At 45.2% G+C, this 140411-nt stretch overlaps 13 protein-coding genes across 16 annotated transcripts in view; 4 read left to right on the top strand and 9 right to left on the bottom strand.

Annotated features, from left to right (window-relative positions):
* Positions 1 to 1574: 1574 nt before the first annotated feature.
* On the top strand, positions 1575 to 10372 carry mfsd9 (major facilitator superfamily domain containing 9; the record flags this gene model as incomplete). The annotated part of the gene is made up of 5 exons (XM_080019563.1): positions 1575 to 1659; positions 1945 to 1988; positions 7567 to 7696; positions 8864 to 9073; positions 9477 to 10372. Exons 1-5 carry the CDS (start codon positions 1590 to 1592, stop codon positions 10370 to 10372), a joined length of 1350 nt encoding a protein of 449 aa, XP_079875689.1. The 5' UTR covers positions 1575 to 1589.
* Positions 10373 to 13276: 2904 nt separating this feature from the next.
* slc9a2 (solute carrier family 9 member 2) lies at positions 13277 to 21219 on the bottom strand (the record flags this gene model as incomplete). The annotated part of the gene is made up of 13 exons (XM_080019562.1): positions 13277 to 13915; positions 14014 to 14101; positions 14410 to 14526; positions 15691 to 15796; positions 15916 to 16083; positions 16599 to 16669; positions 17140 to 17229; positions 17318 to 17517; positions 17627 to 17844; positions 18171 to 18421; positions 20092 to 20340; positions 20506 to 20720; positions 20952 to 21219. 13 exons carry the CDS (start codon positions 21217 to 21219, stop codon positions 13512 to 13514), a joined length of 2445 nt encoding a protein of 814 aa, XP_079875688.1. The 3' UTR covers positions 13277 to 13511.
* A 7690-nt stretch (positions 21220 to 28909) lies between these two features.
* Positions 28910 to 40794, top strand: inpp4aa (inositol polyphosphate-4-phosphatase type I Aa; the record flags this gene model as incomplete). 3 transcript variants are annotated; one of them, XM_080019574.1, is made up of 22 exons in its annotated part: positions 28910 to 29009; positions 29110 to 29154; positions 29942 to 30060; positions 30165 to 30281; positions 30414 to 30493; positions 31525 to 31642; positions 32530 to 32620; positions 32720 to 32867; positions 33286 to 33416; positions 33527 to 33631; positions 33722 to 33830; positions 33942 to 34128; positions 34359 to 34658; positions 34740 to 34890; positions 35352 to 35381; positions 36546 to 36718; positions 37410 to 37533; positions 37629 to 37896; positions 38758 to 38855; positions 38974 to 39086; positions 40119 to 40273; positions 40662 to 40794. In XM_080019574.1, 22 exons carry the CDS (start codon positions 28910 to 28912, stop codon positions 40792 to 40794), a joined length of 2895 nt encoding a protein of 964 aa, XP_079875700.1. The 3 variants fall into 3 exon arrangements, with proteins under 3 accessions (XP_079875700.1, XP_079875699.1, XP_079875698.1); XM_080019573.1 differs by having other exon boundaries at positions 34740 to 34897; positions 35356 to 35381; XM_080019572.1 differs by having other exon boundaries at positions 34740 to 34899.
* A 5344-nt stretch (positions 40795 to 46138) lies between these two features.
* On the top strand, positions 46139 to 48965 carry LOC307243657 (inosine-uridine preferring nucleoside hydrolase). The gene is made up of 7 exons (XM_080018546.1): positions 46139 to 46201; positions 46464 to 46558; positions 46982 to 47169; positions 47686 to 47865; positions 47940 to 48051; positions 48143 to 48279; positions 48387 to 48965. The coding sequence occupies exons 1-7, from the start codon at positions 46158 to 46160 to the stop codon at positions 48732 to 48734; spliced, it is 1104 nt and encodes a 367-aa protein (XP_079874672.1). The 5' UTR covers positions 46139 to 46157; the 3' UTR covers positions 48735 to 48965.
* Positions 48952 to 50037, bottom strand: coa5 (cytochrome C oxidase assembly factor 5). The gene is made up of 3 exons (XM_080018547.1): positions 49853 to 50037; positions 49627 to 49710; positions 48952 to 49266 (listed from the first exon to the last, which is right to left on the bottom strand). Exons 1-3 carry the CDS (start codon positions 49952 to 49954, stop codon positions 49225 to 49227), a joined length of 228 nt encoding a protein of 75 aa, XP_079874673.1. The 5' UTR covers positions 49955 to 50037; the 3' UTR covers positions 48952 to 49224.
* A 707-nt stretch (positions 50038 to 50744) lies between these two features.
* Positions 50745 to 88259, bottom strand: mgat4a (alpha-1,3-mannosyl-glycoprotein 4-beta-N-acetylglucosaminyltransferase A). The gene is made up of 16 exons (XM_080019579.1): positions 88089 to 88259; positions 77273 to 77440; positions 76737 to 76877; positions 67642 to 67775; positions 67469 to 67515; positions 67224 to 67337; positions 66243 to 66318; positions 65252 to 65366; positions 64786 to 64916; positions 55751 to 55858; positions 55531 to 55605; positions 55269 to 55387; positions 54290 to 54368; positions 53966 to 54026; positions 53457 to 53569; positions 50745 to 53343 (listed from the first exon to the last, which is right to left on the bottom strand). The coding sequence occupies exons 1-16, from the start codon at positions 88180 to 88182 to the stop codon at positions 53317 to 53319; spliced, it is 1602 nt and encodes a 533-aa protein (XP_079875705.1). The 5' UTR covers positions 88183 to 88259; the 3' UTR covers positions 50745 to 53316.
* Positions 88260 to 95056: 6797 nt separating this feature from the next.
* creg2 (cellular repressor of E1A-stimulated genes 2) lies at positions 95057 to 98400 on the bottom strand. The gene is made up of 4 exons (XM_080018572.1): positions 97905 to 98400; positions 97117 to 97286; positions 96813 to 96926; positions 95057 to 96702 (listed from the first exon to the last, which is right to left on the bottom strand). The coding sequence occupies exons 1-4, from the start codon at positions 98325 to 98327 to the stop codon at positions 96561 to 96563; spliced, it is 849 nt and encodes a 282-aa protein (XP_079874698.1). The 5' UTR covers positions 98328 to 98400; the 3' UTR covers positions 95057 to 96560.
* A 3948-nt stretch (positions 98401 to 102348) lies between these two features.
* Positions 102349 to 110585, bottom strand: cracdla (cracd like a; the record flags this gene model as incomplete). The annotated part of the gene is made up of 10 exons (XM_080019561.1): positions 102349 to 102647; positions 102751 to 102850; positions 102940 to 103158; positions 103636 to 103970; positions 104245 to 105226; positions 105709 to 105963; positions 109457 to 109582; positions 109667 to 109802; positions 109952 to 110096; positions 110558 to 110585. 10 exons carry the CDS (start codon positions 110583 to 110585, stop codon positions 102451 to 102453), a joined length of 2523 nt encoding a protein of 840 aa, XP_079875687.1. The 3' UTR covers positions 102349 to 102450.
* A 3087-nt stretch (positions 110586 to 113672) lies between these two features.
* On the bottom strand, positions 113673 to 116057 carry mitd1 (MIT, microtubule interacting and transport, domain containing 1). The gene is made up of 7 exons (XM_080018704.1): positions 115875 to 116057; positions 115453 to 115554; positions 115224 to 115360; positions 115060 to 115146; positions 114854 to 114966; positions 114424 to 114484; positions 113673 to 114271 (listed from the first exon to the last, which is right to left on the bottom strand). The coding sequence occupies exons 1-7, from the start codon at positions 116017 to 116019 to the stop codon at positions 114167 to 114169; spliced, it is 750 nt and encodes a 249-aa protein (XP_079874830.1). The 5' UTR covers positions 116020 to 116057; the 3' UTR covers positions 113673 to 114166.
* A 252-nt stretch (positions 116058 to 116309) lies between these two features.
* Positions 116310 to 121267, top strand: mrpl30 (mitochondrial ribosomal protein L30). The gene is made up of 5 exons (XM_080019467.1): positions 116310 to 116590; positions 119679 to 119762; positions 119873 to 120019; positions 120504 to 120577; positions 120877 to 121267. The coding sequence occupies exons 1-5, from the start codon at positions 116549 to 116551 to the stop codon at positions 121007 to 121009; spliced, it is 480 nt and encodes a 159-aa protein (XP_079875593.1). The 5' UTR covers positions 116310 to 116548; the 3' UTR covers positions 121010 to 121267.
* Positions 121268 to 121973: 706 nt separating this feature from the next.
* txndc9 (thioredoxin domain containing 9) lies at positions 121974 to 124368 on the bottom strand. Of its 2 annotated transcripts, none has more exons than XM_080019465.1 (5): positions 124315 to 124368; positions 123133 to 123348; positions 122851 to 122969; positions 122474 to 122728; positions 121974 to 122361 (listed from the first exon to the last, which is right to left on the bottom strand). In XM_080019465.1, the coding sequence occupies exons 2-5, from the start codon at positions 123304 to 123306 to the stop codon at positions 122241 to 122243; spliced, it is 669 nt and encodes a 222-aa protein (XP_079875591.1). In that variant the 5' UTR covers positions 123307 to 123348; positions 124315 to 124368; the 3' UTR covers positions 121974 to 122240. The 2 variants fall into 2 exon arrangements, with proteins under 2 accessions (XP_079875591.1, XP_079875592.1); XM_080019466.1 differs by lacking the exon at positions 124315 to 124368 and adding an exon at positions 124136 to 124298.
* A 1588-nt stretch (positions 124369 to 125956) lies between these two features.
* rev1 (REV1 DNA directed polymerase) lies at positions 125957 to 134877 on the bottom strand. Its single transcript, XM_080019578.1, has 21 exons — positions 134806 to 134877; positions 134561 to 134693; positions 133851 to 134019; positions 133188 to 133757; positions 132253 to 133085; positions 132055 to 132159; positions 131839 to 131967; positions 131631 to 131727; positions 131415 to 131543; positions 131139 to 131293; positions 130935 to 131054; positions 130634 to 130854; positions 130333 to 130505; positions 129959 to 130188; positions 129645 to 129847; positions 129270 to 129557; positions 128833 to 128923; positions 128528 to 128733; positions 128299 to 128449; positions 127866 to 127968; positions 125957 to 127736 (listed from the first exon to the last, which is right to left on the bottom strand). The coding sequence occupies exons 1-21, from the start codon at positions 134869 to 134871 to the stop codon at positions 127625 to 127627; spliced, it is 4284 nt and encodes a 1427-aa protein (XP_079875704.1). The 5' UTR covers positions 134872 to 134877; the 3' UTR covers positions 125957 to 127624.
* Positions 134878 to 139449: 4572 nt separating this feature from the next.
* The window catches only part of aff3 (AF4/FMR2 family, member 3), a gene marked incomplete at its 5' end in the record, with an annotated part of 16827 nt that continues 15865 nt past the window's right edge, over positions 139450 to 140411 (bottom strand). The window contains one exon of the mRNA XM_080018614.1: positions 139450 to 140411. This exon is cut by the window's right edge and continues 1 nt beyond it. Coding sequence (XP_079874740.1) covers positions 140291 to 140411 — 121 coding nt within the window. The 3' untranslated portion in view covers positions 139450 to 140290.

Genomic DNA, 140411 nt, shown 5'->3' with positions numbered 1-140411 from the left:
AGTTGCCGTGATTATGGATCACGTCCTGCTGTACGTCTCAATGCCGTCCTTATCCAGAATTGGTGATGAAGATATCGTCAATAGTGATGCATTTTTATGTATTTATCTATATATTTATTTACCTATCATTTTTATGTATTTTATATATATATATATATATATACTTTTTGAAAGAGAAGGTACGAATTGCCCCCCCCCCCTTTCAAATAGACGTATAACGCAGCTGTTAACGTCATCGGTCGATACCAAACGAGAGCTCTGTAGGAGGGGTGCCGCACAAAAACACCGCGGAACACCACAGCCTGTAGAACTCCTCACACCTTCCCGAATCACTTATATTTTACACTTTTTACGTCACCCTTGATAAAGCCGAGACATTTACAGCACGGTGCCCCTTTTTTTTTTTTTTTTTTACCGAATAAGAAATATCCCGGTTTTTACAATCACCCCTTAATAGCGCGTACATTGCTTAGACCCAGAGACGCAGTTATGGTGGACCGGCGCTCACCTTTCCGCATCCGCACTAGAGCGGCTCCGCACTGGTCCCGGTAGAGCTGCCATTGCGGGAGAATGAATAACACAAGATGTAGCACATTGTTACACAAGCCAAGGAAACAGAGCCGGATCATACGATGCATCTACGTGGTGGGTTTCATGGTAAGTATTCGTTGAGCTTGATGCATCCGATTGTCTGGACGGTTTATTCCAAGGTTTATTCTAAGGGGCCACACTCACAGGAACGTTTTTATCAACATGTACTTGTCAGTGGGCCGGGCTGTGTCCAGAACATGTGTTGGGAAAATGCTCTGGAAACCTTTTGACGTGTGGGAAATCCATTCCAAGACTGACATCTGGACTCGCCTGTATTGTTCAGGGTGGGATTTATCCAAGCACAGTATAATGCCAAGAATCTTTAAGTAATGACGAAAATAAACTTTCTTTTTTACCCACCAGTCTGTCCAGTCCTAATTAAGTCTAGTCCCAGTTGATCTGCAGGAATGCCAGGACCAATCTTATAAATAATCTCTTGAACTTGAAATTGACAAATGAATAATCTGTGCCATTAATGGACATACCTGCCTGTCTCTACATTTGCATATTTTTCTCTATGATCATTAATTTGCTCTTCTCGGAACCCATTTGGTTCATCATCAGTGCATCCTAACACCTTACATGTCGTTATCATGATCTTATCATGGTCCCCAAAATCTATCATAAATGTTTTCCAGCACCTCATTCCTACATATAGGATACTGCCTTGGATTGGATTAAGGGGCGATGTAAGCAGGAGCATAATTCACAATTAAACTGTAACAATCGTCTCTCCGGCAAGAATTCTCAGTTCCAGGAAATGCAGATGAACAGGTTGAGTGACGTCTCCGCAGAGGCTCTGCTTTGATCCGCCGCTGTATCTAAATGAAGGCAAATTCGGCTCACAATGCTTGCAATCCAGTACTTCATGACAAAAATTAGCCGCCATGGGATTGTGATAAGAGCAGTCGACTGTGTGATGTTAAAAGCCTTTGAATATTAGCCTTCATTGTTGTACCCGCGCTTGCTTTGATCTGCAGGATTTGTTCGGGGTGAGCATGATCATCCCTCTGCTGAGCCACCACGTCAAGGCCCTCGGAGCAAGTCCCACAGTGGCCGGTATAGTAGGTGGGTTAACATGTTGCCTTCGTCTCAGTTGTGATGCAAAATGAACGATGATGAATGACGAATGCCACTGCAGAGTGAATCAGTGCATTAAATAAGCATGATGCCGAAATGCTTCCGATAATGATTTAGTCAAATCTGTACTATTCACCATTTTATATTTCTCTCCCTCTTTATGTATTGGTGGAGACACTCCTCTGTCAGCACCTTGTTTAACATGATTGATTCATTGAGCTGCGTTCTTGTCTTGGACCAAATGTAAACTAATGTTAAACTGTTGTTTTTCAGGCTCCACGTACGGGGTCTTACAGCTATTCTCCAGCACTATAGTTGTAAGTACTGATTTATTTTCCTCTATATATAGCTCCATAATCTTTACCTTAAGATCCAAACTGATCTCTTCTATCTCCAGTATTTCATGAGCACATTGATGTCCAAACGACCCCCAAATTGCACTACCTCCACAAAATTACCTCCAGATACATTTAACATCAAAGATATTCTGGTTTGACCTCTGTTGCGATATAATCACTGAGTCAAGTGGTCCAATGTCAAAGACATGGTGATTAAGGACGTGAAGGTGAAATGTTTATGTGTGAACACATGGATAATAAGGGGCCGTTACGTTGTCAAAAATCAAACCTTAAAATTCTGGACGCCCCACACCGGTCGACAAGAAGCATGGCATCTCAATGTAGAATCTCACCCCGAACCGAAGATATATTTTCTGTCTTTCTGTGGCTCCTGAAATTGGTTTAAATCTCCGGGGTCGTGTGACAAATTAAAGAAAGAAGGAGATGTTTGTGGTTCCTCCGCCCGGAATGGTGGCAGAAACAGCCGGTTCTCTATGCAACAATCCCTACGGGACCTGATCCAGAACACAGCAAACTCAATTGGTCCTAATTGAGTTAGACCGTCAAGTTGTGTGTGTGTGTGTGTGTGTGTGTGTGTGTGTGTGTGTGTGTGTGTGTGTGTGTGTGTGTGTGTGTGTGTGTGTGTGTGTGTGTGTGTGTGTGTGTGTGTGTGTGTGTGTGTGTACACGCACAAGAGAAGGTTCCCCTGGGTCCTTGAGGGAGACGGGGAGATTCCTCAGCATTGTTCTGGGTCACCTGATCTTTCACACTCACATCCACATGGTTTGGATACAGAATGCACCACAAAGGCAGAGAAAAACGATCCAATTTTCTATTTATAATGTCAAAGCTTGGCTTTTTTTTTTTTTTTATGTTGTCTGACCGAGTCCATTTAATTTGCTTGCCTCCATCTGCCATTTGTATCAGTACAAGTAACTGAGGTTTTTTGAGGAAAAAAAACAAAGAAAAAATAATTTTGTCCAGCAACCCACAGCGGTCCTGATGAGGGGGCACTCAGCAAAGAAAGGGATGATTTTTACTGTTATTAAATTGATAACCAGCGTATTGAACGATGCTCTCTGGATGAGAAGCTTGTATGTTGTCTGTTTAAAGGATGGGGGTGAAAGATAGACCGCAACCTTCAAGGAACTGGAACAGTTATTATTATTTTTTTCGGTTTTCAGTGAATAGCCCTCAGCACATCCTTTGGGGTATTTGCTCTCGGACAGAATGAACATCAAAAGCGAGGCAGGTCAAAACATGTTGGAACAATCCAGTTTTTTAACAAAGGTATTTGCGCTTCAATATGTCAACCAGCATTTTTCCGAGACGGTTTTGGGCAGAATCAGTTCTAGTTCTCACACTCCGGCAGCTCATCTCCCCTCTAGCAGCGAAAGGCCGGGAATTTGAAAGAAAACGGAGTCTGATTGGTAACATGCTGCGAGTCTTTAACTCTAGTTTATGAGGAGATGGGTGTGGTAATAAAGCTCCTATCAGTCACATCATATCGATCTAGAAAATGTTTTTCAAATGGCCGTTTCGCGGAAAAATAATCAGTAACCCTGGTCGAGGGCTTCTGGATTCCGCCTCCACCGAAGTGACTTCACTTTTCGGATTTGTCCTCAAGACTGCCTTCCCTTCCCTTCCCTGGTGTTCCATATGCAGCCTCACGTAACCCCACGGTTCTCCATCAGTTTGACCCACGTCTCTGGGCTCCTGGCTCTCGGACAGAAAGGCAGATCAGACACTTCAACGTCTTGCTTCCTCGTCACCCGTCAGGCATCTCCACATTTGGGGCGCTGAGGATGCGGGTAGCAGTAGAACGCCTCCCGAATCCAAAAAAATCAGGGTTGGTTTCGGTGGATCGCGCTGTCGAGGTGTGGAATTTCTGCACGCTCACCTGGAGGCTGGACCTGTCATAGGGGAAAAACAAACAAAAAAAAAGATGGTATGCGTTGTTTCCCATCCCGGCGGACCTTCCGCCAACAGCAGCAAAAAGCATCATATCTGGTGATAAGCAGAAACCCTGCTTTTGCCACCGGCCTCAGGTTCTGTTATCTCCCCTCAGAACGACTCTACATTCTGCATCTTTTTCCTAATACTTAAATTTTTTATTTAGTTTTTTTTCCACACAGGTGTGTGTGTGTGTGTGTGTGTGTGTGTGTGTGTGTGTGTGTGTGTGTGTGTGTGTGTGTGTGTGTGTGTGTGTGTGTGTGTGTGTGTGTGTGTGTGTGTGTGTGTGTGTGTGTGTGTGTGTGTCTCCCTCTCTCATACATATATATCATACATACAGAACAAAAACATAGAACAGTTTTCAGGGGCTTTTCAGACATTTACACAGACATTTTGACTCAGACGTTCCATCGGTCGGTGTCACATCAAAGATGGATTTTTTCCCTTTGAACCATTTTTTGTTCAAATATGTTGTTTTCCTTGACTCTCCAAATGTAAGTCCAATTTTCCAGAGTGCGAATTTCTTGAACAATATCCAGCCGCTGTTCCTGGATTGGAGGGTCTTACCTCATGCCAATTTCTTGTAACGGCCTTCTTACTTTCCGCAACAATTGGTCCCGAACCGCACATTACCAACAATGTTCCCGAGGTGCATTATGGAGCAGGTATTGGGAATTCTGTACCCTAAAACCGTTTTGATAACTCTATTTACATTGTCCCGATGGTTCGTTCTTCTCGTGGGAGTGGTTCCCTCATCACCACTGTGGGAATGTGGGAAAAACCCTTCCTTGGAAGAGCCGTCGTGGGGAAAAAGCTCCAAGTAAACCACGATGGGGTTTTTAAGAACTGACGGAGGCCTCCAACAGCTGTTTGGAGCCTTTTAGGACGGCGATGGCTTACACCCTCGGCATCCAAGTAACAGGTTTTTCGTAGTATGCTGCTGGAACGAGCTGCCAAAAATGACCAGAGCAGGGACCTCCCTCTCTGTCTTTAAGAAGCACTTGAAGACCCAGCTCTTCAGTGAGTACCTCCTCTCCTAACCTACAATTACTTAGCACTACCTAGCAGTATTTATTGTTACACTTATGTCTCTGTCGCAATGTAGCTTGAATGTTATTCTCCCTTGTAAGTCGCTTTGGATAAAAGCGTCTGCTAAATGACTAAATGTAAATGTAAATGTATGCAGTGTGAAAGACAAGCAACGTCTTTCCCCGGCTGATCCGCTCTGAGTATTGTTCACAGTCCTCGGGGTCATCCCAGGGGGGGTTTCTCACCTCATGTGAAATCGGAACAAAAACCGAGGCAGGTGAAAACGCGTTCGATGAACCTTGTTTTTCAAAAGACAAACACAACAAATGTATTCTCATTTGACGCGCCAGCGGCCAAAGAAGCGCAAAAGTCAAATTAACTTCCCACACTCCAGTCTTCGCACACCGAGCGGGGAAACGCTGGGAGTCAAACGCTGCTCGGTCTGAGCGTCAACCTGCTGGATCTGGTCATCTCCGGTTTCTCTCGAGCGCCGGGGCGTAGGAGCGTCGGGCCTCCCCAAGCCACCTGCGATAGCGCACGGGAGTCGTGCCGCGGCCCCTCCCCCTTGCACTGCCTGCGGAGCGCTGTGAATGGGGCTTCCTAATTCCTTACGTTTATTTTCCAGACCGAGGAGAAACATTTTCCAAATTGGGATATCCACAGGGAAAGACAATATTTATCAAGGGGGTTGATGGCCGGTTTGGATGGTCGACATAACCATTTCCTAAAGTGATAGAGACTATACATCAGGGATTTTGGTTAGTGTATACTGATCCTTAAATGACAGTGAAGAAATGGATGGAATGTTCTGTTTCTAATCAACGACCTGCTTTGGTCATAATATCCACTTCACAAACGTTTTTTTTTTTTCTCAAATATCTATTGTGTGTAGTTGTGCAATTTCTATTACACAGTTATATTTATACTGCTGCAAATTGTCAGGTTTATCTTCCATTATCCTGCCGTATTTTTCTGAGGTTTACCATGTATTTCACCTTCTTTCACTAGATAGTGCCACTTCTCATTGTTATTCTATTGTTTGTTATTTTTACTGCCTATGGTGGTTGATGTGAGGTCGGTCTGTCTGTCTGTCTCTGTCTGTCTGTCTATATATATATGACAGGGTTGTGTGTTGAGCCCTCTGCTCAACTCTCTCTTCACTCACGACTGTGCCCCTGTTTATGGCTCCAATGCCATAATCAAGTTCGCAGATGACACCACTGTGGTGGGCCTGATCAGAGATGAGGATGAAACAGCATATAGGGATGAGGTTCAACATCTAACTACGTGGTATAAAAAACAGTAACCTGGAACTCAACACCAAGAAGACCAAGGAGACCAAGGAGATCATTGTGGACTTCAGGAGAACCAGGAGCAGGGCACACACCCCCTCCATATCAGCGGTGCTGAGGTGGAGCGTGTGTCTAGCTTTAAGTTCCTTGGGATCCACATCACAGAAAATCTCTCTTGGTCCCTCAACTCCTCCAGTCTGGTGAAGAAGGCGCATCAGCGCCTTCACTTCCTACGGACCCTTAAGAAAGCACAGCTTTGTCCTAGGATTCTATCGGACTTCTACCGCTGTACCACTGAGACACCCACCCTAACCATGGACTTTTCACCCTTCTCTCATCTGGCAAGCAATACAGCAGCCTGCGCTCCCGCACCAGCAGGCTCAAGTACAGCTTCTTTCCAGAGGCTGTAACACTGTTGAATAAACCCCCACCCCCCCTCTAGCACTGGACTTTTAAACAGTTACCTGCTTACCTGTTGTTACCTGCTTACCTGTTGTTACCTGCTTACCTGTTGTTACCTGCTTACCTGTTGCATCTCACTTTCTGCAATGTTCACCTGTTTACATTTACTGCCTTGCACTGTATAACTGTTTACACTCACTACTGCACTGTTTCATCAATTGCCCTTGCACTGCTATCACCTAAAAAAAAAGCACAATACTTTTTTTAACTGAACTTTTTTTTTTTATATTCCATAACCTGACCAAAACTTGCACAATATACATAGATATACTACATGTGTGTATATATATATATATATATATATATATATATATATATATATATAGTATTTATATAAAATGTCTATTTATACTCTCTGTACATAATCCCCCTATACTATATATACAAACCTGTATTTATAACCTTACACTGTTGTACATAATACATCTCTTTTGCCTACATAACTGCACAGAAACACTGTACTCAAATAGCACTTTGGTATTTAAATGCTTCTTTTGCACTTCTGCTTAGAAGTCAACTGCATTTCATTGGTTCTGTACCTGTACTCTGCTAGTGACAATAAAGTTGAATCTAATCTAATCTAATCTAATCTAATATATCCATCCACCCATCTATCTAGTAAAAACACCAATAGGCATCCTCAAAATATAATCAAATTCAATCAAGTATAATCAAATAAACAAAAAAAAAATGTGTGTGTGTGTGTGTGTGTGTGTGTGTGTGTGTGTGTGTGTGTGTGTGTGTGTGTGTGTGTGTGTGTGTGTGTGTGTGTGTGTGTGTGTGTGTGTGTGTGTGTGTGTGTGTGTGTGTGTGTGTTACAGGGCAGCTGGAGCGATGTGGTTGGACGCCGCCACTCCCTGCTGACCTGCCTGGTCCTGAGCGCTCTGGGCTACGGGCTGCTGGGCATGTCCACCAGCATCACCCTGTTTGTCCTCGCACGGATACCAGTGGGTAAGTTCCAGTACACCTCCAGAGGAAGGAGCGGGAGGACGGCGGGTGGGACATTACCCAAACCATGGTGGTTTTCAACCAGATGCAAAAGCTTTGGAATCAGTTTGTCTCATTCTGTAGTCTCCCGTCAAAATTAGGGCCAGAGCTTTAATTGTAATTAGCTTTTCAGAATAACTACAAAAGTTAACTTCTAATTAAACGGTCGTCAGAGTTGGTTATTAATCATCGTATGTCTATTCCTAGGGAGGCGTATGACCATTCTTTTATCAATAAATTACCTTACAATTCCAGTGCGATGACATTTTGGAGTTTTTCTAATAGAAAAAGATAACCCTGAGCCTACATTAGTGCAAGGCGTTTAAATATCTAACCAATTATGCCATGTTTTCCCTGTAATAACATGCCTTTCAAAGTTATATTAATTCCAGTGGTGAAATAATAGGCCCCAGTGTTGTTCTGTTTTCATCAAATTAAACAACAGCGCAAAGCTGTGTTAATCGCCAGGGCTTCCCATCACGTCCCACACACACATCCGTGTGTGGGGCTGGGATTTCAATGCGGTCACAGTTCATCACAGCAGCAGCTGCGGGGGGAAACCGCCGAGATGCGTGAAGCCAGCTCAGTTTTTTGAAATGGGGTATGAAGCGGTAGAACACTGAATCATCTGATGTCCTGTGGCGCCGCGGGGCCCTTCGGTGCCTGACAGATTTATTCGCTGGCGGCCGGTCTGTGATGGACCCTCATCCTCACCCTTAACGTTGTTTTGCTTTGCTTGCGCTCGAAGTCGCGAGCGCTTTCATTTCGGCCAAAAATTGTTCGGCCATCACGAAAGAAAGGGTCAGTCACACCGAGGGTTTGATCTCGAGCAAAACATTTTCTTTTAACCCGGCCTTATTCGGCCTCCATCTTAATGAGGTCATTCTTCTTCTCTCTTCGCCTTAATTCCCCGGTCTAAAAGCAAGAACAAAACTGCCTTGCGCCGAGAATTTCGACCAGTTAGGACCGATCCTAAACCGGTCATAAACTGAGACACCCTGTGATCACGGCCCGGTGGAAATATTCAGAGACTGGTCATCGAACGTCAAATTGATTAAATGCAGACTCAGTAATAGTTGTCCGCACAAACGTGAGATATACTTAAATCTTGTGCTTACTGTTTCCTCTCAGGGCTGTTCAAGCATTCCCTGTCCATCTGCAGAGCCTTGCTGTCGGATCTGGTGTCTGAGACAGAGCGCCCCCTGGTGATGGGACACTTCAATGCGGCATCCAGTGTGGGCTTTATCCTCGGGCCCGTGGTTGGGGGCTACCTGGCTGAGCATGAAGGCGGCTTTTACACCTCCTCATTCACCTGTGCAGCCATCTTCCTTATTAATGCAGGTAGGAGAGGCTTGTTATAAAAGTATATAAAATAAACAATATGAGATTACTATAGAAGAATATATGTGTGTGTGTATATACGTGTGTGTGTGTGTGTGTGTGTGTGTGTGTGTGTGTGTGTGTGTGTGTGTGTGTGTGTGTGTGTGTGTATATATATATATATATATATATATATATATATATATATATATATATATATATATATATATATATATATATATATATATATATATATATATATATAAGGTAATAACTGGGGGGTCAGGGGTCTTTATGGAAATCCTGTGAACTCTGTGACACACTCTACCGGATGCTGAATATTTATAGGATTTACCTTTGTTGCATATGTCTATTTGGAAGAAATGGAATATAAATCACCTCCCTCTTATGTGTTGTGTTCTAGGGCTGGTGTGGATGCTACCGTGGAGCGAGGCAAAAGTGCCCCGAACCGACACCAACTCAAACAGCCAAATTGGTGAAATTGGTGAAAATGACTACAGAGTCAAGAGCTCTGCTTACCAAAATGGAAACGGGTCCTGCACAAATAACCACCATGCACCGCATGCTGCCGAAGCGATGCCGGCATCCACGGCTCCAGGAAAGCACCGGCGAGGTATCCGCTGGGGCGAGGTCACCCTGCTCCAGCCCGCCTGGAGGCAGCTGTCCTCCGTGGGCTCCAGGATCCGCATGGTGGCCTCGTCCGACATGTGGGACCTGTTCCTGGTGCGTCTGCTCATGGCCGTGGGCATCATGCTCTACTACAGCAACTTCACGCTGGCCATGGAGGAGCGCTTCTCCATCCGGCCCAAGGTGACGGGCTATCTGATAAGCTACAGCAGCACGCTGGGGGCCCTGGCCGGCTTCCTGGTGGGGCCCGTCACGCAGCTGTACAGGAAGGACATGCCGGCGCTGCTGCTGCACTCCACCGTGCTCACCTGCTCCCTCATCCTGCTCTACGCCGCCGCACCCAACGTCTGGCACGTGCTGCTCAGCTCCACCTTCTTCGCCATCTCCACCACCATCGGACGCACGTGCATCACGGACCTGGAGCTGCAGCGGGGCGGGGTCCAGGCCAGCGGGACCCTGATTGGGGCGGGACAGTCCGTCACGGCAGTGGGACGCGTCCTGGCCCCGCTCCTGTCCGGTCTGGCCCAGGAGTTCAGCCCCTGCGGCCCTCCGAGCCTGGGCGTGGTCCTGGCCCTCGCCGCTGTCGGCTTGCTCTTGGTCAGGATCCCCAAGTGGGACGGCAGAGGGAGGGCAAAGAGGGGCCCGGCGCAGGGACACAGACATAGGGAGTGAGAGAGAGTGAGTGAGTCAGTGAGTCAGTGAATGAATAAGTGACAGAATCCACCGCTCGCAGAAGGAGAGGTTTTCGGGTACGAGGCAGTGGCGAGATGTGGGGCATTCATTAGTGTGTCGCTAAGTTTCGCGTAGAAATGTGCCTTTGCCAAACTCACCAGCAGGGATGGAAGCTGATAATAGAGGAGTGTCAGGTTTAAATGTAGTTATGTGCTGGACATCACCACCGCTGTGGTCCTTCATTCAGAGGATGTGGATAAATAAATCCCAAAGTGCGGTGTTAATTAACTGAACAACTAGGGCTGCCCACCAAATGTGTTACATGAACATTGACTGTCTGGCTACCAAATATATAATATTATAACCACTACACGGTGCAAAAGCATTTGTTTTACTGAAAATGCGTTAATAATCCAGGAAAATGTCTCTAAAAAGCAAATACTTGGGATTGCTCAAATCAAACCCACTAGATCAGATTTTTTACTTTTGGAGTCTGGAGTTCATTGTACCTCAGTAATGCTTCCTGCATTTGTGCCACCGCACTGCTTCTTAAAGGGTTTCTTTCTACTGTGGTATTATCATTTTGTTACGTTTTCCAAACAGATGTTTACTACTATTTTAATTTTAGGTTACTTTTGCAAGATTTTAATACACTTTATATTGAAACTTGATTATTTATCTTGGGTGGGATTTCCGTGGACATTTAAAGAGTGTTTTGTTTATTTCCGTTTTGTTTGTTTCATAATGAGTCACATGAGTGTAAATTCATTTTTCAAAAGATTGCTGTGAATACAATTATTTTTTTCCTATCTATTTTTAGAGTGTTCTTTTTTATCTAAATGTGTCCATAACTCAAACAAGTGCCTCTCAGTATGAGATCCTATTCACTGATTCATCAAAGGAAAGTGCCTTTATAATCAGATTCCTAATGTTCTGTGTGCAGCTTTATCTTCAATCGAGAAACAAAGTGGCATCTTTATAGTTGTGAATAGGAAGGATTGAAACTGTTGGATGAGTAACTAGCACATTAAATTTCTTCCGTAAGCATGATGGGAGATCACTGTATTATATGTATTATGGTTATTATTTATGACTTATTAAACAAAGACATTATAATTTGAGCTGTCACAATTAGAAATAAAATGCCAATAGGTGCATTTCCATCAGCTGGTTGGGGTAAATTGACTGTCTACTTGGTTTATTTTACTGGTCCAGTGTTCAATGTCAATAAATGGATCTTATTCATAAAGGTGTGAGTATTATTACATTATGGGGTTATTCTATGAAAGTGGTTTTCAATTAAATAAACGTACTTAAATGGTTGATCGCCGTCATTGATATAAATAGCAAACTAAAATGTCATAATTGTGACGTTAATTATAATGGTGATCCATATCACTTACTTGATTTAATTTATGCACCTAACCTGTTTTACGACTGCCACAAAAATAAATTGTAACATGTAGCGAGGCCGCCATCTAGTGGACGTTGACGGGACAACCACCATAATAAACGATATGCACCATTTCTATCATCTATCTATGCTTACATTACAGACAATGTTTTGGCACTAGGGGGACGGACAAAGTACTTGCAAACACGTATAAAGTTGTACAATCTCAACATTCCTAAATACACGCTGACATGACAAAGCTTCAACAATGAGCTTGTTGACTTGGAATGAGACCAACGACTCATTTGATCACAAACAAAATTGAGGATCACCATCCATCTGGTAATGAGTGGAACTGTGTCAAGACAAGCTGTAAGGGCGACTTTCATCTCCAGAGGACCCCAGGATACTGTCAAGCCCAAATGGGATTTTCTGGTAACTACTTGAAATGGACCACGAAGGCGGCGTAAGAGGGTGACCGGCAATGCATTGCTTCTGTTGCCATAAAAACAAGAGTTACAATGACACCCCCGAAGCTCAAATCTAACATTTCAATTGAATTCACGAGAAAGAACTACAATGTTTTGTACCAACACATCAAGCTGGCCTTTTTGACCTAGGACTGGAGACGAGGGCGTGGCTATATGCCTCTGAGTTGGCCATCTGATGATATACGAAAGAAGAAGAAGGTCAGACCGATACATGGACTATGACTATAAGATTATAGACGTAATCTGTTAACAAGGTTTGCAGGAAATCAGGTGCACCACCATCCAGTCAGCAGATTTGAAAAAAAAACCCCACAAACTTACCGCTCAGCCGGGGACCCTTGACCTCCAAACACACACCACAGAAGCCTGAATCATCGTTCCGCTTAGTTTTCAAAACAATGACTCCTTGCCTGCACTTGTATTTATAGAACACTACTGATGTCATATATAGGCAACAAGGAGGAGACTGCAGGCTCAAACATTCTATTGCACAAAGTTAAACCAATGATCTTCGGCCACAAGGCACTAAAGGGGGCGGCCCGACGGCTCTGGAACCGGTATCAGGAGGAATGTTTACTTGTCAACATTTTCTGTAATTCAAATCCAGCTGTGTTACCTTGTCTTAGAGCAATGCACAGTTGAAAAAAAAAAATCTGAAATTTTATTACACTTGCATGAAACAATGAGGAGGTCCCGCTCCCCCCCCCCAGCGGGACCATCATCGTAACAGACCGACATGAAAGGTCCGAAAATGTCTGACATTGAAAGACATTTCTTGTCATCTCTTGTTATAAACAACGCACGTCTGAAACTACCCGCAATAACATTACATAATGTCATATAGACACTAGAGCAATAATTAAAATGTAAAAAAAAAAAAAAAAGCACTTCTTATTTACACTACATATATACAGTACATAGAAATATAAAATAGTTTAAGTTATATTGCCTAAAACATTTACACAGAGCTGTAGGACAACGATTCACTGCTTACAGTTGTGTTTAAACCCCCATCAGAGTGCACTGGCTGAGTGTGATGCCTTCCGTGTGCAAGATGATGATGATTTAGATTAAGATCAAGATTTCCATGGGGACGCTACTGTGCTGTAAAAAAAAAAAAAAAGCTCAGTTTAGACACGGCATCTTTGGAATTAACACCTAGTTGCTATGGTTACTAGCAGCTTATGAGACCCCGAGACAAAGTCCTTTCGCAGTCCCGCTGCTTCCGAGGACCCCAAGACTTTACGGGGCCCTTTCACTTCTTCTTGGGGCTCCACCGGGGCTTCCTGAGCAGCGGGTTCCGTGCCGCGTTGTCCTGCGGGTCCCTGGGTTCGGGAGCCCAGGGCGCGGGCGGAGGAGAGGCCGGCTGCTGCGGCTCCTCCTCTATTTTGTTTCCGTCGTCCCCGGGGGAGCCGTCGCCGGGGCGACGGCGAGGAGCAGGGACGCGGGAATCGCTGGCGGAGGAGCTGGTCCTGGGCACGGCCGCCGCCGCCCCGTCGCTCGCCCGCCCTCTCTCGTTCACCACGTCCACAGAGGGAGCCTCGGTGAGGGTGTCCAGCCGGCGCAGGGGCAGCATGGCCCTGGACGAGGAGCGGGCGGGTTGACCGAACCTGCGGCGCCCGGACGAAAAGGCCACTTCGGACATGGTCTCCTCATCACCTGGGAAACGGGAAGAAAAGGAGAACTGTGGTGATAAACATCTATTGATCAATAAGCCACTTTGGTGTGTGTGTGTGTGAGAGTGTGTGTTTGTGTACCTGCATGGCTTCGTCTCTTCAGAGGGAACCTGGAGTCCAGACCCTGCCCAGCAGGAAGGGAGAAATACTTATGGGATTTGGGAACCACCTGGTGGGGAAAAAACAACAGCGGAAAACAGTGAACAGTCTCTTCTCTAATTTGGATAGAGGCTTCAAATTTTACTTTGCATTATTAAAATCCAACGGATTGCAGAGCTTGGAAAAAGGAAAACTAAATTTGAATCCACCCAGTCAATCTGGTTTTTTTTTTTGTTTTGTTTTCAATTTTCCAATTACCTCCATTATAATGAGAAATTATGAGGCCATATTCCTGCGCCTTTGGTCAACAGCAGCGAGCGTGTGCACTTGCGTGAGCCGACCCCCGCTACAGACCATATGTCGGGCCTTCCTGCGTACCGTTGTCTGGAAGCTGCCAGGCCGGAGGCTGCGGCGGACGCTGGCGTGGCGGCGGATCAGGATCTCCTTGGACTGGGTTTCGTTGGGCAGGGCGTGCTTTCGGGTGTACTCCACTGTCTGCTCACCGGGGGGGGGGGGAAAACACGAGACGTGAAACATCCCGAGGCGGGAGAACGGCCTGGAAACGCGCGAGCCCTTCAGAGCTTCAACATCAAAAGGTGGCCCTCGTTTTTGGCCGGGGAACACGCCCCGCATCAAGTGCCTCGGATCGTCGGTCCGTTTGATTGGTTCAAACACTCAGAAGCACTAAACCACTTTTATAGTCCTCTCCGTGTCCTTTTACAGCTAAGCCGGGCCCGAGCTTATCCCACCACACCGGGCCACACCTGTCTGGGCCACGGGAATTGAGAAGAATCTCCATATTCCCCTTCTCCGCGAGTAATCTCTGTTAGTATAGAACCAAACTACGGCTTCTACCTGAATCAAACACCGGCAGCGTTTGAGAAAGGTCTTGAGTAGGAAGGATCCCGTTGATCTTCGGAGGGATGTTTCTCCACCCCCGAACCTGCCTGCCTCTGACTTAGCGCTGCGGAATTGTGGCGCGAAAGCAAACATCAGAGAGATGACATCAGTTGTTAAACTAGAAGAAAAAACAAAACAAAACAGCTCAACCCCTCCAACACTACAGGGATGCTGTCGGGCCGGTTTGGTGATAGCAACAGTGTTGGAGCCTCGTGGCCAGTGACCCCTCTCTAGACTCTTGCCGAGACCAAAGTGGGGTTCGGGGACCGGCAGAGGTCCTCCAAGGGGCTCCAGGGGGTCCACAGCAAAATGATGACTAGTTAAAAGTAATCAATTGTGATCATAGTTTCACCGTAATCTCCCCAACTATAGTATAGACTGGTATGGAAGTTCAGGCTAAATCACATCGAAACAACAAAATTCTTCTCAGATTTGGGTCCCAGAGAAATCGTATCCAAGGGGGTCTGCAGCCTAACGCCCATCGAATTGACGGTCCTTGCTATGACAAAAAAGGTTGAGAACCACCAAACCGCCATCAAACACACATTCTGTTTTTAAGCGTTGGAGGCGGATGGAAATGTACTCCCAGTCACGTCTGCGGCTATGCAAAGCGGTTTCAGGTCCCCGGACGAACGCGAGGCCGCCAGAAACTCTGCCGATACTCCGACTCGTCGCCCGGGCGCATGAATACATCTTAATAACAGTTAGGAAGGGACGCCCAAGGATCACTATTGAGAAGATCAATCCCCTGCTTCTCACCCGCTGTCGGATCTTGTACATGTTCTTGGACAGCAGCTCGTGCATATTCTTCAGGTCCACCGCCTTGAACTTCTTCTTGGGCTTAGAAGAGTTGTTCTTCTCCTCACTAGAAACAGGAAAAAAAAAAAAAAAAGTTGACAGAAAGTTGTTCAGTCGCTCTCGCCGCTCACGGTCTGACAGGGCTAAATGGGTTTGGGGGGGGGGGGGGAGAGGAAGGCGTCGTACTAGAGAGAGACGACGGACGGGGCGGCGCTGATGTCTCCGGCGACCGTGTCCAGGATCTCCATGGCGTTCTGGAGCTCCAGCTTCTTGTACAGCGCCACGATGCTGGACTCGGCCCGGCTGTCCCTGATCAGGATCTTGCGGAGGATGCGGTTGTTGAATTTCATGAACCTGAAACAGGCGGAGAAGAAGAAACCGCGAGTCAGCGCCGCCTTTTAGATAATACGTCAACATTTTGGCAGCTCATGAATAAACTGATTTTATTCGTGAATCGAATAAATGGATATTTTATTGAGTGAATCCTCCTCATAAAAGGTTGGTTAAAGGGTTAAAGGTTAGCTCTGTTTCGAAAACCAGTATGGTGTTCTACAGCTACCTGTAGATATGGGTTCATTGGACCAGGGAAACCAGTTTCACGAGAAACTAGAGACAACGTGAGGGAAGCAGGAAGCCATGGGACAAACAGAGGTTAAAAAAAAAAAAAAGAAGAAGCCGCGATGAATGAAGGGCGGTGCCGGTGCAACTCCGAAACTCGGGGGGGATTTAAAAAAAAAAAAAAAAAAAAAGTTTAAGAACTTTGGGGGGAAATGTCATCTTGAAAATTGCCACCAGATTCTACCTCCACCTTACTAGTCCGAACGACTGTATAAAAGGAGGAGGTCCGGAGGGAGGTTTAGGATTCTTACTTGTCCTTCCAGTAGAAGTGGCTCCACTGGCCACAGAGGTCCTCTATGCCAGAGATGGTGTGTTCCATGAGCTGGAGGGAAAAGGTCAGGGATGTTAATGCTAAACACACCGACACAAGATGTACGACATTATGGGGGCGGTTTCGCAGACAGGGTTCAATCTCAACCGGGACAAAGATAATTCTATTTTAATTCATCCAGAATTTAAAAATGCCTTTCTGAGGCGTCGTTTAAGTGAAGACGGTGAAGGACTAGTCGGCTCCTTCTATCCAGTTTCAGTGCTTGTCTTAGACCAGGTAATCCATTTTCTCTATTGCCAAGTTACCCCTGGAGGCCACATCTATTATTCCAAGCCAGGTTTTATTCGAAACTTTACTGAGACCTAGATTAGGTCTAATCTTCCTTCTGGAAATAAGATTTTTTTTTTTAAACTAAGACTGGGGCAAGTCTCGAATATAAGTGTGATTCAGTCCAATATTGGGCCTCATCTGTGTCAGCGAAAGCACCCCATAATGTCTGACGATAAGAAGCGGTGCTGTACCCTGCAGTGGATTTCGGCGTTGATGGTATCAAGATTGCGATTGGTCCGGCGGACGTTGATGAACTCGATCAGGGGACGAATACTGATTCCCTGCGGGGGGGGGGGGGGGGACATGGACATTAATAAGTGTTCATTCATTTTGGAAAATCAAAATATTTTCCAACCGTCCAACTGCTACCTGAATGAAGACGGTGAAGAGGATTATGACGATCGTCGCGGTGATGAACAGCTGCCTGCGACCGATGTTATCCGGGAGCGTGAAGACCAGGGCGAAGGAAATGGCGCCCCTCAGGCCGCCGTACGCCAGACCAAACTGGTCTTTTAGGTTGAACGGGATGGTGCGGAAAGGGTTAATGATCTGAGTCAGAACCAGGACACCTAGGAGGAGGAGGGAAAAAAATTTAAAAATAAAAGAGTCCATGTTAAAACAATAATAATAATAAAATAAGCTGAGCCGTGGGGAAAGCGACTGAACTGAACCCCTCACCCAGGCCTCGCCACACGAAGGCGAACAGCAGCGTGAACAAGATGTAGCCCCAGTTCCACTCGTGCTCCGTCGTGATGGTGACCACGCCCAGGAAGAAGAAGATGAGCGTCTCCGAAATGGAGCCCAGCATCTTGATGACGTGGCGGACGGTGGTGCACGAGCGCTGCGACACGTTCTCCTCCACGTAGTACTTCATCGTCAGGGCGCACGTCACGATCCTGCAGCGAACCAAAACCGCGATGAAAACGCTTTAACTTTATAAAAATAAAAAATAAAAAAAATAAAAAGTACATATCGGGCTCATTTCAATTCGTGTTTTTTCAGTTATCGATTGGCTTACAACTTGAATATTAAATGCAGCCAGTTAGCAAAAAAAGTCAGCCAGGTAGAAGCCCCGCCCCTCACTATAAAGCCAGAGTATGCAGAGGCTCGTCCACCCTGAAGTGACTTCCTGTGTAATGAAGCGTCACTGGTTTGTTGACATGCCTCTGCAGCGGGGTCAGTAATGTCTGGTCTCGCCCCGATTTCCACACGTCGTACTCACGCCATGATGGAGGAAATGGCAAAGAGCTCGGCCACCAGGTAGGCCAGGTAGCTGTACATGAAGATGAAGAGCGGCTCGATCTCCCGGACGTTGGCGGTGAAGCGGGTGGTGAAGGAGGCCACGAAGCCGAACAGGATGCCGAAGCCCATGCCGCCCAGGCCCACCACGAAGAAGCGCGCCACGCCCAGGAACACGTCCACGGGCTCCACCACCGGCATGTCGGCCACAAAGTTAAACATGTTGTACAGAACCTTAAGTAAAGAGAAAAAGAAAGAAAACACGCACGCACGCACACACACACACACACACACACACACACACACACACACACAAAAACACATGAGCCCCAGTTCTCATCATCTTACTGTGAAGATCAATTCTTCCCGTTCACCAAACAATCTCCAAAGCCCCGGCCCCTGGTCCAGGGCGGTGTCGGGGGCCCACAGACACCAGTCGCAGCTTTTACGATAAGAGTGATTTATTGTTTTTGTTTAAACAACTCTGTTTACAATGCGATAACTTGATCTCCTGGCGAGTGACTCAGTAGCTACCTTGCTTTCTTTCTTTTCTTTCTCTCGCTTCTGTTTGACGTAAAATCGCTGATAAAAGATTTCAAGGCAGCGGCCGCTGCAAAGTTAAAACGCACGGCGACCGAGTGGTTCAGCGACGTGGTTCCGATCAGGCGGCAGACGGCGGAAAATCACCGACATAGAACCGGAAACAGAGGAACTTATCTCAGGGACAAAAATTATACGAAAAAAAGAAAACAGTTTATAAAAAAAGAATAAATAAATAAACCAATGAATAAATTAAATAATTTAACACACACACACACACACACACACACACACACCCCCACACACACACACACACACACACCCACACTTCTATGGAAATGTTTGGCCTACATTGGTTGTATCTTTTCATTTTCCAGACTACTTTCTTGTACATTGCAGAAAAGGTGAAGCGGCACCATCCTGGAGGACCCGGAAGATTTCTTTGATTTTAGATCCCGACACGAAATAGGATTCACCCGCACAAACATGTATTCAGACACCACGCCGAGTCCCCCCGGGGGGAAATGTTTGTCTTTAGTGCCGGCATCAGATCGGCTCACTACTGTATACTAAACGAAGGGTTCCCACCACTCCCACTGCAATGTATGTGTGTGGGTGGGTGTGTACACACCAACCACTGATTGTGTTTGAGCATAGAGGAAGAGGGAAGAGCGATAGACTAGAGCCCGAGCCTGTTCCAGGCGAGACCCAGATGACAATGAGTATTTTAACCCCTCCCACGGAGCCAATTACAACAGTGAGCTCAGAAACTGGTTTGGCCACATCTGAACAAACACACTGCACCGGAGAGATGCCTGCGGACCATAGAGACACAAGTCCAGCTGCATTGGTCTCTACCACACCACCCCCACACCCCCAACTCTTCCTCATTGATCTTCCTTTTGGAGTACGCAACTCAATTCCATCCCACACTTATAAGTCCCCGTCGTCGTGGGATGACAGAACGACGACGTATGAACAGCACAGCAGCGTCTGGGCGAAACCTGAGCTTGTCTTTCAGGGTGTCACCCAACGACAGCCGAAGAGGAAGTTCACTCCAGCCGAAACCAGCGTCTCTCTTCGGCAGGAGCGCCGGTTTGATGCAGTGGGAACCTTTCTCATCCGCATGGTTGTTTACATGATCGTCCCAAGTCACAGTAGAGGGCCCTTGCTCGTCGATTTGCATGTCGGAACAGGCGACCAACGCTTCCCAGGCAGACCAACGTGTAGCGACAGGTCGGGCCGGCGGGTATTTGGAGCCACCGTGAAGTGTGTTGCATTCACAAACACGTGAGTCGGCGGCGAATAAAAACATTCCCTTTGACCGAATACCAAAAAACTGTCCCCCCTCCTCCGCAACGTACCACAGTGACGGCGTCGTTGAAGAGACACTCGCCGAAGACCACGATGTACAGCTGCTCGTTGACCGAGACGTCCTCGAACACGCTGAGCACGGCCACGGGGTCCACGGCCGAGATGATGGTGGCAAACAGCAGGTTCTCCTGCAGGTTGATGTCCTGCACGCCGAACGCTTCGATCTGGCATATGGCGAAAAGGGACATCCCGATGCCGATGCTGTTCCACAGGGTGCCCACCACGGCAAACCATAACACCTGCAATTTTTTTTTTTTTTTTTAAACAGTACAATGTAATAAGAAGGCAATACAGTTGACATCTATGGAAACCAAAGCATCTGCGCCGATATGAAAACGCATAATCAAGTTTCATGGGTTTTTTTTCAAGTATCATTAAATATTTCATAAGGGACGAACACATACTGTGCCAATGTTCTCAAAGAAGGGCCTGGTGGGCATGAAGTAGCCCGAGTCCAGGACAATGGGGGGAAGCATGTAGAGGAAGAAGACGTTGGAGCTGAGCACAGCCGGGGGTTCCTCGTGCACGGAATGCATGATGCCACCCACGATCAGACCAATGGTGATCAGCAGGCACGACTCTGGCACCCACACCGTGATCTTGTGATACACATGGAAGCCTGGAGGGGTGGGGAGTGGGGGTAGACCAGGTGAGATACATGGGAGAGGCAAAGGCTGAAATTGGAAGTGAAAGCCCAACATTCAGATAATATATGGATGGGTTTAAATTAAAAAAACTAGATGGTATAATTAGTCAATTGATTATTACATATATATATATATATATATATATATATATATATATATATATATATATATATATACACAAAAAGTATATTTTGGCCACCTACCTATTTTAGCAAACGAGGCGAGCAGAACCCACAGGGTGATCTCAAAGGGGATCTGTATTCTCGAGTAGTCCATCGTAAAAACGGGCATGTTTTCCTTCTCGGCATCGGGAAAAGCCTGAGGGCCACCGGCGGGTTTAATCGGGGGCAGAACAGTGCCACCGCTCGTGGGTTTTTGCGGAATTTCTCCATTTGATCCGCACAGGAGAGTCAAAACCACGCAAATAAAAAGCAAATGCGCCGTCACTTTCACGCTGCGTGAATATCCCATCACTGATGAAATCGTTAAGTCCACGTGGTTTGATCTGGGCCCCCACCCCCCCAAAAAAAAGACCCGGTCCAAATATTTCAATGTTGGTCCGGTCCTGTTAATAATGAATAAATAAAAGTCCCTCAACCGATTATCGATCCATTTTCACTACAGCGGCGACGCCTTGGTCAATATCAGCCGCCTTCCCAAAGTGTGAGTGAGGTGGAAACACCTGTGGTCTACCTGGGCGCACGCATTCCGACAGCGGCTGGGCGTGGTCGAGTGGGCGTGGCCCAGTGACCAGCGGCCCGTTCTGATTGGCTGTTTCCCGGGCCAGATTTCAGGGCGTCTCACGGCCGCTTGCTGAGTTTCGGCGCCAGGTTTCTGTTGGATGGCAAGGTGTCAAGAAAGCTGCTGGTGCAATGCACACGGAGAACATTTCACAGGCCCTATACATGTGTGAATCCATCCCTTTAAATGAGAAAAAGTTGGTGAATTGATGATTGGTGATTATTGTTGATAATCAAACCACCACTACTACTACTACATATAATAATGACATCAATAATAATAATAATTATTATAATAATTACAATTAAACTATTTATTATAGTTATAATAATAAATAACAGTACATTTCATTTCTTTATGTATATACAATTATTTATTGAGATATATCCCAATGCTCAAAGACAATTTACATTAAAAAAAACACATTCAATAAAACGTTACATAAAGAAAAGCATCGAATAAGATGCAGAATGGAATATTCTCTTGAGAGAGGGCAGGAGTTCCAAAATTGAGGTCCGCGGCCCACTGCGGGTCCTTGAAGGAATTGCAGGCGGGCCCACAACTAAATGTATGTTTTTTTAAATTTTTGTATTAATCTTTCAGTTTTTTTGTTTTAACGTGTATTTGTATATTGTTTTCGGCAAAAGATTTATTCTTCCCTAATGTTGGTGACGTTTTCCCACATTTTTTATAATAATAATAAAAATAATAATAATAATAATAATTATTATTATAATTATAATTATTATTATTCAAACGAAGGACGCGTCACAGAACTAGGCGGTGTCAGCGGAGTCATGACGTCACGTGTGCGCGTGTCCCTGAGCTGCTGGGGCGCGTCTTCTCCACTGCAGACTCCGTCGAAAATGCAACCGAGATGCGCATCAACATGAACCCAAATCCGGACCTTTCTGTTTTCTATTGTCTGGACAGAACACTCCCAAGACTCTGATGGTAAGCGTCTCCCTTAGAACAAATTGATTTATCATATCGCTATGCCGTGATGTTTATCATATTCGTTATAATGATGCTCATAGACACCATCAGCTGGCGGCAGGTGCCAGCAAGGAAGTAGGGCTTGAGATATTGGTGTTTGTGTCCATTCATTTTATTCATTCATTTATTATTTATTTATTCGGGGGTTTTTTTTATTCATTTTGTAGCGCCTCGTGTCTTTTTGGTGAGAAATAGGAAATAACGCTGCTCATAACATCGTTATTATATTTATTGGTGAATGGGAATCTAGTGGTGAATGGGAATCAGCATGAATCATGACGCAATTGTTGTTGTCGTCCCAGTGTCAAAGAATGAGCATGAAATCACACATCGTGACGACAACAGCAGCCCTTTTCCCATAATCCCCAGCTGGGATTTATTTACACACCACCGGCCTGGTAAAGCACAATACCAACCCGGCAGGCCCGTCCGTATGATCTGATACACAGCATCTTACACCGCACTGATCTCATCTGTTGATTTAGTACCATGCATGACAGGGAGACAAAGCTGTAGATGAAACTGAAGTCTGACATTGTGTTTTTCACCCTTCACCCCCCACTCCCCCTCTCTCTCTCACTCTCCCTCTCTCTCTCCCTCTCTCTCTCTCTCTCTCTCGCTCTCAGTGAGTGTGTGATAGCTGTTACATCAAACATATCAACATATTGTGTCAGACATCACTGGACCTATCGAGATGTCTTTTTAGTAAAGCTATCTCACACGCTCGCATGAGACAGTCTTTTGAAAATGTTCCCAAGCTAAAAGTTGTGTGTGTGTGATGCTGTAGGTACTCTGGAATCTTCAACCACGGACATAAGTTTCTCACCTTCACCGTTGTCTAGGTAACAAGATCTCCTCTGTTCAAGGTGTGACCTCTCCCTTATCATTTGGAAATGCGTAGGGTGTGTTTTTGTGGCTTTTGTGGATTCTAACGTCTATAAAGGGGATTTGGGTCTGTTCTGCACAGATAGGTTTTATTTCTGTGAAACAAACCAAGCCTCTGCTCACAATGTGCATCCGCAGCGTAATAATCTGCAATTACGCAAACGTTACAACATCAGGTATAGAAACAAAAAATCGGAATCAGACTCCGGGAGCCGCCCTGGTCAGCTCAGCTCTCTCGAACCAAGGCAGGATCGATACGTGGCATTGGAGAAAAGCATCGGGGTCTGGGTCATAAGGGGACATTGGAAACGGATGGAACAGGAGAAGAGGGTAAAGGTGGAGGACACAAGAACAGAGTGGATGGGGTGAGATACATATGGTATATTGCAGAGAAATAGGAGAGATAGTGGCGAAATAGTTCTGAGAATTCTTTGATGCCAGTACCGATACCTTGACTTCCATAGTGGTTCCTCAGCAATATTTTTTGACACCAACCACAAATATTGAGGTAGCGGTTAACGGCTGCTTTAAAGTAAAAACAAAAATAATAATAAAGAATGCCTTTAAATGAAAGAAAATGACAACTTTTCAGTCATAGTTTTACATGCATCAAAATGATGCATCAAGATTTTCCGTTGAATGCCTCAAACCTTCTTTCAGAGCCGGACAGTTTCGATGGAATCTGTTCAGTATCATTCAAGTATTGAACCTGGACACCCCGTCCCTGCTACTGCAGTGCGTTGCAGAATAGATGAGGAGGAGGTGAGTACGGGGAGAAGAGACTGACAGGAGATGGATGGAGGGAGGAGGGGAGAGGAGGTCGGGAGGAGGGAGTGGGACGCTGCAGTGCAGCCGGTGCTGACAGCGTCTGCAGGGGGCCCGCTCCGCAGACTCCTAACTGGGTCACTTCTCACCGCCCATGGGGCCCCCGCTGTCTCGCACATCTGTCCAGCAGCCACCTGAGATGCACTGAGACATACACTGAGTCCTAGGGTGACGATGTTGGGCCATTTCCATTAGCTACGGCACAACAAATGTCGGGTCAACAGATAAAAACAAACGGACAAGTAGTTATGGTCCTAGACGTTGAGAAATGCTATGTGTGAATTCAAGCATGACTTGCCTGAAGCAAGTCAGATGTTTCCCATGACCGTGTCCTGTGGAATACTCGATTCTGATTGGCCAATGGCGTCCGTTATTTCGCAATAACGACCCCTGTCTTGGTTGCCCAGGGAACCACTTTTTCCACTGGTGTCACGATCCTCGTATCACGTGGTGTTTAGCTATGTTGTGGACTATTTTATAAACCAACAAAAAAAAAAAAAACCCAAATGAGTGACACCCTGATCACCCTGTGGGGGATATTTTGTGATAATGACCGGTACATTATCACTTACACATACAGTATATATGCATCTGAAATGTATACATTCACGTCGCCATCCTATGAATTATTTCGCCCCAAAGAACAGTTTCAATAAAACTCCCCGCCCAGTCTCTCTGCCACTCCTCGAAGATCCTCTCTTCTCCCCGGATCCTTCCCTCCCCTCCCGCATCTTTGTTCTAGGGTTGGGGTTCCCACTAGCGCTCTGTAAGTGGCCAGCTGTTTGACAGATAGATGTAATGATGACGGTATGTGCCCCCCCGACCCCCCCCCCCCCGCGGCTTTGCGTTAGATTCGCTCAAGGCTCCCGAGAGAGATTTTCCTCGCTGCCCCGGGCGGCGGGGAGATTACAGCGTGTTAAAGGCAGGTTCCCACTGACACCGCGGCGCCCACGCAACCCTAATGAGCCAAAGCGTCTTCTGCGCGATGGTCGTACCGTTTCGTCTCAGTCACTGCTGCCAAAATAGCATTGAAACGGGCACAATTTCGTGTGTGTGTGTGTATAGGGCATAGTAAGTCTTTTATTGTCAGATTTCTACCGTACAAGAGCATCGGCAGGTGACTGTGATTATGCGTTATTTTATTTATTTTTGTCATTCATGTTCTGCCTGTGACGTCAAAACGGAATCCGTGTAAAAATAGATCTCCAGTGCATCTTTACGCTCGGATGCACAGGTGCAAACACACACACACAACCACACACACAGCTCTTTGTTAGCGCGCTACACGCAACCTCAAATAAACGGACGGACTTAAAAACATAGGAAAACTCCCACGCACGGTTTAGATAGTGAATAATGCATCAGAAGCAGGAAGTGGGGGACAACAACACAAACGGATCCACTGTGTGTGTTTGTGTGTGTGTGTGTGTGTGTTTGTGTGTGTGTGTGTGTGTGTGTGTGTTCCAATGGAAATGTCACCCGACCCGCCTGCCTGACCCACGACAGGAAATGTTCATATTTACCGCTTACAAGCTCATACTGTCTTCGGTGCTTCCTGTGACTTTCCCCCTCACCTCGCTCTACCCTGCCGTTCCTTATCGCTTCAACTTCATAACCGCTGTCGCTTTGCATTTATCCAACCTGATGATGCATTTGTCCTGTTACCGACACAGCAGCTTGTGTCATTATGAATCTCATCTTCATAACACTGCTCTCTGGGATACTCCATTGTGATTGGCCGACAGCAGCAAACGGTGGTCTGTTATTTCTGAATAACGTACGCTGACTGTTAATAATAATTGTTTCATGCAGTGTCTGCTACGTTGCTGTGAACTATTTCTTTGAGCGGAAGCACTTAACTAGGTGTACTAGTTGAAAAATCATTTGAAATCAGTATTCCATCCCAGTGTATTATTTTATTTAGTGAGTAAAAAGCGAGATAATGTGCAGCCAGCCGGTCATTATCGCAAAATAACCCCCGGATAGGGTGATCAAGACCCCGACACGGAGCAGAGGGTCTTGTATCCTTTTACATAACCCGCTGAATGACCTTTCTCTTGTCCCGGTGTGAAATTTTCCTCTGGGGAGATTAAAACGGATGACGGCGGTAATCAATGCAGTAAATGAGCTGTAGGGATGAATGTGATGTCTGCGTCCTTTTTGAATCAAATCCAGTCTATTTGAGAGGCTGTGTTGAGTTCCTCTTTCAGTCCCCCCCCCCCCCCCCCCGCTTTTTTCACACGCAAATGTGTGAAGCGTTGGTGCGAAAGCTGCCGCGTGCAGTGTAAGCGGCTGCAAACGGGCCGAGTGGCGCATGACCCGATGCGCGGAGACCCGAAGCGCCGTTTGGCCTTTGAAAAAGCTGCGTTTGCTGTCTTTTAAACGCCACTAAAACACACTGGAGGCGGTGAATTTCCGGAGGACCAGGCCTTTGGAAAGAAACGGAGAGCTACAGCTGGGGACGGTGGAGAGCTGGAGCCTCGGGGGAAGGGGGAAGGGGAAAGGGGGAAGAAGGGGCGGGGGGGGTTGAGGCCATAAACAGCGGTTTAGTCCCTTGTCTCCTCATGTTAGGGTTAAAAAATTGAGACAAAAGAGAGAGCCGCGGGGGAGGGCAAAGGACGGAACCAGAGCTTGCGAAAAAAGAATGCTTTCACGGGCAGTTTGGCCCAGAAGGGGGTGGTTTCCTGTTTTTACACGGTCACATCTGAATTTATTAGTTCCAGTGTCCAAGAACAGCATCACCACCTTATCTACATAATGAAAATGAACCGTTGTTGTTGTGCATTTGTGGAGTGCCTGTTTTGTGTGTGTGTGTGTGTGTGTGTGTGTGTGTTCAAATGGGAATGTCGCCCGGGCCTGACGTGCAACATCTTTGCACGATTTTAGTCCTTTAAGAACGAACTTCACAAGGTACATCGTCATCATACTTTTATCATTCATAATATCATTCACAATTCAATTGCCTTGGTTCTCAATCCCCCCCAAAAAATGACTTTTTCTGCGTATTTTTATTGAAAAGGGTGTTTAAACCACAAATAAAACCATTGCTGTGTGTGTGTGTGTGTGTGTGCGTGTGCGTGTGCGTGTCCGTGTGTGTGTGTGTCAAAAAGTAATGAGAGGAGCATAATTAGTTCCAGGACAGAACCGTCTCCAGTCTGCCACTTTGCTCCCCATCCCTCCAGTTGACACTCAACAGCTGTGTGAAAAGTCACACTCCTCACTTCTCCCACTAACTTCGGCTTTTTCTTGCTGACTATATTAGCACGTCAGCGGAGTCGAGACAGCGAAAGCTCAGATCAGTCAGTCAATCTGTTCAGTACAGATTTCACAGCCAGCTCATCAGCTACTCTCACATGAGGCTCAGCAATATGGAGGAAATCATTAGTACAACAAAGGGACTTTTACGCAATACTAATATTTATACGTATATCCAGGGTGCGGCTGATATAAATGGCCGAATGGAGCTAAGCCCTGAGAAAAAGAGGGGAAAATAAGCTTAAAATAAAATAGCCTTGCAGAGCACATATTTCCTTTCTTCCATGTGAATAACTACCTTGAAACTGATTATTTTGGCGAAAAAGCATGAAAAAAAAAAAGAAAAACTAGGGTCAGGGTAATGTCAGGTCGGGGCTAGAGGGTCTAATTCCTCACTAGGTCCAAGCTCCGCATGTGCGTGCTGCATAAATTACATTACATAAAAACATTTTAGCCACTTCATTTGAAAACATTCATTCGGATAAATACAAGAAAAAAAAACTGTTTACCGGTTAAAAACGGGCACTTAATCATATCTAGTACTTCCTTCCTCTAAGTAATTATTATATTATTAGTTTAAAAACAGGCCACAGAACATTGCACCTTAAAAATAAGGAAACTGGCCTTGAAAAAAACGTTTTGTTTTTTTCCAGAGTGGAGGCCATGAGAAGTCTGCAGTTCTCTTTAATATTTCACTTGTTTCACTTCAATCCCTAGATTCTATATTCCAGATATATATTCCAAAATATTCTACAAGACATATTTTATCAAAACAGGCTGAATTATCCTATTATACTCACACAATTCTAGGCCAAGTCAATTCATCCCAAAAGAAAGAAAAATATGGTCTGTTCCTTGTTATTATTTAATTTATTATTGTGTAGTTTTCAAATGAAGCCCTCAAATATTTCAGGCCCATAATAAGAGAAATGTGAGGTCATATTCTTTCTGTCTGCTGATGATATCATAATGATGAAATAAAATATCGTCATCATGACCAATATGATGCAGCGATATACAGTATTGTTCTATCTTCTCTACTAAGCCAAGTGAATAGCCAGTTTTAAGCTGAGTTCACTCGCCATTTTGTGATCAGCCTTAAAAAAACGCCATCTTCAAATTGAAGGCGATATTTTCTGACAGCGCCATATAAACAACACTGTGGTCTTAGAATCAACAGCCTCATTCTTTGAATCCAGCTTTCTAGCGATGTGCATCTAGTCCACTCGAGTCCATCCTCTTGAATGAACAGACAACGGCATCAATAGTATCCGCTCTGCATCATCTGTTTCCATGGCGATGGGCGGCTCATTCCTTTGTTGTTCTTCTCTCTCATCCTGCAGCTTTACCAGGGGACCAACTAGCGACCGCTGAGATCGACCCGCAGACAAACGAAGACGCGCACGCACGACGTTCGCTTCCAGTTCCTCCACCCCCGATCGCCCCACGTCCGGCAGCCATGTCGGGGAAGGAGCGCAGCCCGCGCCACCGGCCCTGGTCCGTCTACCGGGCCAACACCTTCGATCTCTCCGCCGAGATGATGGGGCTGACGCTGGCAGGTAACCAACTTTTCTGCTCCACGCATTTTGGAAATGACCGACCTGTCTTTCAAATAAGTGACTCTTCTGTCTGTTCTTTCTGCCTCTTTCATCTTTTTAGGCAACAGTCAGGATCCAGACGAGCCTGTGCTGGAGTTCAGTCTGGGTATATGTATATGTATATATGTATATATATATATATATATATATATATATATATATATATATTTGATATCAAGTATATGAATGGGAGTTGTATTATGGATATTTGTGTGTCTTTGGAAGCACAATTTTGGAAGCAATTTATTCCCCTAACTTTTGCAAAAAAAAACCATTTAAATCCTCAAGTTACATGGATTTAGATGAAAACTCCAGTCTTAGAGTTGTGTCCAAGATATGATATGGGGTTTTACCAACTCAATGTTTGAACACCGTCTACAAAAACTTGGTGTCTTAAGTTTACAGAGTGTGCAGGGTTTTGTGGGAAAAAAAAAAAAAAGGATTGGAAAGAATTAGTTCCATATTCAGAGCAACTTATAAAACCTTATAAAATAACTCTGGTATTTCATGATGCAGATATTCTCACTCACCTTTAATGGGGGGAAGTGAAAGGTGGAAAGAAAGCTCTTTAAACAGAATGGCACATTCTTACAGAAGTTTGAGAAATGTGATTTATATTAAGTTGGCAAAAGTTTAAATCATTGGTTGTTATTTTATATCAGCTTTTGTGTTATATTACAAAAAAATGTCTAAACTTGGTACATGATAACACTGCAACATTGAAAGAAAACAATTAGGTATATAGCAGAAATGTCACTTACTTTACTAAATCAAAGTGGCTCTTTATTTCTGGCAGTAGATAACCATAAAAAACCCAATTGTCACTCATCCTTCCTAAAATCCAGGATGAGTGATCGTAATCTCCCCCCTCGTCTCGCCCCTCACCCCTGCAGCCTGCAGTGAGCTGGTCACCCCGGCTCTGGACCGGAAGCCCACCAGCTTCGTGGCAGTCAGCTGCACCACCCCGCCGCAGGCCTTCTGGACCAAGCACGCTCAGACCGAGATCATCGAGGTACTTTTATATCTGTGCCTCTCTGTTTTCCCATGGGTCTTCTCTCTGCCTTGTAAATAATATATATATATATATATTTTAAAAATCATCTCCTCTAACCCCAGGGCACCAGTAACCCCATCTACCTGAGCAGCATCGCCTTTTTCCAGGACTCTCTGATCACCCAGCAGACGCAGGTGAAGCTCTCCGTGTACGATGTGAAGGACCGCTCCCAGGGCACAGTGAGTACATTTTAAAAAAACATTTAAAACACATTCAATTCCCCAAGTGCATGTCAGAAGTTGTGTGCGTGTGTGTCTTTTTCGTTCATAATTTTGCGCGCGCGTGTGTGTGTGTGTGTGTGTGTGCAACAGATGTATATGCTAGGGTCAGCCATGTTTTCTGTGAAGGAGCTGCTCCAGGATAAGCACCACAGACTGCACCTCACTCTCAGGTAAATTCAATTATAAAACTCTCATAATTTACTCCAAATTGTTGTTCTTGCTCTGATTTGTATTATTATTAATCTTCTTGGCGTCTTTCGGGGCTAAATGTGAATCTGAAACACGGCAACCGCCGTACACACGGACATGGTTGAGGTCCCGTTAGAAGACGTCTCGTTCGTTACAGACGTCTTGTCATCTGAGTTTGATCAATGTCGATGTACATTTGGAGCACAAATTTGTGAAAAGTCACTGGATGCAAATGACTTCCGTGACAAAACTTGGACTTATATGACTCGGACTGATGTCACAAAACGGCCCCGCTCCTGGAACGAATCAAATCGCGCCGATGTTCTAAAACTTCCGGTTGGATGGTGGAGCCGGTCGGGAGTTTGTGGAGTAAGACGCTTTGTGACATCATTATCCAGTCCACAATAAATGTGCAGGTTGTGGTTCCAAACGTCCATTTCCGTCATTCGTGGTGCGTGGTAGAGATGCGACGGTATGAAATTTCATAGTACGCTACGGTATCTACCAAAATACTGTGGTATACAGTATTTCACGTTATTGATTAAAGAAACACACATGGTAAAGCCTCTTGACGCCACGCGGCAAAGGAAGGCGCTTGTCGGGGCTTTCAAATTGGGAAATGGGAAAGGCTTATGGTTCAGAACCGTGGTTGCTTGATACCGCAGTACACCTTAAAAAGATACTGTGGTCCCTGGTGCGTGTTGGAGGCTCTGTCGTCGTTACAAACTGCCTCAGCTGATGCTGCGGTCAATGGAAACTCGGAAAGTTGAACCCGTTTTAGAAGTAATGCTGATGTAAAGACAAACGACTGCACAAACTGATGCTACGTTCCATGGGAACTTGAAAATTTGTAATTGGTGTCGATAACTGACCCTGTGTATTGCTGCCTGCAGCTATAGTTATTATTTTTATTGTTGTTATTGTTTTTGTTGTTATTATAAAAATGTTTTATTGGATATAATATATTGGATATATAATTGGGATCCTGAACTTCCATGATGTCACGTGTCAGGTCAGCAGAGAACGAGCGCGTGGGAAACGTCACCATCATCGCCTGGCAAATAGAGGAGAAACGGGAGCAGCGGGCCCCTGTTGCTAGGTTACAGCGGGGAGACACCGTGAATGGGCGGGTGAGTGATAAAGCAAAGGATTAATGACCGAAACCATGGATAGTTGCATATGAATCTGTGTATCTGTACATATCCATGGTTGGAACATCCTTTAATGAATAAAAAAATGTTTTCTAACTGTGTTAGAGCCCTCAGCTCAGCAGGCATTCAGATTGAAAGCTTTTTATTGTTCTTGATTTAGAAGTAAAAATTGTGCGAATGTCTACGCTGCAGACTGATGCATACCATTTGGGGTGATACCTGAAACTAGAAGTATTTCCAGAGCATCTACTTTTTGAGATCACTTTTAGAAACTTCAGTTGCACCAATTCCCTTTTTGCTGGGCGCCCTCTTAAAACCTCCTTAAGGTAATATTCAATGATTTTTGGATATTGATCTTTATTTTGGACTTCATGCTGTCAATCCATACTGTACATATTATTTGAGGATTTGATCGAGATGGATTAACATAAAATAATATTTATTGGCAACAATAACATCACAGGTAGGCAATAAGGATGAAAAGTTCGGAACCACCTTTTTTAACACGTATAACACTTGTTTTTTATTTCCTTTACAACATGCATTTTGGTTTGTAATGGTCTTCCTACCTTGATCCATTTAACAAAACATGGTTGTATTGTTATCATGCCCTTAAAGGACCATAGAGGTGTCAAATTGAGTTTTAGCCCGTCTCAGCGCACATGACAAGACCCCCAACCATTTACGTGCGGATATCTCATATCATTTTGATCTTTTAACATTATCTTTATTTTCGGGTGTTGGAAAATTCAAACCATACAGTATGGTTAGAAACTTCCCTTGAAATGTGTGTGTGTGTGTGTGTGTGTGTGTGTGTGTGTGTGTGTGTGTGCTTGCGTGCGTGCATGCGTGTGTGTGTTCATCAGATGGTGCTCCCGGTTGACGAGAGCCTGACTGAGTCCATGGCCATTAAATCCAAGTCTGCGTCTCTATGTAAAGACACTCTGTTAAAAGCCGGTGAGTGTGTCAGCTCAATTTAAACTCCAGGCCCATCTCCCTACATGTTGACGCGTTGAAGTGATTTCTTCATATATGATCTCGGGTTACTTGTTCCAGTGTTTGGAGGCGTGATGTCCCGGATGTACCGCTTCCCCACCACGGACGGAAACCACCTGCGGATCCTGGAGCAGATGGCTGAGAGCGTCCTGTCCCTTCACATACCCCGGCAGTTTGTCAAACTGCTGCTGGAGGAGGACGCAGTCAGGTGAGCCGTGAGGTTCCCCAATATTTATGGAGGTGTGTATGTGTGCGTGTTTGCGGGTGCACGTGTTTCAAGGGCACCAGAGAATGGCTGTAGCTTGGCTGAGCTGAGGACCGGTTCTTTAAAGACCATAATTTGGCTTCAGTATGAGTATTAATGGAATTTGTCATTGACCTCTAGAATTTTCTATCCTGTTTAATGGCTTTTTATGTCATTTAGAATTATGGGCTTGAGAATTGATGGTCCCTGAGCTGGTATTATCATTGGTATAATTATCTGTACATTGCTTTTATCCAGTTTCATTCCCCTTTTTGGTTTCCCATAACGTCATTTTAATTCTAGGAAGCTGAAGCTAATTTTACTGTGGAGTCACTCTGTATGAGACGGTCTTAACTGTACTGTATTTGGTGTGTTTCCACAGGGTGTGTGAGCTAGAGGAGCTGGGTGAACTGTCTCCATGTTGGGAGAACCTACGCAGGGAGATCATCACCCAGTACCAGACCATAATCCTCACGTACCAGGAGACCATCAGTGACCTGCACGAATATAAGGGTCAGCACCATTTATAACTCATATAGGTCTAAGAACAATAACTTCCGTGTCCCCTCTCCGTCCCGTTTTAACCCACTAGATAACCATTTATCCTCTGTCTCTGCCACCAGGTCCATCATTTAAGTCAAGTACCTTGAAAGCGGAGAAGAAGTTGGAGTTCATCCCCACGAACCTGCATGTCCAGAGAATGAGGGTTCAGGGGGAGTCTGGCTACGGTAGGTGATGTGTCCATAAGTCTGCCTTGTGAAGGGACTAATAAAATTATACATTTTACTATATTACTGTCTTCTTTCCCCTACTCTCAGACCGGACGTATGACGTAGTGACCATCGGGGCACCCGCAGCGCATCATCAGGGCTTTAAAAGCTGCGGCCTCAGGAAGATGCTCCAGAAACTAGAGGAAGCCCGGAAACAGTGAGCAGAGCCATGACAGCTCTATGAAGCCGGGAATTCTGGGTCTCGAGACACTGCCTTTTTTTTACCCTTCTTTCACCCCCTCTCTCTATATCTCTCTCCCTCACACAGCGCTGGCTCGGGCAGCAAGGCGGCGGCAGCCTTCCCTCCTCAGGACGTGGTGCGAGCCAAGGAGCTGATCGGTCAGATTAATACCCTGAAGACCCAGGTGTGTTACTACACCGAGCGTCTGTCCCGTGCTGCCAAGGACCGCTCAGCCAACGCTCTGGAGAGGACCCTGGCCATCCTGACAGAAAAGGTGGGTCCAGGCTCGTTATTCTGTTGGGGTTTAAAATCCATTATTAATGGAATTTAGCTTGCCACTCCCATTGTGTTTAAAAATAATAATGCACATACATCGCATTCAAATCTCATTCACATTCTGCTGATGCTGCATCTTGCATGACAAAAGAAAAGCACAAACATCCTGCACACACTAATCTAATCTTACGAATGGCTTCACTCTCTCTCCCGTTCTTCCTGCTCCAGACCCGTCAGCTTGTGACGGTGTGCGACTGCAAGCTGCTGTCGTCGGCCATCTTGGCCCTCGCCGCCGCCCGCCCAGAGTTCTCCCAGCAGCAGGGCCCTCCCTCGCCCTCTTCGTCCTCCCTCTCACCCTCCTCTTGCTCCCCGTCCCGCTCCCCCTCGCACGGACCCATCTCTCCCTCTCGCAGGGGCCCCTCGCCCTCTCGACACACTGCACTGCCGCTGCCGCCGCCACCAGAGGGGGGCGAGGGGGGGAAAAACAAGCGCGCCTCCATGCAAGCCGACTGGCACGAGGAGGAGTGGGTAAGGGGCCGCGGCCGATCTGTCTTGGTTCTGTTCCTCCAAAGTGTGGACGCTCGTGTTTCACGGCCCGTATGTGCGCAGGGAAAGGTTTGGCTGAACGTGGACAAGAGCCTGGAGTGTGTGATCCAGAGGATAGCCCGGCTCCTACAGAGGAAACAGATGGAGAGCGACAGCAGCTCCGAAGACGTCTTCCTGCTCGCCAACGAAGAGTCCGGCAGCATGGCCAAGAAAGGTATGCTGTGTGCAGACATGCAGGGAATTTCTTCATCAGTTTCCAATTTATGACCATCATATACTGTTATATGGTCATTCAAGAATCCTGTTCGAAAAGGTCGTGGGTTTATTGGAATGTTTTCATGTCATGAGATATCCATAGCAACCCGGGAACTTTCTCGATACATACAAGTTACAAGATACGAGAAACGAAACTATCATCGTCATCATCATCATCATCATCATCATCATCATCGTCATCGTCATCATCATTCTTTCACCCGAGTTCTGCATGTGCTTTACATCCCTTTGTTCAGAATTGTAGGTTCATTCCTATAATAACGTGCTTCATCCATATTGTGGTGCCATTATCTTTTCTACATCAATCCTGCAAATAATGATGTACTATTTCAAAAGTCAGTTTTGTTTTCTGTTTTGTAAAATGTTATTTTTCACATTTTTCCCTTCTCTCATCTTTAGACAGCCCAGAAGTGGAGAAAACCTCCCCAGGTAAGAGATGTGTTACAGGCTGGATGTGGCTAAAGCCTATTTCACATATATTTCCCGGTAAATTACTGATAATCTTGCAAGCACCGCTAGTTATTTTCATTATTCACACATGCAGCTACATTCAGGATTTCCATCTTGCGTCTTTTCACACATGCCATGGCAATGCCGGAATAGAAGGGGCAAGGGACAGTCCAGCAGCTGACGATAATGTAACACTTACTGTATGGATGCCCACCACCATAAAACTCAACAGAAAAAGAAGAAGATGGGGCAAAGCTGGATGTACGTGTACGCGGCGGAAGACGTCTCATATTATTTTCAGGAACATGGCAGACAAAGAGCTGTTTTTGTCAGGTGCCAATGTTCTTATGATTTCAATATTCAACAAGTTTGCGAGACAAGTAATGTTTTTTCGCTGTCTACTTGAATCAGAAACACCTGAAAACGTTTTCCGGAGACTTTTCAGCTTACTTAAGACTACTTAAGGTTTTCCGCCTCATTATGCTGCGCTCACGCAGAATTCCTGTTGTTTTGACGTACTCTACAGCATCTTTACAGTAACTGTTCCAGACAGCTGCCTATCAATTTCACCCTCTGCACTCATTGAGAGGAGCTCCCTTACTTCTAAATCTCTCCAGTTCCAGACATTCTTGAAAAAAGGAGCTTGTTTGCAAACAAAATAACTCGTATTGCTTGTTAGTTATCAAATCACCCGTGAAAGCATTAGCAAGGCAACCGCAAACAAGTCGCGGACTCAAATACTTAATCAGCGAAGTCTTGTGATTGGTTCACTCGCTCCATGTGAAAGCGTCTTTTGTCGGACGGACGTAACCCTTTATGTGCATGTCCCTGCAATGTTACTGCTTCCATTCACAGCACAGCCGTACCGTAATTATTCCTGAAGTGTAATGAGGTCGTGAGGTGGGAAATTGGCGGATTTCCCTGAATATCGATCCCTGCTCTCATTCACGCATGACCCCATGCAGGAAAGGTTCCTGAACATTTCAAGGATAGACTGCATGTGTAACAAGGGCCTTACATATTGCACCTTTTTGGGTGTTAAAGGGGGTTTCTTTCCTAATCAAGATCTTTGCTCGCCAAATACCCAAAACACAAATAAATATTGTTAAAAGCACACAAGTCTAACTTTGGCTCTGTCTCCAGGTGAGTGGAGTGAGGCCCTGTACCCGCTCCTCACCACGCTGACAGACTGCGTGAATCTGATGAGCGACAAGGCCAAGAAGTCCATGGTGTTCCTGCTGATGCAGGACAGTGCGCCCACCATCGGCCTGAGCCTCACGCTGCAGTACCGCCGGGACGTGGTCTTCTGCCAGACGGTGGGTCGGCCAGCTGGGCGGGAAAACACACGGGGACACTCACCAGCTGTCTGGTTATTTAAAAAAAATTATAATAATAGAATATAATAAAAAATACAATGAAATAAAAAACATAAAACGTAGTCCCCAGTGCTAGGTATTCACAATCACAATCACTATTTGTTTATTGGTCCAAGTTTGGTGCTTTTCTGTACAGACAATAAGTATAAAAAGAATAAGAAAATATACTGAATATACAAAATGTGGATCTATTCACAGGATAAATTACATTAAAAGGCTATGGCAGGGAGTCAAGCAACAGTATCACTGCTATTATTGCCTGTTATAAAGATAAATATAGATGGATATTTTTGTAGTGTCCAGGATGACTAGATTTATATTTACAATAACACAGGTATGGATAACAATGGATGTATGGATATTGAGATGTTATTTCCAAATGATCACAGTGTCTATAATCTAAGTTATTACAATGTTATCACAATATTATTACAGTGTATTGCACAGTTATTGGTATTGGCAGCGGTTTCCCCATTCAGACTCACTTCAATTCATCTTATTGATACCTAGTTCTCAATTTGGAAACTGTTGTTGGATCCAGGTAGGATTAAGTGCGTCTCGCGTCTTCTAGCCTCTGCGATACCAAGCCCAAGTCTTTACACAATGAACTGATGAGTTGTTGTGATCGCAGCTCACGGCGCTGATCTGCGGCTTCACCATCAAACTGAGGAACTCTCTGTGCGACGGCGGCTTTCTCAGGCAGCTGCACACCATCGGCCTCCTGGTGCAGTACGAGGGTCTCCTCAGCACCTACGGTAATTTTTTTTTTTTTTGCTGATACGCCAGGTCCGATGTCATTTTCTCATGCCCTACTGTGGGAGTATTCATCATTCGATTGTGTTTCTTTAAGGGGAGGAGCTGGCCATGCTGGAGGACATGAGCGTCGGCGTGACAGACCTGAGGAACGTGACCTTCAAGGTCACCCAGGCCACGTCGGCGTTCGGCCCGGACATGCTGCCGGTGATCACCGGCAACAGGAACGGTTTCAACGTCAGGGTTCCGCTGCCGGGGGCCATGTTCGACACGCTGCCACGGGAGATTCAGAACGGGATGCTGCTGCGCGTGCAGCCCGTCCTTTTCAACGTCGGCATCAACGAACAGCAGACTCTGGCTGAGAAGTGAGTCACCAGGCAAGGTTTAAAAAAAAGAGGGGGTTGAAAGTGCAGTGCAGAGCAAAGTTGAGGAAAATGAGTCAGAACGGCATTATATCAAGGAGGACGAGGATAGAGTGGTGAATAACAGGAGGAAGATGAAGTAGAGGAAAGTAACCCTAACCCTAAAATTAGCAATTGTGATTTATCTGATTGAATGGGTGAGACAGCCCTAGCGGCAGATGCAGGCTATAGTGTCTTAGATGCAGAAGTCTGTAAACAGTTAGAAATTAAAACGAAAAAAAATTAAAAATTGGGTCAAAACAGTGGGTTAAAATGGGTCAAATCAGAATCAGGCGTTTTTGGCCAAGTACACTCACACATACAGTACAAGTAATTTCACTGTGGTTTTCAATGACTCCTCGTACTTTACAGGATAACAGTAAAGCAAAATTTAAAAATCTATATATATATATATTTTTTTTTACACAAAACTATGTACATTAAACATATAAATAAAAATATAAAAAACATAAAAACAAATATATTTTAGCGTGTGTGCAACAGGCAAGCGGCAGTGAGGTAGAATGGCCAAACGTAGAGGACTATAAATATTGATTGAATTCTTGAATGAATACAGTGGTTGAATGAATGTGCAGGTATGGATCATTGGGTGCTATGGGACACAGTTAACTGTTCATGAGGGAAACAGTGAGAATGTGTAGGCCTAGTAGACCAAACCATGAAGGCATCTTGTCATGCAGTTAGGCTATATTAAACATGGTTATAAAGAAAGAAATAATAATAATGACGTCACACTTTAAGATTTGGTTGGCAGCCCCCCTGACTGTAAAGACTCTATCCGAACACCAGTCCATGTGTCTCCAGGTTTGGAGACACGTCGCTGCAGGAGGTGATCAACATGGAGAATGTGGCTCGTCTCAGCTCCTACTACGACCAGTTCAAAGAGGTTTTGCCGGAGGACTGTGAGTATATTTAGCCTGGGAATTAAAAACATCCTTAATAATATCTCACTCCCTCTGTGTGCAAGATCTGACTCTTCACTCTTTGTGCAATATCTGACTCTTCAATCTGTGTCCTCAGGCCTGCCCCGCTCCCGCAGTACCGCCGGCCTATCGGAGCTGCTCAAGCAGTTGAGCCAGAATGTTAATGCCAGGAAAAACAAGAACGTGGAGATTCTTTGGCAAGCGGCCGAGGTAAGGCACTCCGAGCATCGTATGTCCACTTTTTTTTTTTTTTTTTTCAAGTGAGGTCGGGTGCAGGACATTTGAATTGGGTTGCTTAATCAAATTGTAGAATTTCTTTCGCGGTCTTTTAAAATTATATTCCTATCCACAGTAAGTAATAAAAAGTCCGGCCACATGAGGGAGCTTGTTGGCTTTAGCTACTTTATTGACCAACAACCTTACATGACGGAGCTCTGTCAGCAAAATAAAAATTACATATCCTATAAACTGACTGCACATATTGGGCCTTATTTATCAACACATACATACATATACACACACACACACACACACACACACACACACACACACACACACACACACACATACTGTCTATAAGTAATGCATAAACTTGTGATATATCAAATATGTCTTTGTTACAATATAGTCTGGTGAACCCAAATGCAGGACACAACAGAGGCTCAGGAGTAGGTGCAAGGATAAAGTGTTCTTCAACACTTTATCCGGGGGTCAAAACCAGGGGAACAGTCAAAAGGCAAACTTATCTGCAAGAAATCAGGGTCCAGGGAATAAGGCAGAGAATCGACACAAGACAAGTGCAGAGTGAATGGGGAACAGGTTAAATACAAGAGCAGTGACGAGGAAGGTGAAGACAGGTGATGAGATTGCAGAATGGGGACAGATGTGCAGTGGCAGGGATGTGGAACCGCAGTCAGACAGAGGGAGCTAGAGAGGGACAGAGGGAGCTGGAGAGGGACAGAGGGAGCTGGAGAGAGAGGGGGAGCCCGAGGGAGCCAGATAACAAACAGGCACAGGTCAGGATCCTGACAGTCTTGTGAATTCTAAATGGCTCCTTTACCTTTTCAAGCTACAATTTGGCTTTACAAAGTGGCTATGAAAAATTGTGGTGGAAAATATTCATTTACGCACAGATTTGTGCTTCTCGCGGTTTGTAGGTACGCGCCCATTGTTAATTGGGCTCCGATGGTTAAACAGATGATAGAAACCTTTCTGTTACTTCGCCCCAAACTGCGGTCGCAGGCGTGTCGGCGTCTGAACGGCGTGCGTTTTACAAGCTGCAAGAGCGCCAAGGACCGGACAGCCATGTCGCTCACCCTGGAGCAATGTCAGATTCTGCAGCAGGAGCACGCCCTGGCCCCGCAGGTCTTCTACCAGGCCCTGGACTGCATGCGCAGGTCAGCCGCCATGTTGAACCCTCATCAAATATTATCACTTGGCACCGTGGAGTACTCCATTCTAATTGGTCAATAGCAGTAATCAGCTGTCAGCTATTATTGAATAATGACAGCTGTCTGTTAATAATGACTGCTGCTCTAGGCATGTTAGTTATCAAATTATTTAAAATCAGTATTCTATCTCAATGTATTATTTTATTTAGTAAGCAGCCGTGTATAGCCAGCTGGTCGTTTGTGCAAAATAACCCCCTTCTGAGTGATGCGATCCCCCTGTCGGGGGTTAGTTTGCGTAATGACCGACCGGCTCCGCATTATCCCATTTATATTTGACGGTTGAATTGATTCTTCCTTGATCCTCTGCTCTCCCCCTCCCCCATTCCATCCGTAGTGAGGGCTGCAGAAGAGAGAACACCATGAAGAACGTGGGATGTCGTAAATATGCCTTTAACTCGCTCCAACTGAAGTCCTTTCCCAAGCAGTACCGTCCACCCGAGGGGACGTACGGGAAAGTAGAGACCTAAACTGTTCACTGCCTCACCCGTGTTCGAGAGGGATCTGCCGGACGAGGGGGATGGAAGCGATAGCAACACACAAAACAAACGAAAATACAAAACACAAAACACAAAACACAAAACGGACACCCCTCTTTGTTTTTGTGCTTAGTCACTGTTTTATAAGGTCAATGTCAAAGTGGCAGTACTATAATGTAGATTGTTTTATAGCAGTGTCCCTCTCCTATGCCTCTGATTTAAATCAATGTGTTTTCCATCCTGTGTCCTGATGACGATCAACACATAGGATGAACCATTGAAAGTTGTAGCTTTCTTTATTACATTGTAAGCAGTGTAGAAACACCAGCGTTGCCGTATCAGTCATAGCAACAGGAAGCTTGTCAGCAGGTATGGATTTAGGTCTTTTCGACTTTACTCTAAGGTACAGGTCTCATCTTTATAAAACAAGGGTTAATGACACACTATAGGATAGATGTGGTATTTATTTAATTATATATATATATATATATATATATATATATATATATATAAACATAGTTAATGATATTAATTATAGAAAAAAAACACCTAATGATAATAACAGTGACAGCTGATGTATTCTCATTAGATTTCTGTGGCGTGTTTTAAGCAGCCACACCTTTCTTTGGTCTAGGTAATTGGGGCCAGGGATCAGAGTTGATCATCGATCAACAGGTAAATCGCCCATCCATACACACACGCAGAAAGCCTCTAACATGACATGTGTCCATCTTGCTACGTCTTGCCAATCTCTGAAATAAACTGGTGTGTTTGCAACAGCTCTGCCTCAGTCTCTGTGTCTGAAAAATGCCACCCGGGTGCCGTGTGGCAGGCGGAACTGCCACAGTGGCGCCCGAAGAGGGACACAGGCAGAGATGTTTACAATTTATTGCAGAGAGTGGCAAGATGTAATAAGCCGGGAGATGATGGACACATCTCATGATAGAGGCTCTCCCCCGAGCAACAGGCGTACAGCCACCTCTGATCCGGGGCCCAATTACCTCGACCCAAGAGAGGTGTGGCTGCTTAAACCACACCACAATTTGCAAAGTATTTTTGTTTTGTTTCATCTTCTGGTGGTCATGCAGTCAATTCTCTGCATTAAAGAAGATAGTTAAAAGTCACTGCAGTTATCTTGGTTCGTTTAAGAGCTTTTAGCAAATAATTTCTCTCCCCTGTCTCCCTCTCGCTTCCCCTCTTTCTTGCTCTGTCTGTCTAGTAAGCGCAGACCTAACGGATCTTTCACAAAACTCAATTCTGATCGATACGCTCATAATGGCTTCCTGACATTCCAATATTCCTGACACCAAAAGTTTTCAAATAACATCTGGGTTGTTTTTTTTTCAGTCAGTTCAAATGTAATATATTACATTATTCTATCACCATATGGATTATTCATTTAAGTGCAGGTTTACACTGCATGTTTTCTTCACTGTGCTTGAGTAAAAAAAAATAAACTAGAAACAAAGTGTGAAAAGACCGTTTAAAATCAGGACTTGGAATATAATTATGTATGATTTCCAGAAAGATGTTCAAGGATGTTAATTAAGTTAACATGCATGTAGATAATGAGCACACATATTGCTTTATAATATACCTGCACAGAGCATATTGAACAAATGTTTCTAAATTAAGTTGAATATTGAATTGCATTATTGTCACCTCACTGGCAACTGTTGTCAACTATCCAACAAATGGCCAATGTATGTAATTGTAAATTGCCAACAGACAGTGGATTTTATTTTGGAAATGTTATTATTTTGCTTAAAACAGTTTATGCTGATGTACTGAAGATGTTGCCAAAAGCTGCCACAGTTTATTCCCTTGATTATAACTATGTTAGGTAATGTATGACCCTTTTCTGATCGGCTTATGGCTGGAGTTGCAATTGAGTTGACCTGGATGGTGGATATGCCCCCACTCTCAGCGGTGTCTGAAATGCAAACTTGTGAAATAATTAATAAAAGGTATTCAATGTAAACAAACAACGTTATAACTCTAAATTAGGTCTTCTGTTCACAAACTTAAAGAAACAGATTGGTCAAGCTTTTGTTTATCTTCAAGAACAATGACCAAGGCCTGGTTTTATTACATTGATTGAGAAACTAACCCGGTCTTTCGCTTTTTTGTGCTCATTTTCATGAAAATTAATCTATTGAGTCGTCTCCCAGAGCACAATTATTTTTTTGTGCTACACAGAGAAAAATTTGAACAAATGCATTTCAATTTTGAAATTTCCTATGAATTGGGGGGGGGGGGGGGGGGGCATGGGTGTATTAAAATTTTAAACGCATGGGTTTAAATGTAGTTATTTCTAGCACAAATAAAGCGAGATACTGCTTTGCTTTTTTGTGCTCATAGTCACAAAAATGTATCTATTGAATGTATTTGTGGGGAGGGAGAAGGAGTCTTTCTGGCAGTGGGGCGCCGACATGGCAAGAATTGTATTAATAAGCATAAACAAATCTGGAAAAAGCTTGCTGGCAAAAATGGGAACATAAAATAAAAGGAACAATCAGAGTCCAGGTTTCTCCTCGGTCGCGGTCTGGTCTGCAGGCGTTTCAGCGTCCTGCATCACGGGATGCCCACTGCAAGACAAAACAACACATAAGAATATTCTCCCAGCCAGGTCCGACCAATCAGCGCTAATGCGGCTGATTAGGCGGACCGGGTACAGCTGGGCCACGGCAGGAAGAAGCAGCCAGTGCCGTCATCTGCAGACCATGACTGTACCATGCCCCCTCGTCTGCTTCATACCCAGGCCGGGGAACCGTCCAGCCATGTAATTATTGCCATGTCACTGTGAATAATTACGTCATCTAAGTAGGTGGCGGCATATGGATCAGACCCGGTCCATGAGTCTCTGAAAGGTTGCTGGGGCCTCGAACAGCCCGTTACAAATGGGTATAACCTGTGTGGATGGAGGACTGTCGACTCTGGCGACAATCATAAAAAGATCTAGCCGTACCTAACCGGTCAAGGAGTTGGTCGACTCGGAGTATCAAATACGCACCGTCTTCACCTTTCAGTAGGCCACACAGAAGCGGCCGACCCATCGGGCTTACATACCAGCATGATGGAACTACACCTATCACTTGTAGTCTCCTCTATCACCCCCTTGGCGTTTATGTTAAGGTGGGTGGTATGGCCAGGAGTGTACTTTCACCCCCTGGGTCCTCTCCACATGGTGAATGAGGGATGTGCAGCCTGGCAGGGGGGAGAAGACGTCAGAAAACTTCTCTGGTCCGGCGAGAGATGGTTACTGGAAAGGGCCGGGGTGGGATCGGTCATCTTTGGAACCTCCGGCCCCAACTCATCCCCTTGATCACCCTGGTGGCTAGGGCCACGGACACCCGTTCCTCCCACTCCTTTCGGAGGTTAAGGTGATAAATCTGAGTCATCCCCCCCTCCGACCACACAACCTCATAATCTACCTCCCCAACCCACCATGTGACCACGAAGGGCCCTTGCCACTTCGTGAGTAAATTATAGCTGGACATAGGGAGCAATATTAACACTTTGTCTCACGGTGCAAATTGCCTGAGCCGAGCCTCTCTGTCATAAAACCAGCACTGATGTTCTGGAGCCTGGACCATCGCCTGAGAAGAGCCAGAGTCCAGCAAAGCCTGATGTCTACTCCCTTGTACTCTTACCGGTATGTTGTACTGTAGGTCCCTTTACAACTGGTGCATTGGCCCGGTGGACCAGCAGCACGACCCACCTGTCCAACCTCCATCATGGCGCAGTCTCGTCCAACATGGTCGGGTCGCCCACAGCACCAGCCCCCCTGCCCACGCCTTTCAGCAGCTGTCTGTGGGCCCGAGGCAGCACCGCCCTGAGAGCTAATGGTGGACAGAGAGGGGACAGCACGGGAAGGGGAGACAGTGTCCCATTGCGCAACAGGACCCGGCTGGTAGATGTCAGCACTCCCCTGGGCTGGCTGGAGGGGAACCCTGCGGGAAAGACCAGGGGCATCCCGCGACAACTGTGAGCGCGGTGTAGCCCCAGCTGTTCCCCTCCAGGCCACTGGGAGAGTCGGGCTGAATCCCGTTTGGGTCCTGGGGGTGGACGCAGCGGTCCAGCGGACATTCTCTTCCCGGGTGCAGGGACGGCACGGGGGTTCCTGGTAAAGCCTGCATGGCTCCAGGGGCCAAACGTGGGGATGGTCCTCATGCCGGCTACCAGTTGGTGGTGGCAGGCCAGCTGCCAGTCGAGGTATGGACCAGCCCCACCTCCTCCCTATGGCGCTCCTGTGTCCCAGAGATGGCGGTGGTACTGTGGTGGCGCCTCCTGGCGCAGGGCCCCTTTAGGCGGTGTAGAGCCGGGACCGGTCCGCTTCTCCTGGGAGACAAAGAAGAGGGAGCCCCGCGGCATGGGCTGGGAGGTTTACCACCCACGGTGGGTGCGCCCCATCCTCCCGGGAGCTCACACTGGCAATGATGCGCTCCAGCTGGCATTGGTCGAAGTCCCACTTGTCCTCCAGCTTAGCGAGGGCTTCTGCAGCTGGCAGATCGGTGTTGCTGGCAGTCGGGCATCGACATGGCGAGAGTTTTATTATTAATCATAAACAAAAAAGCTTGCTGGTCGAAATGGGAACATAAAATAAAAGGAAAAGTCTGAGTTTCCTTCCGGTCGCGGTCTGGTCCGCAGGTGTTTCATTGTTCTGCACCACGCGATCCCCACTGCAAGACAAACAACACATAAGAAAACTCTCCCAGCCGGGTCCGACCGATCAACGCTAATGAGGCTGAGCGAGCAGACCCAGTACAGCTGTGCCGCGGCGGGAAGCCTGGCTTCACCACGCCCCCTTGTCTGTCACAGTATTAAATTCAAGATTTAGCGAGAACATGTATATACGGTCATACCCTCACTATGAATTTCATTCATAGATACAATTTAACTGTATATATGTCAGCGTTTATTTATGATATACTGTACATGTAGCTTGCATGAGCACCTTGCTGAAAATTTGAATGAACCCACCAGTCAGTGCGGTAATCATCTCCACCAATCAGAGACGTCACTGGTACACTTTAGGATTATGGGTAGTGTAGTACTGTTCCATGACATTGAATAAAACATGTTTTTCTTGAAGCAAGGTCGATATCATACTGACTTGTGGCTAGTACAGGAGCAAAAACGAACTGTATATATACTATATATATATATATGTATACAATTCCACAATATTTAATCCGATTCAGAATATGATTGCAATAAAAAGCTAAAATCATTGAAAAAAAAGTTTTTGTTGCGATATTTTTTGTTGAGCACTACAAACTTGCAGCCTTTGGAATGCACTGTGTCTTTAAGAAGGCGTGGCGGAAGCGGAAGAGTGCGATTTGTACGTTTCTATGGCGCTATGTGTGGGGCGTCTTATGGCCAGTTATTGTTGGCGGTAAGTGTGTGAGATGTACTGTTATATAACTGTTTACTTCATCCCTCACGCAGTCAGATAGAAAATAAGCTGGTTATCTTGGTTCTATTCTCAAGCGGTTGATGTACTTACTGAGTCCAGGCTTTGATTGAACGTCAGATCGGTCTCGCGTTCATTAAAAACCGCGGAGCCTTTTAAAGGTGTTTTTTTTTGTTGTTGTTTTTTTTTTTATGAACACGGGACGAGCGTAATCGATTTGATCCACCATTGTTTGTGGTCAAAGGTGGACGTCCACATCTGACAGACATTTGCACCAGTTTACAAAACGACGAACTTTCCGTTCACTGCAACGTCCCACACGGTCAGGCGCCACTACAGGTGGGTCTTCCCGTTATTCATTCATGCGACTTGACCTAACTTGACTTGTCTGTCTGTCTGTCTCTCTGCTCGTCTGTCTACTTATCTAGCTATCTATCTCTTTGTCTGTTTGTCTATCTATCTACCCGTCTGTCCTCAGAAATGTGAGCACTGGGTTATTAAAAAATAATAAAACAAAAAACAAAAATTGAAATAAAAAATGAATTAAAGATGCCAGAGAAATGTAAAAATAAATCCAGCATGGTTGTCCTGAAATAGATACTTAGAATAGTAGATGGCAATGAGATGAATTCTATCTATCTATCTATCTATCTATCTATCTATCTATCTATAAAAAAAAAAAATATATATATATATATATATATATATTTGTAGAGGAGGGGGAATTGGTGTGTTCTGTCAGCGAGTGTCTGTTGCCTCCAGGGTCCAGGATGAACAGGAGGCTGCTGGTGGACGTGGACTGTGGGGTGGACGATGCCCAGGCCATCATGCTGGCCCTGGCCGCCCCCAACGTGGAGGTACTGGGCATCACCTGTGTGCACGGAAACACCGACGTGGAGAGCGTGTGCAGAAACACCCTGCGTGTTCTGAAAGCCTGCCACAGACTAGAGGTACGGCCGCATCGCTTTTTACTTCATTTGTTGTGTGTGCTTATGCAACCGAGTTGAGAACCGATGCGGAGTTTCTTTTGGCTGTCTGCAGGAGATTGAATTCAAATTCCAGGAGTGTCACTGTTTTCCGACATCAGTGGGCAATGTTATGAAAACATCATGTGATGAGCTGCGAGAGCCGTCCACCGTTACATTGTTTCCGCTGATACACGGCGAGAGGCCAAACTGCAGGAACTAGTTCAGTTAAAAAAGTTAAAATTTAAGCTCTGGCAGCTGCTATGTGCTGTTCGTTGCAGATTGCAACATTTCAAATACTAACCAACAGGGAAACTTTTTGTTCTGGACAAGTTGTGCTTATGATCATTTGGTCTGCAAATACCACACTGATCCTCAGCAAACTGACTTTTCTAATTTAGATTTCCATCTTATCTCAGCTCATAATATTTAGATTTTCCATGAATTGCAGATCAAAGAATGTATTTGTTTCCTTTAGTTTGACTGACATCTGTGTCTAAGATTCCAGTATTCAAAGGGGCTGCAAAGCCCCTCCTTGGGAAGGTCATTAATGCGGGACACTTCCATGGGCTGGATGGACTGGGAGATGCCCCAGACCCCGATGCCCCTGGTTTGGACATGGTCCAGAAGGAGGGGGCGACATCGGCTATTATCCGGATTGTGAATGAGAACCCCGGAGAGGTGGGTGATACCAGCGTGACAGCGCTATGGAGGTTTGTGTACACTCCTTTAATGCAGGCATTTGTGTCTGCCAGGTTTCCCTGGTTGCCACAGCACCGCTCACCAATCTGGCTCTGGCTGTGAGGCTGGATCCATCCCTACCGAGCAAAATCAGGAGTCTCTACATCATGGGAGGAAACACTGAATGTTGGTACAAATGTTTTTTAACGAGTGACTTAAATTTGAGTTAACCCAAGTTGCATTTAGGTTTCATGCCGTGTTCATCTTATATCTTAAGCCCGAGGGAACTCAACGGCTTGTGCAGAGTTTAATTTTGCAGCAGACCCAGAAGCTGCATACATTGTGCTAAATGACTACCAGTGCCCCACTTACTTGGCGTGCTGGGAGTTCACCTGCTACAGCAAACTGTCCTGGGTAAGGGTTCCTCCCACCACAGAACCATAAACACTGCAAAGTTACGTCTTTGATTCCAGATGCATTCCATGCTACAATAGAATGACTGTCTTCCATCTGTATCGCAGGAATTCTGTGATGCCTGGTTGGCTCAGGACACTGAGAAAGCCCGCTTCATGGAACGCATCTCCCGCCACAGCATCGAGGCGTCAATGAGCGAACGCATCCAAAAAGAGCTTGTTGCTGGAACAGGTTTCATTTCATGCGACTCCTATGCAATGGCAGCTGCCGTTGATGATGCGTTCATCATCGAGAGTGACCACTATCCTGTAAGTGTCGAGCTGACGGGCACGCACACCAGAGGAATGATGATATTGGATACCATAGACTTATTGAAGAAGACTCATAAGGCCTTCATCATGAAGAAGGTGGACTTAGAAAAGTTCAAGCAGATGTTGATGGATGCTTTGAAATGATACGTTTAGCTTTCAGTGTCTTGTCTTCAAGATGTTGGTCCTAGCATATCTGTTTAACAGTTCGTCTCCATAGTCTAAGACTAACATTTTGACCACTACTTAAAATTGTACTACCTTATATAACATCAACATTAATTTCACCGTGTCTTTCTACACATGTAATAATGGTGCATTATCACAACCAAGTTGAAATGATTTTGTGAAAAATAAATAAAAATTCATGTTAACTTATTTATTTTCCACAACACACAAGCACAGTCATTGATCAAATAAACAACGCGTTAAGCTTTTTCATTTGTAGTCATTCAAGGAGTGGGACTGGACGTCCCAAGATGAGCATGAAATCCCAGCCATTGCCCGATTGCAACCAGGACGAATAGTGCCCTTGGAATTCAACTCGCAAAACTATTATTTACAATTTCAAGTCTGGCTTAGACTTGGCGACGGGGCAGAACCAGCACTAAAAACGAAAAAAGATCAGGATGCTCCTTCAATATCCTTTTCTTCCACGGAATCTCGACCTTGTATCCAGCTGTCGAGAATAGGAGACGTTTGTTAGATCACAGAGGCATGGGAAAAACATTGGACAACACAATGCATGATAAGGCTATTTAAAAAAAAAAAAAAAAAAAAGTTAACATTAAAGTAACGAACAAAATGGACATAGGCTGGAGCCTTCTGTATTCTCGATTAGTGAGATCCGTGTTCTGAATTGTAAGAGTGCTCGTAAACCACACGAGGCATTTGATCGTTCTGAGTCGTGGACTTCTCATGGAAACGGCGGCTCTCTTGAATCTTTAAAATGCTTCATCAGCTCGGATATCCAGCCATGACTACACCGCCCTCGCCGTGGTTCGGCTCTGGTTGTACATAGCAGGCGCCACCCACTCACCATTGACCTCTTGCACTCAAAAAAGGATGTTTGCAGGGCTTTGCAGTGACCTTCCTTTAGGCACTGGCTGGGCATTTTCCCCTCCTGGTAAAACGAGAAGCCATTAAATACACCGAAGTCGTTTAGATATTAGTTGATTGTCTTCTCTTTCAATTGCGCGGGGAGGGGTTTAATATCATTTTAAGACGTTTATCGTGCGGAGTCCCGACTGAAACCGAGCGCTCACCTTTACAACGCAGTCGTGTTGGAGGAGACACGCCTTGAAGTCTTCTCGTATTCCCGCACAAGCTCTGCCATCTTCCTCCTTGTCCTCGTAGTACTTCGGCATTTTAAATACTACCTCGACTCCAATCGACCCAGGTCACAGTTGCTTCCATCAGCGACGGCAGCTTCGGCTGTCCGCCATGTTTGTTTTGGAAAAGCATGATGGGAAAACGGAAGTGTGTGTGCGAGAGAGAGCGCTGCAAGCCGGGAAATGTAGTCGTCGCCTGTATTGCGGTAACGCTGTGGCGTGACAGCGCAGATCTGTTTGGTGTTTTACAGGCACCGGCATTTAATTTTTATTTTGACAAATTAGTAACACTATTGATTGATAACAATTTTGCAAAACGTTTTCGAAGGCAAGTTGGAATAAAACTGAAGACACGTATTGCAAGTAAGTAGTGTATATTTGTAACACGGCGGAGGTGAGTATTAGGTAGAAATAGAGCAGGTTATGAACTGGATGACCCACAACTGGCCTTTTGTTCCTTTTTTTTTTAACAAAAACAAACATGGATGACTCAAATCAGACAGAATTCTTTTGTTGAACGTAAGGCCTCATCAATTAAAGACTATTTAATGAAGAACCAATATACTGTATAATATAAACCTGACATCTGAAAGGATCTGTAGACACCCTGTTTCATAACAGACCACAGGTCTTTAATTGGTAGTTGTACATGTCGCTCTTTTAAATGACATTAAAAGCCTTAAGCAGAGGGTGGGGGAAAAAAAGAATGTGGCGTGATAATCGTCTTTGTAAGTAATGATAACACCATATTAAAATGAATGACACTGTTTTAAAGCAGTTTGAAAAGGCAGACTGATGGAGCTGTGGCAAAGAAATGGCCATGAACTGTATCAACTGTATCATTTATTTCAAAGATGTCCATGAAAATACATGTCAAAATCATTAGAGGCAGACATACACATATGTACGCGATGAAGGCACATGAACTGATGGATGGAGGCTTGTCAGGGAGGGGAAATTCCTTTCTGGGTTGTTTTTTTTTTTATCCTCAACCTAATAAGACTGTATTTTGCCTTATTTTGGTGCATTTAATATCAAGTTTTAATCCAAAAGGACCAGGATCAGAAGCCAATTAATAGATGCACAAAAGCCCAAACGGTGATTCTACCCTGGAGTGCGTCCCTGCTCTTCCTTCGCCCAGTGCCAAGGAACCAAGCTGTGTTGGTGGCAGAGAGGAACCAGAGCCACTCGCACATGTGAAACACAGCATGGCTGGCTTGAGCGGTGGTGGAAGGACCCCCTCTCTGTCCAAACGTGATTTAGAAATCATTCGCGTGCGACAGCAGGTTGAAACATCCCAACAGGCCTGATCGATCAGAGACAGATCGCGCATCAAATTATCTCTGAATGAGCGTTCAATCCGAAGGCACTTCCACTGGACCCCCGCACAAACCACTCGCATCCAAAATGAGAATGAACTTGAACCAAAACAAAAAATATATATATATATATTTTGTTTTTCTACAAACATGGCTGCACAACAAGCATGTTCTCTCGTAAAGCGGCATGGTTTTACTGTGAAGCAAGACAGCAAGGAAATAAAGATGGACAATGGTCATTATTTATATATATATAGAGAACACTATGAAACCTCAAATCATCTACAAGCACTCCGCAATGAAATGGCACATGTTCAAAAAATATAAATATATATATATATATATAGTCAAAAGTCAGTAGTCAAAATATCCTGTCCACTCACAATGACAAATCTTATTGGACAAAATAAATCATATGGCAAAAAGGGAAGTTAGGAGGAGTCAACAAAGGTTAAATAATCGTATTTAACTAGTGCAGTGACAGAGGTGCGATAAAACAATTCAGTGCAAACCGTGAGCCCAGCCTCCTGCTAAATGACACCGTTTTAAAGTGTAACACCTCTCTGTGCAGACCAGACACACGCCTCGGATACCGGGGGGTCCACTTTCGCACCCCGTGCCGGGGTCCAGAAGCCGTACAATATGTGACAAATGTGCATTTTTTTTTTTACCGTTTATCGTCACTGCACTCGGCCAGAACCAAGGCAAACAAAGGAGGGGACTGGAATAATGCTGCCAAGGCCTTTTCACAAGGACCTGAACGTAAGGCACGTTTTCTGCCAACCTTAAGAGGGGACAGATCCAGAACTGCTTTTCCAAGTACGTTGGTAAATCTTGACCATTTAGTTTATTGTGTCCAATGGATTGTTGTTCAGCTATTTACAGTAAAATGTTGCTGGGGGTGTTTTAGAAAAAAAGCCGACCGAGCCAGCAAAGCAAACAAATTACAAGTAGCTGTAAGAAAAAAAAAAAAGAGGGCCGCATCGGCAGTTTTGAAGAGGAAAAAAAAAAAAATAATAATAACTTTCATAAACAACAAAACATACTCTAAGCTACCATAAACTTTTTTTATAGAATAAAAAATATATATATTGACCTCTTGTACAAATTAAAGATTTATTTCAAATAAATTAAATCACCTTCATAGATCGTCAGAGTTGTAATAATCTATCAATGTAACAATATATAATCCTTCAGAGAGAATGACGTCAAGGCCGTGTCTGATTTTTTTTTTCACTGTAAATGGTAACAGGAGGTCAAAGCACCCCGTGAAGAGAGATGTGAAAACTATGCAGCTTTCTTCCGTTTATCCTTGATTTGAGGGGTTGGGAATATCTCCAAAGAATGTAGCCTGGAGTCAAATTGGCAAAAGTTGGGAATGGGAACGTTTAGATTTTTTTTTTTCGGGAGGGGGGGGCTATCACATTCTTTTTTTTTTTTGTGGGCTGGTTTTGAGGAAATTCACATATTCCATATCAGATTAAGCAAACCAGCCAGGCTATAAGGGGGCTTGATCATAGGGGGCTTTGCTGTGGAATCCGTTTTGGTGCAATGCCCAAGTTAGCCCGTAGATCGCAGCACAGAGCAACAGAAACATATCAGCCAGCACAGTATCATCAGCAGCCAGTTGATTTGTTCTTCCGAGATTGACTCGTATGATTTGTTAACGTCCGCGCCTATGATGTCCGAGCGGGGTCTAAAACTGCTGAGCAACGAAGCCATTTCAAGACCCAGAGCACAGGAATAGATTACTTCAGGCACCTGGCTATTTGTCTTTGTACAGTAGTATTCACATTCACACAAAATGAAGAGAATGACACTGAAGGAGGGCTGCGGCATTGGGGATAGGAGGAGGGGAAAAAAAACAAAAAAAAAACAGGGTATGACAGGAAGAGGACAGGAACATCGCCGGAGGGGAGAAGGATCGCTATCATTCATCAGGAAAGCTCAGAGGAGATGCTCTAGTGGGGTGTGATGATGTCACCGCTGGTTGCTAGGCGCCAGTGGACCTGTGTTAGCAGTCGAGGAGATTTCGGGGCCCCAGGGGCCGTGATTGATGCGCGCCCCCCCCATAGTCAGTTATCCCGCTATCCTCTTTATATGGATCTGTAGAGAAAAAGAGCGCAGAGCACATATTAGCATTATTGGATGGAGACACGGAGATGGGATGGCGGTGACACAGGACGTACTGAGCTAGTGTGAGGCGCGACGTGGCTTACCTCACTGAGGATGGCCCACACGGCCGAGTTTTTGAGAACGGAGAGCCGTAGGGCCACTATAGGGTTGAAGATGGGATCCACTGCTCCTTCTGCTACACCCTTCTCAAATTGACCTGGAGAGAGAGAGAGGGGTGAAAAACACAATCTACACACACGCACACACACTTTGCTGACTGGGGAGCATTCAGAATAGTACACAGAAAACAGCAGTCAACAGGGAGAAAAGAGAAAAAGCTGAGCCTTAAAAGCTAACCAAACAAGGTGTCAATGTCCAACGAGCGTATTAAAAGGCAGAAGGAAGGAAAATGAAACAAAACGAGCAAAAAAAGATTGTGAAACATCGGGTGAATCCAGGAAGGATCCACAGAGCAGCCTTGCCGTTCAGTGTGTGTGACAGCTTGTTTGCAGATATCAACTTGAGCCACAACACAGAGTGTAATGTGACCACGCCATCGATACGTCTCCTCGCAGGGTGCCCGAGCGTGGTCGGAACCTTCCGCGCCTCTCACCTATTCTGTAGAAGCGGTCTTCAGTTCGCCTGTATTTCTCTTTGGTCTTCAGGCCGCTTTCCTAAAATAGGAACAGCAACACCGTCATTTGACACGGAACATTGGAATGGAGGTGACACGACCGGCTACGGCGACGTCGCCCGATCCGCCGCCGCGCCGCCGCCACGATCCAATCAATAATCAATCCATACACTTCGTACGCACGAGCCGCTGATCGATAACGCGACCCGACACAGTTGGGAACAACCTCGACGCCGTTCATCCCGACAGCGTCGAGGGGTGAGACTGTGCGCGTGTGGTGCAGTGCCTGTTGCGGTTCCTCACCGAAAGGGGCAGGATTTCCACAGTGGTGTTCTCGATCCGGTCCCCTGGGTGCTCCTGGTTCCCACTGCGGAACAGGAACCTGCGGACCAATTAAGCGCGCACACACGCACGCACGCACACACGCACGCACGCACACACCTCGTTATTCATAGTCAGTGGACTGTCCAGAATCCACTCTCTTCTTAATACAAAAAAACAACACATTATTGCTCGATACCCTGCTGCTGAAGAGCGATGATGACTGAAAGGACAAAGTACAAATAAGAAATGTTGAGGTGGAGCTCGCTTGGTATATAATCTGTTTGAAAAAACAATCTGGCAACAGGAAGGATGCCGGAGGGAAAGGGGGGGGGCTGAGAGAGAGAGAGAGAGAGAGAGAGAGAGAGAGAGAGAGAGAGAGAGAGAGAGAGAGAGAGAGAGAGAGAGAGAGAGAGAGAGAGAGAGAGAGAGAGAGAGAGAGAGAGAGAGAGAGAGAGAGAGAGAGAGAGAGAGAGAGAGAGAGAGAGAGTAAATTGTCCCATCTCTTCAAACCAACTGATGATGTAATCTGCTCTTTTATCGCCACATCAAGAGGCCTCACGAAGAGCCAATGTGACTCCATCCACCCTTCTTTCCCCCTCAGACGGCTCCGCGGCGTCGTGGGTGGAGAGGCGGGTCAAATCGTCAACCTCGAAAGAAGGCAAAGATCAACGGCCTCTCCCGATCTCCTCTCCGCCGTAGCCCAAACACCACCCGGCTCCGCAGCGAAAAGGAGGCCGGCCTGAGAATGCTTATTTTAGAACCCTCTCATTACCGCACCCTGATCCCCCGAGACACTGAATCACTGAAGGCAAAGTATGAGTGTGTGTGTGTGTGTGTGTGTGTGTGAGGGTGTGAAGCCTTCCGCTCCCCAGCCCCAGAACACCATTAACATACAAACGATATGCGGCTCTGAATGCAAGCACAGAGGCGCTGACGTGCGCAAATTGAGTCCGCTCACCTCTCTATACTAACAGGGCGGTCAAACTTGAAGAGAACGTAGTCGCCTGCCGTGGGGGTGATGGCCCAGAAGAAGTCCTCTCCCAGATAGGTCTTCTCCAACGTGTGGCCCTGATACACCTGCCACACATGGAAAACAGATGTTTTTTTTGTTTTTTTTCCAGCCCCACCTCACGCCTCTGTTGGACCGGCTTGCAAAGGAGGCCCCCCCCCGGATGATAGAGCATCCCTAACCCCCTCAAGGAGTGACCGAGAAGCCATACCTTCACCGAGGTAGACACTTCAGCCGGAGGGTTGACGTGGATCTTGTGAAGCAGTGGCTTCAGGAAGTCTTTGTCCTGCACCAGCACAGGGACAGGAAGTGAATGAGCCGTGAGAGGATGGAACCTTTACAGAACTAACGCAGCGGGTAGTGAACACACTCGCGCCTTAAAAAGGTACGGGGGGGGTACAGCAGAACAGGGTTGATAGGAAGGGACTCACAGTCAATTTCTGAATCTTCCCGGCGAGGGAGGAATGGAGGCCCACGTGTTGAAACAAGGACGGTCTGAAGCGAACCCGCAGACTGGACTTCTGGCGCTCGCAGTGCTTCTATTGAGAACAGGAGAGGAAAGAGGTGTTGAAAAACCACAGATATAGAAACGTGGACGCGCGGTCGCCATATTGGGGCGCCAATCAAAAGAGTAGACCGCTTGGAAAAATGCCGCAGGCACGTGCGGCATTGGGCTGTACAAACAGACGAAACATTCAAAACAAGCATCGCGACAGCTTTTGACAAGAAAGTCGCAGTTTTATTATATTTTACTTTTACATAAGTTAGTGAACTTGAAATATTGCTTCAGACTAACCTGAAAATGACCTGACACCCTCATGATGATGGCTACTCTACGGAAAAACATAACGCTACTAAATAACTGTTAAAGCACTCCGTGGCCAAACGTGACATTTACTTAACAACGACATTAATCTTTGTATAATTGACTTTATATAAAAATGATCAGTTAGTGGGGTTTGCGCTCAGGAGACTATACACGCTAGCTGGCCTCAATCAGTTGGATCTGGTAAGCCGTATTTATTTTCGGTAAGACCGTTGTCGTGATCCGTGAAACCAAGGAGGGCAAAATGTCAAAAATGTCTTCACTTCAAATTGTGTCACTATAATCTAGTTGTCGGTAATAATGTAAAATATCTTGGGTATTTTATGACAGGATGTAGGCACAAGCAAGCATTTTCTCCCGCAGGTTTTACTATGTGTACATATGAAGTGAATGTCTTTGTTCAGAGCACATTGTACACCACTCTTTACTGCACACAGTGAGTTTATTTCATACTGGTAGGCAGCAGATAACAACATCAGACTACCAATAACATTTTAATTTATGATCTAAATTGCACTGTAAGAATGTTATGTTTCACCCCTCCATACTGCAATAATAATAATAATAATAATAATAATAGCTTTATTTATATAGCACCTTTAAAATGCAGTTTACAAAGGGCTTTGACAGATGAAATAAAAGCAGAGGGCTCAGATCATGAATTTAAAAGGAAAAGGAACATTAATAAACAATTTAATTCATTCATTAAATTGAAAAAGTGGGTAGAGACAATAAAAATAAATAAATAAAATATGATAATAAAAATAAGAAAAAATAAGTAAAAAAAAAAAAAAGATAAAGAAAGGGGGCAACATCACATAAAAGCAGATCTATAAAACTGTTTTGAGAAGTTTTAAAGAAGTCACTGACTCAGCCAGCCGAATCTCCTCAGGCAGGTTGTTCCAAAGCAGAGGGGGCCCTGACAGAAAAGGCATTGCCACCTTTCATTTTAACTTTAGACTTTGGAACAGCCAGAAGTGCCCTGCCTGAGGATCTGAGAGTGCCTGCTGGCTCATATGGGGTCAACATATCTTTTATGTAGCTTGGAGTCAGATCCAGGCGTGCTTTAAAAGTGATCAGTAAAATCTTAAAATAGATCCTGAACCGAACAGGGGGCCAACGGAGAGAAGCCGGGATCGGGGCGGTAAGACGCCAGAAAGGTCGCAGTAGTCTAGTCGTGAGAAAATTAGGGCGTGGGTTACTTTTTTCAGGTCGCTGTGTGATAGTGACGGTTTGATTCTTGAAATGGTTTTCAGTTGAAGGAAGCAGGACTGGACATTTTTTTAAATTTCAGGTCACAGTCAAATAGTACTCTCAAGTTTCCGGCAACAGACTTCCCATTTGCGGACAGAGTACCAAGGCCCCTCTCCATTTGACTGGTAGAATTTGGGAGAGTGAACAATATGATTTCTGATTTTGAATTATTGAGCTGAAGAACATTCTGTGCCATCCAACAGCAGCGAGGCTGTTTGGGTCACCAGGTCTCAGAGGAAGGTATATCTCTGTGTCATCTGCGTAGCAATGAAAAGAGACGTTGTGTCTTTGGATAATTTGGCCAAGAGGCAGCACATAGATTGAAAATAAAATTGCACCTAAAATAGAACCTTGCGGTACACCGCAGGTAATGTGGGCTGTAGAGGATGAGTTGTTACCTATGGCGACAACGAAGGTTCTTTCTTAAAAGTGAGAACTAAAACCAGGCAAGTGCAATCGCCTTGATGCCAACCCAGGTGTTAAGATGGTCAATTAAAACGGCGTGATCTACAGTGTAAAGGCTGCACTTAGAGCTAAAAGAATTAAGATTGCGCTTTCATCCCTGTCAGCTGCTTAAAGGATATCGTTGGTTACTTTGAGGACGGCAGTTTCTGTGCTATGTAAAGCTATAAAACCAGACTGGAATTTCTCAAAGGTGTTATTATGACACATAAAAGCCAAAAGCTGGGTTAATACCACCTTCTCTGAAACATTTGATAGAAATGAAAGTTTAGAAATGGGCGTAAAATTGTTAAGAACGGAGGGATCGAGGTTAGGTTTCTTTAAAAGAGGATGGACCACAGCATGTTTAAAAACAGAAGGAAAACTGCCTTTCTCCAGCGAGATATTTATAATAGATAATAAGCTGGGTCCAATTGTGATCACCTCTTTAAGAAATGTGGTGGGAATAATATCAAGGCTGCACGTGGTTGATTTCATGTGGGATAGTTTCAAATAAAAATGATAGTGACACAGGTTCAAAATTGCTAAAATAACTGTCAATGTCCCGACTGGCATGTATAACTTGGTCAGGGGGAGTAATTTGCTGTCTTATATTCTCAGATTTACTTGCAAAAAAAGTTTAAAAACTCCTCACACATCTCTGATGAGGCCTCAGTAGACGGGAGGGGGTGATGACGGGGTGAGTCTATTACCTTCAATAAGATTCTGGGGTTGGAATGGTTTGCAACAATCAGGTTGGAGGAGAGAGTTGCTCTTGCTTCTTTAACTGCCCGTTGATAATTGCGCATAGCGTCTTTCCAGATCTCATAAAATGCGTTTAAACCACTCTCCTTCCCTTTCCGTTCCTTTTCTCCTGCAGTCTCCTTTAGTCCCTGGGTGGATTCATTTAGCCAGGGCTGCGATGTTTCCTTTGACTTTTTGTCTTTGTACGGGGCGACAGAGTCCAGGACAGCCAAGACACGCGTCTTTAAAATGGGAGACAAGCTCTGACCTCTGTGTAAAATTTGGATAAAAGGCAGTTGAAGGCAAAGCAGCAGCAGTGAAAAGTTCGGAAAACTTGCTCGCTGACAGAGTTAAAAACACGGCGGCGGACAGGATAGTTGTGAGTGACAGTAGTTCCAAAGTTTAGAGGATCACCGACAGCAGCAGCAGAAGGCTATAGAGGTTGCTGAGGAACGCGTATTAAATTATTATGATTAGCCTTAAGGGGGCGTGTATAATGAGCGTGCTACCATAGGTCTATGAAAGGAGATGATAGTGGTTGTTTTTGAAGACATACCAGTCCCGTTGAGGAGAGCCAAGTGGGCTGCTGGAGTGGTGGATGGAGGAGGTGACTATAATTAATGTGAATGAATGTGGGACTCACGGACCGTCAGGTGGTGAATGCATTGCAGGAGTAATCATTTCCATTTTGATTTCAGTTAATGCAATTATTGAAATCAAATTTCTGATTCTTGGGTCTGTTTTTCCTAACATTCCGGATCTTCCAGTCGAAACTACTAAAACAGCACCTACACTCTGGCTCAAAGGGAGTTGGCACTGCACGTGTTCTATTCCCACATCCACACACACTGCAAATGTACAGTACATCTCTTAACTATCAGCATCCAGGTGGTTGCACTCTCTGGAGGGCAAGCCTGGTATAAATACCTCACTTTTAGACATGGTACAACAAAGAAATCAGGAAGGTCCAGCAAAATATGGTCGGTTGTGTCTTATGATGGATGCCATAGCAAGTGAGGCCCTTCTGTTCATGGCGGTTGGACTGCAAGGAAAACTCCACCGGAAGGCCCCCGCTGCCTGCTTCATCACTCAGACATGGACACCACACACACAGAAGGTTTTGCTGGGGCATGCATTAGAGGCATTGCATGAGCGCGGTATCAAAGTACTGTGTGTGACAATGGATGAGCAATGCAACCAATGTCAGCATGTGGAGTGTGATCCTTTGAACAAAAGGTGTTCACATGTTGCTGAAAAAGTGTGAGCCGGAGAGGAATTGAGTTTGTCCAAAACAGGGATCTACTTTGACACTGACCCAGTTGCTCCAGAGCCCAATTGTTTTATGTTAACATATGAATGCAGTGTATCTTGGAACATTGGTCTCAAACACTTGATGCATTACATTGTATGTAGTATTGTATTATAGTAGCAGACGAGGGCCGGTGGTTAAGCCTCGGTCTGCGGGATACAGCGCTGGCTTCTTCTCATGCCAGTGCAGCTGTACCGAGTCGGCCTGATCAGCCCACGGGCGCTGATCGTTCCGGCTCGGCTGGGAGAGTTTTCTTATGTGTTGTTTGTCTTGCAGGGAGGGGGAAGCGTGGTGCAGGGACCGGCGCCTGTGACCGGATCGCTGCCTCCCTCTTGTCCAGGCCCTGGTCAAAAGACTCACTATGGACCTCATCAGGCCGTTAAGACCGCAGTGCTCTTGGGCATCATTTTGTGTTAGTCCTAGGGGATTATGCAACCCGGTTCCGCAAGGCAATAGCGTTGCGCCGTATTACAGCCAAAAGTGTGGCGCAGGCAGTGTTTCAGGTCGTCTCCTGAGTCGGGATTACGAAGGAAGTCCTGACCGACCAGGGCACTTAATTTATGTCACGTACAGTACAGAACTTTATGGGCTGTTGGGTGTCTGCTCAGTTTAGGCCAGTGTACCACCCCCAGACTGACGGCCCGTTGAAGCGGTTCAAAAAGACACTGAAGAACATGGTTCGTTTGTGGTCGACGAGAACCGTAATTGGGATAAATGGTTGTTTGCTCTGTTGTTTATGGTGCTGAAGGTGCCTCAGGCCGCCAACGGATTTTCTCCCTTTAAACTCCTCTCCAGCAGGAGCCCCCTGGGGGGTGCTAGACCTAATTAAGGAAAACTGGAAGGAAGTGCTGAGCACCAGTAAGAACAAGGTTCTTACTGGGGTTACTTGTTCTTACTGGTAACATGCGTCGTCGTAGACCTGCAGGCAAAGCCTCGCACACAGGGGCACTGGACGGCTCCCCGGCCTAAGCCGGGCTATGTTAAGCCTTGGTCTGCGGGATACAGCGCTGGCTTCTTCCCGCGCCGGCTCTGCTGTACCAAGTCGTCCTGATCAGCCCATGGGCGCTGATTGGTCCTACTCGGCTGGGAGAGTTTTCTCATGTTTTGTTTGTCTTGTAGCGGGGGGAAGTGTGGTGGAGGGACTGGAGCCTGTGACTGGTTTTGCTGCCGACAAACCTATTATTTACTATTATTTACGTCCTTGCTTGCCAGCGAGCATTTTTGGTGTTCTTTTAATAAAAACCCCCACTTGAGTGGAACTTCACTGTAACTTTGGAGTGGAGTCGCCCACAATTATATTATATTGTATCATAGTATTATAACATTCTAGTATTGTATTGTAGTATTGTGTATTGTATCACAGTATTGTATGGGTCAGTGTTTAAAATAAGTGAAGAAGAAAATAAAAAATTTGATACTAACAATATTTGCGATAGTGTAATGGCAACTGCAGAAGTCAAGCCTGCAGAAAGGGACTTATCATATGTCTCGGGGTGTGCGGATGAACTGACTGGATGTTCTTCTCTTAACTGGAGTATGGGGAACAAAAATGGTCGTATTTATTTTCATTAACAAATTGATTTAATTATTAATACAATAACAAGCAAACAGGCAGCTTTATAACAACATAAAAGATATAGAAATCTACAGTTTAGGAGAAACTCACAAAAGCTGATATTCTAAATAATTTACACATGATGTTGCCTATTCATAGATGGGAGCCTGCATGTCCCAGAGGAAGTTGTGGCTATTCAGAAGGTTTTGTTTTAGCATAGAGATGATAAGATCAGCCCCCAGTAACTGAATTTAATTCCAATAAGCAATGGTGTAGTGGTGCCTGGAGAAATGGGGATACTCATAATTTTTGACAAAAAAAATAAAAACTAAAGCCGTCTGTCCAGTACAGGATAAACGCCCTGTGTCACTGTAAACGGTGACATGTATTCTTACATATTTACACGGTGGTATTTCACAACTGGCCTTTAACTTCTGCTGTTTGACTTCAGGGAGTAAGGATCATTATGGAATTAACATTAACCACAGAAAAGTAATCAATCTTTTCTAGCCCACAGACTATAGGGTAAAACAACTACATATTAGCCACTGTGTATGTGAACATAATCTCTTTAGTGGGTGTTTTTAAGGAAGCACGTATTTTCTTTGAGGGGTGCTGCCAAATAGTCATCCCAAGTTACAAACAAAATCCCTTTCAGCAACAAAAAGCACTTATGTCAATGTCTTCCAATATGTCAATACACAGACTTCATCCACAGTGGAAGTCCAAATGCTGACCACTATGAACCCGACCCGGAACCCGCACCCAGTTTGTGTCCACGTTTTAGTATCACCTCAGACATGCATCGGGTGGGTTCTGTAATATCCGGGAAAAACAGGGTCCGGGTATTAAAATATTTTTTTATATACATTTAAGCAAATGTTCTGGGTCCAAACAGGTAAGGGTCTGAATTTTGGGTCCCGTGAAGACCTCTAGTCTGGTGTCTGCGCACCAATAATAACCACAACAGCACAGTAGGTACGTCACCAACAGCAGCCGGTCCTTCTTGGTGTTTTACTGGGTGTAAAAACTACTCCCCCTTTGTTTGGTTAAGATTTACAAGCCCAGATGGTTTCCATCACTTAGAAGCACAATAGCTTTTATTGAAATTAGAGCCTCGTAAAGTTCACAAGAGGCTAAATGCTGCCATCTTGTAAGCGAGCGCTCAAAGTTTCGAGTTGACGCGATGACTTCGGTGACACGGGCATGCTCGTTCAATCCACAAAGCACGTACCTAAGGAATGATACGCAGTCAACATTCATAACGTACGTTGCTGCAGAAAGGCAGCGTAGCCCCGTGCCTTTCGTAGATGTCGCACACGGGCCCTGTGACACAACCGCCAGTCAAACGGTCGGACACGCCCAGTGTGTCACATACATATACATACGGTCATACATACAGTGGGGCAAAAAAGTATTTAGTCAGCCACCAATTGTGCAAGTTCTCCCACTTAAAAAGATGAGATAGGCCTGTAATTTTTATCATAGGTATACCTCAACTATGAGAGACAGAATGGGGGGAAAGAATCCAGGAAATCACATTGTAGGATTTTTAATGAAATAATTGGTAAATTCCTCTGTAAAATAAGTATTTGGTCACCTAAAAACAAGCAAGATTTCTGGCTTTCACAGACCTGTAACTTTTTCTTTAAGAGGCTCCTCTGTCCTCCACTCGTTACCTGTATTAATGGCACCTGTTTGAACTCGTTATCAGTATAAAAGACACCTGTCCACAACCTCAAACAGTCACACTCCAAACTCCACTATGGCCAAGACCAAAGAGCTGCCAAAGGACACCAGAAACAAAATTGTAGACCTGCACCAGGCTGGGAAGACTGAATCTGCAATAGGTAAGCAGCTTGTTGTGAAGAAATCAACTGTGGGAGCAATTATTAGAAAATGGAAGACATACAAGACCACTGATAATCTCCCTCGATCTGGGACTCCACGCAAGATCTCACCCCGTGGGGTCAAAATGATCACAAGAACGGTGAGCAAACATCCCAGAAACACACGGGGGGACCTAGTGAATGACCTGCAGAGAGCTGGGACCAAAGTAACAAAGGCTACGATCAGTAACACACTACGCCGCCAGGGACTCAAATCCTGCAGTGCCAGACGTGTCCCCCTGCTTAAGCCAGTATATGTCCAGGCCCGTCTGAAGTTTGCTAGAGAGCATTTGGATGATCCAGAAGAGAATTGGGAGAATGTCATATGGTCAGATGAAACCAAAATAGAACTTCTTGGTAAATACTCAACTTGTCGTGTTTGGAGGAGAAAGAAAGCTGAGTTGCATGCAAAGAACACCATACCTACTGTGAGGCATGGGGGTGGAAACATCATGCTTTGGAGCTGTTTTTCTGCAAAGCGACCAGGACGACTGATCCGTGTAAAGGAAAGAATGAATGGGGCCATGTATCGTGAGATTTTGAGTGAAAAGCTCCTTCCATCAGCATGACAATGATCCCAAACACACCGCCCGGGCAACGAAGGAGTGGCTTGGTAAGAAGCATTTCAAGGTCCTGGAGTGGCCTAGCCAGTCTCCAGATCTCAACCCCATAGAAAATCTTTGGAGGGAGTTGAAAGTCTGTGTTGCCTAGCAATAGCCCTAAAACATCACTGCTCTAGAGGAGATCTGCATGGAGGAATGGGCCAAAATACCAGCAACAGTGTGTGAAAACCTTGTGAAGACTTACAGAAAACGTTTGACCTCTGTCATTGCAAACAAAGGGTATATAACAAAGTATTGAGATGACATTTTGTTATTGACCAAATACTTATTTTCCACCATAATTTGCAAATAAATTCTTTAAAAATCAGACAATGTGATTTTCTGGATTCTTTTTTCTCATTTTGTCTCTCATAGTCGAAGTGAACCTATGATGAAAATAACAGGCCTCTCTCATCTTTTTAAGTGGGAGAACTTGCACAATTGGTGGCTGACTAAATACTTTTTTGCCCCACTGTATATGCCAATATATGTATGATGTCATACGGTCATACATATATGCCAACTGAAAAAGAAGTAGGTATACACTGTATACCTGCTGTACCCTGCACTACACCACTGCCAATAGGTGAAAGTGTCATGTTCAATTTCTCACATTAATCACAAATCAAATTCTATGAAAACTGGTTCAGAATTGAGCGAAATGCAGTTTTTGTAGAGAAGTCTGCATCTCTCAATACACATTGTATCGGTTTACTAGCAGATCTTGACCGTTCCAATCTATGGTAAAAACCAGCGAGTGATGCAACGAACACACACACACACAACCACACACACACACACAACCACACACACACACACACACAATCACACACACACACTTCGTACCGCGTCCTTCTCAGGGTTGCAGACTTTGACCCAGAGAATGTGATCCAGCAGCCAGTCTATGGGCTTCTCCTTATAAAACATGAAGATGAACTCCACGATCAGATTAAGGTCCGGGGCTTGGAACATCTTTCCTGTAGTGCAGAAAGAAGAGAAAAGCGTGGAAAAAAATAATAATTGTCTGGAGTCCATTGCTCCTGCACAGAAGCTCATTAATCAATAAATGAGCGACCATGTCATCGTGGCGGAGGCTCGTTCTCCTTAAGTTCCATCAATGCAGTCGTGCAACTGAAATACGGAGCAATCAGCGTGAAAACGCCACCGTCCTGTACTAACACCCTGTAATCCTGGACTAACATACTTCGAGGGGTGAAAACGCTATGAATGGCCCTGAGGAGATCTCTAATCGAGACCTGTCATGCTCAGGACACAGGCAGGGCCGTCTGGTTCTGGTCGGAGCGGAGCGTACCGATGAAGCCCAGCTGAGAGAACTCCAGGATCATCCAGTCCTCGGAGGACAGCTGCAGGGCGAAGTTCTTCATGGTGGCAAAGTAGTTGGGCTTGGCCACGATGTCATCCTCCAGCTAAGGCGGAGAAAGGAAAGGCACAACGTCAAGGAAACGAGGGAGAGGTGAGCGCGGGGGAAGTCGGCGGCGCAAAGAGGCAAGCCCGGCGCGGGTTTAGGACGGGTATAAGGACGACAGGTGTTTGCCGTTTCGAGCCTTGACATCTGAGAGAAAACGCCAAATTGAGACGATCGGCTCGCGTTTTTAATTCTCCTCAGGGAACGAGTCGCGGCGCCTTCATCCGCGGTTGATGTAAATCACTCCCATGTGACGTCTAGAACTACTATTTTTGAAGTATGACGCACATATTAATTGGACACAGCGTGCGGCGAGCTGACACCAGCGTTTCCCCGGTAACAAGCTTTTATGGGGAAATGCATTTGCAACCAGTGACTCTGTCACAAGGATGAGGCATTCTAACAAGTTACTGTGGAAAGATTGATGCGGCGATTGCATTAGACAAGGGCTAAAATTGAACTAAGAAAATTTTGAAAATCTTTGTGGAAAACAACATCTGATTAAAATAATTCAGGTGTTCACGGGATTATCGCATGAATTATTCATCACATCCGCATTTCTGACCGAAGGACGGAGATCTCTTCTCAGAGCTGCGGTAAGAGTTTGGAACAGTCATTCCTAACTTACGCGACCAAAATACATCGCCATGACAAATGAGTTACTTTGGCACAGAATAATCGCTTTCATAGAAGGCCATTTATAGTAAAAAACTCGCTGCTGCCAAAAGAAACGACACAACGGAGAGGCTGATTTGTCAGATTAGCAGGAGGAGCTGGGCCAACGCCACGATATCAGGGTTTGACTTTCAAGATACTACTTTTTATATAACCGAACGTGAACAAGAAACTCAAAGCTTCAGCCCGTAAAGGGACGTACCTGCACGTAATAAACCCCTTTGCTCACGGCGTACATCATTAGGAAGGAGTAGTCCAGGTTCTGCTTGGTCCGCCATCTTAAAAACAAACAAAAAAACCCCAAAAAACAAGCAGAAATAGTTTGCAAACTTTCAAAATGTTTAACCCATGTAAAACAACTATTCTGTCAATATTGCGTTAAAATATTCACAAGGGGAACAGACGTAGAGTATCTTTCAGGGACTTGTACCCTTTTGCAGCTGTCAAACAAGAAGAAGCCACAGTGGAGGAGCGGAATGGCTGGAAGTGTCTGGGTAGGTCTGAGCTGAATCAGAGTTTTAATTCCACTTGTTTTTCCAGCGATCGCACGCACAAGCCGTATTTGAATCGCTGGGGGCTTCTCGGGAATTGTCCGAAAAGGGGCCAACGTAAAAAAAAAAACTAAAAAAAAAACACTTGAGCACCAACGCACCCATGGAGGGAGAGGGCGACCGAGCTTGTTTTAACCCGAGTCGCCTCCTTTGCTTCCACGCAAGCAGCGCCCGGGCCGCTGGGACTCGGGCAACGATCACGAAACACAAGCTGCACCGTAAACAGGATCCTAATGAGGCCGGTTGTGAGACCGACCATAAACACAAGATAACCAAAGTGGGAAGGGGATCGAGAGGGAAAGAGAGAGACAGCTGGAGGCCGGGAGGGAGAGAGAGAGCGAGCAATGCGGAGAGAGAGAACGGGGAGCGAGCGCCAGTGTGCTTTGCTGCAGATGACCCTGAACTGACTTTGAGAAATGCCAGCGGAATACTAAGTGTGGAGGCAGCCTACCTAAAAGCTCCCTCCGTCCCCCCTCGCTCCCTCTCCGCCCCCCCTCCCTCTCTCCTGACTCATCCTTCCTCTATTCCTGCGAGCAGTCATTGGGTCTCGTTTCTCTTTCTTCGCTCCCGCCTGGTTTTCCAGGACTCCCGACTTCGCTTCACACCCGGAAGGGAAGGTGTCGCCGTCTCACCTGACCCTCTCTCTGGAGTCTCCGAAGGTCTCCTTGAGGTTGCTGAGGTCGGGGTAGTAGGCGGCCGGAGGGGATATGACCTCCAAAAGGCCTGAGTTAAACTCCGTAGAAAACCTGGGGAAGGGAGCGGAGGGGAGGGGAGCGATGTCAGCGGTGTGACCAAAAACACATTTTTACGGATGCGACCGTAACAACCCGAGTATTGTATTTTGAAATGTACACACTGAAGAACTGAGCGCACTCACTCCTTCTCCAGGCCGGCCACCACGCTGTGGACGTAGTCCACGTCAGTCTGCAGAGACAGACAGACAGACACAAACGACGGTGAACAGGCTGCTTCTAAGCAGTTGACTCATACTGTGTGTGTGTGTGTGTGTGTGTGTGTGCGTGCGTGTGCGTGGGCTGGGGGGTGTCTCACCTCTCCCACGAAGACGATAATGACACAGTCAAGCCTCTCCTCCGGCGACAGTTTGTCGATGAGTGAGCGCAGCGTCTCCGCCAGATACGACTTCACCTTGCGCTTCACCGTGGGGATCCCCATCACCATGGAAACTGGGGGGGGGGGGGGGGGGGGATGAGAACAAGGCACCGGCAGCGCTGACCGACCACAGAGACCTACTCGTTTCTAACCAGACTTCTCGTGGCGGCGAGCGCGTCCGCCACGCCGGTCCAGCGGTGGAATCCACCCGGAGGTGGGGTCAAACCAGGACTCCTCCTCCGGGAGGTCGCTCCTAACGAGCTTGAAAGCAGCACAGGAGAGCACGGCGTCCTGCTCCTTCCCTCAGGTCACATTGGGCAGCGAATCAACTGGGCAGCGTCGGCACGCGTGGTTAAGACACTGGTTGTATTCCCTTCTGATTCAAGATTTTCTTCCCGCTTTTGAACATCCCTGTAAAGTCAATTCAGTGATTTGTTTTCTAAACACATAATACATGTTAGAAAGTTAATCGCTGAGAACATGTGAAAAGACTGAACGATGTCGTACTGAGTCGTGGAGTCAGACCGTTAAACTGTTTCTCACCATTTTTGTGGTCTGGATTTTTTGGGGGGCGGGGCTAAATCACGACTCGATGACCTACAGCGGTCATACTCGCCGTGGCTCCTCCCCCTAACGCTACATAAAGACCGCGGTCGGAGGGAGAAATAAGCTAAGCCAACAGCCTGGAGTTGGGGATAAAACGCCGTCTTGGGAATGAACACCTGGAGCGAAAGGCGTCTTCAAGGAGACCGCGCACGGACGCCTGGAACCTAATTTTTTTTTTAAAAAGCACCGTCCCGTCGGTTTGACCGCGTGGGGTTTGGTTACGTTAGCGTTAGCTGTATGCTAACAGGCTGCGGAGCCCCCACCTGGTCTGCGGAGGAGCCGGAGAGCGGGGAGTAACCATCCCACAGCCAGACAGGGGCGCTTAAGGTCAGCAACTGGGAGTGGTTTCAGCAAAGGAGTATTAAAACAACTCCAATGTTAATGTTTGACATGATTGGGTGTGGTTTGGGACTTACTCCAATGTAAATTTTTGACTGGATCGGGTGCGGTTTCGGCGTCTTCACTGGACACGCCCTCAACGTCTCAGAACAGAGGGACAGAGCCGTAACTAACGATTCTTTTCATTATCGATCAATCTGTCGATTATTTTCTTGATTAATCGATTAACTCTTTTGTCCATAGAATGTCCGGAAAGGCTGAAAGATGCCTAACACGGTTTCCCCAAAGCCCGGGGCGACGTCCTCGAATGTCTTGTTTTGTCAACAACCCAAAGATATTTAGTTTACTGTCATACAGAACTAAAGAAACCAGAAAATGTTCACATTTAAGAAGCTGGAATCAGAGAATTTGGAATTTTTCTCTTAAAAAAAAAAATAAAATACTCAAAACGATTAATCGATTATCAAAACAGTTGGTGATTAGTATAATAGCTGTCAACTCATCGATTAGTCGTTACATTCATCGTTTTTTTCATGATTTTGAAACCTTATTTTATGTACCCTGCAATGTTTTTAATCATTCCAATTTGGTTGGGAGGTTAATAACACATTTTTCTGCGGCGTGACAAACTCAGAACATATATTTATTTTTGATTGACAGGAACTTTAATGTTTTTGTACAAACCGCAGCGGCATGAAAACTCTGTGTCTTCACAAGTAACTTTGATGGACATTCCAGAATTGGCAAAACAAACATAGGAGCTGGAGGATAAAGAAGTGGAGTACAGGGGTGTTTTCAGAGAGGTGTAACAAGCACCTATCCCACACACACACACACACACACACACACACACACACACACACACACACACACACACACACACACACACACACACACACACACACACACACACACACACACACACACACACACACACACACACACACACAGAGAGAGAGGGAAATAGACGGCTGGGAAAAAGCACTGGGAGCAGGAGTTCAACACGTCTGAGGATAAGGTGAAAGAGACACGAAGAGAGAGAGAGAAAGAGAGAGAGAGAGAGAGAGAGAGAGAGAGAGAGCGAGCGAGCGAGCAAGAGAGGGCGGCTATTGTTATCTCCCCATCGCTGCAATTGTATGAGGTCTGTGGAGTGAGGGGGGGGGGGGAGTACAGACGGCCTCTTCTCTTGACTGAAAATACACACACATACCCACTTTTCCCCAGATAGACTGCTACGGACATATCTCACTGCATCTGACCCATGAGGAAACAAGGATCACTTTCACTGGAGAAAAAGAGTGTGTTTGAGAGTGTATGTGAGAAGGGAGGATGGCTGTGTGAGTGAGTGAGTGAGTAAGTGTACCGCCAGCACACACACACACACACACACACACACACACACACACACACACACACACACACACACACACACACACACACACACACACACACACACACACACACACACACACACACTTACGAGTCAGAGTAAACGCAAATGGAGGGATGAGTAGGTTTCGCAGGGCAGTTATGGGATACAGAATGGTCTGTCCCCCTGTTTAAACCCCAGCGTAAAGACAGGAAACCGCGGCGCGCATTTGACGAGGGGGAGGGGGGAACGCGGAACCAACTCGGGGAGGTGGCGGATGTGGAGAGGAGGGAAGAGGGGGGCGCAAAAGAGAGAGAGAGAGAGAGAGAGAGAGGGCGCAATCCAGCAGCGCGATCCGAGCAGCGTGGAGAATCTGTCCCCGTTTTCTCTTCTTTGTGCTGCTGGGCGCTGCGAGCCACGCACCGTATAGCAACACCCACCAGCAGGGAAAGTAGGTCGAGGATGAAAGCAGCGTGTGGGAGGAAGGAGAGGAGACAGAGACTGACAGAGGAAAGGGAGGGTTGCGGGACAGAGAGAGCGGGAATGCATGCGAATGCGGGGAGCCCGGAGCTCCCCCGTCTCCCCCGCGGCCCCCCCTCTCCGACGCCTCTCGTTTGGAGGTTTTATATACAGTGCTTTCGGACGGTTGGCAGACCCCTTCACGCGTTCCAAATTTTGTCGTGTTACAGCCTTATTTTAAAATAGATTCAATTCTGTTTTTCCCCTCATCAATCTACATGCGCTAACGCACAACGATGTTTTTTTAGACATTGTTGTACATTTATTAAAAAAATAAATAAAACAACTGATGTATCACATTACAAGCGTTGAGACCCTCAGAATTGAGCTCACGAGCCTCCTGTTTCTATCAATCAGCCTTGAGATGTTTCTACAACTTGATTGGAGTCCACCTGTGGCAAATTCAGTTGACTGGACATGATTTGGAAAGGCACACACACCTATATAAGGTCCCACAGTTGACAGTTCTCCGATACAGGTTTTTAAGGGCCGATGCCAATATAGATATTTGTTTGGGCTACCGATAACTATATTTTGTTCCGATATTCAATATCGTTTATTCAAAATTCTTAATGCCAAAAAGAATGTCTAAAAAAAGTGTTGTAATAATTCCAGGATATATTTCTGCCTTTAAATGAAGAATCCACTACTTTTTTTTTTTTTTTTGCATTTTCATGAAAAGAATGTGCAAAGAAAATAAAATTGCATTTGCAAGATAAAAGTGCATGAAGCTGTAATCAGACCGATCAGTCTCTGAACAGATCACCCTCCTTTTCACACATTTCCTTCTTCTTCCCTGTGAAAGACAAAAGAGCGGCTCCAGGGAGCGGAGATCACTTCTGAAAAAAATCCTCGCCCATCTTCTCACGGCCTGATGGCAACCCCTGCATTGAGGTCATAAATAATAGCGATAATAGTTGCTTGTCATATTTTTGTAACAAGCAACCATATATTTTTTAAATCAAGCCAAAAAAAAAAACGCGACTTCACCAAAAATAAGCCCAAAGTCACGTAAGCGGACTCCCTCTCTCCCTCTGCCCCCACTCTCCCTCTGCAGGGGAGGGGTTGCACCGCGAGGGGGAGAAATGCGGGGCACGGCTTCGCGGAAGAAACGGGTTATGTATTATAACGCAACATCAAACTATATCGGTATTAACGGTATTGTCTCATCCAATATCTTGTTTGAAAATATATCTATATACCGTCTTCATTATTTTTCATATCGGCGGTTTAAGACATTGACGGGCCGATATCCAATATCTAATAAAATACCTATATCGGCCCAATATATCAGAAATCCGATATAAGGGTTGAACCCTAAACAGAGCAAAAACCAAGCCATGAGGTCGAAATAATTGTCCGTGCACCTGCAAGGACGGAACGTGCCGAGGCACAGATGTGGGGAAGGATAAAATAATTCTGCAGCATTGAAGGTCCCCGTGTGGCAGATCCCCATTTGGCAGAACGCGGTGGCCTCCATGCCACCGTGTTCTCCGGCGGGGACTGGGAGATGAGTCAGGATCGACGGAAAGATGGACGCCGCAAAGTACAGAGAGAGATCCTTGATGAAAACCTGGGGGCGAACGTTCCCCTTCCGACGGGACAACCACCCTGAGCACGCCAGGAGTGGTTTCAGGACAGGCCTGTCGATGTCCTTGAGTGGTCAAGCCGGAGCCCCGACTGGAACCCGATTGAGCGTCTATGGAGAGGCCTGAAAATGGCTGCGCACCGACGCTGCCCATCCAACCCTGACAGAGGAGGATCTGCAGGGAAGGATGGGAGAAACTCCCCAAACAGGCGTGCCATCATGTAGCATCATTTCCAAGAAGACTAGAGGCATCAGTCATCTGTCATCGCTGCCAACGGGGCTTAACAAATAACTGAGCAAAGGGTTGGAATACTTATGTAAATGTGATATTTAACTTCCTTATTTTTAATTGCTTTGTCAAGGTAACATTAAAAAATGTGGAAAAGGTGCAGGGGTCTCATAACTTTCCGAATGCTCTGTACTCTATATTATATACTGTATGTCAGTCTGAACTTGGGTATTTGTGTACCGTTTTGACGTCTGAATGGTTGGTAAACATTTTTGGAAAAAGGAGAAAAATGGTGCCTTCATCCCATTAGTACGCCAATTCTGAGTAAAATAAATGTGTGCGACATCTACTTATGTGTTGAATAGTGAACTGGCTGTGAACGCCATCACCCTGCATTCAGGATTACTTAAATGAACAAGATTTTTTGGAATCACATTGCCTTAACAGTAAAACAGTATATACAAAAGTAAATGAAGCAATATGCTTAAACATACATATGTATGAGCTTTATACTTGTTTTAATTGCTGATACTTATTTTAATTGCTGCAGGGGCCTCAGCGTATATTTCAGTATTACATATCCTCATCCATTGGGCAAGAACTTTTCCTGTATATGTAATACTTAATTTGATCTTAAGTTAAGTGGGAGGATGTCCCAATTGGAAGTGCTAAAAATATCACGCTGCGAGAGAAGCTTATGAGGAAAAGAGAGGGCAACGCGCAGTGAGGGGAAAAGAAATAGGTGGCAGACAAACTGACGTGGAAAGACAGGGGTGGGATATGTCCTGGGCCTGGGGCTACTATTGCCAGGGGCTTTCGTAAGCATTAGGACCATCTGTCTTGCGGCTTTCCGGGCGGTGCAGTCGATCCGGAGAACAACAACCGCTGCCAGAGATTCACAACTTCACCGCGGACTAAACCATCCGCTGCTGCGGGGGGGGGGGTCATGCCAGGGGAGACTGCAGGACACCGTTCAGGGAGAGGAGCGCCGGACCTCTGCGAAAAAGCCCTTCCGCAGATACCTCTCGCCACGTCACGTCATGACAGCAGGTCGACCGGAAGAGGAGAGATGGGCCAGGGCTTTTTCCTCCTTTCGTCCCCCCTCCTGTGGGGATACCCACACTCATGGATCACTGAGCTTCAATGAGACGAGAGAGAGAGGCCGTGGGCCGGGGATACAAACCTCTGTTTATTCCTCCGCTCCCCTCTCCCCCTCCCCGCCTTCTAATCCTCGTAATTTGTCTCGGATCTCGGCCGCTTCCCTCAGCCACTGCGGCCGGGAATGAGGAAACACCCATCGAGTCGTCCCCCCCATCCCCCGCAGCCCCCCGCGTTCTCTCTGTCCACACAGCAAGATGGGTAATCCTGTTAGAGAGCACCCAATCCGGCGGAGGTGACCATGCTGTAAACCAGTGTGGGGTGGCGGAAGCTATAGCACAATGGTTAAAAATTGAGGTGATGGGGGGGAAAAAAGGGGGTGGGGGGGCAAGAATAGAGGCAGAAATTTCACTCTGACTGAGGTCTAAAGTCAAGACGGCAGCTTTGAAGGACGACTGAGATGGATTCCTGACGCTGAAAATGAGTCATCGGCTGAAAATCGTTATTTTTGGAAGTGTGACGGTAAAGCATAGGCTTTAACATGGTCTTTGTATAACCTCCCAAGTCTCACAGTTTTGAGACTTGTATATACATTCACAATGTACGTAGGTGAGAAAGTCTAAATCAAGTTTTGGTCAAATGTTTCAATGAGTAAAAAGGATTTCCAACAAATATTGCAAAATATTGGATTGTGAATACACAAAATAAATGGAATACTGTTTTTACACCAAAGTTAGCGTGTATATGCCGGTTTATTAAACGCGGCTAAACCCGCAAAATTGGCGATTGACACCTTTTCCCATTGCCAGTGGACGAGTATGCCTTTCTTTTTTTTTTTTTCGCCCTTTTTTTTTTCCTGGTGCGTCATCGTTCAACGTCACAAACACGCCAGAAAGGGGCCATGTCATGTTTCCTGTGTGAGATTGGGTAAAAAAGACCCCAGTAGAAAGCAGCATGGAGTAACATGAAAGCAACATTCCCGCGCCGGCAGCGCCCCAAGCGCAGTGCACGTGCATCGGGCCCGGTCCTTTAGCGCTGGGGGGCAGAGACTAGGGCTTGGCAATATTATTACTGGAGTGCACTCTGCACCGCCGTGTTGTTCCTCCAATATCTGATCTGAACCCAACCAAAGAAACTAAGAAAGCCTCTTTCAGAATGACTTCAAAACGGGGTTTACGGTGATATTTCTTCTTTTTGTGACGGGGAGAAAAGCACCGGGCACGGTTAAAGCGGCGAGGCGGGAATGCCAGTTCCTATTTGCGCACGCTTTCAATTGCGCTTTACAGGTCGTTAAATTAGCAGAATAGAAGGACAAAAATCACCCCCCAAAAAAAATCGCCTAAAAAGAACAATTGCCGATGGACTCAGTCAATCGCCGGCTGCCGATACAGTATATGAGTCCATTCGGCCAAGCCTACCCGAGAAGCTCATCCGGTTCGGAGACCGGCTTGGGGCGGTGCTAGAGTGGCTTGGAGCCCGGCGGGGAGCGCGGGCGCGCCCCGTCCCCACAGACCTGGTCACGCATGCGGGGAAAAAGTCAAAACTTCTGATTTGGGTTTTGGATATGAAATGATCGATTGATACACAGATATTCCTGTTTATTTACGTGCCAACGCCTGGAAAAGGGGGCGAAAATCCAGCGTGTCTCCCCGATTGTGTTTCCATCACTGCCGATCGGAGCTGGAGCCGATAAATACCCGTGACTACTGCAGAGTCATTTGCCGTATGTCAATTGTAACCTTTCCCGCTAGAGACAAAAGCCAGATGTTAGTAGGTGTTAGCGGGTTTATTGTGCAGTTAAAAAGAGGTGTAAGTGTGTAGCTCCCTTTCTGGGAAGGAGAGAAACAAGTGCAGACACAAAACCACACATTTTTAATCCAATCCAAATTTGATGTCAGCAAACAGATGGCCAGGGGAAATGAAAAGATTAAAATCTTATTTGACGATATCAATCAGGGAGCATGTGGGTGACTTGATCAACAGATTAAGTCATTATATAAATATCTAGTTATTGTAGAAATAATATTTAGTTACAGCCCTTTCTCACCCCGAGGCCTACTCATTATAAGCTTGTTTCCTATCCATCCCTTGAGAAAAGGGATGGATAGTCAAACCTCCTTCATTAAGTTGAATACAAGGTTGCAAAGCGGAAACGTGGCCATGTGCAGTGGTTTTGGTTAGAGATGCACCGATCCACTTTTTCTCGGTTCCGATCTGATACTGATACCAGAGATCCAGTATCGGCATCAGTATCAGTATCTTTTTTTATTATTTTTTTTGTATGTGGAGTATAAAAAATTAGATTCCCCCCCCCCAAAAGTTGTTTTTCCTTCTTCAAGAAGATCACAAACCCTTGAATATAAAAACGACTCGATAGTTAGAACGACAGTTTGAGAAATGGAAACGTTATAGTGCTTTTTATCCAGAAAAAGCGTCTCGTCATTTTCTTTAAAGGCCAGTGTTGCCCGTTACAACATGCTCAATGTGGCGTCTAGGGCGTGCGCCGCGTACGGGGGCGGGGGCCGCTCGGTTTGGAACAAGGATTTTCATGGATGAGCTTGTTGCGAAAAATAGTACAAAACTCCCCCTATGTGGGATTATTCTGGTTTTCAACCGGACGTAACCGGCAAGCCGAAGGACGTATCCATGTAGTTTGTAATCCTCATCCGGTGACTCGTTATAGTGTGGCACTGCACAAATAGAACTACAACTCCCATCAGCTCTAAGGCGGTGCATATTGTATACGTCAGAATCATTTTGTCTTATTTTGGGGACCAACTGAACGGCTGCTCCAATCAGTGACGCTTTGCCCAACCACAACTGCCAGTTCCTATACACGCCAGTTTGAAATTAATTATTTATTGAATTCTCAAGGAGGCAGACCATGGAACTGAATTTGGATCAGTCACACCAGTTCGATATCCGATGAGTGAATGACGTCAGTATCGGCACCCGATACCGGATACCCGCTATCGGATCGGAGCCATTTCTAGTTTTGCTACAACCCTCACATCTTTGTGCGACCAGTCGACTGATTCTGCTCACGCTCATTTTCAACCAACGTGAACGATCACCTTGCTCCCTTAAAAAGGTGTTGCTGAACCACTGTCCTTGCAGAAAACATGGCGGTAGACACCAAAAACCAAAATAAACAATGAAACAGTTACTGGAAAAGAAACCATACTGTCTCGGTACGATACGGTTATTCCGGTTATTAAATGCACTGTTTTTTTTCAGTTTGTGTGTGTGTGTGTGTGTGTGTGTGTGTGTGCGCGGCGCGCGCTCACCTCCGGTGCGCCCCAGGCCGACCTGTACGGCAGGGTGCAGGCTGCCCTCATTGTTGAGGAGGTGAGGCAGGTGGTGGTAGATATTTGGCACCTGCAGAGGCTTGCGATTGGCGAGCTCCTTCAGCAGCTTCTGCGTCTCATCTGCAGGCGGTCGAGCAGAGGAAAAGTCAGGAGTCGTCCTCCTACTGACCCTTTGAACTGATGAGAAGATCTAGCCCGCCCGCCCCCCTCCGTCAGTCTATTAATATGGCAGGGAATCTAAAGAAAGATCAGGTCAGCCGTGCAATTAGCCTTTGTTCAGCCTGAACAATCTGAGTAGAGCGAGAGCTGGGGGCCAGCGTGGCGGGTGCAGGAACACACTCGATAAAGGCGGAAAAAGGACTTTAAATGCTTCGGATTCGAAAGACAAACCCCGCAAAAGTATGAAGCGCTTCGAGATTCCAGGGGTTTCCTTTTCCACAACAAAAAAGGCCCGAGCCGATGCCGATAAGTCTCCCGGCACGGACGAGCGGAACCGCGGCGCGCGCAGGCGCTACCTGAGAAGTTGGTGATGGCGTCCTTGCTGCCGTTGGTCTCGGCGATGGCCCGCCTGAACTGCTCCAGGATGTTGTTGAGCTCGGAGGAGCGCTGCAGCGTCCTGTGCTCGGCCACACGGAGGCGCTCTTTCAGGGCGTGGAACTCCCGCTGGTACGCTATCAGCTTCTCTGAAGGGCGGGGAGAGAAGAATGTGGAAAGGGTTTGCAATTAGCCCACGTGCTTCCTATTTGCGTCCGACGACCGAAGACAAAGCCCCGTCTGATACCAGCGCCACACCCCTTTGCCCCGGAGAAACAATAGGCCAAGAGGGACGCGTTCATTATGATGAAGCGGGTTCTCCGTGGAGCCGGCAAGTGTTGCGTTGCAAACTAGTGATCAAACTTAGTGTCTGCAGTGTGTCATGAAATGAAAAGGCCACCCCAAGTGTTAGGGATGATATTTCGAGTTACCACCACAAATTTTTGACAAAAAATAAAAAAAAATAATAATGATAAATAAAAGATTTTAACACCAAAAGTCCAAGATGTCAAGCTCTTGTTGGAATGCCACATGGCAAAAAGTGAAGTATCTTTATCTACACTGGCTTTCCCTCTTCCACCACCATGAAATAAAACCCTTTATTTCACACCTGCTGCCTCTGTGCATCTGAGCGACTAGGTTATAACGACACGTCCATTGAGCAAAAACAAAGCCAAAAAAAAAAAAAAAAAAAAAACTCCTCCACCTCAAAAGTCTTGTTTTTAATGACTGCTACATATAATTACGTCTGACACCACCCAGTAGTCTAATTGTTAAGAGTAAGCTTCATCACTGTTTGGGATGTTGTTTATCAAATGTTCAGTTACTAACCACACCCCTTTTGTCCTGGTTGGGGACAAGATAAGACTTCATTAATTCAGGATTTTCACATATAGTGGTACACATTCTTTCTTATAGTTTAAATTATGATTATAACAAGATGATCATGATAGGAATATTAAAGGGACCTTTCATTTGGAGAAACGAAAGCTTTGATCCAACATCACAACAGTTTTTGTATTATTTCGCATAACCTTAATGGACTTTTTTAACATGCCATTTTTAATTTTACAAGCAGGTATTCTCTTGTAAAATTCCATGATTATCGTGATAATAAATACTTCCATATTTGCCTTGCCCCAAGTTGAGGAAGGGAAAGAAATGTTCTTGGAAAACAAGCAGCAGTATTACTTTCTTGGAATGGCGTGTGTGTGTGTGTGTGTGTGTGTGTGTGTGTGTGTGTGTGTGTGTGTGTGTGTGTGTGTGTATGTGGGGGGGTGGCAGTTTGCACAGTTCTGAGATAGCCTGTTCTTGGCAACGTCTTATCAGACGGCAGAGGGTAGGTGTGGTAGAGAGCACCGGCTGCGTGAGGATTTCAGTAAAGGAGGGTCGCCGTAGGCGGATTTTCATCCATTTATGAACAACGAGTCATGTGCCGAGAGCCGCCAAACTGCAATCAAGGCTCCAACCGTCAGAGACCCAACTGCCTCGCCGTACAGTACCGCTTCAGGTTTGATCGCACATGTAGATTTTAAGCCCTTTTAGAGAGCTCTTCTTCCGGATCGACAAAACCCTTGATATCCCTTTCCGTCCCTTTATCTCTTCCTCGCCATCAATCACAGGTTTTGACTCTGCTATTGTGCCGGCTCTTCCCTCGCCCGTCGTTCCTAAGCTAAGACACACACACACACACAAGACAGATGCTGTCATTTTGGCACCGGCTGCACGGAAAAGGGCAGTTTCAAGCCGACCTCCACACTTTCATCTTCAACGTCCGCCTTCGACTGCGAGACCCCGCGGGCCTTGCCGAGATGAAACCACACCTGTGATCCCGCTGTGGAAAAAGGAAACTTTGGCTCGCAGAGACATCACGCAACAGGAACCAAAAAAAAAAAATTATTAAAAAAATAAATTAAAAAAAAAAAAAAAATATATATATATATATATATATATATATATATAGAGTTGCATTGTTCTTAGAGTGTGGTTTAACTGTAGAGCCAGCAGGTGTAGGGAGCCAACGCTCACTTACTTTTGATGAAACCTCGAGAAAACAACATACAAATGCACTGATGTCTGATCTCATCCGGGGGGGGGGGAATGATGATTCATATGTTTATGCGCCTCTTCCGCCGATGTTGATCCGAGTGGCTCTTGCCAATTCCGTTGAAATGTCATTCAAGACGCGGCTCCTCAACCGCACTAAACTGTCATCGACCCGACGCTCACCTACAGACATGGCTGTACGCGACACCATCAGCTCCTCTGGTTAAGGAAGCCGTGTTGCCACGAGAATACTGGTGCAAGGGGTGAGCCAATTAGGTAAGTGGATGAATCCACTAAAACTATTTGCCCATCAGGCCTACCTGCGATCTGCTCCGCATCTCCGAAATCTCATTACCCCCCCCCCCCCCCCCCCCGCGCGCGCTCTACGCCGCGCGGTAGATGGAGCGGAGTGGGAAGGGGCAGAGTGGCTGGGCGCCTAATGCACAGGCTCTTAGCAGTGGCTTGGTTCTCCTCTTCCACTTTCTATTCTGGACCTCGCCTCCCTTTCCGTTCCTCTTGTCATTTCACCTCTTTCGCGCCCCTCCCTCTACTATCCCGTCTCTGATTTTGTGTCTCCTCGTGATTTCCCGCTGCCAATATTTTTCTGTTGCCGACGGCCCTCCCCTACACTCCCCGCCGCGACATCTCACCCCCGATATCTCGGCTCTATTAACTTGATCTATTCATGAGGTGCGAGGGAGGGGCAGAGGTGCGCCTGGAACACTGTACGCTGTTTCAGCCGCCGGCCTTGACGCACACTCAAGGCCTCTCATTTACGTATGTGTACACAGTCGCCGACATGCGCACGCTGCATCAAACTGCTTGCTCGGTCGAAATGCCTCCGTCGCCGAGTCAAAGGGGGCTGTGTTATCCGCCCGTGACCACTTTTCCCCCTCTGCAAAATTGTTTCCTCTGACACAGCAATTAGATTGTCGGGTCAGAATGAGCTACAGCGGTCGAAATTATACCTTGAAGAAACAATTGACTGAAAAGATTTTTTATTTCTTTACAGCCGGGAAAATGGAACAAAGCCATCATGTAATCTAATATAACGCTATAATAAGGGGAAGTGATGAGCTGCAGACTCCATTAATGTTGTTACTTCATTAGAGCGGACTTGGGGGAAAAAAAAAAAAATTTGAAGCTGCAGCGGACATGCTTCAGTCAAATCCACAATGCGGTGTGACAGCAAAAACACCAGTCGGATCATCTGAATCTACGTCCATTTGTTTCAATTTGGTCTCCAAAGGTACAGTCTGCCTCAAGTCTGATCAATATATTTCCCCCATTAGGTAACCACATTGTGTGTTTTATTTGAATATTGGCATCAATGAGGGTGAGGATTTTGAAGACAACAGCTCAGGCAGACACATAGATTATTTATGTCACATATAAAAGGGGTTTTCTCTGCATTCGTCCAATTGGGAACCACCATCACAGGCAACAATGATAAAATATTCAATGAACAATGATTCTTCAGCATAAACTCAATGCATGTTTCTTTATTTCAGAGTAAAATCTAGATATATCCAAAAAGCCGTGTGAGAGCCAACATTGTAATACAAACAATGTCATGGACTTGTACACGGACTCAAAAACCAAAGCACGGCTCGGTAAAACAACGCGAACACTGTGTGCGTACTGTAACTCCCTGACATCACAAAGGCACAGAAAAAAAGCAGTTCACACGTTTCACATGTAGCCGAGCTGCAAAGATGGAAGGGATCCGAAGAATCCAGCACCGAGAGATGCTTTACAGAAAGACTCGTCCTAATCCAAACCCTGTTTGACGGTTTTGCCCGACAACCTCTCATCTCAAGAAAAGCACTTTCACCGCCTGTTACCTTTATCTGGTTCCCTCTGACCCGGCTCTGCTGGGTTTATGCAAACAACTAAGTATTCATGACTGTTCAGGAGGAACTTGTGCAAATAATGCCTGCATGTGTGCGAGTGAGAGAGCCGCGGTATTTACATGGAAGTTCACAGACAGAAAATTTTCCACTATTCAAGCACATTATTACTTTATTTTTCTTTTTTATTTCAGGAGGACGAAACACCCAGGAACAGTCTAGAACCCCAGCCATCTGTACACATGTCACCACCTATTTTAAAATGATAACACATAAAAAGCACAAACAACAACATGGTCTAAATTCAATGGAGGATTCAAGGAATTTTTTTTTTTTTTTTTTCCATTTATTTTTTTTCAACTGTTGCCACAGGAACGTCAGGCCCCAATACAAATTAGCTCCAAGAATTAGTAACCTACATGTCTGATGTTGATATTAAATCAACTCTCAAGATGCGTGTTGGCGGAAATTGAAAGTAATCTGTAATCTAATATTCAAATTTGCATCGAATCCTATTACACCGGCTCTCTCTCATACAGAGTGCCCTCTTCATACATATACACATGATTCACACACGGTTTTCAAACTTTGTTTATTTCCTCTCATCTTTGCCAACTCGGTCTATACTCGTCCAAGGGTAAGGACCCTTTTGACCCCAGATGAGCTCTTAACCTTGGCGCAAATACTCCGGAGAGTTCTTTGAACCCAGTCATCCACATTAGTCAAGCTCGTCGAAATCCTTGTCGCAAGGCACGACCCGACTGTTTGCCGACTCGCGGTGACGTACGCGCAACACTGCAAGACCGCAGTGAATTAGATGCATATGTACACCGAACAATGCGGCGCATGTGCATGAAGACCCAACTCCCCCCCTCAAGTGGTGCACCTGCCGCCCACGTGGTCCCACGGTCGCACCGCAGCTGCCTTGAGCAAGACAAAGCATTTACACGGGCCATTATCTTTGAGGAGGGCAGATGTTCCGAAGCACGGGTTCAAGATTGATTGAAGCACAAACGCTGGAGTGGCAACACCGGCTTCGCTTTTGTCTCGAGAGCAGAGAGCCTCCGTGATCAGCACCCATCCCACCTCGAAATACTGACGACTTCTAACCTCGTGGATTTTGACTGGCATTGACGAGTCGCGAGGTAGTTCAGGAATATCTGACAAAAATTGCAATTGCTTTGTGTTCAAATTCTTACAGAAGCTTATGAAAACAAAAAAAAAAATAAAGTGTTTCCTGAAGTCGAGACGAGTGCGTTCAAAGAGGGACCAAAGCAAGCCCGCCAACACGTGGAAGTATTATTGCACACGCAGACGGTAGTAGGATTGATTTTGTCAGGTATTTTCCAGAGGGGAAATGCAAGTTGATCCAAGCGCAGGTGAGTGATACTCCCTCAATGTCTCAGAGGGAGGAGATAAAACACACACGCGCACACTTTCCCCTTCATTTTCGAAGGAGGACCTATTATGCACCTTTTTACACAAGTTAATATAGGTCTCTGAGGTCCCCAAAACATGTCTGAAGTTTGTCGCAGAGAAATACGACTCAGATTATGCACTCTAGCCATTGTAACCACCCTCTATAACCCTCTTGTTCCAAAACAGGCTGTTTTGGGTTTTTTTGTGGGAGGAGTCACCCTCCCGAGGCCCCGAGTTCTAGGCGCCAACGGGGCTGGAGCAGAAGACCTGGCTGCTGTGAGCCGACGGTGTGTGAGCACGGCTTCCGGGTTGCGTTGCATTCACTCCGCAACTCTCACTGAATTCCCCTTATCAGTCCACCGAAATATGTCTCCGAACAGATTTGAGGCGAGAAATAAGCAACCCAGTAGCTGAATCGCCACTCATCACGAGATCGAAAAGGCCTCATTTAAAATAAAAATTCTGACTTTCGTCGCGTTCTGCAAGTGTGTGGGAGACACAGACCGAGACTCTGGGATTTTTTTGTAAAAATAAATAAAGACACATCTACAAATTACAAAAAAAAAAACTTTTTTTTTTTTTTTTTTTTTTACTGGTTTTGTTTGGTGAAACGCACAGCAGATCGGATGGCGCCGATAACTATATTTAGAAATCCGTGGTGAGCTGACGTCAGCTCGTGCAGAGAGTAGAAAAAAAACATTTGAAAACCGAGCGTTCAGATGCCTGAGTGTTTTGCTCACAGCGATTACTTTGTCATCAGTTTATCTCATTATTTGACACTTTGGCCTAATATGAACACCCGACATTGTAACATTACATCTATATGACAGAAAATAAGGAAAAGTATAATAGGTCCATTTAAAGCCCAAAAGCTATCCATCCTCCAATCCCCCTTGACCCCTCAGGGACACTCCCTCCAGCCTTCGAACCTTCGCTACTTCACTCGACGGCTCAGCGGTATTTAGCCCCTTGGCGACAATCCAACCCCAACGACTAATCTGGCTTCCGCGACTCCTTTCACTGTGCATCCTCTGTTTCGTCCAGACTCTGTCAAACTCCGCCCAGCCCGTGGCCCCCTGCTCCTGCAACGCTGTGAACGCTGGAAGGCTCCCGAGAGCCGGCCGCGTCTCCTGGTGACGGAGCAAGTTCTCCGAAGGGCTGAGTCACTTCACGAGACCCTTCCAGTACATTTCAGCCACGAGAACCTACTCTACCTCAAGAACATATCACTGACCTATGTGTTTTATGTTCAGAAGCGTCCCATGGAATGTAGTAGGTCCATTAACAACGCATGTTACAGTTGGAAAGTACTTTACGGAAGTAAGCAGTCAAGTGAGAAACAGGGATGACTAATCATAGCCAGTCTCAAGTGTTGCATAATATTCCACTGAATTTTTTTACTTTTTCCCTTGAATATTAAAACCATATATTGGATGTTTTGTTTGAACTGGAAATGTGTGCAATGAGAGAGAGAGAGACACACACACACACACACACACACACACTAGGAATAGGCCTTAATCAACAGGGAACAGTTAAAATCCAACAATGGCATTGTTCTCCTGATCTGACACAAAGTGTAAATTCTGACCACAAGCAGAGAGGGGCATTCTGCCAAACATCAGGCGAGGGAGGATGTGACCAGAAGCACGAGGAGGGAAAAGAATGACGACTTTACAATCCTAAAACAAGCACTGGGGATGCCCGTGTTCGGTTTATGGCCAAGAACAGAACAGCTGACTGGGATGAGAGAGCCTGTGTGTGTGTTTGTGTGTCAATTATTATAAAGAAAATAATAACAATAAAAAGGTTGCCTCTAAGTTTCTCCACACTCTCCGTGTCATTCATTTCATCATCTCCTTCAGGTTCCACTTCCTCTTCTCGAATTAGAGCCCCATTGACCCAGCACAAGTCCACCACCTTACACATTTCTTGCAGGTTGACCTTTCTCGACCAAATAAAATAAGTAAACGACTGAATAAATACATCATTTAGAGACACAATTAAAAAGACAAAGAGCACAAGCGGATACTCAACCCATTGTTACTCTTTCTTCTGCATTTCTAAGGGTACAGCCGAGTTCCTTCCTTCCTCCCTCCCCGCGCGCGCACACACACACACACACACACACACACACACACACACACACACACACACACACACACACACACACACACACACACACACACACACACACACACACACCCCTATCTACGTCCACATTCCCTTGCCCATAATCGTTCCCTCCTTGAGCTATTTCAGGTGCCCATTGTGTTTGGAATGATTTGATGATCGGATTCATTCCCTTGCCTTGCCTCGAAACGGCTCGCTGGGTTCAGCGGAGGGAAGGCTCAGAGGAACTGAAACTGTCAAATCGGAAGTGCACTCTGTGCACGGTTACCATTCACGCCGGCCAAACTAGGACTTCGGGCTAACGAAGGTCCGACGGCACGCCGCCGTCCAGTCATCCCGGACCCCGGCGGCGTTTTTGCGTGCATCCTGTCACCCGACATCGCTGAGGTCTGCTTAAGGGGTGGAGCACACTCAGCCGGGGAGACACAAAACAGCAGTCACTCACTGGGGGATCGGCTCTGACAGAGAAGTAGACACAGTGAACGGCCATTCAGCGCTGAGTGTTTGGACAGCTGAAAACCACTGCGCTTGCTCACAGTAGTCAAATGACCAGAAACTAGTCTTGGGTTGCACACAGATGCAGAAGATTTAGTCAATAATAAATGGAAAACAAGAATCACACTGTTCGACAAACCATGTCCTTGGGCTGAACAGTTCCACAACATACACGCTTTGGACATAGGATGACTGAAACACGATCCAAACATCAGGAATGACTCAATGCCTTGGGCCAACTGCAATAACTGGACCACAACGGAAAGTACTGAGAGAGAAATACATCAATGAGTGGGGAGAAGTTGTGAATCTCAGAGAGGAAGCCAAAATGAAAATAATAATAATAATAATAATAATAATAATAATAATGATGATGATGTTGGTGATGGTGATGGTGATGATGATAATAATAATAATACTGAAAGGTTAATATGAAGGCGTGAAATAAAACATTATTTACATGGAACATATATTGCATTAGAAATTTGAAAAGTAGGATCAAAGCGGAGCCAATTTTCAAGACAATGCACAAGATCAAGGATTTCTTTACTCCGAGGTCCCCGAGCCCAAATTCAGGCTGTGCTTCTAAAAGCAGTGTGATGAGCATTTCACATCGAACCCGCCACCTTGAAGTGACCTGTGCTGGATTTGTGTGTACACGTGCTTGTTTTTATTGGAAACACTTCAGAGCGGGGCGAGTCAGGTTTCCAGAGCAGCTCACTTCCTAATTAATTTTGTCCATTTGTTATCCGTGGTTCTAGGTTTTCACCCCTTTCCTATTGACAACACTCAACACATCCCGGAAGGACAAGCACACCGTGAAAGACTCTTTTTCTGTAAGTAACCACCTATCCAATCTTTATGAAAATATGGATAAAAGAGTAGCTTTCCCTTCTACATCATGCCACGCTGACTCCTAGAAAATTGGGGGCAACTCCACTTGGCCCTGTTATATAATTGCATATCTTTTTTTTTTTTTTAGTTATCTGAAATTGTTTTTTTTTTTAAATTCCATCCTGTTTTTTGCAATTCCAGACACTTGCATCACATCATTAACACACACACACACACACACACACACACACACACACACACACACACACACACACACACACACACACACACACAGATGGCCTTCCAATTATTTACATGTAAATAACACTGAAGTAAATTCCAGCCTTCAGTACATTTGTTTTCCGTGAGAAAGGGAATGCAAAAAATATATGCTGCTAAACTGGGCCTGCTTTGTGACGACTTTTTCAAATCACAATAATCAGTCTTGATAATTTCAGTCTAAACATTGTTTTAGAGTAGACAGAGGCCTAATGAGCAGCATTTCAGACCATTACAGATTTTGAGCCAATTAACCGAATAGTTTCCGAGGCATCCTGGCTGAAATTGTAACCAGACGTCCATCGGGCTTGGCCCCCGTGGTCCTGCTGGGGACTGGACAGTTTCAACAGGTGCCGAAATGCCCTTTCCTTATCAGCCACTTCACCCCAGCCACGCAGGGATTTCGGTCTGCTTCAGAGGGAGCACTTGCTGGGCTCCGTTTGGAGAAGTATTTAATTCAGCCGATAAGCACAATGTAATCACAACATGAGGCCTTGCCTTCGAATTTATCTAGAAGCCACAATTATTTACACTCTGCTGATAAGTCACTAAAGCCCATGGTTATCCTCGCACTGGACTTGGTTACAGGAACCCAACACTCACGGACGACCCTCCGTCAAAACAGTGCAGAGCACGGTGCAACAGGCCTGAGTCAGCATCTGTCACATTAACATACGACAATGTCGAATCAAGTATTAGAATTACAATATAAATAAGAATATAATTTAAATCAAAACGTAACATTCAACATGGCTATATCACGTTAGTTGATCATCCAAGACTACACTAACCTATGTTGTTAAAAAAAAAAAAAAAGGTCCCTAATGCCGGTCCACCAAACTGTACTGTATGGCACAGTTAAGTTAAATCATTGTGTGCAATTGATTTGTTACAGGATCGGGAATTATCGAATGCCAAGCACTGAGCTGTGGAAAAGATGAGTATAAGTATTCACCATCTATTGAGCAGGTTTGCGTAATGGAAGAGTCTAGACATCAGTGGCACTACAAGCGGACAAAACGATTAAAAAACAAAAAACAAGATATTGGAAGGAAGGTCACCCGTAGTCAGTCGCGAATGCCTTTGGCCAGATCAGAATCACAATCTGTTTATTAGGCCAAGTTCATTTGGCAATTTGTTTTGGTAAAGGTTGGTGTATTGTTGTACAGACAGATAGCATAAAAAAAAGCACAAGTCTCCCTGGTACGCACCAACACTCATAAAAAAACAACTATATACAGATATATACACAATATAAAAAATGTGTTCTATGCATAGGATGAATTAAATGAAAAGGTGATGGCAGGGGCTTAGTGGTAGTATGGTTGCAAGTATAGATGGATATTCACTGCATATATGTATGAAAGTATGTATATGTATGTGACGAATAAACCTCTTGAATATTCTGTACAGGACGATTAAATACGTATACAATAGCACGGGCGTGGGTGAGTAGTTTCGATGACGATGATTTTATTACTAAATGATTATTACTACTACGATATTATTATGTCTGGAGTCATAAGTTGCAATGTTATTACACATGATGCAGAGACAGGGTGGCCGCTGTCCCATCACACGGTCTGATCTTAGGCCTAAATGACTTTATAACCTGGATGTCAGGTTCCAAACTGTGTCAGTCGCCAGTCAGGACGGGGGTCCGACCGGCTCGGCCGGAGCGGGACGCCCTCACAACCGTCGCTCGGAATGGAAGCAGCATTTCGGACGGCCGGTGTCCTACCTTTCCCGTTCTGCCACGCCGTGTACCAGGACAGGCTGAGGAACGACGTGAGGAAGACGATCGCGGTGGCCACCGTTCCATGTCTGAGCCTCATCTCATTGCAGCGATTCCCCTCCACGACACGACACCACACGACACGGCGCGACGCGACACGGGGACCCCGGGGGCTGCCGCGCCTCCTCCCGCTCTCTCTCTCGCTCTCTCTCTCTCTCTCTCCTCGCCTTCGGGACGCCGGCGCGGGCGTGGACGAACGCACACGGCGGCTAGGAACCAAACCTAACAACGGTCTGGGGGAGGGAGGGGGGGGAGCGGGACGTCGGTGGGCGGAGGGCTTTCAAGGTGCGCGTGTGTCGGCTGGCGTGTTGATCTGGCGCTGGGGGAAGCGGAGGGAGAACCGAGGCTCCTCCCGCGTGCGCCACGGTGATCGGTCACGAGGCTCGAACGCCCCGGTGTTTTCGCAGGCTTCCGCGAACGAGCCGCTCGCTGCGAACGGATCTTCCCGGCGACGCGGGAGTTTGGGAGTCACTCCGTCGAAAGAGTGGGTCGGCGAGTCAAACGGGGGGCCGGTCGCCGACCTACACTGAGCATTCCATCGAATCGCGTCATTTAGACGCAGGTCCGTTATTTATGGTATTCGCACGTTGCATCTCTCTGCCAAGGCGAGTATTTTGAGCGAGTCCGGCGAAACGATTCGGGGATCCACCGTTTGCTCCTTCCGCCCAAATGAATAATTTGGACCCATTCACAAAACAGAGCCAGACCACGCACTCGCACACTGGTGACATCCGTCCGACGTTCACATGTGCGTTACACCAACTGATCCAACCCACGAAGAGTCGGGAAACCGAAGGGCTCTTCTTTTTTCTCAAGCCGAGTGACTCGCCGAGAGGCCAACCTCACGGCGTTTCGTCGCTTGTTGGAATATAAACGTTAGGAAAACATGAAGCCCGTACTGACGAGCACCGGGCTCAGCGGCTCTTGCGCGGTTTCCAAAGCGCCGTCCCCGCAGGCTGTACCCCTCGGGTCGCCTCTCCTTCTTCTTCTGTTGGGTTTCCTGCAAGATCAGTGCATTGCTGCCTCCCTCCGGCAAAAAAACAAACTCCGTGCTTATTTCACCCAAATCCTTGGACACAGGCGGGGGGTACAGTCAAGAAAGTCTACAACCTTTCTTGCATTCTGACTCTGGTTGTTTTGGTTCCCCTAATAATGTTTTCCAAGGAGAAGGTCCCAACTCCACAAAGGAGTTCTCTCCTTTTCCTCAGCACAAAACGGACGTTGCAACATCGCACGGGGAACCGTGTCCGGCGCCCCACACTCTTCACAGTGACCGTTCCTATGCTTTACAACTCATACCAACCCACTCTACCCCACAATGCCCCAGCCTTAATCTTGTCAACTTTATATCATCCGCCCGACTCATCCATCCCCCCGACCCCTCCCTCTGACTGACAGCTGTACAGTATATTATACAGTTGTTTCCCTCTTTTCTCTTCCTCCCATTCCCTCCAACGCTGGCTATGAAGTCAAACCTCCCCGACCATGCTCTTACATTCTTCTGCGCCAAATGAAACCTCAGTGTCCGCTCTTTCCCCTTGTCAGGCTATCTTTACCCATCCTTTCTGCCCCTACCTTGCCCTCAACTCCGACGTGAGATGGAGCCCTTAAAAACCCCACCCCCACACACCCTCTCCTCCCTGACCTATAGACCGCTATCAATATTTCCTGAATAATGTTTGGTCCAGCGCTGGCACCGCCTCCCTCCGGAGCCGCCGGGCTGCTGCCGAATCGGAGCACAAAGCTGCTTCTCCGGGACCCGCTTCCTCTACCCGCCACCATGCGCCACAGTAGAGCAGTTCGTTTGGGCTGAGTACATTGATATCCCACCCGACCATCTTCTTCCCGGGTAGATCTGGATTTGAGGAACGCACGTACCAAACCCTACTCTTCTTTCTGACAGGGTCTCTAGACCCCTTCAAATGTTTACCTACTACTAATACTGGATCTCCAGCATCTTCCTTCTTCAGTCTTTCCAGTAGACTTAAATCTATATTGGGCTCAGGCCATAACCACCGGGGTACTACTGGCCAGCAAGTACGGGGCTCCACTTCTACTCCTTCAACCCCGAAGTTCTCCACCCTCCCTCCCTTACTGAAGTTACAAAACTGCCCCCTCTTGACCCTCGCATCTTTACCTGAAAACTCCCGACATTCAGCCGACGAGGATTTTGTGGGAAGAGATGATGCAAATACTGAATTTAATCCAGTCATTGAATGCTAATTTGAGTCGTCGCAGTGTCGATGGGCCGGCTGTTGATTACTTTCTTACATGTCGTCACGGTCTTTCCATGTCAACCTTTTATCAAACCATATTCCTAGAAATGTAAACTCCCTTACCCTCTCAACCTGTGTATCATACAATACCATGCGGTGACTATATATTCTCCTCTTCCAACCAAAGATCATATACTTCGATTTTGCGACAGAAATGTTAAAACCCCATTTATCAGCCCAGACTGTAACGTTATCGAGAGCAACCTGCCGTTTCTTAAATAGAAATTTCACATTTCGGCCACTCTTCCGTATCGCTCCATCGTCTGCAAATAAAGACTTGCCTATTCCTTCTCCCAGCTCGCTGAAAATACCATTGATCATAATATTAAAAAAGCACCGGACTAATTACACTCCCTTGAGGTGGCCCATTGTCAATTTCTACAATCTCAGAGAGCACCCCTCACACTTTGACTTGTATAGTAGGAAATCTCCAAAAACTCTCAATCCAATTTAGCATCCTCCCACGTACACCTGCATCATACCACTGAATCACAAGCCCTTCTTTCCACAGTGAATCATATGCTTTTTCAACATCGAGAAAGACACTAACCGCTGCCTCCTCATTCTTAAGGGCCTCCTTCACGTCCACGTCCAACATTAAAACTGAATGCATTGTGGATCGTCCGAACCGAAACCCACTCTGAAATTGAGAAAGATGTCCTTTCTTTCCCAGCATACTAAATGGCCTGCCCGTGACCATTCTTTCCATTACCTTGCACACAACAGCCCTAAGTGCAAAGGGACGATATGATCCAGCTGCCTAGCCTGGTTTCAATATCCGAACCGCTACAGCATGTTTCCATTCAGCCGGAAGTGGTTCACCTTCCCACACCGTATTTATCATCGACAGCAATCTCCTCTAACGCTGCATCTTTCATATCCATCTCTTCCGGGGGTAGTATTCCTTCCTATTCAAATTGCTTGCTTCCATCCATACATAGTGTAAAAAAATAAAAATAAAAAAGCATTGTCTACTACACAATTATCTTTGTTTACGTTTAACTTTAACGTGTTTTTCTCTCATGAACATCTGATTTTTTTTTTTAATAAGCTTTCCTCCCCAATGTTACTTGAACTTTGCACTTGCTTGACAGGTTTTTTTTGCACACAAATTTGCTTTCTCACCACGGCTCACTGCTGCCCTACCTTCCTCCGCTAGCACAGGCATGGACAGGTCCCTGTCTATTCCTGCCATACAATGCAGGTTTTCCTTGCAACTGCTCTCAGCCTCTTATATTCTACAACATCCAAGTTTCAGCTGGAGTTCTCGGTTTTCTATCGGCCTTATTGTGGGCCCGCACAGCCTTATCACATGCTTCATTCCACCATGGCGCCGTTCTCTTCCATTAGGCCTTTTCTTCTCTGGAACTGACAAGTCAGCTGCCGCTCTGACTGAACTGAAAAAATCATCCATTCCACTCATTCAACCTACTCTCACTATTGACCTCTCCCATAGCTATTGCACACTGCTCTTGGAACCTCTCCCAATTAGCCTGCGAGAAATTCACCCCACTTGACATGACTACCAACTCCTCTCTCAAATCTCTACCAAACCAACTCAGAACCGGGACATAATCACTGCCCATCGTACAGTAAACCCGTCCGACAGATCCTCCTGATCCCCCCTCCCGTCCATATCTTGCCAACTCAGCCGATGCAAAAGTTCAATCGATACACGACGCAATATCTCTACCTAACTGGAACCTCATCGACCTGCCATCCAGTCTTTCATATGCAACGGACGACAGGGATGGTACAAATGAATCAAAGATTACCTTTCCCCCCGCACGCCATATCTCCAGCAGCACAACACATTCAAGATCTGTCTGGATATCAACCTTTCCATATTGAATGCCTTTCGCTCACAACCCTCTCCTCTACTTTATCCTCTCCACCCGTACGCAAACACTCACGCCCTGGTATAACACAACTCAAGCATGGCTTGAACCCCGCCTCTGGCACCCATATTTATCTCAGGTTTATCCCTGAAGGCATCCACAAATCTCTTCAATTCTCGACCATTGGCAATCAGGCTACGGGCATTCCACTGCAATAGTTAAAACATCAAAGATGAACCGTCATCACCCCGCTATTCTTCCATTCCATTGCTTATTTCCCTTCTTTATTTCGAAAACAAGTAGGCATGAAGATTAGCTGGTTCCACTTGCGAAATTCCAGGAACACACCTGCCGCTTCATCCGCTATCCTAACCACATCTGATTTATTTATTTATTATTATTATTATTATTTTTTGCATAACCACACCACTTCAAGCACTTGAACGCTAAGAATTCAATTTATCCACAATCACCGAATCGTCAGGAGCTCTCAGAGTCCGATTCCCCTGTCCCGCTGCACCCTCAGGGCTCGCCCGTATCGACCACATTGCCGGCTTCCAGCTACATGTCCTAACCCCACGGCTTCCACGCTTTGCTCCCGCTCCCTCGCGCTTGGCCAGCGCATGTTCGCCTCGGCATTCTCCACAATCCCCGGCACGCCGCTGCTACGCGCCCATAACCGCTGACATGATAACGTCTCAGAGGAGGTGTCCTGGACGGTTGCACTTTATAAGCCAAATATCCGAACGTTACTCTCCCGGGGCAAAAGCTCTTCTCGGAATGATAGTAAGACTGCCTTGGTCTCTTGCTCAATTCCGTCTCTTAATATTTTGAATCGAACAGCCTCACAAGCCTCGGCCCCTCCTATGTCTGACTTAATCTCCCATCGATCATTTCGGAGAGACCTCCATGCAGTAGATCACTCCTTTCACTCCAGGTTTGCGCCCCGAGGACAAACGCTTTCACTCCTTTCCCCCCGCCCCCCGGTCACCTTTAGTTCGATGGCTTTGGCCTTTGGCTGCGCTGCGGATCTACGGAACACAAGCAATTTGCCATCTGCCAGGATTTTAGCTCGGAGGATTTCTCCCATCCCTACTTTCAAAGCCTCGGTCAACTCGAGGGGGGTCGAATCATTTGAGACCCGATTGACCCTCTTGGACTTTGATTACCTTGTACTCCTCACCCCTGTCTCGCCTCACTTCTCCTTGTTATGATTATTGTTTGACTTCCTCACTCCGGTTTTCTCTTTCCTCCCTCTCTCTCCTTCTTTCTCTCTCTCTCTCTCTCTCTCTCCTGTGACAAATTGTTCCTGTCCTTTCCCGTCCTGTCTTTCTTTTTAGTATTTCCCCAATCCCCTCCGCCTTTGTCATCAGATCAGCTGGCGTGCGCACTCGCCTTCTCTCAAGACGTGTCCCAGAACCAAACAAAGTTGGGTCGGAGCCGTAGGCAAAAAAACAAACAAACTAACTAACTAACTAACAAACAAACTCTAAAAACAACAAAGATCCGTTCGTAGCGAAACAAATCTTTCAAAATGACTCAGGAGTCACTCGTGAACTGGAAATAATAACTGTGGACTAAAAAGACCCAGGCATTTGGCTTAATTCATATAATTTTGACAGAAGTCGATCATTTGTGTTTATCTCTACCAAAATAAATATTGAGAATAATAATAACTGAATAATTATTAAATAATAAAATAATAATAATTTGAGAGAACTGGGCTAAAGGACGTTTGGATCCACAGTGTGCTTCTTCCACTTAAATATATCATTTTGACGGACTTAAATGATCCTTGTAATAATACCACCCGCGACCCAGTGATCAGCGCACGGTTGAGACGCTCGTTCATTGTTCACTGGAAGTCCTCAGCCCTTTAATACACCAAAGAACCAATAAACCAAGAGTCGGAAAACAGAAACGGCTCTTTTTGTCTTTTTTTTTTTTTTTTTACCGAATAACACGCCAGGAACCGAATCTTCGACCGAGTCGAACCGTTCACCACCCGTCAAGCGTCGCAGTCGGTCTGTTTCGGAGGCGGGGTGCGTTTGGTTCTGTACACCGGCGTGTGCCGGCGGGGCGCTCCCCTCGTGGTCGGCGCAAATAAAGCAAAATCGTTTTTGCTGTTTCTCTGTGAGAAACATATCGACGTTGTCATTTGGGATTCAGTTGGGAGTGCGATCGTGATTCGTGTGGAAACGGCATAATAATAATAATAATAATAATAATAATAATAATAATAATAATAATAATAATAATAATAATATTAAGAGGAAGCTTTCTACCCCAAAACGAGCGCCCGGCAAGCCCGAGCGTTTCCGCAGCGAGGCGGCCTCACAGCAGTGTGAGAGCGCCACCTGCCGGTCACGCCTCAACGTGCAAACAGAGTCGACGACCCGAGCCTTTTTTTTTTTTTTTTCGAAGAACGCCTCCTCCTTATGTTCCCCGTCTCGACTGGATTTGAAGCGCAACATATTAGGAGAGCACCTTTCACACGACATGCAACTCAGAGTGTTTTATATGAATGGAATAATCAAGAAAAAAAAAAAGCAAAGGCATATGCATTTGTGTTAAAACAATGTCGCTATTACTCAAGTTCAGTTTTCCGTCATCGATCCCTCAGCGAATGATTTCCAGTTGGTATTCAATTTCGTATGGTCGCTCTTGAATTATTACCCTGTCCCAGAAACCACAATCATCACAACCCCACCGCCTACATGGGATGCGTATTGCATGTGAGCTTCCGTGACTCCCAAAAATACCACACCAGCACTCGTTCTCTAACAAACATTTATTTCAATATCTGAAATGTGGAGGCAGAACGTTAGAATAATGTTTGGTGAAATGCTATTGTACGGACTTGACTCCTAATGGAGGGCCTGTTTTCATGGTGTATTCCTTTTCCTCTGAATTTTTTTGAATTTCTTTTTTTACGCGCAGCCCACCTAAAACCCACATCTAGACCTATACTTATAGTAGTCAAACTACTGTACTTATAGCCGTCAAACCTGCACTAGATTATAATAAGAGGCCCAAATTACATTTCTATCAGTTTCTGATTTGTGAAAGTAATCCACATTGCTCCTGTTTTCACAAATAGAAATAGATAGCCCAGTAACAATAGCCAACAGTAGTTTGAGTACTATAAGTACAGATCTAGACGTGGGTTTTCGGTGGCCTGCGCGTATAAAATAAGTCTAAAAACCCAGAGGAATTTTAATGCACCATGAAAACGGGCGCTGTGAATGGGCTGCTCACTTCAGCGTTAAATTGGATCGGAAGCTACGAATCGGAAGCTAACTTCAGCGTTTGTCTGAGCCGAGATGCGGCCGTGCTTGGTATGCATGTTCACTTTGAAACAAGGTCACGAAATGAGTGCCCCAAATCTCTGTTCAGGGGCACAGAAAAGGGGGCAACCGTCCGGATAACGACACACGGCGGGGAGGAGCTCACAGTACAACGCTGGCCATTCTAAAAGGTCACAACACATTCCCACCTGCGAGCGACGTACAGTCTTAAAATAAGCCTTCCCGGAATACTTTTGAGATGGGAGGAAGCCAGTGTAATACCATGGTGCCATTTAATAAATATATAATAAACACTGCAATTCTCATGACATTAATGCACATGTGCTTCCTCTTAAATATACATTCTCCTTTAGGTGCAGACACAGTACATTCTCACACTGTGTACAAGTGTGCAATCTGAGCCATCAACTAATAATGCATGTTGACTTTGCATGCATTTTTGTCGGTTTCCCGTATTCACTCATAAAGCATGAAAACATAAGAAGTACGATTACAACTTAACACTACAGACACAATAGACTTGTTCAGCCAAGCAATTTAGCTTTGAGAGAAGCGTAACGGAAGGCCAATGAAGGAACAAATGATGGAGGCTCCAAACGATATGCACCAAATAGATTCAAGTTGTAACAATGAACGAGATGAGGTTTAGATCTCTAGATCCTCTTAGCAGAATCAGAGTCTTGGGAAGCTCATCCCATATCAACAGTAGTTGTGGTTAAAATACTTAACAGTGTTTTCTGATAGCAGTTTAGAAAGGAAGAAATAAAACATAAAATATATATTCTTGATCAAGCAGGCGTACGATCATCCTACTCCACCAGCCCTCCAAATGTTCCTTCTGTGAGCCTCTGTGCTTCAGATGCTAGACTAGCAGTACCTGGAATATAAATCAAAAAGAACACAGTCTGCTAACCACCTTCAGTGTTCTTGCAGTTTATCCACCTTGATCCATTTTTTTATTTTCTTTTAATCCTTAGCTCATGGGTGGGATGCTTCTCAGAAGGGCGTGGCTTTCAAGTAATCGTCCAGTGGAATGAGTGACACTCCTCCAAGCCAATCCTGTAGCCAGATCTGGATCAACTCAAGTTTCATGAAGAACCAATTGTGTCCCACTGGCCACATTTTCATCGCAGGATGTCTGGGGGGGGGGGGGGGGGGGGGAGTAAAAGAGCATTGCATTGAAACAGAAATGTGAAATGGGCGTGGTAACAATGACGTTGCATTATTGACGTAGGCAAAATGAGTCACCTAGAGAACATGGCCTCCTTTGCAAACTCCAGTTCCTCTGAGGCGACCTCCACCATCTTGCCTGTTAAGGTGAGTCGTGCACACCTGGGATCCTCGGGATCATAGACCATTTGTCTTTAAATACAGAAAAATCATTTCACAATGTTAAAACATAATACAGCTCTTAGAGGCTGTGTGAAATCATTTCGGTGCACATCTTACTCGCATGAGCGCGTGACGAATAAAACTTTGGACCCTGAATGTTGAAAGAGGTGTGACTGTCACCTGCTTACATTAAAAAAAATAAATTAAAAAAAAAGTGTACCTGCAAAATTCTCCTTGAGCCTCTGAGAATGTGAGGGAAGTGTAGGGGTTGCTCTGCAGGTCTTTCACGGTGTTGTCCCTTGCAGTGACGTAGAAGTACATGACGCCGGTGCTGTTGTCCAGCGGTCCATCACTCACAGAGAAAACGTTTCCAAACGGCAGACCTTTGATCTGAGCGCACAGGTTAAAATGATATCAAAGCAGGTTCACACTTGACAAGGCCCAGTGGAATGGCAGAAGTTCTGCATGTGACGACAAGGACTTTGGTAAGAATAAGCAGCACTCGCCCCTTGAGAGTATTTCAGGAATAGCTGGACGTGCGACGGTCCTTGAATGAAATATTTTTGACATACTTTGTATACGGATGAAATAAATAAATCTCATCTTAACAGAAGTAAAATATGAGATTTTCACTTTTAGTCTATAGATGTTTTGTCATAGATAGAGATAGATATGGGAAAAGTGGTCTGTACAAAACATTTTAAATAGAAAACAGCAATATACAATAAACTAATATCAAATAAGAAACCCCTGCATCAACAATTCCAAATTAAAGCTGCTTTATTGTGCATATATGCTGTATGAAAACTGCGTGAAACTGTATTTCAGAATTGCGAGTGCGAACAGCTGGACATCCTTGAATTACATATTTGACATACTTTGTAATTCTTAAATATTATATAAATAAGCCAAATCTCTCATCTTCCCATCTTTACGTCCATTGTTTTTTTATGTCTTTGTAGGAGTGATCCTAACTCCCATGGAACATCAAGCTGCGAGGTTTACTACCTTCTCCTGCGTTGAGATGGTGGAGAGGTGTCCCCAGTCACTGTAGTGGGCGATGTACCTGGCCGTCCTGGCCGTCTCTTCATGCGGCGGAGGGACCGCATTGACCGGCCGCTTCGCCTCTTTCACGCGGTACGAGAAGAGCCGGGACGAACGGGGCGCCACGTCCCCGCCGTCCGATTTGATCAGTTCCTTGGGGTTCTCGACATCGGCCCCGAGCACCCGGGACGGGTACGCCTGCTTCCACAAGCCGGCGTTGTCCACCAGGAGAGCGGGGGCGACCTCCTCGGAGATCGCGTCCAGCTCCTCCTCCGCCGCGACGTCTTTGGAGGAGACAGCCCAGGACACGGAGTTCCTCAGGGTATAGCTATGGCACAGGCATACGAAACCGGCCAACGCCGCCAAGGGGGAGCACTGGGGCCGCATCGGGCTCGCAGGTGTTCGCCTTATTGTCCGCTAAGCCCCGGTCCACCGCTCCGCCGGCTCAGGGGTCCCTGGCTGCAAGTGAACGCCGGGACGCGCCGGAGCGGCAATGGACTATGGGGGCGTTATCAAAAATGTGTGTTTTGATTGGTGGATCGAGAGTGACCGAGCCGATAAATGGTGTGTTTTGATTGGTGCGTTGAGGATGACGCCTGTTATAAAAGGGATGTTTTCATCGGCGACCCGAGAGTGACGGGTGTTGCAAGTTACAAGTTGCAAGTTACAACAAGTGTTTTAATTGTTGAACCGACTCCAGGTTATTCGTCAGAATCTCTTTTTATTATTATTATTATTATTATTATTATTGTTGTTGTTGTTGTTGTTATTATTATTATTATTCGTAACCCATTTTAAACCTAGATTTTAACTACTGAACTATGTTCCCCAGGGGGATATATAATAAAGGATAGAAAAAGAGTTTCCATAGAGTAACTCATAATAGGACCGTATTGAACTATCGACCCAGAGTTGATAAGAGTGAGGGATTAAGTAGTGCGCTGTAGTAGCATACGCGCATGCAGCGTATGCGGTAGCGTTTTGTTTTTACGGCGGCAGTACAAATAACTCAAACAAGTCATGTTGTATTTTCTCTATAGCTCATGTGTTTCCGTCGTCGTTGACATGGTTAGCCACAGCAAGTTAGCTTGCTAGCTTGTTTAGCCGGGTTAGCCGGCTGAAGCACTGGAACACAGCCATGAAGAGGCCATTAAAGGATGCCATGTTTCTGGGCGTCCGATCAGAGATTAAACGAGGGTTAATGTTCAACTGATTTAGCCCGACGCATTTGAGCGATTTGGACGACGCTTCGGGTTGAAGTCAGTGTCTCACACGTGAAGTATAAAAATAGCCGTGTGTTCTCTTTCAACCGCACGAATCAGCGCAAACGAACAAGACCACTTTGGAGCAATTCGGCGTAACCTGGGGAGCGAGTGACATCGCGGCTGATGAATTATGGTGTTAAATATATCAAAAGCAAACACTTTGATCGATGTTAAGGTCTGATACCTCGGTTTCAAGTAGCCTATATTCCAAATTTTATACAACCGCAAAAGGGTACATCGGCTCTGGAGTCACTGCAGTGGCTACAGCTGCTGGAGTCGCACCCAGGAATTGCTGTGACATCACAGTGGAGAAGGATTAGATTTTCCTGCAGCCCAAGTGACATATCTGAATGGAGTGAACTCTGAAATGGGGAAACGAAACGTAACATAGAAGTGATTTTATCGCCAGCACGCCATACAGAGTGTTCAATAAGGTAAGGGTGTACGCGGTCTTTGATTGGGGACCTTATGGTGCAAAGTTCGAAGTGACTGAATGAACAATTAACTGGGGCTATATAAGTCAATCAGTAATCCAACATAAGATAAGATAACACTTAATTCATCCCGGGGACAAAATTCAGGAAGTTCCTGCTACGTGGTGTGATAAGGTTGAAAGCAAGCAGAGTGAAATGTGTCACCAAGAAAACAGCCTAAACCAGAGCTTCTCAATTATTTTCGGTTACGCCCGCCCTCGAAAGAAGTAAACACTTTGCGCGCACCACAACTCTCTGCCGCGACTGTAAATAGTCTCATTTGTCTATAAAATTGTTGTAAGTCACCTCCGCATAACATTGTATCCTTATCAACATTAAAGAAAACAAAAAAATAAAGAAATATGGATCAACTTACGACAAAGAATAACTTCATTAACATTGTTTTTCAGTCCGTAACAGAAAAGACTTAAAGTGCATCAATTTCCCTGAAATTAAAAAAAAAAAAAATTGAATCCTTATTTAAACTGTAAACATTTTTTGACCATTTGATACTGAAAAATAAAATTAAATATTGGTTTAAATATTGGGTTTGAAGCATGATACTGCAACTCTCAGCTCCTGCTCAATGTTTAGCTGGGACCTGTACTTGGTCTTCAGTGCAGCAACAGCAGAGAAGCCAGTCTCACAAAGATAAGATGTTGCAAAAGGAAGAAGAAGGCCCAGGGCCCTCTGCCCTAAGAGTGGATACTGCCTCTCCACACTCAGTGTCTGTGACGTGAACCTCAGTCTCAATGTGGAGTCAGACGTCATATCAGTGAACTGGTCCTCCTCTGCAGAACCAGTTGGAGCTGGTGCATGGAAAGGATCTCTCTCCCAGTCATATTGGGAAGGGAAGTACTTTTTAAAGAATCCCATCAGTGATGAAATATGCTCCTCAATATATGGAATCACTGAGGTGGCATCACGGTCAGTAGTGTCAACAAATTCATGCAGGTTCTCGAATGAATCAGTATTTCCTTCATCGAGTCGCCTGCCCCACATCGCAAGCTTTCGAGTGAGAGAGCTGATCTTGTCTGTGACCTGAGGGAGGTGTTTATCTTTCCCTTGAAGCTGTAGATTTAGTTCATTTAGCTTTCCAAATATGTCACTCAGGTAGGCCACTTTTGCCAGGAAGTTCTCATCACTACATTTTTCTGCGAGGTCATACTTGTGCTCCTGCTCCAAAAACATTCTTATCTGCTCTCTTGAGCTCAAAAACTCGGGACAGGACTTTTCCTGGTGGCAGGCGTCTTGCTTCACTGTGATACAGCACAGCTTGATGTTCAGCTCCCATCTCCTCACAGATCGCAGAGAAGACTCTTGTTTTTAGTGGTCTGGTCTTTATAAAATTGACTACACCTACAATGTCAGTCATAACCTCCCTTAATTCAGAGAAAAGGTGCCTTGATGCCGGTGCTTCTCTGTGTATAACACAGATGAGGCCTTCTTGATGAGCGGCCCCAAGTCCTTTTCTCATCCCTACCATGGTCTGTGCACCATCACTGCAAAGACCAATGCAGTTCTCCCACTTTAGCCCGTTCTCAGTCAGGAAGCAGTCCAGCATTTTGAATAGCTCTTCAGCGGTGGCTCTATCTCTGACATATTTACAAAAAAGTAGATCCTCACACGGGGAGTTTGTCGTGTCAGCATGTACATAAGGGATAAACAAACAGTCTTTGTTGCTGTCAGTTGCTTCATCAAACTGTGAGGCAAAACGTTTGTCTTTGAGTTGATCTATCAGCTGTTCTTTAAGATGGTTAGCAATGTCATTTATACGTCTGGCGACAGTGTCATTGGACAGAGGGATAGTTTTTATTTTTGCAGCACTTGCGTCATCCAGCATGACAGAGACCATGTCTAATGCTGCAGGCGGTACCAGCTCCTCTGCTATGGAGTGGGGTTTTTTTCACTGAGCAATTTGGTACGCCACCTTGTATGATGCTAACAGTGCTCGCTGCTTTACTGAAGTGGCATCGCTCCGAGCCCCCCCAGGGGGGCGCGCCCCACTATTTGAGAAACACCCTAAACACCCTTAGGCCCTAAACCAATCAGGTCAACCAATTATTGTATGTTGAGGAGTAATCCGTCTGATCACCTGAGCAATTGTGTAGTTATTATTGTATATTCTATCCGTACGTTCTAGAGCCTGTCTACTCATTTTTATTTTGTTTTCAGATATTTTGTGCATCTAGTGTATTATGTGATCTAAATTTTCATCAAATTGTCACAAATCATAGGCTCATCAGTTTTCTTTTGCGTTGTGCGATACAGTTTCACACAAATATAAATGACATCTTTAGTAAGAGACGCCCTCGATTATATCTTCAATCAGCAATTGAAGAGCAAAGGTTCACAGGAACAATGGTTCTATTCACAAATTATTTACAAATGATTGTCTTCGGAATCTGAGATTGTTTAGGATAAGGAAGTCTTCACAATGACAAAAAAGATTATTGCAGCATAAACAAAAAAACCCCTGTAAAACCTGCGTCAACACCTTAAAATATATGCGCAATGATTCAATTCAGTTATTCAATCTAGTTATTTAATATTTCCATATACAGTAGGTATCTGTTTGATTTAAAGGCACTGGAAAAAAACCGACACAATATAAGAGATTTTATTCCACATAAATGCTACATTCAACACTGTGAATCACTTGGTCGAACACAATTGTGATACATTTCTATCGTAAGTTTGTGTTGGAAAAAAGGTCGTCTTTCTAAAGTATTTATAGAGTCTCAGAAGCGTACATATTTGACATTTTCTTTGTTAGTCCATGGTTTTATCACTCCAAGCCATGGACTTCCTCTTGGCCAGCTCCATCCAGGAGGGCTGGCCACCGTCAGACACGGACTGCAGTGGGGGCGATGGCTTGGGGGATGATGACGGCGATGAGGCGGCCGACGCTGGTTTTCTGGGCCATTCACGCTCAGCAACTTTACCTGGACCTTTGGTGGGGCTTGACCCTGAAATTAAAATATATATATATATATATTTAAACCTTGTAATAAGACCATGGATTCATTTTTATTTTTTAAAATTGTCAGTTATCTAGATACATCTACATACCTTCAACTTTTACTTCTGGCCTCCTCTCGGATTTTGTGTCCGTGGGGTTGGTGGATTCTACTTGTGACCATGTGTCCATCGGCGATTTCCTCAGTTCCACCTGGACAAATAAAGTAAAAGGTACATCATTTACTCAGGACATTTGGTCTATTTTATATATAAAGTTGAATTGGATAGGCAGCGAGGTACCTTGCTTGCAGGAGTAGCGGTCCACTCAGGCCGCTTCTCCAGGAAGGCGGCCCTCCCGCCGACAGAGCCCTGCCAGACCGCCCGCCGCTCTGACGGCGAGGGATCTGCGGCATCTTGAGTGGGGGTGGCTTCACTACCTCCCAAAGCGGCAGGGAGAACAACTGAGGCCGTCGGCTTTGCCCGGATGGAGGAGAGGAGGCCTCGACTGGCCTGGGATGGCTGCCGGAGGGCCGGTTGTGGGCCTGAAGAGAAGTTCGACTCGGCGACGGACGGAGAAGCCTTCTCTGGAGCAAATGTGCTCCCTGTTTGCGCTGAGGACCGTAAGGGAGGTTGAGCTGGGAATGTGTTGGCCTGTGTGGATGGATGGGACACTGAATGCGAGCTGGACTGCAGGATTGATTGAGTTGCATTTGGTTGTTTTGACATCTGTGCAGAATTCAGCGTCTGCGGTATTTTAGAAGTATTTAATTCACCAGGGGGTTGGGTTGATATATTTTGTTGCATTATAGTTGCTGTTGGTGACTGCTTAGAAGTCTGTGCTGAACTTGCAATTTTCATCATTGATGTTTTGCTTGCCTCAGTTGACGTCTGAATTGTTGCTGGTATTTTTGGTGAATCTTGTTTTACAGTCTGTGTTTGAGTTGCAAACTGTGCCTGAGGGTGCATCCCCTTTTTCAGTGGAGACTGTGACATTGCCTGTTCTTGTTTTGACGGCTGCTCTTGTGTCTGTTGTTGAGGGGTTGTCTGCATTGCAGTAAAATCTCTGGGTAATCTACTAGCAAAGAGCTGTTGCAGGCTTCTGGTCTTTTCCATGGCCATGCTCATCCAAGAAACCTCAGATGATGTGGTCTGAGGGGCCGGTTGGGAGGCAGGTTGGGGTTCCTGAGGGCCAGCGACAGCTGTATCCACTTCCTTGGTGTTTGAGGTGTTGGCTTGTGCTTCCAAGTTGAAATCGCTAAATACCAACTGCTGTTGCTCACACTTGACCACAGGGATTGAGGAACCGGGTTGGAACCGGGTGGGAGCTCCTCCTAAGCAATAATATGAATCAGTTAGGCACATTCAAAAGAACAGCTTTAGTCTTTGATAGAAAGGTTCTTCTATACCATTAATTATGTAATCATTCTCAAATCTATATTGCCCAAGTGATCTTGAGTGGCATGAGTGCAAAAGTGGGGGACGTACAAGGTCTAAATACTAAATAATATACTAACTAAAAATGGTGCCTATTTTGATTCTAAACCTGCAGTATATTTTGATTGTTATATAAAAAGTAAACAAAAAGCAATCTTTGTTTAAACCTACCTGTCTGCCTGAGGGATCTAGGAGCAGTGGGGTGGCAGAGGACGTTTGCAGGCAATGTTTTTGACGTATCTCTGGCATTGCTGTCCATTTCCTCTCTTGTTTTTATTTTGTCACTTTGCTCCTCAGACGACATGGTCTCTAAGGAGGGGTCGCAGGGAGCTTGTGAGTGTGTGTCTATTCCAATCTCTGCACTATTCCGCTTAATGAAGGCATCGGAGAAAGTGGCAACTGCCTGAGACCGATGCTTCAGAGCGAGGGACGTAGAGCGAAGCTTCACACCAAATGCAGCCTTTCCCTCTTCCTCCTGGTCCTCCTTTGCTTCGACGGCTTCTTCTACGCCCTCCATCTCCTCCCTCTGTGAAGCTCCTGTAGGAACTGTTGTCTGCTGCGAAGGTGCTTTTTTGAGCGTGTCTCTCCTCTCCCAGGGAAAGACGGAGTCCTTCGCTTTTACTTCCCCTTCCTTTAGTGTTCCCACAATGACAGTGGCCCCTTGGGGCTTTAATTCTCTCAATTTATCCTCCGCTGGCCTGTTTGCCTGTAATTTCTGCTCATCTTGATTCAAATTTGAGGCATGTGACTTAACCTCTGTTTCCGATCCATGCTTGAACCCGTGCTCTGTTGTCCCAAAAAAACTGCTTGACCTTGGCCTCTCTCCATCTCGCGCTTTAGCAGAGGTGAAAGTGAAGTGGAAGGATCCTGAGCCTTTGGCACGTCTCTGTATTTCTCCTTGAACTTGCTGGTTAGAGGTGAAGGATCTGAAAGTACCGACGGATCCCAAGGTAGTTGAGAGCTGCTCTCCGCTGGGATTCTTATCAATCAGTCCAGTCGGGTCTAGGGCATCCGGCTTAGCAAGTGATGAGGGCTGTGTCTCTGTGTCCACAGGGTCCTCTCCTTTATCTGTCAAGTCAGGCTTGATGAGTGAGGACTGTACCTGTCGACTAGGCGTTGCATCCACAGGTCTTTGAGGGTTTGCTCCAAGAAGCTGGGGTGCCAAAGAGACGGGTTTCTCAGGAAAGGTCGGGTCCTGTTTCTTGGGGTTATGGGAAAAAGCTGAGCCTGATGGTTTTAGGGCTGGCTGTTCCTCATAGAGTTCTGGTTGGGGGGTTCCAGGCTCCAGGGATTTTAAAGGGAGAGAAGGGTTGCAGAGCCCGTCGTGTCCTGTTCCTGAAATCTGAGTGGGTGGGGATGACACAGGTACGATCCCCTCTTGAGCACAAAACCGTGGTGTTTCCTCCTTAAAGCCAGGGTGGTCAGTGTTGTTCAGGGCGTCTGAATGAAGTCTGGAGTTAGTCTGGAAAAAACAAGCAAAAGAGGATACTCTGTGTGTGTGTGTGTGTGTGTGTGTGTATGTGTGTATGTGTGTATGTGTGTATGTGTGTATGTGTGTGTGTGTGTGTGTGTGTGTGTGTGTGTGTGTTATTTTTACTTGCAGGTTTACGTGAAAGAGAAAAAAAGGTCACTCACTGCAGAAAGTCTCTTGGCCTTTGTGCTGGCCCTCTGGTTCCTGGGTTTGACCAACATGCGGTGGCGTGCAGCTGAGGTGTCCAAGCAGGAGGTGAACTGAGCCGGGGCGCTCAAGTCCAAACCAGAGCCGGCGGCAGGAGGAGCGGTAGAGGTGAAGGACGGCGGTGTGGAGAGGGACGGAGTGGGGGGCACTGATCTGGTTGGTGCTGGTTTGGGGATGGGTGACAGTGGGCGAGGGCATGGCTGGGGTATTGCCTAAGAAAAACAAAAACACACACACACACAGACACACACACACACACACATACACACACACACACACACACACACACAGAAACACTATGTTTTGAAGCTACTACACAGAAAGTGTCTAAGTTTAAAACGGACCTGTTATCCCAGCCAGCACGTGACTGACCTGCAACGTTGAAATGTGGTTGAAAAAATATCAGTTGCTGTTTCAATGTATTATATTTTAATCATAAGACCACTTAAAAAATTGAAATTGATATGTAAAAACAACAATAATAATATTTGTTATTATTATTATTATTATTATTATTATGAATATACATAATAATTATATATTAGAATTTACTATAATTATATATATAAAGACATGTTCTTATATCTTTGTATATATAATATAAATATCTCACATAAAAATACATATTATATAACATTAACAAGCCCATTTTTTATTATTCTGTTCCGTCGAGGCCCAGACAGAAAGGACTGATGGCTCTGTATGCTAAAATCTGCACCCCTTGTATAAGTGTGAGTTTAAAGGGGTAATGTGGGAAACTGCCATTTTCCCAGTCTCTGCTTTGCCAGATCATCTGTGGTAAAAAAATGTAATTGAAAATAGGAGCAGGAAGAAAACTCCCGAGGATATTTGTGTCTGTTTGAGATTCTTTTTGTGATAATTATTACAACCGGGTTGCACTAAGGAATTCTACAGGAGATATTTTCTGCCTGCTGCAATAAGACTGTACAACTCCTCTGGCTGGCTGGATCAGGGTGATCAGTCAGGCTGGGGGGATATTAAATCATACTGGACTGTTCTTACTGTATAATGTTTCAGATGTCTATTCTATTGTAATGTCACTTTATTTTGTTGTTTGTCTTTATGTTTGTGATGTGAGCTGCTGTAACGTCTTCATTTCCCCTTGGGGATCAATAAAGTATCCATCTATCTCATTCAGACATGACATGAAATTTCACAAAGTAGTCCCACATTGTACTTTCCCATCAGTGATGTAACTCCAACATAACTTAAGATAATGGCTTTCTAATTCATATTTGTGCTTCTTTCACTTCTTGTGGACAAAAGTGTCTAATTAAACTATTAAACCCATTGCTTTTGTTGAAAAGCAAATTCTGTCATTAATACATCCAGTCAAATAGGTTAGACAGGTTTCTTATTGTCATTTTGTGTCAGGTGTCAATTTTGGTGTGCAGTGAGGATAATATTGTCCTAATTTGACATGCAGTATGAAAAAAGGCACTCTACATCAGCTGGTTGTCAGTCTATCATTACTTTTGAACTTGTCACACTATCCAAGAGAGAAAGTGTCCTCTGCCACCCACAGTTTTGGACCAATGATAGATCAACGTTTATATTTGTCTCCTTAGTGGTGGGGTTAAATAGTTCAATGTTGTTTAAACAACATGAAGGCATTCCCAACTTTGTTTTTTAATAATTGTGTTTTCATTCTGGAATCTTATACAGTGCTTATTTTCCTCTCCCATACAATGTGGAACATCCCACTCCTGCACCACAGATAGAAACAGTTTGGAAATCTCACTGTCTGTGAAAGAATGTCTTTAAATCTATGGAAGATAAATTGTAACAGCTGCTTTCCCTCATATGTATTCAGGAAGCTGCCTGTGGCAGTTTCGCCTGCCACATGCCATCCGAGTGGCGTTTCAGGGCCCTCCGGCACAGACGATGGGGTTGAGAACATACTGTACCACTTTAACAAAGCAGTACCAGCAGAACAAGCCCCAGAGTAGATGGAGAGCATATCATAACAAGGGCTCCTCTCTTGTGCGTGTGTGTGTGTGTGTGTGTGTGGGGGGGGGGGGGGGGGGGTTACCTCTTGGTCGTAGGACAGGTGTGGTTGCTCAAACCGCACCATCCCCACACCCCATACACCAAACTGAGGCCAGGGAGAACCCCCAAACCAACAAATAAAGTCCAACAAAACAGAACCGTTCCCCTTGCAGCGGGCCCGGTTCCCCAGAACAACACAGTCCACCGGCGACCCTCCCCCAGGGCAATGAAGCGGAGCAAAAGCCTTTGAACGCAGTCAATAATGATAACTGAACAATGATTCTTGTGTTTATATTTCATATCACACATCAGCAGCAAAAACATATATATTCAAAAAATATACCAATATATACAGTATATTATTAAACATCTGAAATGTGGAATTTAAGTGGTTTTTTTTCTGTGTTTTCAAGGTTGTTGTTCAATAAATCAGACACTGACGTAGCAGCACTGTATTGTATCTTTTAATATAAGATTTATTTAATTTTTTTTTTTTTTTACCGAAAACGTTTTATGTTGGTCAGGGGGTACTTAGCTGAAAAATGATTTCAAAGACTGTGTATTATTGAAAAAAGTTTGAGAACCACTGCTCAGTTCTGTGAGGCAGATGAGGTTTGAGCTTTACTTCCAGGTTCTATTTTATTTCGTCTCTAAACTTTTACTTATTTCACCTTATCAGTCCACCAAAATCTGTTTCTGAACAAATTTGAGGCGAGAAATTAGCAATCCAGTTGCTGAATCTTCACTCATACTAGATCTTCAAGGACTCATTTAAAAGTTTGTTCCGACTTTCCTTGCTGTGCTCCAAGCTCATGGAGGACATTGCACTGGAACCCTGCACGTGGGCATTTTTTGTTTCATGTAGACATCGGAAAATAAAATAAAATAAATCCATCTACAGTACAATAAAAACACAATATTTTTATTGGTTTTGTTTGGAGAAACGCACAGACTAAGTCTATCTACCACATACTTTTTCTCTTTTTTTTTTTGAGAAAGAAAGAAACCCTGCAGAACATTTTTTTAAATACTTACATTTCCATCTTCTGCAGTTTCTTCATGAACAGTTGGTATTAATTCCTCTTTCTTTTAAAAGATTTGTGCTGGTCTGTAAGCCAACAGAGCAGTTCCCAGCAGCGCTTGTTATTCTACCACCATGGTAGGAGTTACTCCGATGGGGGACGGTTCTAATTCCACTGAGCCTCAATGTGATGTAGGACTGAGACACAAGGCTGAACAGCTTGTTGAATCACATGTTTTAGACAGCTCACAAAAAAACTGACTGGGTTGTCTTATTCCACAGTTTGTGTGTTAGTCGGCCCATCAAAGACATGTATGGGCACAAGCTCTGAAAAAGTGAGTATTTCATTATATGTAGGTCCCATTTAATAGAATGCTCTTGTTGCTCCACTTGAAATGCTTGTTGCTAAACTAAAGGAACTGCAAGGTTCACAAAAGGTACTGGAATGGAACGATATTGGATCACACAACATGGCAGCTGCATGGGGAAGAGCCAGAATAGAGAGGGGGTACTATGGCCATTGGAAAAGCTTTTGAGTGAGGACCATGTAACTTTATTAGAGCTGGTCTCTTGGGTTGAATACTGACCACGTACAGTACCTATTAAATGGGTCGTGTGTGTGTTGGGGGGTAATTTACCTTACTAGAGGTACCTTGGGTTGTGGCTCCACCCACTGACACCTCAGGGGGGCTGCGAGGGAGTCCATCATGCTCTGGCTGACTACCTGGGTGGTCCGGGCGTTTGAGGGGCAGAACCAGAGGGGGCGGCCCCAAATGCATCTTCTGCTGCTGGAGCTTCATCTGTGACAAAACACAGATTGACATTATCAGATGGAGAGGTGTAACGGTACGGGTCCCGTACGTCCTCCCCAGAGCAAAGTGTACCTGCAAAGCTTTGATCTTGCTGTGGATGTTCTCCTGTGAGAGGACCCTGGTCGGTTCCAGGTCGTCCGGGACATGGTCGTCCTGGAAGATGCTGTCGTGTGACAACGCTCTCGACCCCAGTGCCCCCTGTGAGCACCTGTGCACAGAAAGAATGGCAAAACAAAACATGCTCAGGAAAAAAATCTGATGTCAAATGGCACTGATATAATATACTGTATATTGGGAGGAAATACGGAAAGATAACCTTGTTTGTTTGCATATTATGACACACTCCATAACACTCACGTCAAATCCTCCTCTGAACCGAGTGCCTTCGCTGCTCTGATGTCGCTGGCGGACTGGCTGAGGTGGGCGCTTCCCTCTTCATCCCTCCGCTTTGTTCGCCGGAACAGCCGAGTTTTGAGAATCTTTCGCTTGGACTTCTTCCTCCCTGGCAAAGACGGGTCAGTGCAGACTACCAGCACGCACGCACGCACGCACGCACACATGCACACACACACACACACACACACACACACACACACACACACACACACACACAGTTCAATGTATATTGCCAATTATCTGAGTTGTGTGAGCTCACAGTCTAGATGCATTCCAGAATTTAAATTCCATATTTCCATTCGAAACGGCAAAGGGTTCTTTTCAACATCCAGGTTTTTCCCTCGTCTCCACTCTAAAATTCACAAGCATAAGTCAAATACATTTTTACATTTCTTAAAAGTTCTCAGCTTAAAAAAAAGTATCAAATATCTGATTTTTTTTTTAACAACTTTACAACCTTTATGTATTAACGCAATGCAATTTATGATGGTTTGCATGCATTGCTTCACTATGCTCTACTGCCACTCCACTATCATTTTGTTTTACCACAGTGTCGCATATTCTCACCTAGAAGGTCCTCTGTGCTTTCTTCCATATCCCCTGTCAAAGACTCCATCTCTCTGGTTGGGAAATTAATCAAGCAAGCAAAAAAAAACGGGTTTACACAGAGGCAATAATAATGAGATGCAGTCGGGATAATATCGCCCATAGGCTGTTGTCATACACAGAGCAGGCTCCTCTCCCGACCTCTCCACTCAGGTTTCTCAGACTTGGCAGGTAGGTATAGATATGCACTACATGTGATTATGCGACAACCTGACGATCTGACACCCCATCGAAGTTCAAAGGTATATTGACATTATCAGCAGAGGCACAGACATTTTTTTTTTTAACAAGAAAGGTGTGGTGAGAACACTCCTTTCTTTATAGTTAAGAACAGGAAATGAACGTAGACGTTGAAAAGCATGCATCATCAGAGCACTGTATTGGAACGCAGAAAAGCAGCATCACAATTTTTAACAAATATTAACTGATATTTGTTTTGTAATATCAAGTAAAACTAGATCGGGAATCCAGTGCGCATTAGTTGCAAAACCCCTGTTTGTGAAAATTCAAATAGGGTTCAAATATTGAACAAAAACAACATGTTTGAATGAAATCATCCCCTTTTTCTTAGTATTGACCTCAGTTTTTTCCGTTAACTTTGCGATTAAGTTGTAGATGTTATCATCCTCTGTGTTGTCAACAGCCTAACCCCATGTGGATAGACAAGATGTCGCCTGCCATGGACAAAGATGCAAAGTCCACACCAAGCCTTTCACTATCACTGAGCCCACTCTTATCTTATTAGCACGCTGTATGTGCTATATACATGTTATATACATGTTATATACATGTTAAATACATGTCAGCTGAACTCAATGACTGCAAATACTTTAAAAAATATGTCATGTACTGTAGCATTCGATTTAGGTATATCTGAAGCTGTATTGTATTGCAATTACATTTGAATGCATCTATGCAGCTCTGGCCATTAGAGCCGTGCAAGGAACGAGCTTTAAGATGAAGCAGGGTTGAGGGTTCACAATCTAATGACCTAAACTATGGCACCAACAGAAACAGGAGATAATCCTCTGGATTATTGACATGGCGGAGAGATCCTTGTAAGATTTCACAGCACCGTAATCCACAGCAACGTCTTAATCACAAACTTCCCGTGCCACAGCACAGAATCCTCATATTCCAAGCGAATATATGCACAGTTGTGTGCATACACTTTCCCTTGGAATAAAAAGCTTCCACATGACCAAGTTACATGTACTTACATACGCTTCTATACAGCAAACATCACAAAAAAAGTCTGTCTTACTTACCAAATGCCCATTTATCCCCCTCTTTTTCTTCTCCTCTTTGTTCTCCTCCAATAAAACAAGTTCTCTTCTCAGCAGAGAGCCTGTCCTACTGTATCTTTAAACCTCCAGCTTCTGTTGACCACAGCTGTGTACAGAGGGGTGGAGGGGTGGGGGGTGGGGGGGGGCTAAAAACTAGAAGGAAAGTGAAAAACGGAGATGAAGAGAGACAAGGTCACTTCATGACAGAGTGAGCAAACACAAAAAGAGAAAGGAGGACAGAATAGAATGAGACACGGTGACAGAGGGGGAGAGAGAGAGAGAGAGAGAGAGAGAGAGAGAGAGAGAGAGAGAGAGAGAGAGAGAGAGACACACACACACACACACACACACACACACACACAGACAGAGGGAGAGATACTCTATTACATTAGTAGCACACTGTGGCCCTCTGCGCTAAGCTCCTTATGAAACGCTAACCTGATTTTAGGCCCAGAAATGAGAGTAGAGGGAAAAAATAAAGCCCCAGTTGGAATGAGGACAGTCATTACTGCTGATAGAATGGTTGCACCTTGCAGCGCGCTGTGGGAGAGCCCCGGACCATCACAAAAACTGATGCAGGTGTGAGCAAACGGGAGAATTGGGCTCACACATATTTTATACACCATGAACGATAAAGAAATCGATTCAGAAAATCCTGTCATTCATCTCTGTTTTATTACACGGGATATAATTCAGTGCCGTGTGTGTGTGTGTGTGTGTGTGTGTGTGTGTGTGCAGGCGTGCGTGCGGGTGTGTGTCAGCTCAAATCTGCATGCAACTTGGACCCGGTGGCCCTGTGTAATCACAGAGCAGTAAACTTAGATTTACCTGCGTGTTTACCTGATTTAGACCCTTTGCACATACTCTATGACCCGTCACACACACACACACACACACGCACACAAACACGCACACGCACACACAATCATATTTTCACAGTCGGCAGCTCAGATATCTATATAAAGCAAGGTACAAACTAGGTTAGTACAGCTTGAACTTCCTGAAGATTGTGTTTGCAAATATAAGGGGTGTATTAGACATCCGTATTCCCTTTATGTTTTATTATTATTGTTTTTTTTATTCCCTTTTTTTTCGTATTCCCAGTCTGATCGGGTTGCAAAACAGCTTGTTTTGAGCTCTCGGCTCAGCATCAATTAAATCCCTGTTTTTCCACAGGAAAACGAAACATGTCATGACATCTGGACTGATTACCACATTTAAGGGGTCACATGGAATGTAATATATGATATCTAGCACGACCCTGTGTTAATGCTTGACCTCTAATACTACTGATACACATACTCATCGATCAACTAATACTCATCCTCATACTAGGGACATTATGGATGTTATAATGCATGTGCATGAAACAATGCACAGTGGAACCTGATTAAAAAAAACTGCAAAGCAATGGGATGTCACCCATATGGTATTCTGTGAAATGCAGTTACATGCAAATGTGAAATGTGGATGCCCGGAGATGCTGTGCATTGTATCTGCTGGTCATATCCAGCTCATGTGGTGTTCCAGTGGATTATAATTTCTTCCCTTTCCAACCCAGATGAGGACCGTAAATATGGAGATTAAGGCCGAAAAGATAGATAATCCGATCACTGTCCTGTCTGAACGAGAGTTCCGTTGCATTCAAACAAAATATTTTCCCATCTAAACGGCACTCACAATTCACATTTACCATGGCTATGTTTTATTCAAATGATACTAATGGTCCAAGTCTAAATACTCGCTCTCTGATAGGGTTCTTTAGGCTTCGCACACTTTAAGGGGCGAATAATTATCCTAAAAACTGAAATGAGAATGATAAAACGTCATAACATTCTGCAAAAGATGTTATCCATATTAAAAAAATAAAACAAAAAATTATTAAACGCTATTTTAATGTATTTCCACAAGATGGCGTCAAACAGCTCTCTACAGCTCTCTCCCTGAGAGAGGACAGCAGTGCAGGGCATTCAATAAAAAAATATCAGGTAAAACAATTCCCTCATCCTTTTACATAGACCTGGAAGAAATATGACATAAATTACCACTGTATAAAAATGTTATCATTTTGATATGAAATAATGTCATTTATTTTCAAAGGCCCACTTAATCTGACATCAGCTAAACCATAAATTCTGATATTGATCATACTCACACAATAATCATTAAACATGGTCACAACAATTTATCTCCAGAGCAATCAGTCGTTATAAAAGCAACCCGTATGATGTTAAGGCACAGGAAAGAAAGATAAGTGCAGGAAGAGATTTTAGGCCCACAGATCTCATTCGTCGTTGTGCATCTTTGTGTGTTTTGTGTGAAAAATGTCTACTGTGGTCTCATGGCACTGCCTCAGGTCGTATTCACAGTATCCAATGGAGAAACGACCCTGTGGGGAAAAGTAAAAACTTATTTTCAGAAATTAAGTTTAGAGTAAGTAGTAAGTAGTAGTAATTCAGCACAGGTCCGAAGATATGCGGGTTAAGTAAAGTTCTGGCGTTAAAATACTAAATAATTAATGAACAAGATATGTTGACCTACCTGGTGTTTTTTAAAGTAGTCAAGCCCTCTTCCGATCTTGATGATCCAGCCATTGTCAAACCTGGGACATACAGTATTGTCAGGGTCAGGATGCAGCTGCATTTAGAGGTAAATACTTCAACAATATAGAAACTGAATATCCATACAAAGCAATAATAGCAATGGGAAAATATGAACTTATCAAAAATTCTAAAAGAAAAACATACCAGTAATAAGTAAGTAATGCAGGTAGCAGGTTGATCCTACAGTGATCAGTTGTTACTTTGTAAGGTCTTTTGTTACGAAGAGGCTTTGTGACATGTTAAGGAACGTGAGAATCTTTGGATACATTCTGCCTGATAATCTCAGAGTAAATGGAAAACAGTAATAAGTGTTTATTGGAGTAAAATATTTACGAAAACCGACCATCTTAATTTGAACATTGCCGAACCTGATCTCCCTGTCGTGGATGGTGGTGGAGTACTGTAAGTCCAGAGACACTCTGTGAGTCTGCAGACTCTGTTTCAACTCTTCCAGAGCGTTGGTCTGCTGGCCACTGTCCACCTGCAAGCACCAACGGTTAAAATCGTAGGAACACTCCAATGGTGACCTTTGGCATGAGGAAAGAAGTGCATTGAAGCAAGTGGAGCTGCCTACTTCATCCCTTGACGTGAGCAGGTGGATCTGTTTCACTTTGCAGGGGGCTTTCAGCAGCATCTCACAGAACCGCACAAAGTTGTACAACTGAGAGAGAAGAAGGGATCAAATATGCCTGCGATATAACACACTGAGTCAATACCGCAGGTGAACCCTGAACTCACCTGGTGGATGTGTCGGATGTAAGGGTCTTGAACCCAGACCTCTGTGAGTGCACCGCTGATGTACGGCTTGAACAGAGCCTCATAGCCGTAACCCGTGGCATCATCCGCGATTCGGATCTGCTCGTGGTATTTTCCATCTGGAATTACCGTACAAAAAAAAAATCAATGGGGAAGAGGGACGACCGAGGGGCGGAAACGTGCAGGGGAAGCCTCGTCGGGGACCACTCACCTTCCTTCAGCTGGTTCACGTGAACTTTGATCTGCTCAGCCCTGGCCATGTAGCCTTTTATCTTCTCTCTGTAGTGACCCTTTTTGGAGTCGTCTTTGACAGCTGTCGGCAGAAAAACAAGACGTTGGGCAGTGGTTGAATTTGAGAGCGAGAGAGAGAGAGAGAGAGAGAGAGAGAGAGAGAGAGAGAGAGAGAGAGAGAGAACAACAGTGGACGTCCTAGTCCAAGAATTTGAACTGCATTTCTCTATGTATATGTAGGTATATATTGTATGTATACATCTTATGTTATCTTTACTGTATATGTGTATACATATATTTTCCTTTTATTTTAAGATATCTTCACATATCTGTATAAATATTTCACAGCAATGTTTAAATGCTTTGGTAATGTAAAAATGTTTCCTATAGGGGTGGTGGAACCTTTCAAGGCGTCCATCAGCAGCTGGATTCCCTCCTGGTAACAAACCAGGGACTCCTGGAAGCGGGAGCCCTGGTCCAGCTCCACCGCCCGCTTCAGGACGGACACGGCACAGGCCTCCATTCCTGAGACGTGGTTTTCCGACATGATGCGCTCGGGAAAATTCCACAACCACCCACAGGACAGAAAACATCCGCAAGATCGGTGCGCCAGGAAAACAATTCCGTGGAGAAACCCCCACACGGCACTCACAACATATTTTCTGCGGTGGTCAGAGAGTTGTGTTTGAACAAATGCTATACCTCCATGATACACGAAACCCGTGTAATGATATATTAACTGAACCGCAGCTTTCCCCCGGGTGACACAAACGATATCCTTACGGCGACACTGAAGTGAAGCGCCAGTTTCAGATCGGAAGAATTTTAACGTAGCACAATCGCGCTTCCCGGTGAAGAGAAAATGTCACGTCGGACGTGATCAACGTGCGCTGGAGGGTCTCGTTCCTTAATGTTGACAGGCCTGTCAAGTGCGGGGATGAATGAGCGGACAGTATAGTTTATACGTGTCGTTATTTTCATTTCGCCCTCTAGCAAGTGTGTACTTCTCGACTGCGTGTCGTTTAACCTTGGCGCGCAATCAACCAGCATCTCCACTGCAACCGTAGAAAGAAAACATGTCCGTCCTCCCCCGGTGTTCCAGCTCTTCGTCGGTTAAGGTGAGCTCTCTTATTCGTTAATACGATTACAATCGAATACAATCAACGATCTGCAAAAAGACTGTACAACTCCTCTGGCATGCTTGACCAAGGTGACCCGGACAGGGGCATGTTTACACACTCGTATTTTGCATTACCGTATATATTATATTATTTATTTTCCACCCTGGTAGACACATATGTACAAATGTTGTTTTTTTTATGTAAATGCAAACTTTCACAACTTCCTATTTTTGACCATGTGACTTGTTGATACCGGGGTGTATTGTTGGTTTTGAGGTTCAAGATTCAAGATTCAAGATTTTTATTTGTCACATACATATACATACTTCCATACATATATGCAGTGAAATGTAATGCAACGCAATAGGTTAATGCAATAGGTAATGCAATAGGTAATAGGTAATAGGTAATGCAATAGGTAATGCAATGTAATGCAATAGGTTTATTGTATATTGCCATTTTTTCTTTTTATTACTTTATTATTATTACCTTTTGGTTGATGTAAACACTGCCCTTGGGAGGATTCATTAATAGTTTTAATTAATAGTTAATACACACAAACACACACGCACACACTCACACACACACATTAAACCACCTGCTTAATATTGTGTAGCTCCCCCTCTTGTCGCCAGAACAGCTTTGACCCGTCCATCCTCCGACTCCACAAGACCTCTGAAGTACGTTAGCCGCAGATTCTTAAGGATTCAGATTGTCATGTGACAAATAAACATCTTTTATTACATTTCATGTATTCCATTACATTGTTTGTAGATGCATGTACATCTACATACAAGCATACAAATAGTGAAATGACATTGCAACGCACCGGGAGATTATGCACAATGAGTACTAACTGAACAATAGCTAACTAAACTAACTGGTTCTGAAAACGCAATTCAATTAGTAAAATGAATAAAATAAGAGTTAAAAAGAGGGTCATATACAAAGTAGGAATACACAATAGAAATAAAAGGTATATACAGATGTTTGATGGGACATAATATATGTACCATAATACAGACTATCATGGTATATACAGATGTGTGCAGTACATGGGCATGTGAATTAAGTGAGGTAGTGTGTCTGGAGATATACAGTACAGTATCCAACAGTACAGCACAGCAATACAGTAACACCAAACAGAACGGCAATACAGCACAGTATGCAGTAACCCAGTACAGTGATACAGTATGCAACATACAGTACAGTAAGGCAGTGGGGCCTATGTGTGTGTGTGTCTCAGTGGGGCCCCCTGGTGAGTTCAGCGTTGACAGTCCTTATGGCTTGCGGAAAGAAACTGTCTCGTTCTCTGTCCTCACTGCGTGACTGCGGAGGCACTTACCCGACCGCAGCAGCTGGAACAGTCCGTCGTTGGGGGGGTGAGGATCCTGCGGGCTCTGCTACTACACCTCCTGGTGTATAAGTCCTGCAAGGAGAGGAGGGTAGTTCCATTGGTACGTTCGGCTGAACGCGCCACTGTCTGCTGGGCCCGCCATCTCTGAGCAGCACAGTTCCCAAACCAGGCAGTGATATTGCCCTTCAGGAAGCTCTCCACTGCTGCAGAGTAGAAGACTTGAGGATCCTCACCGAGACTCTGAATTTCTTCAGCTGCCTGAGGTGGTAAAGACGCCTTACCTTACTCACCAGAGTGTCTGTCTTTATGTCCTGTAAGTTGCGAGGTGGGGCCCCCATGGATCGGTCTTGTTGTTCCAGCACATCCCACAGATGCTCGATCAACTTGAGATCTGGGTAATTTGGAATCAAAGTTATCACCTTAAACTCTTTGTGATGTTCCACAAACATTCCTGGACATTTTTTGCAGTGTGGCAGGGTACATTGTCCTGCTGAAATAGGCTACTGCCATTAGTAAATACCGTTACTGTACCATGAAGGGGTGTACCTGGTCTGCAACAATGTTTAGGTATGTGGCACGTGTCAAAGTAACGTCCACTTGAATGCCAGGACCCAAGGTTTCCCAGCAGAACATTGCTCAGAGCATCACACTGCCTCTGCCGGCTTGTCTTCTTCCCATAGTGCATCCTGGTGCCATCTCTTCCTCAGGTAAACAATTCACATGCACTTGCTCTTCCACATGATGTAAAAGATAATGTGGTTCATCAGACCAGGCCACCTTCTTCCATTGCTCCATAATCCAGTTCCGATGCTCACGTTCCCATTGTAGGCCCTTTCGGCAGTGAACAGGGGTTAGCATGGACACTCTGACCGCTCTGTAGCTACGCACTCTCATACTCAACAAGCACCTTTCTATCATAGCAGCATGAACTTTTTCAGCAATTTGTGCTACAGTAGCTCTTCTGTGGGATCAGACCAGACGAGCTAGACTTCACTCCCCTAGCTCATCAATGAGCCTTGGGTGCCCAAGGCCCTCTCATCGGTTCACCGGTTGTCCTTTCTTGGACCACTTTTGGTACTAACCACTGCATACTGGGAACACCCCACAAGACCTGTAGTTTTGGAGATGCTCTGACCTAGTCGTCTAGCCATCACAATTTAGTTCTTGTCAAAGTGGCTCAGATCATTACGTTTGCCCATTTTTCCTGCTTCCAACACATCAACTTTAACAACTGACTCTTCATTTCGATATATCCCACCTCTTGACAAGTGCCATTGGAATGAGATGATCAACGTTATTCACTTCACCTGACGGTGGTTTTTATGTTGTGGTTGATCGGTGTGTTAGGCAGCCGGGGTTAGGGTCTGATCCAATCCAGCATCTGTGGGATGTGCTGGAACAACAAGCCTGATCCATGGGGGCCCCACCTCACAACTTACAGGACTTAAAAGATCTGCTGCTAACGTCTTGGTGCCAGATACCACAGGACACCTTCAGAGGTCTTGTGGAGTCCATGTCTCGACGGGTCAGAGCTGTTTTGCCGGCGTGAGGGGGATCCACACAATACGTATTAGTGGTTATTAATGGTTATTAATCTTGTCACTGATATCCCACCTCTTAACAACAGGTGTCACTGGAATGAGATGATCAATGTTTTTCACTTTACGTGTGTGTGTGTGCGGAAAAAATACAAATTGCACATCATTATAAAATAATTTCTTCTTACAGATTCTGAGGGATGTTACACTTCCTTCAAGCCTTTGGTTTGTCTCCCTCCGTAGCAAATTTACCAAAGCACGGATCCCAAATCAGGTACGTGATCCCTAAATGGCCGTACTTACTCTTATCTTTAGTGCAGTAGGAAAGTTGACCTCTAACGATGTCTGCTTAAAATCTCTGCTTGGTGTTTCGCTTTTAACCAGATATTTGAAGAGAGGTCTAAAGAGCATGAGAAGTACAGTGGTGACCCGAACCAACCTCACAAACTTCACATCGTGACACGTGTCAGAAGTACAATACGACGACCGTACTGGGAGAAGCAGATGATTAAAGACCTTGGTCTTGAACGGGTAACATTATTTGTAGCTTTTAAAACCAACCAAGTCTATCAACAAAACATTGTGACAATGCGTGTGAGTGATGATGTGTAAAGGATGTAGCGCAAATGGATGAAACCAAGACAATCACATGGTTTTAGTTGAACCATCTTTAGAAAATAATTTTCCATTCAGAAAGTGGATGGGTATCTGTGAAAGATGCAGATTTAGATGCTTATGCTTAATAAGGGGGACATTTACCGGAGCAACGTAATGTATGTCGTATCATTCACATTATGCAGTTGACAGCGCCAAGATTAAGCTCATCTTCAAGAGTCTTAGATTTGATAGAAACTATTCTCGTGGATGCTCTCCCGTGAAATCTAAACCCCAAGCGTTTTAATTGCGCTGGGCTAATGTTTCCTTTACTAAGGCCGTTTCTTTCCGGTTTCAAGGTAGATCTTTATGTAACGTACATGTTTATGACTGATATTTGTCCTCTGTATCATGTATCTAGGCAGGTGTCCCTGTAATTCATAAAAACACATCTTCAGTCAACAGCCTGCTGAAGTTTGTCAAGCATCTTGTGAGGTAAGACTCCATGTTAGACACTTGTTTTGCCTGTAATGTGTTCAAACCTCAGATTTGCATTGCAACTTTCACTTGGTCTTCATCAGTAGAATGTGCCTCTACCTTCCATTTATGGTCTTAAATGATTATGTATGTATATATCCATCACCATTCATCCATTTACATCTGGAATGTCTGACCCAGTTCAACACATACTCCGAATGTCATCATTGATTAAGTCATCTAATAAGTGATTGTCTATTTAAATAAATGCTGTGTATAATCTAAGTTTGTTTTGCCTTTGTTCATATTTCATGTAGAATAACGCCACTAAAGACTCCCTATGGACTCCCAGCCGAAGAGGACATGGCTGACAGCTACATCAATAGCAAAGGAGAGTTGATCATAAGAGCCCTCCTCAAGCCTGTAGAACCCAAGGCTATAGAATCCTAAATCTGTTCATAACATTTCCTGTATTAATTGCTGAAGTGTACATATGCATTATGGCACTACCATAGTGGAAAGACGCCAGACTCAGGCTTGCCCTCGATAATTATCCCCAGGACAATACATTATAATTTCAATATAATCTCATGAGTCTGTGTAGTATTTTTCACCTCCTCACGAGTTCTGTACTGAGGATATAATTTTTTTTTTTATCCATTGTACTTTTGAAATGTATATTAAAAGACATCTGAATCTGAAGAAATAGATACTAAAGTGTATGCATACTTAAAGACTCAATGACACATCAGAAACAAGTAATGGCCTATGCTTTATTAAGCATATGTATTTAAAAAAAATCTCAAGAGCTACACTAACTTCATTAATGTAAAAAGATGCCTGACATGGAATGGAACTAGTGACCTTGGCACTTGATTTGTGTGTGTGTGTGTGTGTATGTATATATATATGGGAGCAGAGTCCCATATTGCCACTGTGGGATCATGTCATCATTGTTGCCTTGGATCTTTCAGAGTAAAGATCAGGGCTCATATTTATTAAACATCTGAGAATCACTCCTAGGAATCGCACTGAAAGTTTGACTAGGAGGGAAAAAAACATTTGCACCTCAGTAAGACATAAGGTAGTTGTGAAGATTCCTACACTCACTTTCAGCATGGAGTGGTTTGATAAATACGGCCCCAGAACTAATTAGGTCCAAATAATTTACCATTTCCTTACAATTACTGAAGATGTTACTGGCACTCTGCTCATGCAGGCAACCATATTGCTTTTAAGAAAAAGTTTGATATAACTAAAACATTTAAATATGTATACAGTTGATGGTCTAATTAGAAAGATGTAACTGAATACTTCAAATTGCAAAAAAAAAGAAAAACCTTTGATCTTTTCAGAGGGGTTCTACATTGACGAAAACAGAAATTACAATACAAATGTATTGAATAGATACAAAGAGAAGCACAAATTTAATTGTAAAAGACCTTAAAAAAAAAGTTCTGCATATCTGTTACAAGTCTTTACAAATGCACTGTTGTGTTGTCTGAATGATCACAATAGGGCTGGAGAGCATGTGAGGTTTGTCTTGCATCTAAAGTTGCCAGAGTTATCAAATAGATTAGCGAGCGAATTATGGGGAAAGCAAACCCATGAGGAAACGCGGGATCTCTGCCACACTGCGGGTGAGGTAGCGCCGCGAGAAAGACGTGTGTGGCGTCGTGTTTTAGTCGTCGTCAGAACAAGAGTCAGAGTCATAGCATCCCCCTCTTATTGTCTTCTTCTCCACCTTTGTGAACTTTGAGCCGGGTTTTTTTGACGTTGTGGGAGGCTCCATTGGATTACCACTGAAAGGAAACGCAATACAAATGTGAAAATTTTACACCACACGAGAAACGTGTCTTCATTTTGTTGTTCCTTAGAGAGGCAAAGATCAAGGAGAGTGAGACGTCGTCTTACCTGTAGTTAATTACATCCGTACAGCCCAGTCTCCATTCCAGCATTTCTGTGGAAAACTCGTCTGTGTTTCCCAGGTCAGTGAAGCCGACCACGTAGTCCTTGGTTTTCCCGTCGATCAGGAGTGCCAGGGTGGGAATGACCTTGATGCGCAGCCTCTCTGACAAAAATGGGGCTTTCTCTACATTCAGCTTAATGAATTTGGTCTCAACGTGCTTCTTTGCCAGGATGGCCAAGTGCTTGTCAATAATCTTGCATCTTAAAAGGAGGGAGGAAGGGATTAAAACCTTTACTAAATGATAAGGGAACATGGAAAAAAACCCAAAACAAACATGAAAAGCATAAATGTCTGAACATTACTTTTATGCATTGTTGCTTACCTAAAAGTAGAGTCCCTGTAGAAATGGCAAACTACATTCTTGCTTTCCTTGACCTCGTCAAAAAAGTCTTTCTCACTGGGGATTTCTCTGTACTCTCCGTGGCCTTTAGAAAGCCACTCCTAAAGGGAAGGAATGAGTGATGAAAGAAGATGGCTTCAATATCAAAATACACATTAATAGGTTATGATCTATTATTGTAGAAGATCTGGCAGCAATCTGCTCCACTATAACGCATGGTCAGGATAGGGTTAAAATACAGTTTGATTAAGTCTTTCCATGTACCTGCTTCTGTTTCTGGGCTTTTTTTAACGCCTCCAATCGCCTTTCCTTCAGCTTATCCAATTCATCTTCATCCATGCGGTCCAGCTTGCTCAAATGTGCATCCATCTGCTCCTCCACCAGCTTGGCCGACTGCTCCAGCACCTTCGCTATGATATCTAAAGACTGATTCGCCATATTGGAGACGCTCTGGAATCCTTGCGTGCACTCGCTGTTAAACTGGGTGGACAGAACACAGAACTATGTTAACGTCGCGTGGAAACAACTTTGCTGTGTGTGTGTGTGTGTGTGTGTGTGTGTGTTAGGAGAGGAATAGTTCTAAACTGATACCAGTTTATTCTCTGGTACTCGAGTTAGAATAGAGAGTGGGTTAAACTTTAGAGTTATAAGCCGTTAAAAAGTTAAAAGGCGATGGCACGGGCCAGTGCAGAATGGTTGCTTGTGTTGGCGGCGGGTTTAACTAGATAGAATATTCTGTACAAGATGAACAAATATGTGACCAATAATTCGGATAACAGCGGGTGAGTACGGCACAGTAATGTGTTTACATGTGTTCCCATGACGACAGAGTGTGCGTCTAGGTCTGATTTTCTGCCGCACTCTGTTGTCTTATTTAATTGACGACGTAAAAATGACATCAGCAATTACGCCGAAACAATGGAGACGCCACTTGACTTTATGGAAAGCAGGTCGGGCGAGGTGCTACAGTACAAGTTGCAGAGGCTTTCGATTCCACGCTGTGAAATAAAAGTCATTTGTCGTGGATCCTTACATCCCGTGTGTTCCGCTCTCGACATTTGAGCTCAACGGCAAACACAATGAAGCCATAGCAACAGTAAAAGCACCTGCATTCTTTTGCGTAATTGCACGGTTTTTAAAGTAGACGTGCGTTAATTTGACCACGTATTATGCCTAGAATACGTATTCTACAGCAGAACATCAACCACTGCGCCGTGATATGATAAACATGTTAAACAGTAAGGGCCGGTGTCACGCCCAAGCTAACAGTTAGCTTTAGCCGAGGTGGTGTTGGCGCAGCCAGGCCGGTTGGTTGGTTGGTTTCCGATGATTCTGTCTCCCGACGGGCAAGGGGTGTCTAACCCGTCTAACCCGACGCGCGTCGTCCTAAGGGCAACGGGGGAACCAACGCACCGGGCCCGACACGAAACAAGCCCATGATCTTACCCGGTTCAAATGACGTGACTCCCGAAGCAGACCCTTCCACACCGTAGCGCCGACCCTTCCAATCGCAAGTATCGCGATAAGCGTGATGACGCCTCGCCCCGTGCTGCGTTCTTATAACACTGGAAATCGGAAATCGCGGAGGGGGGGAGGGGAGGGGGGGGGGTTGCGAGCAAAGCAAAGGAAGAGGTAATTTAAGTATGTATTTAAGTATGTATTTCCGTGTGTGACCCCGGTTCTGTCAATTATAACACTGAGAATCGCAAAGTTTTTCGATAGAACAGATTGATTCGGAAACTGAGCCTTGAATCTACCGACTCGGAATTATTATCCGAGTTCCCTGGAATGCAGCGTACTCGACGAGATTGACGTTACACCGCCACAAACGAACGCGTATTACGTCATACGTATGTGGCGGGTTTTTCCTCTGAGTCTTTACTCGTGGTAAACAACATCAGTTCTTCAGCCAACTGTATAAATATCCCACACAAGTAGAGCATATTTATAATTACATCTATCTTACTGTAGATACAAATGCCGTACGTGGATCACCTTATAACAGAACTTACAGCCACACACCCACCAAAGAACTAAACAGTTACAACTGTAGGCCATGAACCAAACCCAGGAATTACCGCCCCACGTTTTGGATTTGTGCGCAATGGAATTTAACATCAAACACAACATTATTAAACATCATTAAACAAAATATCGAAATATTATATGTTGTCTCTCCCCAAAGCCCTCCACAGAGGTGCAGTACCACGTATTGGCCACCAGCTGTCCCCATACAGACTGAATCTGAACCCCTCATATCGTACGTTACCATATTATTATATTATTACATATCATCAATTATCATCATATTATTAATAGTTATATGGAGCTCAACAGCAAGTTTGCGGAAGGGGAGACCCCATTCAAATTCTGAATCGAGGATTTTGATTTTCAGCCATGATGTCGCAACCCCACGGTGTAACAGCGACGTCTCTGATTGGTTGGAGCTCGCTGTTACCATGGAATTGTTTACCGCTGCCCGCGGACGTCACTGTCGGCGAGCGAGTTACTGCGACCACTGAACTGAAACATTATTATACACACACACACACACACACACACACAATCTACAATACACGACGACGCCATTATTAACGATATAAACGACATACTAACGTTAAACGATAAACCCAAGAAGGAGCGCGCTAAACTGCCCTTAGGTTGGGAGTCGCTGGAAAGGGATAATTCGCAATGAGTTATGGGAAGAACAGTTCCCTCGCTCTTAAAATAATAATCCGCAGTCTTGCACCTTTGCCCTTTTCCCCTCCGTTTACCAGTTATCCCCTTACCCCCAATCAATTATTTTATGGCCACGATCCATCTCGTAGTTGGTTGGCTTGGTCCCGGCCTTAAGACTCTTTATATGAAGACTTTCTAAAACGTCAACGGAGTGGACGAGTTCACTTCCGGAAACGGAGGCGTTCAAACCATGCGGTCCCTGTCGAGCCCTGTTCATTAAAACAATAATTAAAGCAATTATACAATGACATTTTTTTTTTAAGTACCTGATACTTTCGATAAATCTCTTACTTACAGCATCGTCAATCAAAAGAAACGATTAATAATAATAACAAAAAATTCGAATAAATGAGATGTTAATGCAGACTTTAAAGTTTATTATCAAGTTTCTAGAAAACATACAAACATGTCACAGCTTCAGGTCATCAGGCACAGGCCAGGAAACGGACTGACCACGTGGAACTCCTGGCCATTCCCTTTTTTTAAAAGATATGGCGCGCGGGGAGAACAGGCTATGGAAAGTAAATAAGAGTCCTCTGCAGGTAGAATTACATTCATTTCACCGGTATTTAAAAAAAAAAAAAAAAAAAAAAAAATGCTGAACGGTTCCCACGAATTGACACGTTTACAGAGCAGTAACCTCTTATTTTTGAGATTATACGAACGCAAGTCGGTTGAAAACTCAAGCTTCCTTTCTGGTCAATTAAAAAAAAAAAAAAAAAAAAAAAAAGGAGACCTTAAATCAGATCCTCCGTTTTAGAGTTATCCATATTGGAAACGATTAAACGTGTAAAAAGGGCGGTCATCAGTACGCAAATCGGTGAAGTTGGAAATGTCTTATTAGAGAGGTGTCCCGGTTTTTTGTTTTTTTTCGTGAGACACCATGAAATGCATAGAAACCCCACTACGTCTCCCGAATCCAAGTTCCCGTGTGAAATCAACAGCCAACCCTTCCAGGTTTTCTGTATTTAAGCGCTTCGGCCAGCATCGAATCCCCATGTTTTTTTAAACACGCATCAACAATTAAAGAGTGAAAAGATTTATCGTTAAAAGACAGCTACTAAGAATACACCATTTGTAAACAATACAAGAGGAAAACCCTCTACAGACGGGTGTTTTTTTTTTATTTTTGTTTTTTCCGTTTGTTTGTTTTTAAAACTATGAACAATAAGAGACCCTAAAAACATTATTTACATGCTAGAAACAACAAAGTTTGGCACTTTTGAAGATACAAAGGGGGCGCGGGGGCAGCTGTGGGTCGCCTGCTGTTTGGTGACATGTAGAGGCTTCAGAGGTAAACACAGAACAGAGAAGAGAGTGAGATGAGTCAAATAAATTTGCCCTCATAATTCCAAGGCATCGACAATGGATGTGTGTTGTGTGTTTAAAGTAATTAAGGTTCAAAATTGTTCCTCTCTTTTAAAGTTGAGACGATTAAACCAAAACAAATGGAAAAATAAAAATCATGATTTGCCTTTGCATCTGATTATTCTCAGCAAGAAGGACACACAGTGCAATAAAAACCAACTGGACAAAAGGAAATCCTGCCCGGGGTAATCGTTTTGGACAAAGATGGCTATTGCCACTTACTGAAGGCTGTTATTGTTGAATTTTGAATTGATCGAGTTTTGCCGTGCTGCTTTTTGCTAATTTTCACAATTATTTGGCCTTGAGTTCAGTGCATGTAAATGATGAGAAGGCCATATAAAACAGGAAGGTTCCAGCCCTCCCTGGGTTGTCACTTCTTTTTCCGTAAAGAAGGGAGAATCAAGGACACACTGACTGAGAAACCTTTTCCCTCCGCTCTCTCACACATTATACTATACTTTTTTTCGGCTGAATGAACCTGTTGTCCAACACTTTGCTGGGGGAAATTCTACTGTGGAACTGTCCAAATGGTAAGCAAAAAAAAAAAAAAGTCTTTAACTGTTCACTAGTAGCAGGAGCAGCAGAGAAAGTGATGATGGCAATGGAGGAAGAAAAAAAAAAAAAAAGTGATTATGAGATCCCTCTTGTTTTATGCGATCTTCAGGGTGCTTCCGTAAGCTTGCTGCACGATCACCTGCACGTTGTCCAGGATGAAGTCGAAAGCCATGCTCCACACAGACTCCACCGACTGCTGCATGAGTCTGTAACAGCAGGTAATATTAAGAAAAAAAATACAAGGTCAGACAATGAGGTAGAAAATCAATATCTCCTGATAAAAGCGACTTTTGCTCAGACCAACCAGAAAGAGAGGTTGTAGTATGCATATGTACCGTTTCATGTACTTAATGATCAGGTCCAGCTTCTCCAGGTCTTTATCCTCGATCAAATCAGTGCAATATTTCACCACCTGCAGTATGTCTTCCTCCATGGGTTCTGAGAAAGAACATTTTAATTTTATAACATGTAAAGAAGTAAGAGAGGGGAACTGGATTTAAATGTAGACCTCTTAACTTTAAGTGGTCTGCACGTAAATCAAGTCTGTAGATCACTGCAAAGGGTGCATATTGGAAGGGTTTCATAAAAACATTGTTGTGTCTTGTATTGGGCAGTGAATTCCATTTTTATGTTCCAATTTTTGACTTGTCTTTTTGGGAAACACCTTTTTTTTTTTTTTGTATAGTACCTTAAGACAGTCTGCAACTCCAAATACATCTCAAAATAAACTGCATACGCACTACAGTGCAGACGGACCAGAGCACGTACCCGATATGGTGGTGACCCATTCCCGGAGGAGCGTTCTGATATCGGTGAGGTCACAAGCTCCAGCCAGCGCAGGGGCGGTGCGAGGCCTAAATTTAGGCAGGGTTTCTTGTGTGTCCTGATTTAAGGATGAGGTGGACGGAGCATTTTCAATCTGGAAAGGAGGAATAATGGGCCAGCGGAAAGATTGAAAACTGACTTCATTAAACCCTGGCTGCGCACATGAGCTCACCTTTTGTCCGCCGGCCACCTCCTTGGCTCTCGCGGGAGGCGGCAGGGTTTTGGCCGGACTGTTTCCGGGCAGACGCCTCTTCAGAGGGGAGGCCGTCTTCTTTGTGGGGCTCACGGCATTCTTCCTCTTGTAGCGCCGCTTGATCCGACCGATGCCAACTCCAGCTCCTGAGTGTTTCAGCTGCAAAAGCGGATTCCTTTGCTCGGCTGCAGGGATGCATAAAAGAAAATACCGGTTGGATAAATAACAGATTAAAGCACATAAAAAAAAGATTTAAACAACTTAGAACTCGGCTCACGGTTTACCTGCGGGCTGGGCATTGTGTCTGCGGTTGTAGGCCGAGCGCAGTTCCTCCTGGAGCTCTCTGGGCAGCGCAGCAAACACATCTGGGTCAACCTTTAGTCAGGAAAAACAAGAGACTGTTAAAACAGTTAAAATGTCATTGGATATTCTTATTTGCACTGGCAAACAAGTATTGCCTAGGATTAAAAATAAATCAGTTTAAAAAAATCAAAAAAATTCAACTAGGTGCTGGTTAAGGTTTAAAATGAATGCCCCTGCCAAGATGATAAAAAAAAAAAAGAGTTGGGATTTGAAATTCAACTCGAATATTACTACATTTTTGTAAGATAAGATAGGACTCTGTAATTCCCCAGCGGGAAATTCGGATGAGAAAGTCTGGAAAACAGACTTAACCGAGAATCAAAACAATGTGTGCGTCCAGAGGCACGCTGAGCATCACCTGGGAGAAGTCGGGCAGCTCCAACACAATGCCGGTCGTGCCCGTTTGACCTGGCTGGTTTGGAATCTGTAGAACCAGGGTCCCGATGGGCTGTGCGAACAGCGCCAGCGCAGGTGCAGGAGGGGGAGGCGAGGGCGGAGGGGGAGGAGAAGCAGGGTGAGGGGGCGAGGAGGTCGCACTGGGCGAGCGGCGTAAGGCATTGCTGGGTCTCCTTTCCCGATGCATCCATGACTGTTTCACCTGCTCTCTGAGCTCCGCAGGCAAAGCTTCCAGCACCGAGCGGTCAACCTGACGATAAATAAGAAGTATGACCCCTAAGAGAACAGAGGGAAGGGGGGCGGGGGCAGCACTGGACATAATACATAATATTCTTACCTGTGAAGGGGAAGGGACTTCAATGCTAAAGTTGAGATGTGTTCTACTGTGGTTGGGGGTTTGTGTGGGAGCGGTTGGTTGTTCTCTGCTGGTCCCTGGAACAGGCTCAGCAGGGGATGGCGGGTGGGGAGGGGAGCGAGAGGGCAGGCCGGCAGTGGAGTACAGATCAGGTAAAGACTTCCCCTGATCTGAGCTAGTGTCTGCTGGATTCCAATTATAAGACAAACTATTAGCATGGACATATTAGCTGATCTCCAGAGCTTACGGTCTGCCACGGCCACGTCAAACAGCCAAGCTGCATTATACGCCCTCACCTGTAGTGTTAGAGCGGGCAGCGTGCGCCTGGCCAAGCAACATGTCCTTTATGGAGCGGGTCTGTCGGCCAGTGTGGCTGTGGGGGGCGGAGTGACGTCCTTCGAGATGCTGCACCTGGATGCCCACACCTCTCATGTCCTGAACCTTCAGCTTCATGGCGTGGAACAGCTTAATGACTGTGGAGCCGAGTAGATGCCCGCTGTCCGTGGGCTGGGCCAGCGTCACGGTTCTGACCGAGCAGGGGAAAATAAATAAATAAATAGATAAATAAATAAATAAATGCAGACATCCAAAGAATAGAGTATGTTGTATGTATGTATGTGCAGAAAGGTCGAAGAGAGGGAAGCTTCAGGCCACGCAGCTGCTCTCTCACCGGGCCAGGTTGTCACAGATCCCATGGCCGCCGTATTTAGCGGGCTCCACTGGTGCTCCCGCCTTGCGAACCATGACCTTGAGGGTCACCCTGCGTCCCCTCTGGCCCGACTCCTGGAGACGCTTCTGCACCTCCATGGAGAGGTTGGTCAGGAAACACTCCGCCTCATCAACCTGGACACAGCAGAAAGACAGAATATATATTTAGAAAGAAAATAAACATACTGTATAATCAGCAGATGGAAAGAAGATAAAAGAGGAACAGCGACACAAAGCCAAAAGAGTATTAGAGCAAGTCGAACCCCCGTGAAGCGTATGTTGTAGTTCATCTCCGCTGAGACGGACTTCCTCTCCTTCTCGTAGCGGACGGGCCGGTCGTCCAGACCCCTGCAGAAGCGAAAGAGGGTCTGCCCGGTACGAGGTCCAAAAGACTTCTGCAGCTGAGACAGCGACACCTGCTGGAGGTCCCCGCACACCCTCACGCCCATACCAGCCAACTTCCGCCCCATGACAGGCCCTACACCTACAATAAAGGGTATTTAATAACGGGCCCGTTCATTTTATAATGAGTAGTATGGTACTTTCAGGTAGTAATGTGTGTACCTGGTAAGCTTGTGATTGCCAAGTCCCGAATAAAATCATCTACTTCTTCCGACCTCAGGAAGTACTGCCCGTCGGGCTTGGCCTTTCGTGTGGCCAGTCGAGCCAAAAGGATGTTTGGCCCTGAAAGGTTTGGCAATTTTGATTTATCAGATTTACTTTCAAACCAATTTCCATATCAATGCAAGTGGTAAGAGCTTTACTGACCCATGCCCACTGAGGCAGAGCAGCCAGTTCTCTCCTTGATGTCTGCTCGGACGGCTTTGGCCAGCTCCTCGGGGCTGATGCCCAACTCCGATAGCAAGGAGGAGCCGTCTATCAACACTTCATCACAGCTCAGAGCCTCAATGTCATGAGTGTAACTATAACAGTGAGGGACAAATGAAAGGCTTTATGAAGATTATTGTCCATTGGTATGAGGAAACGAGTGACGGTGGGAAAAGATCACTGAAATTGCTCCGGCTACGAATTTTGGTTTCTCACCTCGCCAGGGTCTCGTACATGGTGAGAGCTACATCTTTGTAGGCCTCAAAGTCGTACGGAACAGGTTGCAGGGAGGGACACAATTGTTTGGCTTTGCCGAAAAACATGCCGTTCTTCACCCCTGCCGCCCTGAAATACACCGCCAACCCAATAATATCACTGATATTTAATGCCCTTTCAAGAAATAAACAACATGCGTGTGTTTGAGTGTGTTACCTGGCCTCATAGCTGCAAGAAGCGATCTCTGCCATGGACAATATCGCCGGATCTTGCTCTGAACGATCGGCGTGGGAGACGTCTGACATCTTTAACTCTGACACACAGAACGGAGGGGCGTCCTGTCATTTAGTGATGCATTAACTGACCCGACACAGACGTAGTCCTGAGAATAATGATCCCGGTGAAGCAGATACGACATTCTCACCTGGGGAGAATGTGTCGCCCGTGTGAGAGAGTTTTCTCTGGTAGTACTGCATCTCCAACTGAGGGTTCGCCCCGGGTCTCAGTGCCGCCCGACCCGGCCCGCGGTTGCTGGTCACGGCGATGGGCTTCCCTGCAATAAGACCTGAACGTTAAGATCCTGAAGTTAAAGTCGAAAGCAACATTGATGTCGGGTTGTCGGGATGTTGGCAGTCCTTGCCCTTGAGCTCCGGCCGATGTCTGATCCCGACCGACACAAAGAAGCAGTCCATGTCCACGTGTAGTATACAGGACTTAACACCAGGGGGTTCTGATGTACTTGATCCTACAACACACAAGATAGATTGTGATAAGACGGTCATAATAAAAAATAAATAAATAAAAACATTTATATAACAAATTTTCAGATCCTTTCTACCTTGGCTATCTGTAGAATCTGGGGAAGCACATTTCCTCAGTCTGTCTTTTCCGGCAAAGGTGACACCTCCCGCCGTTCGCCGTCTGCTGTGAAGTTCGTTGACGTACTCGGAGAAGCCGATCCTCCAGGTAGAGATTTGGTGATAACGCGAATGCGTGTAGTACTCAGAGATAATGCTGCCCGTCTGCGCCAGCAGAAGCGCCGATGGCTTTGATGATAAACTGTTATCGGGCGGCGGAGGCGTGTTGGTTGGCGAGACGCTGGTTTTGGGCGAGGTGGGATCAGATGAAAAGGCATTGTGGTGACTTCCGTTTAGTCGCACTACAGAATGTGAATGGGCGTGGGAGGGGGAGGTGGAGAGAGGATCGGTCTTTTCGGTTATGCAGTCTAGCCAGTACGGCTGAGGTGAGAGCGGTTGGGACTTTGTGGCTGCGATGGCCTCCTGGTAAGTAGGCGGAGGGGGTTTGGGTCTTTTTTCGGCAGCTGGATGTGAGCCTGGTCGCAGGGGAGAGACGGGGGGCTGGTTTGGCTGCCGAGGAGGGCTGTGAGGGAAAATGTAGGGGTCTGCGTTTGTCTGATCTGGCACCTGGGGACTCGTGGGTTGACCCTTTGGGCTTTTCCCAAGTCTGCAATGGGCTACATTGTCCACTGGGGGATTATGAGGAAAAGGAGAGAGGTCCACAGGCTTTAAGGCACCATTAACAGGGTGAGCATGTCCATTAATCAGTGGCTCCGTTGCACTTTTCCGGACAGGACAGGGATCGTTACTGCACAACTCTTGCACTCCATTGGAGTGGCTCGTCAAGTCCAGTGAGGTCTTCATCGATCCATTTCTAGGAAGAAAGTGAGAAGTAAGTGCATTGTAAAAATACATAGTTTAAATTGGAAAGGAAAAATACAATAAAAAATAAATAAAAAAACAACAACACACTCACAGTTTTAAGCCTAGGTCCTTGTGGCTATGCTCGTGGATGTTTAATGACGAGCTGCTCTGTGGTGGTTTGTGGTGATGGAGACTTTGAGGAGACTGCGACAGATTGGACGGCGAGTGGTTGTAAAGTGGAGGAGTGTTGAGGCAGCTCCTCCAAGGCTGCCCAGGGGTTTTCGGGTGGATGACAGTGCTTGAGTTGGACAGGTGGTGCATATGTACAGGGCTGTAGTGCTGGGGCCCAGTACTGAGGTGCTTGCGTTGGGCGGATGTTAACTGGCTTTGCTGGGGGTTAACAAGGACATCTAAAGGGCTATGTTGAAAGGGTCGTGTTGGGTGGTGGTTGGAAGTAGAGATGGAGGATATACGGCAGCCGGACACCGCCTTCTCATGATTGAGGACGGGACCGCTCTCCTGTGGCAGTGGGAGGTTTTGGTAGAGGTTGGCCTTCGGCCCCCCATGGCTGGTTCCTGCCGTGTCGTGGCCCTGAAGGAGGCTGATGCTAGGAAAGCTCAGGCCTTTCTGTTTAGCATAGAGCTGATATTGCAGGTAGGACAGTAGATGCCCGGCCTTGATGCTGTTTTGAGCAAAAGACATGAAGTCAACGTGTTATAAGACATGTTATAAGAATGCAACTTACTGCAAACAATGCAACTGCCAATCAACTCACCTGTCAGTGATCCATGCTGGACGGACGACCTTCTCCCCTTTGAGCTCCTGAATTTTGCTGTTGGGCAGGTTATTGGCAATAATGTGGGTGGTCTTGGCGCGGGAGTAGTATGCATGGAACTGGCCGCCGTGCAGCATCATCAACCTGCGCAGCTCGTCGGCACTGGGCTCTGCACACAAACAAGGCGAGGGATGAAAAATGTTATAAGCAAACTAGAGCAGTGCACCCTGGCAAGTCCTCAAGTGCTCACCATGTCTGAAACGGAACCTCACAATGAACTGACAATGTGTACAACACTTCCTCCAGACTGACACTAGGCTTGGGCTTGGGCAATATCCAAAACTCAGGGGGTGGGGGCGACAGTAACGGAGAAAGTGTTCCCATAACGCACGGCGTCTTTTTTGTTTCATTTAATTACAATAAATACATCTACAATAAAGCACTCTGTAGAGTGTCTCTGGAGAAACGGTGAACCTTTAATGCCGGATCGCGGAGGACGGATCACAAGTTGCGCGTGGGCGTTCACGCAACGTGGATCGTAACAAAGGATCCTCCGTTCACCACGCGAACAGTGACGGTCACCAAGCAAGCGCGAGTTAGGAAATAAATACCTAGAATACAATTGTTCTTCTAAAGGAATTGTACTGATTTTGGGATTCTCACCTCACCACTTAGCTCAAGTGCTTATGTCTGTCTGCGAGCTCTGTTACCTGTGTATCCATTGACAAAGATGGCCACTCCATGGAAGATTTGGGAGCCCAGCCCATCCTTCCGTTTCTCTCTGGGGGCATCAAGCTTGAACTGTTCATCCAGCTTTGAGACCTTGGCAGCCATGTAGCCACCCTGTAGGCAAAAAAAAAAAGCAGATTAGCAAACTTTCTGTTGTACTGTATGTCAGCATACTTTGCCATAATGAATGGTGGATGATGGTGCAATGAGAAGATAAGACACTTACTCTGGCAGCCCAACCATTGTCATCACCAGCATTTGCTCGCTTCCTTGACCAACCATCTCGACTCATAATGAGTCACCTAAAAGAAACAAGGTGTTCATGCTACAGAAATATATCGGCACGGACAGATCACCCACACATACCAAGGGTTTAAATGCTTGATTTATAAGGCTGTAATTGAGCAGCTTCACAGCTTCAAGTGATAAAATGGTTGAAGACTAAACAAACATGCCTTCATAAGTGTTGCGATTGCATCTGATGTAGAGCCAAGGCATCATTTGAATGCACTGCAACACTTTCAGTCCAACCCATGGAGGCATTTTATCTTGATACGCTTTCTTGATGTGTACTTGCACTGTTATTGTGGATCGTGTGACAAACGAACGCACGTAACTGCATTCATTGTAAAACCTGCCAAGGGACTGAAGATTAACAGAAATGAGCGGAAACAAAATCTGCTACAATAGATTAAATGGCAACATTTATGTCTAATCGCGTGTGTGAGGTCCCTTAAACACAAATAAATAAGAACGAAAGAATTGGAAAAAAAGCGAGGACCATGAGGAATGGTCCTGACAGATATCCATCTATACTTGCGCAGAAAACAGTTGTCAAATCTAGTGCACACAGCACTATGAAGTAAAAACAGACTAAAACTTGGTAACATTACATTATTTTCTGATAAAGCACATCAATTAAACCCTTGATGTTGCTAAGCACGTGTGTGCATTGCCCCAAAAGCGACAATAAAGGGTCGCTCCGGCTACTTGTCAGTCAAAACGGAGTTGGAACGAGTCTTTTCACCCTCGTTGTTGTGGTTTGTTGAACGGCTGCATTGACTCAGTGGTGACAGGTCCCCCCCCCCCCTCCCCGCCGACTCAGGCCAAGGGCATGCCCGGCCAAGTGCTGAAGCACTGACAGGGAACTACCCAACGTTACTTTGGAGAGAGCTGACCCAAATGAAAACAATTATTATTATTAATATTAATAATAATAATAATAATAATGACAATAATAAAATAACAATTGAAAAAATAACAAAAATAATAATATCATAGTTTACTATTGTATAGTTACTCATATCTGTGGCATTGTAGTAGGGTCGGTGTCAATTCTTAAAAAAAAAAAAATTGAATAAGAAAAAAAAACAAAAAACGACTCTCAGAGTGGAGCCACACGTTGCCCGCACTGGTTGATTTGCCAAACAATGAATCGGCGTCGCAGCGTGGCTGTAACCACGCACGGATCCGGACGCACAGGCGGAAACACCGGCGGAAAAGTCTCGGTTCACCGACGGGACCCACTCACTCACCTTTTCTCCTCCGAAACGGGCTTTGCTAGCCGCGCACTTCTGCAGGGACAAGCCGACAAGCCTGGAGCGCCGCGCGGGCGGATCGAACGGGAGACGAGAGCCCCCCACCCCCACCACCACCACCACCACCACCCCGCCGAAACGCCAGGCTCCCCGGCAGGACAGTTACGCGCGCCTCGTAGTTCGTTGGCTTTGCGTGCCCACGAAGGCGTTCGACAGAACCGCGGTTCCCCCTGCTTTTTGTCACGCTGCCATTGCTGTTGAAGAATTCGGTTCACCCTCCCAGTCCCTGCGCGCTCTCCATTTCCAGCCGCCTGATCCGGTGCTTTCCTTTCGCGATGCAAGACTCCGAATGATTCGCTCGGAGCGAACGATTCTTTTTTTTTTTTTTTTTTTTTTTTTTTTTAACGACTCGGAAGTCGGGAGTCGCTCCAGCAACAGAGAGCGAATACACGCACGAACTGAAAATAAAATACAAAAAAAAAATAAAAAAATCACTGAAATCAAAATCCAAGACAAAACAGGCCAAGGTTTTTTTTGTTTTTTTTTTTAATGTGATTCACCTCGAACCTGACCGATTTACACTTTCGCGTTCCACCAGAACACACACTTTTGACAGAAGTGCGTTATTTTCGCGATTAACCCTTTGCGTTCTCGCTGCAAAAATACATCATTTTGAGGGAATTTTAGGCTCAACTATTTCCCGCGACGCGCGGTTTGTATTCTTCCGCCCCAAATGATTGTTTTATTTTATTTTATTTTTTTACGGAAAGATTCCTGTGAAAATTCCGTCAACTCCGGTTCGCCGGAAGACCTCCCCCCGCTCTCTCCGCGCGTCACACCGACCGAATTAAACGAACACGGAGTCACGGAAAATGGAACGACTCTTTTTTTTTTTTTTTTATTATTATTATTTTTTTTTTATTATTATTATGATTTATTTTTTTTTAATCGAGTGATTCGTCGGGAATCGCGTCTCAGAAAATAGTCGAAGCCTGCGTCACTACTTTCCTCCCCTCGGCCCCCGGCTCCTCCTCCCTCCCCGGCCCGGCTCGGTGCCGCCGCCGCGAGGCCAGCCGGGCGCACTGCGGGCCGGGCTGTTTTGACGCAGCGCATCGAAGGCTGAGCGCGTCTGCTGCCCGGTTCCCACTCGTTCCGACGAAGCGCCAAATCCGACCCTCGCTAACGCCGCAGATCAGAGAGTCAGTAAACTTCGTTGTTTTTGACTTGTTATCGCTGGGCCCGTTTTGTTCGTGCCCGGAGGAACGAAAAAAAAAAAAGAAATAAAAATAAAAAAATAAAAAAAAAGAGGCAGAGTTCAATATCACCCGAAATAGCGTTGGACCCATCTTACTTGGGTCTTACACAAAATATATATATATATTTTTTTTTTCTCACGTTTTCTTCATCGAGGTAAACGCGAGAAAAAACCCCAACCATCACAACAAAGGGAGGAATAAATAAACGCATAAATAAATATGGAACGCTTCGTCACTGCAGGAACGATCTTTACTTTTTTTTTTTTTTTTTTTTTTTTTTAATGACCCAATTTTTGACAGACCAACGGACAAACAAATAAAGAAAGAAGAAAAGCTTCGTCACTGGCAGAAATGATATTTAACCTCTTTTGTTTCCCCCCCCCCCCCCCCCCCCGTGACCTAATTTACGACCCTCCGTGTTCCTCGGCTCCGGCTCCGCGATGTCCTCGGGAAACCTGGCACGTGCGCCGGCGGATCAGCGCGCGCCGTGACGCAGCCGCGCGCGCGCGGGGGGGGGGGGGGGGGGGGGGCACGTGCATGTGCAGAACCTCCGAGCGGCTTCCGGTGAGGACCCGAGCCCCGAGTGAAAGTCTCGACTCTTTTCCTGGGATTCGGCCCCTGGCGGGGCACTCGGTCAACACGAGTCGGCCGATTTTGTATTTTATCTATTTATATATATATATATATATTTTTTTTTTTAACGATTCTTTGTCCGTCGTTTCGGTTTGTGGCACGCGCGGGTGCGGGAGGGAGGACGAACCAGAGCCGGGGAGTCGGCGGCGAGTTGAATTTTTCCACGGGAACAAGATGACCCGAAATGGTTTATTTTCGTGGGGGCGCGAAGGAGTCAATTCGTCACATTCGAAAGCCAAATTCCGTTGCCTTTTTTAATTAATTAATTTGTTTGTTTGCCCCGACCCTTCGACTCTCATTCGGTCGTCGGTCATGATGTCGAGTTTGAGGGGCGACGATTCAATCGCTCTCCCGCGCCCTTTGCCGGAGGGACGACTCCCGGGTCGTTTACAAAAAAAACGGTCGGTTCGCGACGAGCGAATCGTCTTGCGTCGCCAATTCCAACGCGGCGTTCCGCTTTTAGACGTCGCGACCGTGAATAGTAAATACAGTAAAGGGCAGGTCATGTTTTACATCACTTTTTTTTTCCACGTCACCGTTAGAAGAGACAAGTTCGAAGCAACGTCAGAACAAAACGAAACAAAAAAAAAAACAACAAAAAAAACAAAACAATATTCAAGCGGCGTGGATCTGTAGGTCTCCGTCCGGGGAACGCGTGGCTCTAGAGGGGGGAAATAACGTCTGGTCTGTAGGTGCACTTGTTTACAATAGATATTATTATTGATCGAAGGCTTGTTGTGTCCCTTAAAGCCCCTTCGTTGGCTGCTCTCTATTACTGTTGCTATGGTAACAGACATCTGACGCTGAGGTTTCACACGCGGGTGCTCCTATTGGTGCAGAGGAATATGTTCTACCCGGCTAAAGAATTAAAAATGGATCCACATTTGATCGCAGTATAGGCCAATATTTCTCTAATATTAGCTTACTCTGAACAAAAAAAAAAAAGAAATCACGAGTAAACATGACAGGTGTCTGCCAATTACAAAGGATTATAAATAAGTTAATACATCTTTCAATGGACATGTGAAGGAAACCCCACAGATCATTGTTTAAAGCAGCTGCTTGTAAATGATCCGAGTGGACAAAATCAAAATCCTCATAATTTTGATTTTGTCCATATATAACATATTTACCAAGATATCCAAGATTTACAGTACATACACATTGCCATGTGCACGTACTGTAAATCTTAAATGAGAAGGTTGTGAACAAGATCTGGAACTATTTGAATCGTAGACTTTTCAGTTTTTGCGCGTGTGTGTGTGTGCCAGGGGTGGTGGTCCTAGTTTATTAGCTGTTCATTATGCCATTGACAAGGATGTCTGGAGTGGTGTGGAAACATTGCTCTTATGAACTTGTTACTTAAATGTGTTAATCATACTGACAAACTGAACTTAAGAACTTACACATTTTCCAATTATATAACGACAGTATCCAGGAGAGTTTAAGGTGATCTTTCTCAACTCCATTAAATATGCATACAAACAATTGCATACTGCAACATTCAAAATCAGAATCAAAAATAACTTTTGCATAGAATTGAACCACAACGTTGGCTACTTGAATTACCAACATGCTAAGCTCTGGTAGTTCCTTATTTTTCTAAAAACAACTTATAACAGATATTGCACAATACAAAGACAAATAACGTAAGACAGAAATCACAGTTTTAAAAGTCCAAGCATAGTACAAAAAACTCATTTCAGCAAACATTGCAGATTTGATTGTTACTTTGGAGCAAGTGGCATACCATTTTAGTCCAAAATACCCAAATCTACTGTCAATTTTAGCCGTCCGTTTTAACGGTTTGGCCTCAGGTAACCCATCCAATGGATAATTATAAATTCTCCCAATAATAGAAGACTCTGAGCTGAAGCACTTTAACATATGTGGGAGCTCTGTGTTTGGGTAACGTGGGACATTTGGCAAAAAGGTTTAGAGGCATCAAAGCTGTTCACACAACAATCTTCAGATTAATCCACTGATGAGGAAGGAGGTGGAAGAGCGTCAGAGAATCCACTGGTTTTCTTTATCGGGGCTACCGCACGTTTCACCAGCGTCGAGGAGAAGTGGAGGTTCTTTGATTTTCCACGCAACAAGGCCCTAATTGGTGTTAAAATAAACACGCTGCTCGGGTCTGGCCCAACGCGAGTAAATCCATCCATTTCGTACAACTGTGTGTTTATGGTTTAATCTTGAATCAACTCGGTAGAGATGGCAGAGATGAGGGAAGTCTTGGCACTGTGGAATCCAGTAGGCAGGCTGAGATGAAGCAACCACATAGTTAGTTGAGTTTGGCACTTATTCGTATCCACTGTAGAGCCTGTCGGGTGTACTGGACTGCATGTGCAATACTACTGTGGAGGGTCAAAGGTCCAGACAGAGTGTTCAAGTAGTTGAAGAAT

This window comes from Zeus faber, assembly GCF_960531495.2.
Source record: "Zeus faber genome assembly, chromosome: 18".
Lineage (NCBI taxonomy): Eukaryota > Metazoa > Chordata > Actinopteri > Zeiformes > Zeidae > Zeus > Zeus faber.
Note: the sequence above shows the minus strand (reverse complement) of the source record. Positions and strands in the feature narration are given on the sequence as shown.

What these genes read in the sequence shown, in the direction of transcription:
- LOC307243657 (XM_080018546.1), top strand. Translation starts at nt 46,158, where the DNA reads ATGGCGCTATGTGTGGGGCGTCTTATGGCCAGTTATTGTTGGCG. An exon ending in TGAATGAGAACCCCGGAGAG is followed by an intron (nt 47,866 to 47,939) that starts GTGGGTGATACC and finishes TGTGTCTGCCAG; the next exon opens with GTTTCCCTGGTTGCCACAGC. An exon ending in GCTACAGCAAACTGTCCTGG is followed by an intron (nt 48,280 to 48,386) that starts GTAAGGGTTCCT and finishes TCTGTATCGCAG; the next exon opens with GAATTCTGTGATGCCTGGTT.
- coa5 (XM_080018547.1), bottom strand. Translation starts at nt 49,954, where the DNA reads ATGCCGAAGTACTACGAGGACAAGGAGGAAGATGGCAGAGCTTGTGCG. An exon ending in AACACGACTGCGTTGTAAAG is followed by an intron (nt 49,711 to 49,852) that starts GTGAGCGCTCGG and finishes TCGTTTTACCAG; the next exon opens with GAGGGGAAAATGCCCAGCCA. An exon ending in TTGAGTGCAAGAGGTCAATG is followed by an intron (nt 49,267 to 49,626) that starts GTGAGTGGGTGG and finishes TATTCTCGACAG; the next exon opens with CTGGATACAAGGTCGAGATT.
- mgat4a (XM_080019579.1), bottom strand. Translation starts at nt 88,182, where the DNA reads ATGAGGCTCAGACATGGAACGGTGGCCACCGCGATCGTCTTCCTCACG. An exon ending in CGGCCTGGGGCGCACCGGAG is followed by an intron (nt 67,776 to 76,736) that starts GTGAGCGCGCGC and finishes CCCCCCCCCCAG; the next exon opens with TTTCCATGGTGATGGGGATC. An exon ending in TGTGGGCCATCCTCAGTGAG is followed by an intron (nt 53,344 to 53,456) that starts GTAAGCCACGTC and finishes TTTTCTCTACAG; the next exon opens with ATCCATATAAAGAGGATAGC.
- creg2 (XM_080018572.1), bottom strand. Translation starts at nt 98,327, where the DNA reads ATGCGGCCCCAGTGCTCCCCCTTGGCGGCGTTGGCCGGTTTCGTATGC. An exon ending in CCATCTCAACGCAGGAGAAG is followed by an intron (nt 97,287 to 97,904) that starts GTAGTAAACCTC and finishes CTGTGCGCTCAG; the next exon opens with ATCAAAGGTCTGCCGTTTGG. An exon ending in AAGGAGGCCATGTTCTCTAG is followed by an intron (nt 96,703 to 96,812) that starts GTGACTCATTTT and finishes CCCCCCCCCCAG; the next exon opens with ACATCCTGCGATGAAAATGT.
- mitd1 (XM_080018704.1), bottom strand. Translation starts at nt 116,019, where the DNA reads ATGTCGGAAAACCACGTCTCAGGAATGGAGGCCTGTGCCGTGTCCGTC. An exon ending in GCTGATGGACGCCTTGAAAG is followed by an intron (nt 115,555 to 115,874) that starts GTTCCACCACCC and finishes TTCTGCCGACAG; the next exon opens with CTGTCAAAGACGACTCCAAA. An exon ending in ACATCCGACACATCCACCAG is followed by an intron (nt 115,147 to 115,223) that starts GTGAGTTCAGGG and finishes CTTCTCTCTCAG; the next exon opens with TTGTACAACTTTGTGCGGTT.
- mrpl30 (XM_080019467.1), top strand. Translation starts at nt 116,549, where the DNA reads ATGTCCGTCCTCCCCCGGTGTTCCAGCTCTTCGTCGGTTAAG. An exon ending in AAGCACGGATCCCAAATCAG is followed by an intron (nt 119,763 to 119,872) that starts GTACGTGATCCC and finishes GCTTTTAACCAG; the next exon opens with ATATTTGAAGAGAGGTCTAA. An exon ending in AAGACCTTGGTCTTGAACGG is followed by an intron (nt 120,020 to 120,503) that starts GTAACATTATTT and finishes TCATGTATCTAG; the next exon opens with GCAGGTGTCCCTGTAATTCA.
- txndc9 (XM_080019465.1), bottom strand. Translation starts at nt 123,306, where the DNA reads ATGGCGAATCAGTCTTTAGATATCATAGCGAAGGTGCTGGAGCAGTCG. An exon ending in AAGCCCAGAAACAGAAGCAG is followed by an intron (nt 122,970 to 123,132) that starts GTACATGGAAAG and finishes CCTTCCCTTTAG; the next exon opens with GAGTGGCTTTCTAAAGGCCA. An exon ending in ACGGATGTAATTAACTACAG is followed by an intron (nt 122,362 to 122,473) that starts GTAAGACGACGT and finishes GTTTCCTTTCAG; the next exon opens with TGGTAATCCAATGGAGCCTC.
- rev1 (XM_080019578.1), bottom strand. Translation starts at nt 134,871, where the DNA reads ATGAGTCGAGATGGTTGGTCAAGGAAGCGAGCAAATGCTGGTGATGAC. An exon ending in GGGCGACACATTCTCCCCAG is followed by an intron (nt 131,728 to 131,838) that starts GTGAGAATGTCG and finishes TCTGTGTGTCAG; the next exon opens with AGTTAAAGATGTCAGACGTC. An exon ending in ATGGGTCACCACCATATCGG is followed by an intron (nt 127,969 to 128,298) that starts GTACGTGCTCTG and finishes GTTCTTTCTCAG; the next exon opens with AACCCATGGAGGAAGACATA.